General features: G+C 42.5%; 2 protein-coding genes across 2 annotated transcripts; one reads left to right on the top strand and one right to left on the bottom strand.

Annotated features, from left to right (window-relative positions):
* The first annotated feature begins 44181 nt into the window (after positions 1–44181).
* On the top strand, positions 44182–82624 carry copb2 (COPI coat complex subunit beta 2). The gene is made up of 22 exons (XM_067995439.1): positions 44182–44288; positions 46846–46983; positions 52086–52172; positions 57852–57978; positions 58213–58361; positions 58615–58761; positions 59258–59357; positions 60888–61030; positions 62236–62435; positions 63161–63271; positions 63752–63840; positions 64930–65036; positions 70222–70365; positions 70608–70738; positions 72349–72556; positions 74536–74646; positions 75884–76098; positions 77852–77944; positions 78054–78237; positions 78332–78403; positions 78892–79041; positions 80743–82624. The coding sequence occupies exons 1-22, from the start codon at positions 44286–44288 to the stop codon at positions 80836–80838; spliced, it is 2805 nt and encodes a 934-aa protein (XP_067851540.1). The 5' UTR covers positions 44182–44285; the 3' UTR covers positions 80839–82624.
* mrps22 (mitochondrial ribosomal protein S22) lies at positions 80708–115889 on the bottom strand. Its single transcript, XM_067995440.1, has 9 exons — positions 115708–115889; positions 100943–101106; positions 94696–94860; positions 93333–93476; positions 85078–85161; positions 84360–84505; positions 83524–83632; positions 82432–82588; positions 80708–81076 (listed from the first exon to the last, which is right to left on the bottom strand). Exons 1-8 carry the CDS (start codon positions 115850–115852, stop codon positions 82469–82471), a joined length of 1077 nt encoding a protein of 358 aa, XP_067851541.1. The 5' UTR covers positions 115853–115889; the 3' UTR covers positions 80708–81076; positions 82432–82468.
* Between the last annotated feature and the right edge of the window lie 28290 nt (positions 115890–144179).

Below are 144179 nucleotides of genomic sequence, written 5' to 3'. Positions count from 1 at the left end.
CATGACTCTAACAGAGACACAGCCTTTATTTACACAATAAAAACATCCGAGCCAGAGACAGTCACCCTTTTCTTCTCCATCATCTGGCCTGTCATCTACAAACTCTGGGTCTCAATCAGGATGTCCCCATTCCTCTGATGGCAATGTTTATTTCTGAAATTTGTATAACCAGTTTTGTTTAATTAAAAATCCTTGACAGCTCGCCTTGTTACAATTATCCATTATTCTGTACATTTGTTCTGTTTGTTATATACCCTGAATAATGTTTTCTAAAAAGATGTTTTATTAAAGTTGTGATTTTTTTTTCCGGTGGCGCACACAGCCGGTGCACAAACCCAAATTCCGCACATGGCTGAAAAAAATTAGAGGGAACATTGGTTGTTGGTCCATTGAATTAACTTGTACTGTGAAGAGAGCCGATGAGGCATTCTGATATGAGTGCATGAGCGATCTATCCATTTTGATACTGTAATCACATACATTATTATGAGCTTGCGCACAATCATATGGAGAGGTTGATGTAACATATCTTGAAAATGAATAGATTAACATGATACATACAACAACTTACATGTAATATAATGCCTTTAATGCAATGAAATGCCCAAAGACACTTCACTAAGGCCAGAACAGATTCCAAATAGTAAAGCTCACAGGGAGGGGAGAGCAAACATTGAGGGGGGGAAGGAAAGACAGAGGGAAGACAGAGGGGAAAAAAGAGAGAGAGATGTGGCAGACAGAGAGAGGGTAGACAAAGAGAATGAGGGGAGAAAGAGACGGTGGGGGGGGGGACAACGTTGGGGAGACAAAAAGTGAGGGAGACAAGTTTACAATACTTCAAATGGATGAGCCCATAAAAAAAGCTCTGAGTTAATTAGCCTCGGTAACAAATAACAACTGCTTTAACAAATTTAAAATGAAATGAATATAGGGAGCAGGTAATTAAGTATACCACTGCTGCTTTTGTCTCAGAGATGATTGTGGCACATCTGGAGAAAAAAAGCCATTAACAGTGCAAGACTTTACTACCATAGTATGACATTAATAATAACATGAACTCCAGTGATTGGTTATTAACTTGGCACATTCTGATGAGAGAAGGCCTGCAAAGAGAAAGAGGAATAATTCAAATTTTAAAAGGCCCATTCATATGTATTAGAAACTGCAAGTACTATATGCATATTAGATATTACTTTTTATTTCAACAATCACTAGGCTCTCTTTTAAATCATACATATGCTTTTCTTCAAACTGTGACAGTGAAATTCATTATGACAGTTAAAGAAGCAGAAAGAATGGTATCAGCTTCTGGTTGTGGGGCAAATTGGTCCTAATTTTCACATTCTGTGCTAAGACACAACTTCAGGGGTCATAGATTTCTCTTGCTTTGAACTTTCAGATTAAAAGAAACAGCATTCAAATTAAATCGTAGAGTGGATGCATTGCACGTGAAGCAGCCATTTTATTCATTCCACCAGGGAGGAATAGCTGCAGGGATTCCAGAATATGGTAAATGGCCAGAGCTTCTAAATTTTATGAACTGTTTTTATTCCAAACTTATTTTGAGCTGCCCATCAGGAACAGGAGAGTGATGTGCAAATGTCTTTATTTTGTACAGATTTGATTTGTATGCAGATAAGAACACTAACTAAAAATGTATTGATTTTTGTTTCATCTCTCTCTGGAGAATGTTGATTGGGATGTTATTATTTTACTTTTTTTTCCAATATTTTCTCTTCTTCCTTTCTCTTTCAGTTCTCCCCACGATAACTAAATATTGAAAGCATCGGGCAACTTGCTCCCATCAATTCCACTCTGGAAGAAGCTGCTCGAAGATGCACCGGAGTATCGCTGGGTGACCTGTTCCCATTAGGAAGCACCTGGCCTCGACTCAGCATCTTCCTCTAAAGGTACAGCTGAGACAGGAAATTCATTTTTTCCTTTACTTGTCCCATTACCACCCCCTTTTTCCTTGTCATTTAACCACACACCTTCCCCTTTGTTCTTTCCTCCCACCCCCTCCTTTTTCCAGGCCCTGTACTTGCTTAAACCTGTTAATCTCTAATATCTCTGATCTAAGGTCATCGACCTGAAACATTAACTCTGTTTCTCTCCCCACAGATATTGCCTGAATGTTTCCAGAATTTTCTGTTTTTATTTCAGATTTCCAGCATCTGCAGTATTTTGCTTCTGGAAGCTAATGGGTTTTGCCTCTGGCAATAATTATATTCAACTGGCCTACAGAAATGCCCTCCTAGGGTCGGGCAGTTGAGTTCCCTGCTTAGGAGAGGTGAAAGGTTCCTAGGGATCCAGTGTTAGCCTTCCCTGTCCCATTTTCCTTCTTTTTCCACTACAGTAGAGCAGGACAAAATCCAATGCAAAGTCTCCGCATCTGAGACACACAGAACAGAAAATCCCTGGTTCAATTCTCAGTCTGTAATGTGTTAGCTGACCTTAGCCAGGCCACTGCCACATGCTCCTGAGTTAGGGAAGGAAAAATCAGCCAAGATTCCTGCTCTGTCAGGTTGATGAAAAAAATCCTATTGCACTATTTGAAGAAGAGCAGGGGACTTCTCCTGGCGTCTTGGCCAATATTAACTGGTTATTCATTTCACTTGCTATTTATGGGACTTTGCTGTGCACAAATTGGCTGTCACCTTTCCTACAAAACAATAGTGAGTACACTTGAAAAGTAATTAATTCACTGCGAAGTGCTTTGGAATGTCCTGAGGATGTGAGAGTCGACATATAAATGCAAGTTCTTTCTATCATTAAACTGTACCCCAGTGGAGAAGTCAACAGCTAGAAGAAGGGACGGAAGAAAATTGGATGAAAAAACTGCATGGGAAAAAAGCTATAAAACCTAACAAGGTTATGCTGTTTATATTCAGCATTAGACCATGTATTCCTGCTACCTGCATAAGTGGGCTGATACTGATTTTTTTTTTAATTGCCTTCTTTGGCAGTCCAAGTTGTTTTCCTAGCCTTGACCATCCCCCTCCCAATTAGGGCCCATTTGCTTGCTTCCGGATGCTGGTATGCCTCATCTAACTCAGCATACCAGCCTCCTGTCTTACTCCAGTTCCCTAATGGGCCTGGCAAATGGGAACTTCCAATGTACAGTTTCCCCGCCCCCTCTAAGTTGCCAGTCTTGTAAGGGATAGGCAGAGACTCCAGACCTTACAAGGTCAAGCAGTGAATTCCAATTCAGGTTGGGACCCAGTACATCCGAATCCCAGCCTTTTTCTGCGCCGTTCTGCCTTGCTCCCGTTGGAGTTACAGCAGGGGATTGATGGAATTGTCAAGGAAATTCGGCCCCCAAATTTTTAGCGATGACAACTACCCCAGCATATCGCAAAGGCAATTGGCTTGTTTGAGCGGGCACTCAGGGAACAGATGTCTGTAATCTAATATGCTAATCTGTTAACCTCCTTGAGTGCAGAGACAAGGCAAATACCCAAAATACGCACTTGTTCCAGTATCAGACTACCTAATGCTCATTTTATCTATTAATCCTGTATCATACTCCCTGAATCAATGCAACCTATAAGACTGCATCTGTCATTGTTAATATGCAATATATCTGCACCATATTGCATTTCTGTAATGCTGCCTCTACAAAAGTGAGCTTTGAAAGGCCATGAACATTACAGTGGTTAAGCATTTGTAATAAATAAAGCTCATCCAAAAGCCTGAGCAGCATAAGCCAGCAACTCTACAATGAATTATCGCCTTCTGTGCTGCTCTGAATGAAAAATATATATTAACATGACAGTTTCAAGTTCTGGGGTGGTCTCTGCTTCAGCAGTGAGAGAATTATGGTGTCATTATGCAAATAGCAAAACAGAGCTTTCCCTTTGCTTCAGGTTACCTTTCCCGCCCCTCTCCAGCAAAGCTCGATTTAAGGGGTTAAATGGTTAGCCCGGTGCTTGCTGTGTACAAAAGACACTGCTGATAAAGCACATATAGTTGAACTATGATCACTAAAGTACTTTATCTCAAGTATGCTGACTTCAAAGATCACAGATATTAGACTGAACTATTGTGAATCATCAAAGCATTCTAGATAACATAATTGCTAAATTATTTTGTCCACAGCAGACGTGTTCTTGACTCTTTGGTATTAATTTGTTGGCAATGCATAAGCATTAGGCTTTGACTCAAATAATGCACTTTGTCATGAACATACTTATCAGTACCTCAGTATGGTCCATAAAGTATAACAGGCAACTCACTAAAAACCTGGACTTCCAACATCACCTTTGGGATCTGCGTTTACGTCTCGACCAGAAAGGATAAAGGTCTCTTTCCTAATAGCTGTGATGACTACTAAAAGATTGTGTTAATCTTGGTTAAGCTGAATTGAAACTAGCAGCTGCTAAACTCACAGGTAAGTAGATTTGAGCATATAGGTCCTCCTTACAAGCAGATTAATCACATCTTTCATGAGAAGCTGCCTGCGCTGTTCAGCTTTACTCATAAATAGTATTGGTGAGGAACTTTCAATATAGATTAGTGGTGAGCACCATATCACTGTAGTCAGTATCAATGTTTTTTTTCCTTTCCTCCAATTTTCCCTCTGATTTTGCCCCTTACCCCTGCTCCCCTGAATGTAATGACTCGTACTGGAGTACTGTTACATGGGCGATGACTGCTCTTCTTAATTCAACTGGCCATTCTACACATGACAGTGCAAGCCATCGCAGTTGAGTCTCTTATTCAGCATATACAGCCACACACATGCTTTCCACCATAAATAGAATATTTTAATGGCATACATGTAAATTGCTGTCTCACATGGGGCCTTGGCCAACTATGTGGGAAGAAACAACTGGACATGTGTTACATCCACGATGGTTGCATGGGACAAGCAGCTGGTAGCTGGGATAATTAAAGTGTGAATAAGGGTGCTAAGGAGCCAACTGTCTCTCTGGAAAGCATAATCTCTCTCCTCCCTAGATTTAAGCAAGCAGAAAGGGTCCCAAATTTAATTTCAAGAATGTTACAAATTCTTTTGAGTAGACACTGGCATCAATGGTGCACACATAAAACATTTTAGGGTATAGAGGAGTAGGGAAGAGATATAATCCATAGCTAAACTGATGGAAATGATTCTGCATAAAATTACAACATAGCTTGTTAATCTAGAAAGCCTATATGGTTTTCTTTCATTCGTTCATGGGATGTGGGTGTCATTGGCAAGGCCAGCATTTATTGCCCATCCCTAATTGCCCTTGAGAAGGTGGTGGTGAGCCGCCTTCTTGAACCACTGCAGTCCATGTGGTGAAGGTTCTCCCACAGTGCTGTTAGGTTGGGAGTCCCAGGATTTTGACCCAGCGATGGTGAAGGAATGGTGATATATTTCCAAGTCGGGATGGTGAGTGACTTGAAGGGGAACGTGCAGATGGTTTTGTTCCCATTTGCCTGCTGCCCCTGTCCTTCTAGGTGGTAGAGGTTGCGGGTTTGGAAGGTCCTGTTGAAGAAGCCTTGGTGAGTTGCTGCAGTGCATCCTGTGGATGGTACACACTGCAGCCACGGTGCGCCGGTGATGAAGGGAGTGAATGTTTAGGGTGGTGGATGGGGTGCCAATCAAGCGGGCTGCTTTGTCCTGGATGGTGTCGAGCTTCTTGAGTGTTGTTGGAGCTGCACTCATCCAGGCCATCACACTCCTGACTTGTGCTTTGTAGATGATGGAAAGGCTTTGGGGAGTCAGGAGGTGAGTCACTCACCACAGAATACCCAGCCTCTGACCTGCTCTTGTAACCACAGTATTTATGAGGCTGGTCCAGTTAAGTTTCTGGTCAATGGTGACCCCCAGGATGTTGATGGTGGGGGATCTGGCGATGGTAATGCCATTGAATGTCAAGGGAAGGTGGTTAGACTCTCTCCTGTTGGAGATGGTCATTGCCTGGCACTTGTCTGGTGCGAATATTACTTGTCACTTATCAGCCCAAGCCTGGATGTTGTCCAGGTCTTGCTGCATGCTGGCACCGACTGCTTCATTATCTGAGGGGTTGTGAATGGAACTGAACACTATGCAATCATTAGCGAACATCCCCATTTCTGACCTCATGATGGAGGGAAGGTCATTGATGAAGCAGCTGAAACGTGACTATAAATTTGACAAACCTAATCTGGTTTTCTTTGGGAATGCATAGCCAGTTTATCCCAGATTAAATGGTGAACATTTTTCATATCTTACTGTTGAAATCTCCATGGCAGTTGGCATCTCTGGAGGGATAATGACCTTTGGCATCTCCAATGGATCATGTCAGTTGGCACCTCTAGGAAGATGAAGATGGTTGGATTACTAATGAGATGTTAATAATCATTTTAACATATTTAGTCTGGCACCAAAAGTGAATGAAAGGCACATCCATTCTGTTCTTCTGTAAACTGCAGGTCAGATTTTTCAGATTGGGGGAATTAACCCTTCAATCTCTGGGGAAAAACTAAACTGAATATTTACATCCATTCCCTGTTCACTGAAAGAGAATTATGAACAAGAAATACTGCAAAAAAATTAAGAGCATATTAAAAAAATAAACCAGTAAAAATGGTCTGACGGAGTAACACTGGTTCACAGAGGGGTGTTAGAAGGATGGACTGTTACATCTTCTCCAATGTCATAAGTTTAAGTTTTTGTTCAAAGTTTCTAAGCTGTTTCTAGTTCTAATTGTAATCAAAATTTCTAAGTTTCTGATCTTTGCTGATTTCGTTGATCTCAACTGGGGCAGTGATGAGGATGCTAAAATTGGCTTCAGTGTCCCTGAGCTAGGGAGGTGAAAATCACTTTCCTGATCACTAATTAGTGAGTTTTGCTGGAAAGTGTTTTCCTGTGGACATGTGATGAAGACAAGATCAGCTAGCTGTGACATTATAACGGAATAGCCTGCTGTTTATCACTGTCTAAATCTAGAATGGCCAATTGGCTGAAGTACCGGAAGGCTGTTGACACCAGAGGAACTGCATCCTATCGAGAACACCCACATTCAGGAAGAAAGGAAAAATGTCTTGATAGTGCAGAACAGTCTACTCTTCTTATTCAAGGTTCAACAGCATTTATTTATACAGTGGCTTTAACATAGAAAAATGTCCCAAGATGTAACACAGAGGTGAGATGCCAAACCAAAGATACAATCCCTAGCTAAACTGATGGAAATGATTCTGCATAAAATTACAACATAGCTTGGCCTAAGAGCTGGGTTAATTTGACTTAAAATTGTGCCATAACCAGCCTCTGCACTGCTTTATTTAAATTGCTTAATTTGAACTACTGCATAATTCAGATTTTTTCCAACAAAAATGATTTTGAATTAACAGGAGTAGAATATTTTATCAACTATCAGCTGTGTATATTTTAAATTAAACAATCAGAAACCATAATAGAGCTATAAAAATAATACTAGATAAGAATAAAATACAAAATGCACTGAACTTTCATTTCCATTTTATAGGCTGAAGTACCTTTCTGTTTTTTTTTAATGTAATATATGTGTGTGTCTGTCTGTGTGTGTGTGTGTGCGCGCGCGCGCGTGCGTGCGTACACACACGCACATGTGCTTTAGTTGCACCACAGTAGAAGGAAGCAGTACGTAATTAGGAATAACATTTTGGTGTTCTGTTGGAAGATGGATCCCTCTACTGGTTCACAGTAGTAGTATATCACTTAATTGAGCTACTCCTACTTGTAAATCTGCAGTGCACTCTGCACCTTGTGTATTTGCACAAATGCTCATATACATCTCAATTGTGAATGAAATGTCACATTCTGTTTTACAAAGTTTTCTTATACATAAAGGTACATATAATAGCATGTGTTGGAGCAATAAAAAATATTTGTTAAAGTCAAAGAAAGTTTTAGATCCTTTTTTCAAAATGAATATGGCTCTGAACAGTTCTACGATCTTGGCATAAGTGCCAGGATATTCCTGGTGGGAACCTTCGCCACTGACATCGCCAGAGTATAGGGGATTAAGGGGAAGCTTCCCTGTTGAAATATTTCTCATGGGTGCCCTTGCCACTAAAGGCATTTCTCAGGTATATGCCTTTGCAGAAGAGGTGGCTATTATGGCACTGGAAAACCTCTCTGAAGGGGTGCCATTATCACTGGCACAGAAAAATAAAATTTGTCGGCCATCAATCCCCTTTATGAGGGGGCCAAAACATTTTATTGGCAAATCTTAAGGGGTCCATGTCAATTCCCCTAAGTGATTTTTAATTCTGCTGGCCAGCATGTTGGGACACTCCCTCTTACTCAGCAAACAGGCGTCCGATGGATAGTAAGTCAGAAACACCCCCTGCCTAGTAGTCCTCTCCCCCAGGCATGCCTCATCTGACATGGGTGGCCTTTGGGGCAGGTGTAGTTTCTGCCCCAAACAAGGCCCCAAGGATTGTCCTGGAGTCTCCAGGAATTGAAGATTAATTTCCTGGGCATTGCTGCAAGCAAACCAGGCGAAAAATCATTGGGGAATTGTGTTTTTTTCATTTTCTTTTAACAATTGTTTATTAGCTGTAAATATATTGGGCAAAAAAAGGGCTGTTGTACTGGATGGGGCAGTTGGAGGTGAGTGGTCACCTGATGAAACCTCCAGGAATATGTCCAACCAGAGTTGGCAACCCTATGTGCAATCCTGTTTGAGTTACAGTGTGAATGTGCCAGAAGCTTACAGAAATTCAGGGCAGTGTGTGTAAGCAGCATTTGCACTTGTTCTGAATTTTATTATAAAACATTTTTTGGGGGGGTTTCCATTACATTGGAGGCAACAATTGCCTCCTGCATAGTCGAATTGTCACTGGTTTCAATAGTTAAGTTCCATTCAATGAGAGCAAGCACAACAGCTGAGAGGGAACAAACCCCCTTGGCCGTTTTAAAGTAACAAAGCAAGTGGTGTTTCACAGTAACTATTCACAACCAAACCCATGAAAACTAACACCTATTTCCTCTACCTAAACTGCATGTGCTGTACCATAAATGGATTGAGGTGACCAGAAAAGTTGGAATGAACATTATAAAATATACTAAATGAGATCGAGGGACAACGAAATGTGTTCAAACTGGACAATTTCACCCTACCACATGAAAGTTTACTTCACTGCCAAGAATTTGGGTGGGTTCCATATTCAGAACTTCTGAACTCTCAGCTCAACTGGGACATTTCAGCAGCAAGCTGGAAGCTGAAGTCTGATGAAAATCTGATGATTAAACAGGGATCAGGTGTCCCAGGAGTAATTTCTTCAGAAGCTGGCATGTCTATCAATGACTACTTATAGTACAGGAAATACCAATGGAAATGAAAATCATGCTTATGATAAAATGTCATTATAAAGCATTATCAACTACTTCCTTGGATGCAAGAAGTATAAAACTATTCATTAAACCTTACTGCAAGTGATATAAACAAAACAAGTTATGGCTAGCACATTGTCACTCAGGAGTTATTTAGTCAGTGTGAAGATATTTAGCAAAGCTCACTTGTGGCCATGATAGCTCCTTTACCAAGACAGCCTCAAAAATTAATTCAGTTCCAGTGACATGCTCAAAAAAAGCATAATGTAAGGTTTTTGTTCTTTCTCTGTACAGTCTTAGTTGATTGGGAGCATGGGGTTTAAAACAAAAAGATTAGAGCTTCAGAGATAAACACGAGTAGTCGCAAAAGGTTGCTATTTAGGCGAACAATGAAAATAGAAAAATAACTCCACGGAAGCAAAAAAAATACAATCGGTAATTCGCAATATACTTCTCTTACACAATACTTTAAAATAAGATGTCTAAAATCTTAGGAGTACATTTCAAACTTTTAACTGAGACTTTGATGAACTTGAGTTGAGTGTTTCTTCACATCATAGAGTCCAATCTCACCATTGTAATGTGGAAACACATGGTTGCAGCAGGGGAACTGCAGAATAGGGAAAACCAGCAAGAACTACGCTTTCCAAGTAGGCTTTTGACACATGCGGGGTAATTTTAACCCCCAAGAATGGGTGGACTGGGGGCGGGTGGGCATTAAAAATTGTTGATTTAATCAGTGGAACTGCAACCCGGCTCCAATGCGCCCACTTCCAGGTTTAACCCAGGCGCATTTGGATGTGCGTGCTCAGCCGAAACCCGGAAATCGCATGCCCTATTAATGCTGGCAGCCAGTTTGTTAAAGGGGCAATATAGGTAATTTAAACAGGTACTTAATTTTTTGTGGATTCTGAACCTGAAATAAATTTTTTCTCACCTGCATGGATTTTCTATGGCTTCTCAAACTAGTCAGTAAAACGGAGGCAAGATTCATGCAGAAGTTGATTTGGCCCTTTAAACACGTGATTGATAGATCTCAAGAAAAGCTCAGGGTTTGCAGCTGGTCTCTCGGTTCTCTCAGGCAAGCGCATGGCTGAGGGTTGTTTGTGTTGGGTCTCTATTCACTCTTCCAGCCGTCGCTCAATTAAATAAACTAAAATTACTCAATTGTTAACATCCTGAATCAATCTTGAGTAGGTGCACAAACTTATATTTTTAAGAATGATGACAACATCCAAAATATTTGAAGATTCTGCAATCAAGTTACTTGAAATAATTGTAACATTTTATAAAAACTTGCTAATAAAAATTATAGAAATCCAAATGTGTTTCCAATTCTCATCCACTATTTGCCTTTGTGTGCTCCATTTCTCCCTTCTTTTTCTGGCTTTTTCTCTCTCCATCTTTGGCAATAGGCTTTCCATAGATACTTACTCGGACTCCCACAACTATTTGGATTGTGTTTCTTTCCACTCCACTTCATCATCCCTTTCTCTAATTTTCTCCTTCTCTGTCTTATCTCCTCTAATAAATCTCTTTTCCACATCAGAGTTCCTAAAGGTCCTTCTTTTTCCTCAGCTGAGTCTTCCCTCAACAGTGGTTGACAGGCCTTCTGATCGAATCCACCACATTTCCCATATGCAGCTGAATATAACTACCAAGGACATCCGTTATGGTTTCCATCTTTTAATGTTAATGCTGGTGCTGTTAGGAAGTTCAAAGAATGAATGTTACGTATATTGCACTGATCATGAAATCACTTCTCTCCTTCCCACCTCACCTTCTTCTCTCCCTCGTCCGTCTTCCTGCTCCCACTCTATACCACCCCTCCTCTTTCATTTTCCCTTTCTCCTCTCCCTTACCATCCTCCTCACCTCTCCCTCACCCCACCCCTCCCCTGTCCTTAACCTCTATCCACCCTCTCTTCCCTCCCCATTCCTCCCCCTCGCTGCCTCTCCCTTCCCTACCCTTCCTCTCCCCCCTCACTCAGTCTGCCTTCACTGTTCTCACCCTCTCCCTTTCTCTTACCCCTCCCCTCCCTATCTTGGTTCAAATATCTCCCTTGGTTGACGTGTAAAGTTTCATTGGTTTTGACTCCCCATGTGCAATGCCATGGGAGATCAAGTAGCAAGAACTGCAACCAATGAAAAGAAATATCTTCCCCACCAATGCATCACTTTCTACATCCCCCGGTAGAATAACAAACGTTGCCCCCACTCAACTGAGCAAAAAAAAAATTAAAAGCCACCACTGAGCAAAAATTTTGGCAAACTCTCATTCACCCCATCTCAGAAATTGCTGGTTAGGATATTAAGCCGGCATTCATGCCAAAACCACCAACCCCCCCCCCAAATGGTGGAGTGCCCCCCTCCCTCACATGGTTGAGGCACCCCCACATTGGTCGAGAACCCCCACATGGCTGCCTCTGGCTTCAGACCCCCACCCCCTCCACCCATATCCCCCACGGCCCACAATCTCTCCCTCCCTCCCTCCTCTCCGATTCCTGGTTGCTTCTCCTCCCGACAGCCAACCAGCCAGTTTGTCAATCTACCCATCCACTCAGTTCCCTAGTCTTCATTGCCCGAGACACCAACAGTACTTTCACACCAAGCACATAAGCATAGTTTTAATCAATTTTACCTTCCACACAGATAGACGGATGGATTTTGTTTTCTTTTAATACCTGATTTACGTATCAATACTTCATGACCACAAGGTGTCTGAAAGTTTTGTATGCATCTAACATTTCAAAGTCAGGAAGGAATTTTTGATATAATTAAAATGTAATGACTTCCCTCCTTGAAACTGGCTGGGCAAGATAGCCCCCAAAGAAATATTTATATCTTCAGACAGCATTTGTGCATTGCTTTAACCCATACATCAAGACATTGGTATTAATTTTCCAAAATTCCCTAGATTCTGGGAGGGTCCCATCAGATTGGAAAATAGCGAATGTAACTCCTCCATTCAAGAAAGGAGGGAGACAGAAAGCAGGAAACTACAGGCCGGTTAGCTTAACATCTGTTACAGGGAAAATGCTAGAATCTATTATTAAGGCGGTTATAGCAGAGCACTTAGAAAATCTCAGTGCAATCAGGCAGAGTCAACATGGCTTTGTGAAAGGGAAATCGCGTTTGACTAATTTCTTATAGTTCTTTGAGGAAGTAACAAGCAACGTGGATAAAGGGGACCCTGTGGATGTGGTGTACTTGGATTTCCAGAAGTCTTTTGACAAGGTGCCACATCAAAGGCTACTACACAAAATAAGAGCTCATGGTGTAGGGGGTAACATATTAGCATGGATAAAGGTTTGGTTAGCTAACAGGAAACAGAGAGTAGGCAGAAATGGGTCATTTTCAGGTTGGCAAAATAGAACGAGTGGAGTGCCACAGGGATCAGTGCTTGGGCCTCAACTATTTACAATCTATATCAATGACTTGGATGAAGGGACCAAATGTATGGTTGCTAACTTTGCTGACGACACAAAGGTAGGTAGGAAAGTAAGTTGTGAAGAGGACATAAGGAGTCTGCAAAGGGATATAGATAGGTTAAGTGAGAGGGCAAAAATTTGGCAGATGGAGTATAATGTGGGAAAATGTGAACTTGTCCACTTTGGCAGGAGGAATAGAAAAGCAGTATATTATTTAAATGGAGAGAGATTGCAGAACTCTGAGGTACAGAGGGATCTAGGTGTCCTAGTACATGAATCACAAAAAGTTAGTATGCAGGTACAGCAAGTGATTAGGAAGGCAAATGGAATGTTGTCATTTATTGCAAGGGGAATGGAATATAAAAGTAGAGATATTTTGCTACAGTTGTACACGGCATTGATGAGACCACATCTAGAATACAGTGTGCAGTTTTGGTCTCCTTATTTAAGAAAGGACATTATTGCTTTGGAGGCAGTTCAGAGAAGGTTCTCTTGACTGATTCCTGGGATGAGGGGGTTATCTTATAAGGAAAGGTTGGACAAGTTGGGCCTGTATACACTGGAGTTTAGAAGAATGAGAGGTGATCTTATTGAAACATATAAGATCCTGAGGGGACTAGAAGGGGTAGATGCTGAGGGGATATTTCCCCTTGTGGGAGAGACTAGAACTAGGGGCCACAGTTTAAAAATAAGGGGTCTCCCATTTGAGACGGAGATGAGGAGAAATTTTTTCTCTCAGAGGGTCGTGAATCTGTGGAACTCCCTTCCCCAGAGAGCAGTGGAGGCAGGGTCATGGAGTCATAGAGTCATAGAGTCATACAGCACGGATAGAGGCCCTTCGGCCCATCGTGCCCGCGCCGGCCATCAGCCCTGTCTACTCTAATCCCATATTCCAGCATTTGGTCCGTAGCCTTGTATGCTATGGCATTTCAAGTGCTCATCCAAATGCTTCTTGAATGTTGTGAGGGTTCCTGCTTCCACAACCCTTTCAGGCAGTGAGTTCCAGACTCCAACCACCCTCTGGGTGAAAAAGTTCTTTCTCAAATCCCCTCTAAACCTCCCGCCTTTTACCTTGAATCTATGTCCCCTTGTTATAGAACCCTCAACGAAGGGAAAAAGCTCCTTAGTATCCATCCTATCTGTGCCCCTCATAATTTTGTACACCTCAATCATGTCCCCCCTCAGCCTCCTCTGCTCCAAGGAAAACAAACCCAATCTTCCCAGTCTCCAAGTGGAGACTAATTTTGTCCTTCAGAATTTTTTCCAATAATTTTCCTACCACTGATGTTAGGCTCACTGGCCTGTAGTTCCCCGGTTTTTCCCTACTCCCCTTCTTGAATAATGGTACTACATTAGCGGTTCTCCAGTCCTCTGGCACATCCCCTGTGGCCAGAGAGGTTCTGAATATATGTGTCAGAGCCCCTGCAATCTCCTCCTTTGCCTCACACAGTAGCCTGGGATACATTTCGTCCGGGCCTGGGGATTTATCCATTTTTAGGCCTGCTAAAACCGCCAATACCTCCTCCCGCTCGATGTTAATATGTTCGAGTATATCACAGTCCCCCTGCCGTATTTCTATGTCTACATCGTCCTTCTCCATAGTGAAAACAGATGCAAAAAATTCATTTAGAACCCCTCCTACATCTGCCGGCTCCACACACAGATTGCCATTTTTGTCCCTAATGGGCCCTATTTTTTCCCTAGTCATCCTCTTACCCTTAATATACTTATAAAACATCTTAGGATTTTCCTTTATTTTGCTCGCCAGTGTTATTTCATGGCCCCTCCTTGATCTCCTAATTTCTTTTTTAAGTATCCCCCTGCACTTTTTGTACTCCTCTAGGGCTTCCTCCGTCTTTAGCCTTTTGTATCTGCCAAAAGCCCTCCTTTTTTTCCTAATCCATTCTCGTATATCCCCTGACATCCAAGGTTCCCTGGAGTTCTTGGAACCACCCTTGACCTTTACGGGAACATGTTGCCATTGTATGGTCTCAATCTCCCTTCTGAAAGACTCCCATTGCTCCGATGCGGATTTTCCTACAAGCAGCTGATCCCAGTCCATTTTGGCCAGATCCTGCCTTATCCTATTAAAATCGGCCTTCCCCCAATTTAGAACCTTTATTTCCGGCCCCTCCCTGTCCTTTTCCATGACCACCTTAAATCTCACCGAATTATGGTCACTGTCACTAAAGTGCTCACCTACTAGCACTTCTTCCACTTGGCCGGCCACATTCCCTAGAATTAGGTCCAGTACCGCCCCCTCTCTTGTAGGACTTTCTACATGCTGGCTCAAAAAGCTCTCCTGGATGCACGTTAAGAATTTTGTACCCTCTAAGCCTTTTACACTCTGAGTATCCCAGTTAATATTGGGGAAGTTGAAATCCCCTACTATTATTACCCTATTATTTGCACAATTTTCTGAGATTTGCCTACATATCTGTTCCTCTATCTCCCCCTGACTGTTTGGGGGCCTATAGTACACTCCCATCAAAGTGCTTGCCCCCTTTTTGTTTTTAAGCTCCACCCATATGGCCTCATTAGAGGAACCTGCTAATATTTCATCCCTCCTTATGGCAGTAATTGATTCTTTAATTAATATTGCGACCCCCCCTCCTCTTATACCTCCCCCTCTGTCTCGCCTGAAGATTCTGTACCCCGGAATATTGAGCTGCCAGTCTTGCTCCTCCCTCAACCATGTCTCTGTGACAGCAACAATATCATACTCCCATGTGTTTATCAACACCTTCAGTTCATCCACCTTATTCGCAAGACTCCTTGCATTAAAATAGATGCCATCCAGCCTTGCCCTTACATATTTGCCCTGTCTTGCAAGCTGACTTGTTTTTTTCTCTATATTTGGCTGCACATCACCCCCTATTGTAGCTCCACTCTGTATCCCATCCCCCTGCCAAGTTAGTTGAATATTTTTAAGGCTGAGTTGGACAGATTCCTGATTAACAAGGGAGTCAAAGATTATAGTAGGTAAACGGGAAAGTGGAGTTGAGGTCACAATCAGATCAGCCATGATCTTATCAAATGGCAGAGCATTTATATGTTCAAAAAAATACAGGAAACTAAATTATATTTTAAATTAACAATATGTTGACTATTGAAAATTTCATGTAAAAAGATGTATTATAAACATTTTACTGTTAGACTCTCTCTTTTCCTTACATTGCCTTTCTCTCTGACTTTTTCCTGTGTTTCTCCCGGTCTCATCTCTCCTCTGTTCTGTTCTGTTTCTCTGTGCCTTTCCCTTTTTTCTGTGTTTCTCTCTGTCCCTTCTCTCCTCCTCATTGCTGTTTCTCTGTCCTTTCTCTCTCCCTTCCCTTTATCTCTCTTTTGTCTTTGAATTTTTCCATGTTCCTTTTTCTCTTTCTTTTTTGAGTTCCTTTTTTTCCTCTGATTTTCCCTGTCCTTACTCTCTCCTCTTTTTTTCTGTTTCTCTCTGTTCCCCTCTCTCCTTCCCTGTGTTTATCCCATTCCCTTTCTCTCCCCTCTTATTCTGTGCTTGATTCTGTCCCTTTTCTCCCCTTTTTTCCGTTTCTCTGTTCCTTTCTTTCTCTCTTTTCTGTGTTTCGCCCTGTTCCTTATCACTCCATGTTTCTTCCATTTCTCTGTCCCTATCTAGCTCTCTTTTCTCTGTGTTTCTCTCTGTTTCTCCCTCCCTCTTTTCCTGTGTTTCAGATCTGTCCCCTCACTCTCTTTTTATGGTTCTCATTGTTCCGTTCTCTTTCTATCTTTTTTCTGTTTCTCTGTGTTATTTTCATGCTCTTTTTTCCATGTTTTAGAGTTATACAGCACGGATAGAGGCCCTTCGCTCATTCTCTTTTCTCTGGGTCTTCTCAGTGTTCCATCCTTTCCCTTTATTGTTTCTCTCTGTTCCTTTCCTGTCACTTTTCTCTGTTTCTCCGTGTCCCCTTCTCTCTCCTCTTTTCTCTATTTCCCTGTTCCTTTCTGTCTCCCTCTTTTCTCTGTTCCCTGTGCTCCTTTTCCTCTATGTTTCTCCCTTTTTTTTATTTGTTCATGGGGTGTGGGCGTCGCTGGCAAGGCCAGCATTTATTGCCCATCCCTAATTGCCCTTGAGAAGGTGGTGGTGAGCCGCCTTCTTGAACCGCTGCAGTCCGTGTGGTGAAGGTTCTCCCACAGTGCTGTTAGATAGGGAGTTCCAGGATTTTGACCCATCCTTCTGTATTTCACCCTGATCCCCTTTCACTCTCTTTTCTGCATTTCTCCTTGTATATTGCTCTCTTTTTTCTGTTTCTTCCTATTCCTCCCCCCTTTCCTGTTTTCCCTAGTCCTCTCTCTCCTTTCTGCTGTGGCTCTCCTAGTTCCTCCTCTCTCCTTTCTCTGTAGTTCCACCGCTTCTCACACTTTCTGCCCTATGGTTCTCTCTGTTCACCTCTCTCTCTCTGTCCCCCCTCTCTCTGTTCTATGGTTCTCTGTGTTCCCCTCTCTCTCTGTTCTAAGGTTCTCTCTGCCCCCCCTCTCTGTTCTATGGTTCTCTCTGCCCCCCCTCTCTATCTGTTCTATGGTTCTCTCTGCCCCCTCTCTCTCTGATCTATGGTTCTCACTGTCCTCCCCTCTCTCTGTTCTATGGTTCTCTCTGTCCCCTCTCTCTCTGTTCTATGGTTCTCTCTGCCCCCCTCTCTATCTGTTCTATGGTTCTCTCTGTTCCCCTCTCTCTCTGAACTATGGTTCTCTGGTTCTCTCTATCCCCCTTTCGCTCTGTCCTATGGTTCTCTCTGTCCCCCTCTCTCTCTGCTCGATGGTTCTCACTGGTCCCCTCTCTCTCTGCTCTATGGTTCTCCGTGTCCCCCTCTCTCTCTGATCTATGGTTCTCCCTGTCCCCCCTCTCTCTGCTCTATGGTTCTCTCTGTCCCCCTCTCTCTCTGATCTATGGTTCTCCCTGTCCCCCCTCTCTCTGCTCTATGGTTCTCTCTGTCCCCCTCTCTCTCTGATCTATGGTTCTCCCTGTCCCCCCTCTCTCTGCTCTATGGTTCTCTCTGTCCCCCTCTCTCTCTGATCTATGGTTCTCCCTGTCCCCCCTCTCTCTGCTCTATGGTTCTCTCTGTCCCCCTCTCTCTCTGATCCATGGTTCTCAGTGTCCCCCCTCTCTCTGCTCTATGGTTCTCACTGTTCCCCTCTCTCTGCCCAATGGTTCTCCTGTTCCCCTCTCTCTGCCCAATGGTTCCCTCTGTTCCCCTTCTCTCTCATGCTCTATAATTCTCTCATGCTCTATAATTCCCTCTGTTCCTCTCTCTCTTTCATGCTCTATAATTCTCTAATTCCCTCTGTTCCTCTCTCTCATGCTCTATAATTCCCTCTGTTCCTCTCTCTCTCTCATGCTCTATAATTCCCTCTGTTCCTCTCTCTCCTCTGGCTCTATAATTCCCTCTGTTCCTCTCTCTCATGCTCTCTAATTCCCTCTGTTCCTCTCTCTCCTCTGGCTCTCAAATTCCCTCTGTTCCTCTCTCTCTCTCATGCTCTATAATTCTCTCATGCTCTATAATTCCCTCTGTTCCCCTCTCTCTCTCTCATGCTCTATAATTCCCTCTGTTCCTCTCTCTCTCTCATGCTCTATAATTCCCTCTGTTTCTCTCTCTCATGCTCTATAATTCCCTCTGTTCCTCTCTCTCTCTCTCATGTTCTATAATTCCCTCTGTTCCTCTCTCTCTCTCATGCTCGATAATTCCCTCTGTTCCTCTCTCTCTCATGCTCTATAATTCCCTCTGTTCCTCTCTCTCTCATGCTCTATAATTCCCTCTGTTCCTCTCTCTCTCATGCTCTATAATTCCCTCTGTTCCTCTCTCTCTCATGCTCTATAATTCCCTCTGTTCCTCTCTCTCTCATGCTCTATAATTCCCTCTGTTCCTCTCTCTCTCATGCTCTATAATTCCCTCTGTTCCTCTCTCTCTCTCATGCTCTATAATTCCCTCTGTTCCTCTCTCTCTCTCATGCTCTATAATTCCCTCTGTTCCTCTCACTCTCTCATGCTCTATAATTCCCTCTGTTCCTCTCTCTCTCATGCTCTATAATTCCCTCTGTTCCTCTCTCTCTCATGCTCTATAATTCCCTCTGTTCCTCTCTCTCGCTCATGCTCTCTAATTCCCTCTGTTCCTCTCTCTCATGCTCTGTAATTCCCTCTATTCCTCTCTCTCTCTCTCATGCTCTCTACTTCCCTCTGTTCCTCTCTCTCATGCTCTGCAATTCCCTCTGTTCCTCTCTCTCTCTCTCTCTCATGCTCTATAATTCTCTCATGCTATGTAATTCCCTCTGTTCCTCTCTCTCTCATGCTCTATAATTCCCTCTGTTCCTCTCTCTCTCATGCTCTATAATTCCCTCTGTTCCTCTCTCTCGCTCATGCTCTCTAATTCCCTCTGTTCCTCTCTCTCATGCTCTGTAATTCCCTCTATTCCTCTCTCTCTCTCTCATGCTCTCTACTTCCCTCTGTTCCTCTCTCTCATGCTCTGCAATTCCCTCTGTTCCTCTCTCTCTCTCTCTCTCATCCTCTATAATTCTCTCATGCTATCTAATTCCCTCTGTTCCTCTCTCTCTCATGCTCTATAATTCCCTCTGTTCCTCTCATGCTCTCTAATTCCCTCTGTTCCTCTCTCTCTCATGCTCTATAATTCCCTCTGTTCCTCTCTCTCTCTCACATGCTCTATAATTCCCTCTGTTCCTCTCTCTCTTATGCTCTCTAATTCCCTCTGTTCCTCTCTCTCATGCTCTGTAATTCCCTCTGTTCCTCTCTCTCTCTCATGCTCTCCACTTCCCTCTGTTCCTCTCTCTCATGCTCTGTAATTCCCTCTGTTCCTCTCTCTCATGCTCTGTAATTCCCTCTGTTCCTCTCTCTCTCTCATGCTCTCTACTTCCCTCTGTTCCTCTCTCTCATGCTCTGTAATTCCCTCTGTTCCTCTCTCTCTCTCATGCTCTATAATTCTCTCATGCTATCTAATTCCCTCTGTTCCTCTCTCTCTCTCTCTCATGCTCTATAATTCTCTCATGCTATCTAATTCCCTCTGTTCCTCTCTCTCTCTCTCATGCTCTATAATTCCCTCTGTTCCTCTCTCTCTCATGCTCTCTAATTCCCTCTGTTCCTCTCTCTCTCATGCTCGATAATTCCCTCTGTTCCTCTCTCTCTCTCTCTTATGCTCTATAATTCCCTCTGTTCCTCTCTCTCTTATGCTCTCTAATTCCCTCTGTTCCTCTCTCTCATGCTCTGTAATTCCCTCTGTTCCTCTCTCTCTCTCATGCTCTCTACTTCCCTCCGTTCCTCTCTCTCATGCTCTGTAATTCCCTCTGTTCCTCTCTCTCTCTCATGCTCTATAATTCTCTCATGCTATCTAATTCCCTCTGTTCCTCTCTCTCTCTCTCTCATGCTCTATAATTCTCTCATGCTATCTAATTCCCTCTGTTCCTCTCTCTCTCATGCTCTCGAATTCCCTCTGTTCCTCTCTCTCATGCTCTGTATTTCCCTCTGTTCCTCTCTCTCATGCTCTCTACTTCCCTCTGTTCCTCTCTCTCTCTCATGCTCTGTAATTCCCTCCGTTCCTCTCTCTCATGCTCTGTAATTCCCTCTGTTCCTCTCTCTCTCTCATGATCTATAATTCTCTCATGCTATCTAATTCCCTCTGTTCCTCTCTCTCTCTCTCTCATGCTCTATAATTCTCTCATGCTATCTAATTCCCTCTGTTCCTCTCTCTCTCATGCTCTCGAATTCCCTCTGTTCCTCTCTCTCTCATGCTCTATAAATCCCTCTGTTCCTCTCTCTCTCTCTCATGCTCTATAATTCCCTCTGTTCCTCTCTCTCTCATGCTCTCTAATTCCCTCTGTTCCTCTCTCTCTCATGCTCTATAATTCCCTCTGTTCCTCTCTCTCTTATGCTCTATAATTCCCTCTGTTCCTCTCTCTATCATGCTCTCTAATTCCCTCTGTTCGTCTCTCTCATGCCCTATAATTCCCTCTGTTCCTCTCTCTCATGCTCTCTAATTCCCTCTGTTCCTCTCTCTCATGCTCTCTAATTCCCTCTGTTCCTCTCTCTCATGCTCTCTAATTCCCTCTGTTCCTCTCTCTCTCTCTCTCTCATGCTCTCTAATTCCCTCTGTTCCTCTCTCTCATGCTCTATAATTCCCTCTGTTCCTCTCTCTCTCTCATGCTCTATAATTCCCTCTGTTCCTCTCTCTCATGCTCTATAATTCCCTCTGTTCCTCTCTCTCTCTATCATGCTCTCTAATTCCCTCTGTTCCTCTCTCTCTTATGCTCTATAATTCCCTCTGTTCCTCTCTCTCTCATGCTCTATAATTCCCTCTGTTCCTCTCTCTCATGCTCTCTAATTCCCTCTGTTCCTCTCTCTCATGCTCTATAATTCCCTCTGTTCCTCTCTCTCATGCTCTCTAATTCCCTCTGTTCCTCTCTCTCATGCTCTCTAATTCCCTCTGTTCCTCTCTCTCATGCTCTATAATTCCCTCGATTCCTCTCTCTCTCTCTCTCTCATGCTCTCTAATTCCCTCTGTTCCTCTCTCTCATGCTCTATAATTCCCTCTGTTCCTCTCTCTCTTTCATGCTCTATAATTCCCTCTATTCCTCTCTCTCTCTCTCATGCTCTCTAATTCCCTCTGTTCCTCTCTCTCATGCTCTATAATTCCCTCTGTTCCTCTCTCTCTCTCATGCTCTATAATTCCCTCTGTTCCTCTCTCTCATGCTCTCTAATTCCCTCTGTTCCTCTCTCTCTCATGCTCTCTAATTCCCTCTGTTCCTCTCTCTCATGCTCTATAATTCCCTCTGTTCCTCTCTCTCTCATGCTCTATAATTCCCTCTGATCCTCTCTCTCTCATGCTCTATAATTCCCTCTGTTCCTCTCTCTCTCTCTCATGCTCTCTAATTCCCTCTTTTCCTCTCTCTCTTATGCTCTATAATTCCCTCTGTTTCTCTCTCTCATGCTCTATAATTCCCTCTGTTCCTCTCTCTCTCTCTCTCATGCTCTATAATTCCCTCTGTTCCTCTCTCTCTCTCTCTCATGCTCTATAATTCCCTCTGTTCCTCTCTCTCTCTCTCATGCTCTCTAATTCCCTCTATTCCTCTCTCTCTCATGCTCTCTAATTCCCTCTGTTCCTCTCTCTCTCTCTCTCATGCTCTCTAATTCCCTCTGTTCCTCTCTCTCATGCTCTATAATTCCCTCTGTTCCTCTCTCTCTCTCATGCTCTATAATTCCCTCTGTTCCTCTCTCTCATGCTCTCTAATTCCCTCTGTTCCTCTCTCTCTCATGCTCTCTAATTCCCTCTGTTCCTCTCTCTCATGCTCTATAATTCCCTCTGTTCCTCTCTCTCTCTCTCATGCTCTATAATTCCCTCTGTTCCTCTCTCTCTCTCATGCTCTATAATTCCCTCTGTTCCTCTCTCTCTCTCTCTCATGCTCTCTAATTCCCTCTGTTCCTCTCTCTCATGCTCTCTAATTCCCTCTGTTCCTCTCTCTCTCATGCTCTCGAATTCCCTCTGTTCCTCTCTCTCTCATGCTCTATAATTCCCTCTGTTCCTCTCTCTCTCTCTCTCATGCTCTATAATTCCCTCTGTTCCTCTCTCTCTTATGCTCTCTAATTCCCTCTGTTCCTCTCTCTCATGCTCTGTATTTCCCTCTGTTCCTCTCTCTCATGCTCTCTACTTCCCTCTGTTCCTCTCTCTCTCTCATGCTCTGTAATTCCCTCCGTTCCTCTCTCTCATGCTCTGTAATTCCCTCTGTTCCTCTCTCTCTCTCATGATCTATAATTCTCTCATGCTATCTAATTCCCTCTGTTCCTCTCTCTCTCTCTCTCTCATGCTCTATAATTCTCTCATGCTATCTAATTCCCTCTGTTCCTCTCTCTCTCATGCTCTCGAATTCCCTCTGTTCCTCTCTCTCTCATGCTCTATAAATCCCTCTGTTCCTCTCTCTCTCTCTCATGCTCTATAATTCCCTCTGTTCCTCTCTCTCTCATGCTCTCTAATTCCCTCTGTTCCTCTCTCTCTCATGCTCTATAATTCCCTCTGTTCCTCTCTCTCTTATGCTCTATAATTCCCTCTGTTCCTCTCTCTATCATGCTCTCTAATTCCCTCTGTTCCTCTCTCTCATGCTCTATAATTCCCTCTGTTCCTCTCTCTCATGCTCTCTAATTCCCTCTGTTCCTCTCTCTCATGCTCTCTAATTCCCTCTGTTCCTCTCTCTCATGCTCTCTAATTCCCTCTGTTCCTCTCTCTCTCTCTCTCTCATGCTCTCTAATTCCCACTGTTCCTCTCTCTCATGCTCTATAATTCCCTCTGTTCCTCTCTCTCTCTCATGCTCTATAATTCCCTCTGTTCCTCTCTCTCATGCTCTATAATTCCCTCTGTTCCTCTCTCTCTCTATCATGCTCTCTAATTCCCTCTGTTCCTCTCTCTCTTATGCTCTATAATTCCCTCTGTTCCTCTCTCTCTCATGCTCTATAATTCCCTCTGTTCCTCTCTCTCATGCTCTCTAATTCCCTCTGTTCCTCTCTCTCATGCTCTCTAATTCCCTCTGTTCCTCTCTCTCATGCTCTCTAATTCCCTCTGTTCCTCTCTCTCATGCTCTCTAATTCCCTCTGATCCTCTCTCTCATGCTCTATAATTCCCTCTATTCCTCTCTCTCTCTCTCTCTCATGCTCTCTAATTCCCTCTGTTCCTCTCTCTCATGCTCTATAATTCCCTCTGTTCCTCTCTCTCTTTCATGCTCTATAATTCCCTCTATTCCTCTCTCTCTCTCTCATGCTCTCTAATTCCCTCTGTTCCTCTCTCTCATGCTCTATAATTCCCTCTGTTCCTCTCTCTCTCTCATGCTCTATAATTCCCTCTGTTCCTCTCTCTCATGCTCTCTAATTCCCTCTGTTCCTCTCTCTCTCATGCTCTCTAATTCCCTCTGTTCCTCTCTCTCATGCTCTATAATTCCCTCTGTTCCTCTCTCTCTCATGCTCTATAATTCCCTCTGATCCTCTCTCTCTCATGCTCTATAATTCCCTCTGTTCCTCTCTCTCTCTCTCATGCTCTCTAATTCCCTCTGTTCCTCTCTCTCTTATGCTCTATAATTCCCTCTGTTTCTCTCTCTCATGCTCTATAATTCCCTCTGTTCCTCTCTCTCTCTCTCATGCTCTATAATTCCCTCTGTTCCTCTCTCTCTCTCTCTCTCATGCTCTATAATTCCCTCTGTTCCTCTCTCTCTCTCTCATGCTCTCTAATTCCCTCTATTCCTCTCTCTCTCATGCTCTATAATTCCCTCTGTTCCTCTCTCTCTCTCTCATGCTCTCTAATTCCCTCTGTTCCTCTCTCTCATGCTCTATAATTCCCTCTGTTCCTCTCTCTCTCTCATGCTCTATAATTCCCTCTGTTCCTCTCTCTCATGCTCTCTAATTCCCTCTGTTCCTCTCTCTCTCATGCTCTCTAATTCCCTCTGTTCCTCTCTCTCATGCTCTATAATTCCCTCTGTTCCTCTCTCTCTCTCTCATGCTCTATAATTCCCTCTGTTCCTCTCTCTCTCTCATGCTCTATAATTCCCTCTGTTCCTCTTTCTCTCTCTCTCATGCTCTCTAATTCCCTCTGTTCCTCTCTCTCATGCTCTCTAATTCCCTCTGTTCCTCTCTCTCTCTCTCATGCTCTATAATTCCCTCTGTTCCTCCCTCTCTCTCATGCTCTATAATTCCCTCTGTTCCTCTCTCTCTCTCTCATGCTCTATAATTCCCTCTGTTCCTCTCTCTCTCTCATGCTCTCTAATTCCCTCTGTTCCTCTCTCTCATGCTCTATAATTCCCTCTGTTCCTCTCTCTCTCTCTCTTATGCTTTATAATTCCCTCTGTTCCTCTCTCTCTTATGCTCTCTAATTCCCTCTGTTCCTCTCTCTCATGCTCTGTAATTCCCTCTGTTCCTCTCTCTCTCTCATGCTCTCTACTTCCCTCTGTTCCTCTCTCTCATGCTCTGTAATTCCCTCTGTTCCTCTCTCTCATGCTCTGTAATTCCCTCTGTTCCTCTCTCTCTCTCATGCTCTCTACTTCCCTCTATTCCTCTCTCTCATGCTCTATAATTCCCTCTGTTCCTCTCTCTCTCTCTCTTATGCTTTATAATTCCCTCTGTTCCTCTCTCTCTTATGCTCTCTAATTCCCTCTGTTCCTCTCTCTCATGCTCTGTAATTCCCTCTGTTCCTCTCTCTCTCTCATGCTCTCTACTTCCCTCTGTTCCTCTCTCTCATGCTCTGTAATTCCCTCTGTTCCTCTCTCTCATGCTCTGTAATTCCCTCTGTTCCTCTCTCTCTCTCATGCTCTCTACTTCCCTCTGTTCCTCTCTCTCATGCTCTCTAATTCCCTCTGTTCCTCTCTCTCATGCTCTCTAATTCCCTCTGTTCCTCTCTCTCATGCTCTCTAATTCCCTCTGTTCCTCTCTCTCTCTCTCTCTCATGCTCTCTAATTCCCTCTGTTCCTCTCTCTCATGCTCTATAATTCCCTCTGTTCCTCTCTCTCTCTCATGCTCTATAATTCCCTCTGTTCCTCTCTCTCATGCTCTATAATTCCCTCTGTTCCTCGCTCTCTCTATCATGCTCTCTAATTCCCTCTGTTCCTCTCTCTCTTATGCTCTATAATTCCCTCTGTTCCTCTCTCTCTCATGCTCTATAATTCCCTCTGTTCCTCTCTCTCATGCTCTCTAATTCCCTCTGTTCCTCTCTCTCATGCTCTCTAATTCCCTCTGTTCCTCTCTCTCATGCTCTCTAATTCCCTCTGTTCCTCTCTCTCATGCTCTCTAATTCCCTCTGTTCCTCTCTCTCATGCTCTATAATTCCCTCGATTCCTCTCTCTCTCTCTCTCTCATGCTCTCTAATTCCCTCTGTTCCTCTCTCTCATGCTCTATAATTCCCTCTGTTCCTCTCTCTCTTTCATTCTCTATAATTCCCTCTATTCCTCTCTCTCTCTCTCATGCTCTCTAATTCCCTCTGTTCCTCTCTCTCATGCTCTATAATTCCCTCTGTTCCTCTCTCTCTCTCATGCTCTATAATTCCCTCTGTTCCTCTCTCTCATGCTCTCTAATTCCCTCTGTTCGTCTCTCTCTCATGCTCTCTAATTCCCTCTGTTCCTCTCTCTCATGCTCTATAATTCCCTCTGTTCCTCTCTCTCTCATGCTCTATAATTCCCTCTGATCCTCTCTCACTCATGCTCTATAATTCCCTCTGTTCCTCTCTCTCTCTCTCATGCTCTCTAATTCCCTCTGTTCCTCTCTCTCTTATGCTCTATAATTCCCTCTGTTTCTCTCTCTCATGCTCTATAATTCCCTCTGTTCCTCTCTCTCTCTCTCTCATGCTCTATAATTCCCTCTGTTCCTCTCTCTCTCTCTCTCATGCTCTATAATTCCCTCTGTTCCTCTCTCTCTCTCTCATGCTCTCTAATTCCCTCTATTCCTCTCTCTCTCATGCTCTATAATTCCCTCTGTTCCTCTCTCTCTCTCTCTCTCATGCTCTCTAAATCCCTCTGTTCCTCTCTCTCATGCTCTATAATTCCCTCTGTTCCTCTCTCTCTCTCATGCTCCATAATTCCCTCTGTTCCTCTCTCTCATGCTCTCTAATTCCCTCTGTTCCTCTCTCTCTCATGCTCTCTAATTCCCTCTGTTCCTCTCTCTCATGCTCTATAATTCCCTCTGTTCCTCTCTCTCTCTCTCATGCTCTATAATTCCCTCTGTTCCTCTCTCTCTCTCATGCTCTATAATTCCCTCTGTTCCTCTCTCTCTCTCTCTCATGCTCTCTAATTCCCTCTGTTCCTCTCTCTCATGTTCTCTAATTCCCTCTGTTCCTCTCTCTCTCATGCTCTCGAATTCCCTCTGTTCCTCTCTCTCTCATGCTCTATAATTCCCTCTGTTCCTCTCTCTCTCTCTCATGCTCTATAATTCCCTCTGTTCCTCTCTCTCTTATGCTCTCTAATTCCCTCTGTTCCTCTCTCTCATGCTCTGTATTTCCCTCTGTTCCTCTCTCTCATGCTCTCTACTTCCCTCTGTTCCTCTCTCTCTCTCATGCTCTGTAATTCCCTCCGTTCCTCTCTCTCATGCTCTGTAATTCCCTCTGTTCCTCTCTCTCTCTCATGATCTATAATTCTCTCATGCTATCTAATTCCCTCTGTTCCTCTCTCTCTCTCTCTCATGCTCTATAATTCTCTCATGCTATCGAATTCCCTCTGTTCCTCTCTCTCTCATGCTCTCGAATTCCCTCTGTTCCTCTCTCTCTCATGCTCTATAAATCCCTCTGTTCCTCTCTCTCTCTCTCATGCTCTATAATTCCCTCTGTTCCTCTCTCTCTCATGCTCTCTAATTCCCTCTGTTCCTCTCTCTCTCATGCTCTATAATTCCCTCTGTTCCTCTCTCTCTTATGCTCTATAATTCCCTCTGTTCCTCTCTCTATCATGCTCTCTAATTCCCTCTGTTCCTCTCTCTCATGCTCTATAATTCCCTCTGTTCCTCTCTCTCATGCTCTCTAATTCCCTCTGTTCCTCTCTCTCATGCTCTCTAATTCCCTCTGTTCCTCTCTCTCATGCTCTCTAATTCCCTCTGTTCCTCTCTCTCTCTCTCATGCTCTCTAATTCCCTCTGTTCCTCTCTCTCATGCTCTATAATTCCCTCTGTTCCTCTCTCTCTCTCATGCTCTATAATTCCCTCTGTTCCTCTCTCTCATGCTCTATAATTCCCTCTGTTCCTCTCTCTCTCTATCATGCTCTCTAATTCCCTCTGTTCCTCTCTCTCTTATGCTCTATAATTCCCTCTGTTCCTCTCTCTCTCATGCTCTATAATTCCCTCTGTTCCTCTCTCTCATGCTCTCTAATTCCCTCTGTTCCTCTCTCTCATGCTCTCTAATTCCCTCTGTTCCTCTCTCTCATGCTCTCTAATTCCCTCTGTTCCTCTCTCTCATGCTCTCTAATTCCCTCTGTTCCTCTCTCTCATGCTCTATAATTCCCTCTATTCCTCTCTCTCTCTCTCTCTCATGCTCTCTAATTCCCTCTGTTCCTCTCTCTCTCTTATGCTCTATAATTCCCTCTGTTCCTCTCTCTCTCATGCTCTATAATTCCCTCTGTTCCTCTCTCTCATGCTCTCTAATTCCCTCTGTTCCTCTCTCTCATGCTCTCTAATTCCCTCTGTTCCTCTCTCTCATGCTCTCTAATTCCCTCTGTTCCTCTCTCTCATGCTCTCTAATTCCCTCTGTTCCTCTCTCTCATGCTCTATAATTCCCTCTGTTCCTCTCTCTCTCTCATGCTCTATAATTCCCTCTGTTCCTCTCTCTCTCTCTCTCATGCTCTCTAATTCCCTCTGTTCCTCTCTCTCATGTTCTCTAATTCCCTCTGTTCCTCTCTCTCTCATGCTCTCGAATTCCCTCTGTTCCTCTCTCTCTCATGCTCTATAATTCCCTCTGTTCCTCTCTCTCTCTCTCTCATGCTCTATAATTCCCTCTGTTCCTCTCTCTCTTATGCTCTCTAATTCCCTCTGTTCCTCTCTCTCATGCTCTGTATTTCCCTCTGTTCCTCTCTCTCATGCTCTCTACTTCCCTCTGTTCCTCTCTCTCTCTCATGCTCTGTAATTCCCTCCGTTCCTCTCTCTCATGCTCTGTAATTCCCTCTGTTCCTCTCTCTCTCTCATGATCTATAATTCTCTCATGCTATCTAATTCCCTCTGTTCCTCTCTCTCTCTCTCTCTCATGCTCTATAATTCTCTCATGCTATCTAATTCCCTCTGTTCCTCTCTCTCTCATGCTCTCGAATTCCCTCTGTTCCTCTCTCTCTCATGCTCTATAAATCCCTCTGTTCCTCTCTCTCTCTCTCATGCTCTATAATTCCCTCTGTTCCTCTCTCTCTCATGCTCTCTAATTCCCTCTGTTCCTCTCTCTCTCATGCTCTATAATTCCCTCTGTTCCTCTCTCTCTTATGCTCTATAATTCCCTCTGTTCCTCTCTCTATCATGCTCTCTAATTCCCTCTGTTCCTCTCTCTCATGCTCTATAATTCCCTCTGTTCCTCTCTCTCATGCTCTCTAATTCCCTCTGTTCCTCTCTCTCATGCTCTCTAATTCCCTCTGTTCCTCTCTCTCATGCTCTCTAATTCCCTCTGTTCCTCTCTCTCTCTCTCTCTCATGCTCTCTAATTCCCACTGTTCCTCTCTCTCATGCTCTATAATTCCCTCTGTTCCTCTCTCTCTCTCATGCTCTATAATTCCCTCTGTTCCTCTCTCTCATGCTCTATAATTCCCTCTGTTCCTCTCTCTCTCTATCATGCTCTCTAATTCCCTCTGTTCCTCTCTCTCTTATGCTCTATAATTCCCTCTGTTCCTCTCTCTCTCATGCTCTATAATTCCCTCTGTTCCTCTCTCTCATGCTCTCTAATTCCCTCTGTTCCTCTCTCTCATGCTCTCTAATTCCCTCTGTTCCTCTCTCTCATGCTCTCTAATTCCCTCTGTTCCTCTCTCTCATGCTCTCTAATTCCCTCTGTTCCTCTCTCTCATGCTCTATAATTCCCTCTATTCCTCTCTCTCTCTCTCTCTCATGCTCTCTAATTCCCTCTGTTCCTCTCTCTCATGCTCTATAATTCCCTCTGTTCCTCTCTCTCTTTCATGCTCTATAATTCCCTCTATTCCTCTCTCTCTCTCTCATGCTCTCTAATTCCCTCTGTTCCTCTCTCTCATGCTCTATAATTCCCTCTGTTCCTCTCTCTCTCTCATGCTCTATAATTCCCTCTGTTCCTCTCTCTCATGCTCTCTAATTCCCTCTGTTCCTCTCTCTCTCATGCTCTCTAATTCCCTCTGTTCCTCTCTCTCATGCTCTATAATTCCCTCTGTTCCTCTCTCTCTCATGCTCTATAATTCCCTCTGATCCTCTCTCTCTCATGCTCTATAATTCCCTCTGTTCCTCTCTCTCTCTCTCATGCTCTCTAATTCCCTCTGTTCCTCTCTCTCTTATGCTCTATAATTCCCTCTGTTTCTCTCTCTCATGCTCTATAATTCCCTCTGTTCCTCTCTCTCTCTCTCATGCTCTATAATTCCCTCTGTTCCTCTCTCTCTCTCTCTCTCATGCTCTATAATTCCCTCTGTTCCTCTCTCTCTCTCTCATGCTCTCTAATTCCCTCTATTCCTCTCTCTCTCATGCTCTATAATTCCCTCTGTTCCTCTCTCTCTCTCTCATGCTCTCTAATTCCCTCTGTTCCTCTCTCTCATGCTCTATAATTCCCTCTGTTCCTCTCTCTCTCTCATGCTCTATAATTCCCTCTGTTCCTCTCTCTCATGCTCTCTAATTCCCTCTGTTCCTCTCTCTCTCATGCTCTCTAATTCCCTCTGTTCCTCTCTCTCATGCTCTATAATTCCCTCTGTTCCTCTCTCTCTCTCTCATGCTCTATAATTCCCTCTGTTCCTCTCTCTCTCTCATGCTCTATAATTCCCTCTGTTCCTCTTTCTCTCTCTCTCATGCTCTCTAATTCCCTCTGTTCCTCTCTCTCATGCTCTCTAATTCCCTCTGTTCCTCTCTCTCTCTCTCATGCTCTATAATTCCCTCTGTTCCTCTCTCTCTCTCATGCTCTATAATTCCCTCTGTTCCTCTCTCTCTCTCTCATGCTCTATAATTCCCTCTGTTCCTCTCTCTCTCTCATGCTCTCTAATTCCCTCTGTTCCTCTCTCTCATGCTCTATAATTCCCTCTGTTCCTCTCTCTCTCTCTCTTATGCTTTATAATTCCCTCTGTTCCTCTCTCTCTTATGCTCTCTAATTCCCTCTGTTCCTCTCTCTCATGCTCTGTAATTCCCTCTGTTCCTCTCTCTCTCTCATGCTCTCTACTTCCCTCTGTTCCTCTCTCTCATGCTCTGTAATTCCCTCTGTTCCTCTCTCTCATGCTCTGTAATTCCCTCTGTTCCTCTCTCTCTCTCATGCTCTCTACTTCCCTCTATTCCTCTCTCTCATGCTCTATAATTCCCTCTGTTCCTCTCTCTCTCTCTCTTATGCTTTATAATTCCCTCTGTTCCTCTCTCTCTTATGCTCTCTAATTCCCTCTGTTCCTCTCTCTCATGCTCTGTAATTCCCTCTGTTCCTCTCTCTCTCTCATGCTCTCTACTTCCCTCTGTTCCTCTCTCTCATGCTCTGTAATTCCCTCTGTTCCTCTCTCTCATGCTCTGTAATTCCCTCTGTTCCTCTCTCTCTCTCATGCTCTCTACTTCCCTCTGTTCCTCTCTCTCATGCTCTCTAATTCCCTCTGTTCCTCTCTCTCATGCTCTCTAATTCCCTCTGTTCCTCTCTCTCATGCTCTCTAATTCCCTCTGTTCCTCTCTCTCTCTCTCTCTCATGCTCTCTAATTCCCTCTGTTCCTCTCTCTCATGCTCCATAATTCCCTCTGTTCCTCTCTCTCTCTCATGCTCTATAATTCCCTCTGTTCCTCTCTCTCATGCTCTATAATTCCCTCTGTTCCTCGCTCTCTCTATCATGCTCTCTAATTCCCTCTGTTCCTCTCTCTCTTATGCTCTATAATTCCCTCTGTTCCTCTCTCTCTCATGCTCTATAATTCCCTCTGTTCCTCTCTCTCATGCTCTCTAATTCCCTCTGTTCCTCTCTCTCATGCTCTCTAATTCCCTCTGTTCCTCTCTCTCATGCTCTCTAATTCCCTCTGTTCCTCTCTCTCATGCTCTCTAATTCCCTCTGTTCCTCTCTCTCATGCTCTATAATTCCCTCGATTCCTCTCTCTCTCTCTCTCTCATGCTCTCTAATTCCCTCTGTTCCTCTCTCTCATGCTCTATAATTCCCTCTGTTCCTCTCTCTCTTTCATTCTCTATAATTCCCTCTGTTCCTCTCTCTCTCTCTCATGCTCTCTAATTCCCTCTGTTCCTCTCTCTCATGCTCTATAATTCCCTCTGTTCCTCTCTCTCTCTCATGCTCTATAATTCCCTCTGTTCCTCTCTCTCATGCTCTCTAATTCCCTCTGTTCGTCTCTCTCTCATGCTCTCTAATTCCCTCTGTTCCTCTCTCTCATGCTCTATAATTCCCTCTGTTCCTCTCTCTCTCATGCTCTATAATTCCCTCTGATCCTCTCTCTCTCATGCTCTATAATTCCCTCTGTTCCTCTCTCTCTCTCTCATGCTCTCTAATTCCCTCTGTTCCTCTCTCTCTTATGCTCTATAATTCCCTCTGTTTCTCTCTCTCATGCTCTATAATTCCCTCTGTTCCTCTCTCTCTCTCTCTCATGCTCTATAATTCCCTCTGTTCCTCTCTCTCTCTCTCTCATGCTCTATAATTCCCTCTGTTCCTCTCTCTCTCTCTCATGCTCTCTAATTCCCTCTATTCCTCTCTCTCTCATGCTCTATAATTCCCTCTGTTCCTCTCTCTCTCTCTCTCTCATGCTCTCTAAATCCCTCTGTTCCTCTCTCTCATGCTCTATAATTCCCTCTGTTCCTCTCTCTCTCTCATGCTCCATAATTCCCTCTGTTCCTCTCTCTCATGCTCTCTAATTCCCTCTGTTCCTCTCTCTCTCATGCTCTCTAATTCCCTCTGTTCCTCTCTCTCATGCTCTATAATTCCCTCTGTTCCTCTCTCTCTCTCTCATGCTCTATAATTCCCTCTGTTCCTCTCTCTCTCTCATGCTCTATAATTCCCTCTGTTCCTCTCTCTCTCTCTCTCATGCTCTCTAATTCCCTCTGTTCCTCTCTCTCATGTTCTCTAATTCCCTCTGTTCCTCTCTCTCTCATGCTCTCGAATTCCCTCTGTTCCTCTCTCTCTCATGCTCTATAATTCCCTCTGTTCCTCTCTCTCTCTCTCATGCTCTATAATTCCCTCTGTTCCTCTCTCTCTTATGCTCTCTAATTCCCTCTGTTCCTCTCTCTCATGCTCTGTATTTCCCTCTGTTCCTCTCTCTCATGCTCTCTACTTCCCTCTGTTCCTCTCTCTCTCTCATGCTCTGTAATTCCCTCCGTTCCTCTCTCTCATGCTCTGTAATTCCCTCTGTTCCTCTCTCTCTCTCATGATCTATAATTCTCTCATGCTATCTAATTCCCTCTGTTCCTCTCTCTCTCTCTCTCATGCTCTATAATTCTCTCATGCTATCGAATTCCCTCTGTTCCTCTCTCTCTCATGCTCTCGAATTCCCTCTGTTCCTCTCTCTCTCATGCTCTATAAATCCCTCTGTTCCTCTCTCTCTCTCTCATGCTCTATAATTCCCTCTGTTCCTCTCTCTCTCATGCTCTCTAATTCCCTCTGTTCCTCTCTCTCTCATGCTCTATAATTCCCTCTGTTCCTCTCTCTCTTATGCTCTATAATTCCCTCTGTTCCTCTCTCTATCATGCTCTCTAATTCCCTCTGTTCCTCTCTCTCATGCTCTATAATTCCCTCTGTTCCTCTCTCTCATGCTCTCCAATTCCCTCTGTTCCTCTCTCTCATGCTCTCTAATTCCCTCTGTTCCTCTCTCTCATGCTCTCTAATTCCCTCTGTTCCTCTCTCTCTCTCTCATGCTCTCTAATTCCCTCTGTTCCTCTCTCTCATGCTCTATAATTCCCTCTGTTCCTCTCTCTCTCTCATGCTCTATAATTCCCTCTGTTCCTCTCTCTCATGCTCTATAATTCCCTCTGTTCCTCTCTCTCTCTATCATGCTCTCTAATTCCCTCTGTTCCTCTCTCTCTTATGCTCTATAATTCCCTCTGTTCCTCTCTCTCTCATGCTCTATAATTCCCTCTGTTCCTCTCTCTCATGCTCTCTAATTCCCTCTGTTCCTCTCTCTCATGCTCTCTAATTCCCTCTGTTCCTCTCTCTCATGCTCTCTAATTCCCTCTGTTCCTCTCTCTCATGCTCTCTAATTCCCTCTGTTCCTCTCTCTCATGCTCTATAATTCCCTCTATTCCTCTCTCTCTCTCTCTCTCATGCTCTCTAATTCCCTCTGTTCCTCTCTCTCATGCTCTATAATTCCCTCTGTTCCTCTCTCTCTTTCATGCTCTATAATTCCCTCTATTCCTCTCTCTCTCTCTCATGCTCTCTAATTCCCTCTGTTCCTCTCTCTCATGCTCTATAATTCCCTCTGTTCCTCTCTCTCTCTAATGCTCTATAATTCCCTCTGTTCCTCTCTCTCATGCTCTCTAATTCCCTCTGTTCCTCTCTCTCTCATGCTCTCTAATTCCCTCTGTTCCTCTCTCTCATGCTCTATAATTCCCTCTGTTCCTCTCTCTCTCATGCTCTATAATTCCCTCTGATCCTCTCTCTCTCATACTCTATAATTCCCTCTGTTCCTCTCTCTCTCATGCTCTCTAATTCCCTCTGTTCCTCTCTCTCTTATGCTCTATAATTCCCTCTGTTTCTCTCTCTCATGCTCTATAATTCCCTCTGTTCCTCTCTCTCTCTCTCATGCTCTATAATTCCCTCTGTTCCTCTCTCTCTCTCTCTCATGCTCTATAATTCCCTCTGTTCCTCTCTCTCTCTCTCATGCTCTCTAATTCCCTCTATTCCTCTCTCTCATGCTCTATAATTCCCTCTGTTCCTCTCTCTCTCTCTCATGCTCTCTAATTCCCTCTGTTCCTCTCTCTCATGCTCTATAATTCCCTCTGTTCCTCTCTCTCTCTCATGCTCTATAATTCCCTCTGTTCGTCTCTCTCTCATGCTCTCTAATTCCCTCTGTTCCTCTCTCTCATGCTCTATAATTCCCTCTGTTCCTCTCTCTCTCTCTCATGCTCTATAATTCCCTCTGTTCCTCTCTCTCTCTCATGCTCTATAATTCCCTCTGTTCCTCTCTCTCTCTCTCTCATGCTCTCTAATTCCCTCTGTTCCTCTCTCTCATGCTCTCTAATTCCCTCTGTTCCTCTCTCTCTCTCTCATGCTCTATAATTCCCTCTGTTCCTCTCTCTCTCTCATGCTCTATAATTCCCTCTGTTCCTCTCTCTCTCTCATGCTCTATAATTCCCTCTGTTCCTCTCTCTCTCTCTCATGCTCTCTAATTCCCTCTGTTCCTCTCTCTCATGCTCTATAATTCCCTCTGTTCCTCTCTCTCTCATGCTCTATAATTCCCTCTGATCCTCTCTCTCTCATGCTCTATAATTCCCTCTGTTCCTCTCTCTCTCTCTCATGCTCTCTAATTCCCTCTGTTCCTCTCTCTCTTATGCTCTATAATTCCCTCTGTTTCTCTCTCTCATGCTCTATAATTCCCTCTGTTCCTCTCTCTCTCTCTCATGCTCTATAATTCCCTCTGTTCCTCTCTCTCTCTCTCTCATGCTCTATAATTCCCTCTGTTCCTCTCTCTCTCTCTCATGCTCTCTAATTCCCTCTATTCCTCTCTCTCATGCTCTATAATTCCCTCTGTTCCTCTCTCTCTCTCTCATGCTCTCTAATTCCCTCTGTTCCTCTCTCTCATGCTCTATAATTCCCTCTGTTCCTCTCTCTCTCTCATGCTCTATAATTCCCTCTGTTCCTCTCTCTCATGCTCTCTAATTCCCTCTGTTCCTCTCTCTCTCATGCTCTCTAATTCCCTCTGTTCCTCTCTCTCATGCTCTATAATTCCCTCTGTTCCTCTCTCTCTCTCTCATGCTCTATAATTCCCTCTGTTCCTCTCTCTCTCTCATGCTCTATAATTCCCTCTGTTCCTCTCTCTCTCTCTCTCATGCTCTCTAATTCCCTCTGTTCCTCTCTCTCATGCTCTCTAATTCCCTCTGTTCCTCTCTCTCTCTCTCATGCTCTATAATTCCCTCTGTTCCTCTCTCTCTCTCATGCTCTATAATTCCCTCTGTTCCTCTCTCTCTCTCATGCTCTATAATTCCCTCTGTTCCTCTCTCTCTCTCATGCTCTATAATTCCCTCTGTTCCTCTCTCTCTCTCTCATGCTCTATAATTCCCTCTGTTCCTCTCTCTCTCTCATGCTCTATAATTCCCTCTGTTCCTCTCTCTCTCTCTCTCATGCTCTATAATTCCCTCTGTTCCTCTCTCTCTCTCATGCTCTATAATTCCCTCTGTTCCTCTCTCTCTCTCATGCTCTATAATTCCCTCTGTTCCTCTCTCTCTCTCATGCTCTATAATTCCCTCTGTTCCTCTCTCTCTCTCTCATGCTCTTTAATTCCCTCTGTTCCTCTCTCTCTCTCTCTTATGCTTTACAATTCCCTCTGTTCCTCTCTCTCTTATGCTCTCTAATTCCCTCTGTTCCTCTCTCTCATGCTCTGTAATTCCCTCTGTTCCTCTCTCTCTCTCATGCTCTCTACTTCCCTCTGTTCCTCTCTCTCATGCTCTGTAATTCCCTCTGTTCCTCTCTCTCATGCTCTGTAATTCCCTCTGTTCCTCTCTCTCTCTCATGCTCTCTACTTCCCTCTGTTCCTCTCTCTCATGCTCTGTAATTCCCTCTGTTCCTCTCTCTCTCTCATGCTCTATAATTCTCTCATGCTATCTAATTCCCTCTGTTCCTCTCTCTCTCTCATGCTCTATAATTCTCTCATGCTATCTAATTCCCTCTGTTCCTCTCTCTCTCTCTTATGCTCTATAATTCCCTCTGTTCCTCTCTCTCTCATGCTCTCTAATTCCCTCTGTTCCTCTCTCTCTCATGCTCTATAATTCCCTCTGTTCCTCTCTCTCTCTCTCTTATGCTCTATAATTCCCTCTGTTCCTCTCTCTCTTATGCTCTCTAATTCCCTCTGTTCCTCTCTCTCATGCTCTGTAATTCCCTCTGTTCCTCTCTCTCTCATGCTCTCTACTTCCCTCCGTTCCTCTCTCTCATGCTCTGTAATTCCCTCTGTTCCTCTCTCTCTCTCATGCTCTATAATTCTCTCATGCTATCTAATTCCCTCTGTTCCTCTCTCTCTCTCTCATGCTCTATAACTCTCTCATGCTATCTAATTCCCTGTGTTCCTCTCTCTCTCATGCTCTCGAATTCCCTCTGTTCCTCTCTCTCTCATGCTCTATAATTCCCTCTGTTCCTCTCTCTCTCTCTCATGCTCTATAATTCCCTCTGTTCCTCTCTCTCTTATGCTCTCTAATTCCCTCTGTTCCTCTCTCTCATGCTCTGTATTTCCCTCTGTTCCTCTCTCTCTCTCATGCTCTCCACTTCCCTCTGTTCCTCTCTCTCATGCTCTGTAATTCCCTCTGTTCCTCTCTCTCATGCTCTGTAATTCCCTCTGTTCCTCTCTCTCTCTCATGCTCTCTACTTCCCTCCGTTCCTCTCTCTCATGCTCTGTAATTGCCTCTGTTCCTCTCTCTCTCTCATGCTCTATAATTCTCTCATGCTATCTAATTCCCTCTGTTCCTCTCTCTCTCTCTCATGCTCTATAACTCTCTCATGCTATCTAATTCCCTGTGTTCCTCTCTCTCTCATGCTCTCGAATTCCCTCTGTTCCTCTCTCTCTCATGCTCTATAATTCCCTCTGTTCCTCTCTCTCTCTCTCATGCTCTATAATTCCCTCTGTTCCTCTCTCTCTTATGCTCTCTAATTCCCTCTGTTCCTCTCTCTCATGCTCTGTATTTCCCTCTGTTCCTCTCTCTCTCTCATGCTCTCCACTTCCCTCTGTTCCTCTCTCTCATGCTCTGTAATTCCCTCTGTTCCTCTCTCTCATGCTCTGTAATTCCCTCTGTTCCTCTCTCTCTCTCATGCTCTCTACTTCCCTCCGTTCCTCTCTCTCATGCTCTGTAATTGCCTCTGTTCCTCTCTCTCTCTCATGCTCTATAATTCTCTCATGCTATCTAATTCCCTCTGTTCCTCTCTCTCTCTCTCTCATGCTCTATAATTCTCTCATGCTATCTAATTCCCTCTGTTCCTCTCTCTCTCTCTCATGCTCTATAATTCCCTCTGTTCCTCTCTCTCTCATGCTCTCTAATTCCCTCTGTTCCTCTCTCTCTCATGCTCTATAATTCCCTCTGTTCCTCTCTCTCTCTCTCTTATGCTCTATAATTCCCTCTGTTCCTCTCTCTCTTATGCTCTCTAATTCCCTCTGTTCCTCTCTCTCATGCTCTGTAATTCCCTCTGTTCCTCTCTCTCTCTCATGCTCTCTACTTCCCTCCGTTCCTCTCTCTCATGCTCTGTAATTCCCTCTGTTCCTCTCTCTCTCTCATGCTCTATAATTCTCTCATGCTATCTAATTCCCTCTGTTCCTCTCTCTCTCTCTCTCTCATGCTCGATAATTCTCTCATGCTATCTAATTCCCTCTGTTCCTCTCTCTCTCATGCTCTCGAATTCCCTCTGTTCCTCTCTCTCTCATGCTCTATAAATCCCTCTGTTCCTCTCTCTCTCTCTCATGCTCTATAATTCCCTCTGTTCCTCTCTCTCTCATGCTCTCTAATTCCCTCTGTTCCTCTCTCTCTCATGCTCTATAATTCCCTCTGTTCCTCTCTCTCTTATGCTCAATAATTCCCTCTGTTCCTCTCTCTCTCATGCTCTCTAATTCCCTCTGTTCCTCTCTCTCATGCTCTATAATTCCCTCTGTTCCTCTCTCTCATGCTCTCTAATTCCCTCTGTTCCTCTCTCTCATGCTCTCTAATTCCCTCTGTTCCTCTCTCTCATGCTCTATAATTCCCTCTGTTCCTCTCTCTCTCATGCTCTATAATTCCCTCTGTTCCTCTCTCTCATGCTCTCTAATTCCCTCTGTTCCTCTCTCTCATGCTCTCTAATTCCCTCTGTTCCTCTCTCTCATGCTCTCTCATTCCCTCTGTTCCTCTCTCTCATGCTCTCTAATTCCTCTGTTCCTCTCTCTCATGCTCTATAATTCCCTCTATTCCTCTCTCTCTCTCTCTCTCATGCTCTCTAATTCCCTCTGTTCCTCTCTCTCATGCTCTATAATTCCCTCTGTTCCTCTCTCTCTCTCATGCTCTATAATTCCCTCTATTCCTCTCTCTCTCATGCTCTCTAATTCCCTCTGTTCCTCTCTCTCATGCTCTATAATTCCCTCTGTTCCTCTCTCTCTCTCATGCTCTATAATTCCCTCTGTTCCTCTCTCTCATGCTCTCTAATTCCCTCTGTTCCTCTCTCTCTCATGCTCTCTAATTCCCTCTGTTCCTCTCTCTCATGCTCTATAATTCCCTCTGTTCCTCTCTCTCTCATGCTCTATAATTCCCTCTGTTCCTCTCTCTCTCATGCTCTATAATTCCCTCTGTTCCTCTCTCTCTCTCTCATGCTCTCTAATTCCCTCTGTTCCTCTCTCTCTTATGCTCTATAATTCCCTCTGTTTCTCTCTCTCATGCTCTATAATTCCCTCTGTTCCTCTCTCTCTCTCTCATGCTCTATAATTCCCTCTGTTCCTCTCTCTCTCTCTCTCATGCTCTATAATTCCCTCTGTTCCTCTCTCTCTCTCTCATGCTCTCTAATTCCCTCTATTCCTCTCTCTCTCATGCTCTATAATTCCCTCTGTTCCTCTCTCTCTCTCTCTCATGCTCTCTAATTCCCTCTGTTCCTCTCTCTCATGCTCTATAATTCCCTCTGTTCCTCTCTCTCTCTCATGCTCTATAATTCCCTCTGTTCCTCTCTCTCTCTCATGCTCTATAATTCCCTCTGTTCCTCTCTCTCTCTCATGCTCTATAATTCCCTCTGTTCCTCTCTCTCTCTCTCTCATGCTCTCTAATTCCCTCTGTTCCTCTCTCTCATGCTCTATAATTCCCTCTGTTCCTCTCTCTCTCTCTCATGCTCTATAATTCCCTCTGTTCCTCTCTCTCTCTCATGCTCTATAATTCCCTCTGTTCCTCTCTCTCTCTCATGCTCTATAATTCCCTCTGTTCCTCTCTCTCTCTCATGCTCTATAATTCCCTCTGTTCCTCTCTCTCTCTCATGCTCTCTAATTCCCTCTGTTCCTCTCTCTCTCTCTCATGCTCTATAATTCCCTCTATTCCTCTCTCTCTCTCATGCTCTATAATTCCCTCTATTCCTCTCTCTCTGGCTCTCCCTGTACTTGGTTTTATTTGTGATGTGGAGATGCCGGTGATGGACTGGGGTTGACAATTGTAAACAATTTTACAACACCAAGTTATAGTCCAGCAATTTTATTTTAAATTCACAAGCTTTCGGAGGCTACCTCCTTCCTCAGGTGAACGATGCGGAAATGAAGTCCTCGAAATGAAGTCGCATTTATAATTCACAGAACAATGCTGGTGATAACAGACAGTTTTTTCAACTGCCCGTTGCCAAGGCAATCAGTGTGCAGACAGACAGGTGTTACCTGCCAGGTCTCAGAATATACAAATCACCAAAAAAAACAACAAACAAAAAAAAAAACAGAGATAGAGAGGTAGAAACATAGAAAAGACAGCAACTGACCCGTTATATTAAAAACAGATAACATTTGTTCGCTGGTGGGGTAACGTGTAGCGTGACATGAACCCAAGGTCCCGGTTGAGGCCGTCCTCATGGGTGCGGAACTTGGCTATCAATTTCTGCTCGACGATTTTGCGTTGTCGTGTGTCTCGAAGGCCGCCTTGGAGTACGCTTACCCGAAGGTCGGTGGCTGAATGTCCTTGACTGCTGAAGTGTTCCCCGACTGGGAGGGAACCCTCCTGTTTGGCGATTGTTGCGCGGTGTCCGTTCATCCGTTGTCGCAGTGTCTGCATGGTCTCGCCAATGTACCATGCTCCGGGGCATCCTTTCCTGCAACGTATGAGGTAGACAACGTTGGCCGAGTCACAGGAGTATGAACCATGCACCTGGTGGGTGGTGTCCTCTCGTGTGATGGTGGTATCTGTGTCGATGATCTGGCATGTCTTGCAGAGGTTACCGCGGCAGGGTTGTGTGGTGTCGTGGACGCTGTTCTCTTGAAAGCTGGGTAATTTGCTGCGAACGATGGTCTGTTTGAGGTTGGGTGGCTGTTTAAAGGCGAGTAGTGGAGGTGTGGGGATGGCCATAGCGAGGTGTTCGTCGTCATTGATGACATGTTGAAGGCTGCGGAGAACATGGCGTAGTTTCTCCGCTCCGGGGAAGTACTGGACGACAAAGGGTACTCTGTTGGTTGCGTCCCGTGTTAGTCTCCTGAGGAGGTCTATGCGATTTTTTGCTGTGGCCCGTCGGAACTGTCAATCGATGAGTCGAGCGTCATATCCCGTTCTTACTAGGGCGTCTTTCAGCGTCTGTAGGTGTCCATCGCGTTCCTCCTCGTCTGAGCAGACCCTGTGTATTCGCAGGGCCTGTCCATAGGGGATGGCCTCTTTGACGTGGTTAGGGTGGAAGCTGGAAAAGTGGAGCATCGTGAGGTTGTCCGTGGGCTTGCGGTAGAGTGAGGTGCTGAGGTGCCCGTCTTTGATGGAGATTCATGTGTCCAAGAAAGAAACTGATTCTGAGGAGTAGTCCATGGTGAGCTTGATGGTGGGATGGAACTTGTTGATGTTATCGTGTAGTCTCTTCAGTGATTCCTCGCCGTGGGTCCATAGAAAGAAAATGTCGTCGATGTATCTGGTGTATAGTGTTGGTTGGAGGTCTTGTGCAGTGAAGAAGTCCTGCTCGAACTTGTGCATGAAAATGTTGGCGTATTGGGGTGCGAATTTGGTCCCCATGGCTGTTCCGTGTGTTTGGGTAAAGAACTGGTTATCGAAGGTGAAGACATTGTGATCCAGGATGAAGCGGATGAGTTGTAGGATGGCGTCAGGAGATTGGCTGTTGTTGGTGTTGAGTATTGATGCTGTCGCAGCGATGCCGTCATCGTGGGGGATACTGGTGTAGAGTGCCGAGACGTCCATCGTGGTGAGAAGTGTTCCTGGTTCAACTGGTCCGTGGGTACTGAGTTTTTGTAGGAAGTCTGTAGTGTCGCGACAGAAGCTGGGGGTTCCCTGTACGATGGGTTTCAGGATGCCCTCGATGTATCCAGAGAGGTTCTCACACAGGGTTCCGTTGCCTGATACGATAGGACGTCCAGGTGTGTTGGCTTTGTGTATCTTTGGGAGGCAGTAGAAGTCTCCCACGCGGGGATTACGTGGGATGAGAGTGCGTAGGATGCTTTGAAGGTCTGGATCGAAGGTCTTGATCAGTTTGTTGAGCTGGTGGGTGTGTTCTTTGGTCAGGTCTGCGGGTAACCGTCTGTAGTGTTCCTGGTTGTCCAGTTGTCGGTATGCTTCTTTGCAATAGTCCGTTCTGTTCTGTATGACTATGGCTCCTCCTTTGTCCGCTGGTTTGATGACGATGTTGCGGTTGTTCTTGAGAACGTTGATGGCGTTGCGTTGTGCTCGGGTGACATTCTGGACTGTCTTCTGAGTGCGGCTGATGAATCTGGCATTGACGCATTTCCTGACAGCTTGAGCATACATGTCCAGCTGAGGGCAGTGACCCTCTGGAGGAGTCCAGTTTGACTCTTTCCTCTTCGGTTGCTGTACCGCGGATCCCTCTGTCTGCTGTTCCGGATCGTCAATTGTCTCATTGGGTTCGCTGCTGAAATTTTGTGGTTTGTGGTAGAATTCCCGGAGCCTCATTCTCCTGATGAATTCCTCTGTGTCCGCCGCGAGACTCGTGGGGTCCATTTTGGTAGTGGGGCAGAAATTGAGCCCTCGGCTGAGAACTTCGAGGGCATCCTGAAACCCATCGTACAGGGAACCCCCAGCTTCTGTCGCGACACTACAGACTTCCTACAAAAACTCAGTAGCCACGGACCAGTTGAACCAGGAACACTTCTCACCACGATGGACGTCTCGGCACTCTACACCAGTATCCCCCACGATGACGGCATCGCTGCGACAGCATCAATACTCAACACCAACAACAGCCAATCTCCGGACGCCATCCTACAACTCATCCGCTTCATCCTGGATCACAATGTCTTCACCTTCGATAACCAGTTCTTTACCCAAACACACGGAACAGCCATGGGGACCAAATTCGCACCCCAATACGCCAACATTTTCATGCACAAGTTCGAGCAGGACTTCTTCACTGCACAAGACCTCCAACCAACACTATACACCAGATACATCGACGACATTTTCTTTCTATGGACCCACGGCGAGGAATCACTGAAGAGACTACACGATAACATCAACAAGTTCCATCCCACCATCAAGCTCACCATGGACTACTCCTCAGAATCAGTTTCTTTCTTGGACACACGAATCTCCATCAAAGACGGGCACCTCAGCACCTCACTCTACCGCAAGCCCACGGACAACCTCACGATGCTCCACTTTTCCAGCTTCCACCCTAACCACGTCAAAGAGGCCATCCCCTATGGACAGGCCCTGCGAATACACAGGGTCTGCTCAGACGAGGAGGAACGCGATGGACACCTACAGACGCTGAAAGACGCCCTAGTAAGAACGGGATATGACGCTCGACTCATCGATTGACAGTTCCGACGGGCCACAGCAAAAAATCGCATAGACCTCCTCAGGAGACTAACACGGGACGCAACCAACAGAGTACCCTTTGTCGTCCAGTACTTCCCCGGAGCGGAGAAACTACGCCATGTTCTCCGCAGCCTTCAACATGTCATCAATGACGACGAACACCTCGCTATGGCCATCCCCACACCTCCACTACTCGCCTTTAAACAGCCACCCAACCTCAAACAGACCATCGTTCGCAGCAAATTACCCAGCTTTCAAGAGAACAGCGTCCACGACACCACACAACCCTGCCGCGGTAACCTCTGCAAGACATGCCAGATCATCGACACAGATACCACCATCACACGAGAGGACACCACCCACCAGGTGCATGGTTCATACTCCTGTGACTCGGCCAACGTTGTCTACCTCATACGTTGCAGGAAAGGATGCCCCGGAGCATGGTACATTGGCGAGACCATGCAGACACTGCGACAACGGATGAACGGACACCGCGCAACAATCGCCAAACAGGAGGGTTCCCTCCCAGTCGGGGAACACTTCAGCAGTCAAGGACATTCAGCCACCGACCTTCGGGTAAGCGTACTCCAAGGCGGCCTTCGAGACACACGACAACGCAAAATCGTCGAGCAGAAATTGATAGCCAAGTTCCGCACCCATGAGGACGGCCTCAACCGGGATCTTGGGTTCATGTCACGCTACACGTTACCCCACCAGCGAACAAATGTTATCTGTTTTTAATATAACGGGTCAGTTGCTGTCTTTTCTATGTTTCTACCTCTCTATCTCTGTTTTTTTTTGTAAACAATTTTACAACACCAAGTTATAGTCCAGCAATTTTATTTTAAATTCACAAGCTTTCGGAGGCTACCTCCTTCCTCAGGTGAACGATGTGGAAATTTTTTTTGTTTGTTGTTTTTTTTGGTGATTTGTATATTCTGAGACCTGGCAGGTCACACCTGTCTGTCTGCACACTGATTGCCTTGGCAACGGGCAGTTGAAAAAACTGTCTGTTATCACCAGCATTGTTCTGTGAATTATAAATGCGACTTCATTTCGAGGACTTCATTTCCGCATCGTTCACCTGAGGAAGGAGGTAGCCTCCGAAAGCTTGTGAATTTAAAATAAAATTGCTGGACTGTAACTTGGATTTGTAAAATTGTTTACAATTGGTTTTATTTAGTCGCTTCTCTCGCTGGCCGTGAGGGGGCGCTGTGACTGGCGGACGCGGCTACTCTCGCGATGTTCCCGAATTCTCGTGTTTCGTGGCCGAGGAAGAATCTCCACGTCAGAGGATCGAGCGGTGCGGCCCGGCCTTGGAGTAGGGAGCGGTTGAGGTGTCGAGGAGATGGTGGGTACCGACCTGGGGCAGGGACCTTACCGGGAGAGTGGGTGTCCAGTGGCCGGGAGCTGGAGTCCAGCTCCCCGTAGCTGCGCGGAGGGGCTGGGGGCCCGGTGTTGTCATCATAAAATGCCTGGGACAAGAGGCACTGCGAGCGGCGCAGCGGCTGCGAAAGCTTCCCCGATGTAAGAAGGCCGGGTTTCTGGACAGGGCCGCCCGAGCCTGAGCCTGAGCCTGAGCCCGAGCCCGGCTTCATGTGTGAAGAAGGGAGAGGCAGAATGCAGCCTGTCAGCAGCTCACTGAAGGTGCAGCAGGGCCTCTTGTTCTTAACCATCACTTTAATGTCTGATTTAAACAAGGAACAGTGTTTTTTTTGGTGAGATTTGTATGTAATGTTTGCTTTATTTTAGATGCAACAAAGATATTCGGATCTTATTGGATGTTTAAGTCTCTTGGACATTAACCATAGAGTCCATGGCTACCAGTTCCTGGGTTCAAATCTAATTTAAAGGTTTCAGATATTTTCTAACTCAAGAATGAGGCTGAAGAGTTATATAAATTAACCCTGAGAATAAGTGCTTCATTTCTCATATTTTGTATTTGAGGATCTTCTGTAGAATTGCCAGGTGGTAGCATCCTGCTCATGAGTAGTCAGAGGTCTGGAATATGGCAGTGTTGTTTACATGTCCCTTTAAGGCCCCTGTTAAACTACTTTCTGTGTGAACTCTTAAGTAGATAACCAAGGTACTTGTAACTGCCTGTAAATTTTGGCTCCACATGAGAAGAAGTCACTATGAAGTGATTTGTCTATTTAAAGATAATTTTGCATTTTATTAAGTGTAATGGGTGTGCACTAGATGCAAGACTTCTATGTAAATCAAGTGATGCACGCTGTTAGTGCCATTTGACCAGTCTGGTGTGCTACTTCATGAAGATGTGAACGTACTGGCTGATAGACATGTCTGGAATGTAAACTTGCAAGCAGTTAGCATCCTGTTTTTGTTGGAAACTCCGCCTCCAGCACTTCTCCTCCGCTGTCCAGCTCAGAGGGACTGTCCTCACTTGGTTCCACTCTTACTTATCAAATCGTAGCCAGTGCATCTCCAGCAATGGTTTCTCTTCCTACCCCCGAATCATTACGACTGGACACCGCCAACGATCTGTCCTTGGCCCCGTTCTCTTCCTCACCTACATGCTGGCCCTTGGCGATGTTATCCAAAAACATGGAGTCAGCTTCTACATGTACACTGAGAACATCCAGCTCTCTCTCTCCACCCTTCATTGTCTGTGCTGTCAGACTGCTTGTCTGATATTCAGGCTTAGATGAGCTGCAATTTCCTCCAGTTAAACATAGGGAACATCAAAACCCTCACCTTTGGTCCCTGCCAAAAACTCATCCCTTGATACTGATTCCGTCCCCCTCACTGGCCACTGTCTCGGGCTGAATTAGGCAGTTATGATAAAGTTATGATGCAAGTTGTAAGGAGTTGAATGTTAAAATTGCAAGATAGTATCATTTTCAGTGACCATGGAATTAAATGATCACAAATATATTACACATTTGTCATTATGGATATGTATTGGGAATTTATAATAGTTACAGAAACATTCATATGCAGAATGATTAAATGATTAATGGCAGGTTTTAACAAGTGTATCAATAGAAATACTGTTCCTGCTGATAGCTTTACTTTGTTTCCTCCTCTCTTGAACATAGTGACACTGCTTATGGTTCAGTGGAAGCCAGTGCCCTCTGGTACCTTGCCTAAGTGGCTCTTCACAATGAGCCTGGTCAACGAGTGTTGGTGGCTGTTGCGATGTCAAGCTTCAGGCTGATCAAACTTTCTGAACTTATCTGATAACACTCTGCTACCACAATTCTATATAAAGAGAGAGAAAGAACATTTTTTTATTTATATAGCACCTTTCATGACCTCAAACATCCCATTGTGGTTAGTCTACTAAATCTTTCTTTACGGAGCCCACAGAGGCTAAATTCAGAGCACTTAACCCAATGACCGAATCGAAGACCCATATTTTCATGGGACTGTGATGCTGGTGATATAAGGCTGCTGGGCTTGTTTATACTCCATCTGGTGCATTCATACAGTGTAAAAGCTGCTGTCAGAATGGAGGCTATGAGTTCAGTCACGCTCGTGAAGATAACACACAGCTGTTAAAGTAAAACAAATGCAACAGACTTCAGCTTTCATTAATTGCCACAATTAAAGGGCATACTTTTACCTCCAAATTGGCTTCATTTTGGGACGTACTTCTATTAAAAACAAAGTGATGCTGCGCCTTTAACTTTGCAATTAAGGCACAAATAATCTTTCACAAAGTAAGAAGTGTTAAAATTGTGATGAATAAGAAAGACTGGGGTATAAATTTGTCTTCGGTGGTAGGACAAAACAGGCAATAGCGATTCGGCAGCCACTTTTACACTCCGCCTGATTTTCTATTCCATTGCGCTACTGCTCGATGCATTCGTATCCCTTGTGTTTTTTCCAAAAAATTTCCTGGTCTTTGGCATAATATTAATGCTTTTTTAAATTTTGTTTTCTAGCCTTTGAGACTAGACATCAAACGGAAGCTGACCGCTCGGTCTGACCGAGTGAAAAGTGTAGACTTGCACCCGACTGAGCCATGGATGTTGGCCAGTCTTTACAATGGCAGCGTCTGCGTGTGGAACCATGAATCCCAAGTACGGGCGTTTATTTCCTCTTCTATTTCTGGTGATTGTTACAATTGTTAAAGTGTTTAATAAAATGTATAATATTTCAGTCATTACATCCCTGTTCTCTAGGATTCTCATCTAAAATTGCTTCACCTTACTCCTTCTTTCTGCCTCAAACTTTCCTAAAAAGACTCATAAGAACCATTTGTTTTTTCTCTTCTTTTCTCCCCTGCAAAAATATCCTCCTTTTCCTGCACAGTGCCCAGCTTTCCCCTGTGAAGCAATGTGAGACTTTCTTTTATGTGAGAAGCACTGTATATTAGTGACATTTTCCAATATTTTTAATTTAGTGATGGAACTTTCAATATACCCAACTCCTCTTCCTGGCCCCCATGTTAGCTGATATTGTTAACTGTTCCCTCTCCTCGGGTACTGACTCTTTATCCTACTGCCGTCATTACCCCCCTCTTCAAAAAACCCATTCTTGACCCATCTGTCCTGGCAGATTACTGCCCCATCTCCAACTTCCCTTTCCTCTCAAGTCCTTGAACACATTGTGGCCTTCCAAACCCGTGCCCATCTTTCCCACAGCTCCATGTTTGAATCCCTCCAATCAGGTTTTTGCCCCTGGCATAGCACTGAAACGGCCCTAATCAAAATCGCAAAGAGGAAGAAATGTGTAAGAAAATATGTGAAATGGGTAAAGGACATAGTTAAAATCTCCCATGATTATTATTCTATCCCCAAATAAACTGGCAAGAAGAGGTAGGTAAAAGGGATACAGGGAATGGAGTTTTTACAATGTGGGCAGGACTCCTTTCTTACCCAGTGTGTAAAAAGCCCAATAAGAGAGGAAGCACTGTTGGATCTAATAATGGGAAATGAACCAGAACAGATAAGAGAAGGAAGCATCGGGGAAAATCTAGGCAACAGCGATCATAACATAATAAGGTTTAAGATAAAGATTGAGAAGGACATAAGTAAGACAAAGACCAAAGTAATAAATTGGAAAAAAGCTGATTTTTCATGGGATGAGAATAGAACTAGGGAAAATAAACCGGAAAAATTTATTGATAAAGAAATAGAACAGCAGTGGGAAACATTTAAAACTGTGATCAATAGAGTCCAGGAGAAATATATCCCACTAAAAAGTAAGAACAAACTAGTCAGTAATGATGCACCTTGGATGAATGAAGAAATAAGGACAAAATTGAAACTAAATAAAAAGGTATATAGTAAGTACAGACAACAAAGGAAAGGATGACAAAATAAGAAAAGGTTAGGAAAGAAGTTTTAAAAAAAAATAATTAGGAAGGCAGAGAACCTACAAAATTAAATTATCAAGGAATATAAAAAGAATATAAACACATAAATAACAAAAGAAAAGTCAGGATTTGGATAGGGCTACTAAGGGATACACAAGATAAGCTGACAGGTAATGACAGCAATATGGCAGAAATATTAAATAATTACTTTGCCTCAGTATTTACCAGGGAGACTAACATGGTGGGCATGACATTAGAAGAAGAAATCAAAAAAGATATAAAGGCATTTACGATAGAAAAGGGGGAGATAATTGATAAACTAATCAAACTTAGAGAGGATAAAACCTCTGGTCCAGATGGATTACATCCACGCATATTAAAAGAAGTTAGGGAAGAGATAGCAGAGGCAATATTACACATATATATATATAAAAATTCATTAAAAAAGGGAATAGTGCCAAGGGACTGACAGAAAGCTAATGTGATTCCTATATTTAAAAAGGGAGGTCGAACCAGTCCGGGGAACTACAGACCAATTAGCTTTTCGTTGGTTGTAGGAAAGATAATGGAATCCTTTCTCAAAGATATAATAGAAAAACATCTAGAGACCAAAAACAGAATAAAGAACAATCAGCACGGATTTCAAAAGGGAAGGTTATGCTTGACCAGCCTTACTGAATTCTTTGAAGAAGTAACAGAAAGGATGGACAAGGGTGATGCAGTAAATCTAATATATTTGGATTTTCAAAAGGCCTTTGATAAAGTACCGCATAATACACTCATGACTACGGTCAGCATGTGGAGTCTGGGGACCAGTAGCAGAATGGATAGCAAGCTGGCTACAAAACAGAAAAAAAAGAGTAGAGGTTAAGCATAGTTACTTAGACTGGCAAAAGGTGAGAAGTGGTGTTCCACAGAAATCGGTGCTGGGGCCACTGTTCAACATTTACGTAAATGATTTGGACTCGGGAAATGGAAGTACAATTTCAAAATTTGCGCACAACACCAAATTGGGGAGTATAGTTAATACCGAGGAGGACTATGACAAAATACAGGAAGACATTAATAAACTTGCAGAATGGGCATGTAATTGACAAATGAATTTTAATATAGTTAAGTGAGATTGTACATTTTGGTAGGAAGAATAAGGGAGCCAAATACTGCTTGGAAAATAAGAGTCTAAATGGGGTAGAGGAGCAGGGGGATCTGGGGATACAGATACACAAATCATTGAAAGTAGCGACGCAAGTTAATAAGACCATTTTTTAAAAAAGCAAACACAGCACTGGGGTTCATTTCTAGAGGGATAGAATTGTAAAGCAGAGAAGTTTTGTTAAACTTGTACAGAACTTCAGTTAGAAGTTAGAACTTGGAGTACTGTGAACGGTTCTGGTTTCCATATTATAACAAGGATATAGCAGCACTGGAGAAGGCGCAAAAACGATTTATTAGGATGATACCAGAACTGAGAGGTTATACCTATCAGGAAAGATTGAGCAGGCTGGGGCTGTTTTCTCTAGAAAAGAGAAGACTGAAGGGTGACCTGATAGAGATCTTTAGTATTCTGAAAGGGTTTGATAGGGTAGATGTGGAGAAGATGTTTCCACTTGCGGGACCATAAATATAAGATAGTTACTAATAAATCCAATAGAGAATTCAGGAGAAACTTCTTTCCCCAGAGAGTGGTTAGAATGTGGAACTCGCTATCACAAGGAGTAGTTGAGGCGACCAGCATAAATGCATTTAAGGGGAAGCTAGCTAAACACATGATGGAGAAAAGAATAGAAGGATGTGATGATAGGGTTAGATGAAGAAGGGAGGGAGGAGACTCGTGTGGAGCTTAAACACTGGCATGGACCTGTTGGGCCAAATGGCCTGTTTCTGTGCTGTACATTCTGTGTAATTTTATGTAAATGACATCCTATGTGACTGTGGTAAATTATCCCACCTCATCCTTCTCAAACTGACTGCAGCATTTGGCACCATTGACCACACCATCCTCCTCCAACGCCTCTCCTCCGTCGTCTAGCTGGGTGGGACTACCCTTGCTTGGTTCCATTCTTATCTATCCGGTCGTAGCCAGAGAATCATCTGCAATGGCTTCTTTTCCCGCTCCCATCCTCAAGGATCTATCCTTGGCCCCCTCTTATTTCTCATCTATATGCTGCCCCTCGCGACATCATCGGAAAACAAAATGTCAGGTTCCATATATATACTCACCACCACCTCTCTCGACCCCTCCACTGTCTCTGATTTGTCACACTGCTTGCCCGACATCTGGACGATTAGAAATTTTTTCCAACTAAATAATGGGAAGACCAAAGCCATTGTCTTCAGTCCCACCACAAAATCCATTCCTTAGCCACCGACTCCATCCCTCTCCCTGGCCACTGTCTGAAGCTGAACTGCAATCTTGGCATCCTATTTGACCCGGAGGTGAGCTTCCGATCACGTTTCTGCTCCATCACCAAGACTGCCTACTTCCACTTCCGTAACATCGCCCGTCTCATCGCCTGCCTCAGCTTATCTGCTGCTGAAACCCTCATCCATGCCTTTGTTACCTCCAGACTTGATTCTTCCAAAGCTCTCCTGGCTGGCCTCCCATCTTCCACCCTCCATATACTTGAGCTCCAAAACTCTGCTACCTGTATCCGAACTCATATCAAGTCCCGTTGACCCATCACTTCTGCACTTGCTGAACTACATTGGCTCCTGGTCCGGCAATGCCTCGATTTTAAAATTCTCATCCATGTTTTCAAATCCCTCTATGGCCTCACCCTTCCACATCTCTGTAACCTCCTACAACACTCCAAGATCTCTGCGTTCCTCCAATTCTTGCCTCTTGCGCATCCCCAATTTTAATTGCTCTACCATTGGCGGCTGTGCCTTCAGCTGCCTAGGACCTAAGCTCTAAAATTCCCTCCCTAAACTTCTCCGCCTCTCTACCTCGCTCTCTCCTCCTTTAAGACGCTCCTTAAAACCTACTTCGTCTGTCCTAATATTTCATTATGTGGCTTGGTGTCAAATTTTATTTGATAACGCTCCTGTGAAGTGCTTTGGGATGTTTTACTACGTTAAAGGCACCATATAAATACAAGTTGATTCTGGTCAAATATATTAGAAGTAAAAATCACCTTGTGTAGAATCATAATTCGTAAATTACTTTCTTGCATATAATACCCCTGAATAATTAACACCTACAACTGCATTTTGTGCCAGATGTCTGTGTAAAATTAATATACAGGGTGGTGGTGGTACAGTGAAATAGATTACAAATCTTCTACTTCTGAGATTGAAGTCAGCTCATAGTGAAATTCTCCTCTCCTTAATGGACACTAAGTGAAACTTTCAATCAGTTCCTGCTGAGCAAATGCCAACACCACAAAACTGTTCACATGTCAAAAAATTTAGTATCCCTTAGAGAGGCAACAGTGGGAAATAGAAATATCTCAGTAGTGCAGTACCAGGTGCTGTTTTGAGTTTGTGTTAAAATACCTGTATGTGACAGTTAATATATGCAATTCCTGATCTGGGAATGTCTGATGAAACTGGGCACAAAATCTGGACAAATATTTCATTCCCCAGCCCTGACATCAATCAATAAACCCAAGAACTGATCAAATTAAACTAATTTGAATATTAATAACTTGAATATTCAAAGATAAGTAGTTCTATCCATGGGTCCACTTATTTAGTTCTCATCTTGTGTATTCTCACTTCTCAGGCTGATGTGTGGGTTTTCTACAGTGTAGGTAAATGAGCATGTATATAGAGTATTAAAGTGAATGAATTATCACAGTTGACAATGAAAGCGGATTTTGAATAAATAGTTTACATTTTTGTACTGTTTGTGTACTCTTTCAGACATTAGTGAAGACATTCGAGGTGTGCGATCTGCCTGTAAGGGCTTCCAAGTTTGTGGCCCGAAAGAACTGGGTTATCACAGGAGCAGTAAGTATCTTTGATTGTGAATTTTATGAGTGCGCAGAAGTAGAGCTCCCTTGATAGCTCAGTCACTAAATATGCAGCTTGATGTGATACAGTGCCATACAGACTGGAAGGTTACGGGAGCGATCGCTGGTCTCTGTTGAGCTAGCTGATCTCAGCTAGGCAGCAATGGGGGCAATACATTTGACCTCACAATCCCCAGACAAGAGAAGGGGAAAAAACAGGGCTGGCTGCCCCTCCTAATATATCTAGTGACCCCAGTTGAAAATGAATGTGTTTGAACGTCTGTTGAGGTTAGGACCAGGCTGAACGGCGATGGCCATCCATATTGAATAGCCAGCTGACACTCATTCCCAGGATTCACATTTGAATGGTAACTTGGCTGAGGTACCAGAGGGTTGCTGAAAATTGTGGAACCAATAAGGAGTCAGCATTTTCAGGTGAGAAGGAGAAACATTTAAAAAAAAATCAAAAATGGATTGATGAGGCAGAAACTAACTTTTAAAAGGAGCTATGTACCTTACCTAAAAATTGTCCAAACTTTAATTATTTGACCAGACTTTGCCCAAACAAGCATCTGTTTTCATTCGTTTGTGTGAAACTGCTTAGAAACCTAGAGATGGTTGTCCATCTCAGGAAGACAATCGTGGGCGAGTTGATTCTTCTCATAGTACATTGGTAATACCTTTATTACACGATACGTTGTGCACAGCAACAACTCATCCTTCAGATGAGATAACTAGCGAACTGAGGTTTTGTCTGCTATTCATGTAGACATTAAAAAGATGGTGGTAGAGCTGGTAAGATCATATGGACCAAAGGGCTGCCTTCATCTGAACCAGTCTCTTGATCTTGTGATATTGACTTGATTAAGGATGCATGTGTTAAAGCTATAAACTGTGACAGTAAATATGTTAATTGTGAAAGGACTTCACTGTAGTACATTCAGCATTTTTATTTGTAGATGCTTTTACACTGATTGGAAACCAGAATATATACATGTAAATTATAAATTGGTAAACACCTGTAACTACAACCTTTAAATAATCTTGTAATTGTTTATACATATATGAAGGAAAAGATAAGTGTCACAAAACAGAATGATGTCAGAGGGTTCCAAGGATGCACTAATCCTCAGCACTTTACGAGGTCAACATAACCTTGTGTCCATTGCAGTCTATATCCACTTCCACTTTTTTATATGAAAAAAAAATATTAGTAGTTTTCCCATGGTATTGCACATGTAGAGTCGAGACCAAATGTAGTTTTCATGTGAAGCGGGGTTAGCGGGTGGGGGATATTTGGACCAGGGCATGCAGACATAATTTGATAACCACTGATATATTCTGTCCTTATTTTCAAATGGTAGTTGATCTCCCGTTGTGTTCTACACTGTAAGTCAGAGAATATGGTCTCTTTTACCTGACTCCTCTGTCTTCGTATTACTGTTTTTCTGTCTTATGCCTCTATCCTTCTTTCTCTCCTCTATTGTTCCACCTTCCTTAACTCTTTTTGCTTCTTTCTTTGACCTCTTCTGCTTCTGCTTCTTCTTTCCTTTCGGGTGGTATGGCATGATGTGGCAGGAAATGAAGGCTGCATTTTGGAGCGCGTGTTCTGGGAAAAATGTGGCCCTCAGTGCTCCTTTCCCAAGAGCAGGTGATGAGAAGTCAGCAGTCCTCTCACCCTAAACTTGTTTCCCTCCTTATCCCCCTTTTATACATGCTTTCTACCTGTTTTCCTTCAGAGGCTTTGTATGCATTCAAAATTCAACTTTTAAAAAAAAATGAGGAAAGAAATTGTCTGTTTGGCTTCTTTCTCCCTCCCTCATAAGTGTTATCAAGTGAGATAATTAGTTGGCTTTAAAATTCAACCAATTTTTGAAAATTGATCTATTAACATGAAGAAAATCTCTCATGCTCACTCCTGTCTGTTTCGTAGGTGACAGCACGTGAGATAAATAAGCGGCTTCAAAATGTAACTTTTTTCACCTCATTCTTAACCTGTTTCCCTCCTCCCTCCCACACTCCCTTCTTATCTGTTTTCTCAGAGCTTTAGTTTACTTTCAAAATTTAACTTTTTTTTGAAAAAAGAAATAAAATAAGAATGAGGTATGAAATATTTGTCTGCTCCTCTCCCTCTCTATCCTCTTCTCTCTCTTCCCCCATAGCATGATCCAATTCAACTCAGCATCATTGCTTTGGCCAAAAAATATCAATGCCATGTTCAGGCTTTTGGGAAAGGCTGAAGCCTTTACGTAAAAACTTTAAAATGTATAAAATTCCTAGAGGGCTTGACAGGTTAGATGCTGAGAGACTGTTTCCCCTGGCTGGAAAGTCTAGAACTAGGAGTCATAGGGCTCGATTTTAGCACCCGCTATTGGGTGCGTTCTCGGCGGGGGGGGGGGGCCCCGAAAATCGCGAAATCCAGGAGTGGGACCGGATCGCGCCTCGATCCCGCCCACTTACGGTTTCGCCGCTGACGCGCCAGAGTGTGCGCACAACCCCCGCTGGTGGGAATCCCGCAGGCAATTAAAGCCAGCGGGATGCCACTTGACAATAGTTAGTTTGGTATTTCAGGTAATTAACTGACCTGATTAAGGGACTGTGTGTGATTTTTGATCAACATGGGGCTGTTTCCCACACTGGGGGAAACACTCCCAGCTCGAATGGACGTGTTGCAGCTGTCACAGCCTGTGGCAGCTGCAAAGGTCCATTTGACAGGTGGCGGGGTGGGGGGTGACCCTCACTCATTGCAGGAGGCCACTCTGTCACTTGGGACAAAGTTTGGCCTCCACCACCCTCCTCTTGACGGTCAAAGTCACCAAACTGCACACTTACCCCTGGGTCCTGAGACATGTACCTACCTTGCGGACCCCCTCAGATGTACATCTTGCGGATGGGGGCCGCCGTAGCTGCGGTCATGACCTCCTCGGAGGGCGAACAGCATCACCAGCCTCGCCATCCACGCCGTCCACCTCTGACACGTGGAGCTCCACAACAGAGTGCTGTGACACATCCACCTGTACAGCAGGAGGGAGGGCTACCGCAGAGAGAGATGGGTCGCAGAGGGCACTACCCTCGCCACAGATTCCACAGACCGAGGCTCAGCCTCCTGGACCTCTCTGAGCAGCAGTGCACACGGAGGCTCAGAGTCACTCGACATGTAGCCGTGGACATCTGCAGCCTCTTTCATGCCGAGCTGCTCCTGGCTGGCCCGTGCACCATCTTCCTACCTGTTGCTGTCAAAGTCGTCGCGGTCAAAGTCACCACTGCCCTCCTGAATTCTCCTCCACAGCCTTCCAGGGTGCAACCGGGGACATCGCCGATGTCTCTCAGTCGTCTGCGCAGAAGAGCCCTGCAAATACACCTACACCCACTCTGCAGTGACACAATGGGTGGCATCAGTGGTGGGTCCTCATAGTGATACCCAGGAGCGGGCATTATTGCACAAACCGGACAGGATTCGCGAAGACATGGCAGTAGTGGTGCCAATATAATGTGTGATGTGAGTTGTTCTGAAATTCAATATAAGTAACAACCATGACAAACCCTCAAACACCCCTGTGCATCCCCTTCATGCTCACGACACGTTTGCCTTACGCTGCCTACTGCACATATGTGATGCATGCCCTGTGGCTGCAGCACAGGTGGTGGCAGGTTGAGTGAGGCTGGCCGTGAGAGAGATGCATGAGAGGGTGAGTATGGGATAGAGCCATGAGATTGTATGAGGATTGGGTTGCGTGGTAGTGGCGGGTGAGTACTGGCGAGGTGAGTAGGTGCAGTTAAGATGAGGATGGGGTTTGAGTGGGTATGAGGGGTGATGTGACAGAGTAGTGTTGGCAGTGCCGAAGGAGATGTGGGGTGGGGGCAGTGATGTGGCAGACGGAGTGTAGGGGAAAGACTACGTGTACTCACTGTGGCTGACCTACTGAGGTCATTGGACCGCCTCCTGCACTGTGCAGGTGGGCGATATGTTGGTGGCGCAGGTGACCCCCTCTGCCACCTCGAGCCAGGCCTTCCTGGTGGTGGAGGCGGGCCGCTTCCTCCCGCCCGCCGGGTGGAAGATCTCTGTCCTCCCCCTCCTCCTCACCCCATGTATTGATACCTGGGGTGAGGCATCATTAAACTGGGAGCAGCCTTCCCCCTGGGCTGCTCCATGCAGTCATCTTTGCTATTTGTTGCAGCATCTGTCAGTGGAGGACTGCCCCTTTAAATAGAGCGCCTCCAGCTGACAGATCTTACTGCGCATGCGCAGCCCGCCCGATGCGCAGATCAGCAGCGGGGAACCCGGAGGAGCAGGTAAGTGAATCCAGTTAGTGGTTTGCCTGCTACGATCGCGCGGGAAACCCACTAATTTCACCGCGCCCGCTTGCCCATCCGCCGAGAACCCGCATCCCTGCTAAAATCGGGCCCATAGTCTCAAGATAAGGGATCGGCCATTTAGGACCGAGATGAGGAAAAATTTCTTCACTCGGGATTGTGTATCTTTGGAATTCTCAGAGGGCTGTGAATGCTGAGTTGTTGAGTATATTTAAGACTGAGATCGATAGATTTTTAGACATTAAGGGAATTGAGATATGGGGATAGGGTGGAAAAGTGGACTTGAGGTAGAAGATCAGCCATGATCTTATTGAATGGTGGAGCAGGCTCGAGGGGCCGTATGGTCTACTCCTATTTGTTATGTTCTTAATAAAGGGATTAAAAGAAACTAAAGATAATTCAGTGGATAAATCTAATCATGTTATTGTGAAATGTGTACATTTTTGAATTTTTTTATTTTGCTTAAACCCTTATTTTGGACATTAGAAATTTTTTAGTGAGGGGAAACATAGCTAGTTTTCAGAAAACATTTTTGAGATAATTGTGGGAACCTGGTGGCCAGATTGTGCAGTCAAAGTGACGAGCTTACATAGGTAAAATCTATAATAAATGTGGACATAGGAATTTATAATGGACAAAGTTGATCGAAGTGTGACAGAAACATGACAGGAAGTGTGCATCTACGTAAGATTACTATAGCTAGATTGTGATTTTATATTTATAGTTCAATCGCAAATTTATGGCAATTTGGGAAGAAAAGTCAAGTTGGTTGGAGCATAGGAGTTTCTCTGCAGTATGGGCTGAGAAGCTGGAAGACGTGAAACCATTGATGGGCGGATGTAATTAGTGATCAGTAACTATTGTAAATGCAGACATAGAATTATTAATGGAAAAAGCTGATACAAAAATGTGACAGCAAGAAGTAAGTTTTCAAGATAGGAAGTTCCTACCAAAGTCACATGATATTTAATATATTGCAGATCATCTCAATAATCATTTGATAGTAAAAGTCGAGTTTCGGTCTCCCACTGCCATCTGTTTACTGAGTTATGTCAGTGCGCAGTATTTAAATCTGCTTGATTTATTGGTCACTGTGGAGTCGCTGCCCGCTGCATTTCAGTGTGTTAGTGAAAGTAGCCTTCTCTTTGTATTGACACGAGGGGAAGATTATCTTAAAAATAATGAATCACGTTTTACTGCGATTTTCTTGATTGTCTGCTCTGTCATTTTGAAGCAGTGGTCCGTACAAACTGCCGTTTATTTTAAATTTACTGAAATGTATAAGAACAAAATAAAACCTAGATTTAAGAAGCCAATGGCTCTTTTGGATTTGCATCACACAATTTGTTCCCTTGTAATTTAGGATGATATGCAAATCCGAGTTTTCAATTACAACACACTGGAGCGAGTTCACATGTTTGAAGCTCATTCAGATTACATCCGTTGCATTGCTGTTCATCCGACTCAGTCGTACATCTTGACCAGCAGTGGTGAGTGTATATTACTTCAGGCTTATTTCTTTAACTTTTGCTTGGGCAATTATTCCACATAATGTAGTCTGTGCATTTATAATTAATATATATAGTTTTTATTTCTGATCAAAAATCTTTTGATTTTAACACCAGTGAGCGGAATTTTTTCTGAAGATTTTGTCTTGCGGTAGTTATAAAATCTTGTTGATTTGTGGGATGGTTTCAAAGACTGGGAAATTGTTTCTTTGATAGATGACATGCTTATCAAACTGTGGGACTGGGAGAAGAAGTGGATCTGCACCCAGGTTTTTGAAGGGCACACCCATTATGTTATGCAGATTGTCATCAACCCAAAGGACAACAACCAATTTGCAAGTGCTTCTTTGGATAGGACCATTAAGGTATGTGGGCAAGAGTGAAGGGTGGTGCAAAGCCATTTGGAAGGAAGAGCTGAGAAACCTTTCATATGGTAGCTATGACCTTTCCGAGTAAAAGAGCGTAAAACTTAGTCTTGAAAACAATTTGACTTAAATACCCTTCAGCCTAAAATATGGAGATTTGATTTATAAATATTTGAAAGGGATTTGTATTATATATTGATTTAGAAAAAAAATCTTAATTTGAGTAAATAGTGCATCAATATTCTTATTCCAGGTATGGCAGCTTGGCTCATCCTCGCCTAACTTCACCTTGGAGGGCCATGAGAAAGGAGTGAACTGCATTGACTACTACAGCGGCGGGGACAAGCCATACCTGATTTCTGGAGCTGATGACCGCCTAGTTAAAATCTGGGACTACCAGGTAAATTGTAATAATTAGATTGATAAGTAATTGTTCATACAAGTTGAGTAATTACGTAGGATTATTTTATCGTGAAAAGCACAGAATTTTATTTAACACTGCAGTTTGACTGTGTTAAATCATGAACACTTGAGAAATAAACTTTGCTCCAGTAATGTAATTATACAAAAGTTTAGCTGCATTCTTCATTTTGATTAGGATCAAAACTTCTAGGCAGTAGGGCCAATAGCTGATCACAGCACTGATCCTGCAACAAAACTATCAGTATTCCATTAATATAAGAGAAACTAAATATATTTTGTATAAAATTGTTGTCAGTGATTGCAAAACGCTTGAGCATTACAGCACAATTCAGTGAACATGGTCACCATTGCTGTGTGCACTGACTGCTCCATTGCCAAATGCACTGATCCAATGAACTAAGATTAATTTTTAGTCCTGAAGTAGTAAATACGGTTTGTACTTTTTAACTGAAATAATGCCGTCTTGTTTGTAGAATAAGACCTGTGTTCAGACGCTGGAGGGTCATGCTCAGAATGTCTCTTGTGTCAGCTTCCATCCTGAACTTCCAATTATCATCACTGGATCAGAGGATGGTATCGTACAAGTTTTAATAACTGTGATTGGCGCTTACTATATTGAAAGTTCCATTTTAGTTTTGCACTACTTTTTGTATTAAAAAATCCAAACAGTTTTTTTTGTAGGATAAAATTAATCGTGGTTGATAGATGTCTTATCTTCAGATAGTAACGGCACCTCCCGAAAGGGCAGGATGGCAATTGTACTCATGACTGTAAATTCTGCCTTGCAATTATATAATTATTTTATAAATCAAATGTCCTAAATAGTATTATCTCAGCAACAACCTTTTCCAAAGCACATATACACTGAAATAGAAAATTCAAAATTTGTATATTGGGATGGAGTGCAGAAATGATAAACAGAAACTTGAACATTTTTGATTGTTTTGGCAGTCTTTATCAGTAGCTTAGTGAAGGCAAAAACTTGCTGTACACAGCACATTCTGTTACTAGATTAGTATTAACCAAGAAGTTGTTTCAAGGACAATGGTATATTACTGACGCAAGTAATTATGGATGATCCGTGCAATGTCTCAAAAACCTCTCTGACATTTTATTAGGTCAGCTGTTTGCTCCATGTTGAGAGACAAATAAGCTGAAATTCTAGTTTTTTTTTATAAAACAAGCATTGTAAAGTGCAGGGAAATATATTCTTACTGAGTTGTAAAAGCAACTTGCATCAGAATTTTCCCCATTTAAAAACCGTGGATGTAAAACATATTACTAATTGAGGAGGTGCTCTGATACTCGAGTGTATGTTCACAAAGTTCAGAGTTTCTTTGTAGTATTACTTTTATTTGAAAGGTAAGTTGTTAAAAAGTTTTCATTGTTTTTGCCCATTTCCCCATATTGCTATAGCAGGAAAGGGACCTGGGGTTTTTGATGCCTGTATTTGCAGGCAGCCAAGAAAGAAAATCGAATGTTGTGATGTAAAGCTAGGGGTATGACTGAGATTGAAGGAGGTGATGTTTGTTACATCTGGCCTTGGTGAGGCAGCATCTGGAGTAGTGTGTTCAGGTTTAGTCTCTGTATTACAGGAAAGATGTAGAATTGTTGGAGGGAGTCCAGAGGAAAGCTATGAGGCTGATTCCTCAATTAAGACGGCTGAGTTATGAGGAAATATGGTTTTCCTCAAGACTTCATTTTCTGGAGTTGAGGATGAGGAGATTTTCATCGGTATGGGAAATTTGGACCTAGGAAAGTTTTTCTGTTGGATGCAGGATTCAAGGACTAGGATACACAGTTTAAAATTGAGGTCATCAAAGAAAAACAAGAAATTTAGGCAACTTTATTTTTTAATAAGAGGCCGATAGAATTGTGAAACAGATTACCAGCTAGGGTGATGGTGAAGAAAACAAGTTTTAAAGAAGGACTGAATGAATTCCTGTTAGTCAAGAGATGCAGGGCTGATAGTTATAGAATCATGGTAAAACAAAACTGATGAGACATTTGGAAGAATAGGCTAGATGAACTAATAGTCTCTTGCCCAAAATATTACGATGTTACTATGTATATAACTGATCAATTGCATTTAATTCTTTAAAGGTACTGTCCGTATCTGGCATTCGAGCACTTATCGTCTAGAGAGTACGCTGAATTATGGGATGGAACGAGTCTGGTGTGTGGCAAGTCTGAGGGGCTCCAATAATGTGGCTCTTGGCTATGATGAAGGCAGCATCATCATTAAGGTATGTTAAATAAAATACTTCTGTTTGAACATCCATAATCTGCAGTATGGAGGTGTAATTTTTTTAGATGCACCAATCATTTAATGGGAATTGAATAAAGTGATGTTAGTTTCTTGATGCATCAATAGAGCTACATGGTGATCGTTCTGTTGGATATACTATTCTCTAACTATACCTGGCAAACACGTGCAGATTTGTAAGTGTATTATATCAAGTATGTTTGATAATAAAATATCGCCATATCTTGATCTGTTGTGTTTATCGTTGCTGACAGATTTTTAAAAAGTACATACTGTAAAATGCGGAGAGCTTCTACTTCTGATTTTTATTTCAGCAGAATGACAAGAAATGTCTGAACTAATGACCTTGGCCCATATTGATCTTTTGAGATGGAGTATCTCATACTGTCCAGGGACTCATGCCCACAATCACCTGGTTGGAATGTAGTTGCATTGAGCATTGGTTATAGGGACCTTCTCAGAGGGTCAATTTTTAATTGATTTCACTCACTAATGCACACATACGGGCATGAGTTTAAAAACAAGCTTATAACTTTTTAATTCTTCATACAGTCATTTTGGTTGTGTGCTTGTTTTTTATAATTATAGATTTTTGGTGAATTTTTGCTCCTCAAGATGAGGAATGTTTCTGGGAATGTAGCATGCTTTCACTTTTGGCACCCAGTATCTGAATTGAGTACTCATAGAGCAGATATAAGTGCATAATAGAAGTAATGTAAAGTTTATATTACTCTACCAAGCAATGTATCTAAATTCCTTCACCAACTTTAGAAGATCATACCTTGCTGCATCAGTGAGAAATTTTCCATTACCCATGCCAGCTAACCTGTGTTCTCCGAGTTTGCTAAGCTACAAGCAGTTTTGTGCACAGGATGTATGTTCACATGGAGCTGGGTTGAACTGCTGAAACTCATTTCAAGTAAGACCCTTGCAACTAGTAGAGAGAGAAGCTTTCATCCCCTCAGTCTGGATTTAAACCCAGGTATTAGTAGAGACAGCCCCATGCTAACTCATTATGCCACTCAGTCCTTCCCTCCTCACCCACATCCAAATTACTTCTTTTGGAATATTTGGGTTTTAACTAGAGAACTTAATACCATTTAATCGACATGTTGGTCTTTCTTTGCTTTTAAATGTGATGGGACAGTCTGGTATTTAACAACATTTATACTTAAATATTTTTAGCTTGGTCGTGAAGAACCAGCAATGTCTATGGATGCTAGTGGTAAAATTATTTGGGCCAGGCATTCTGAAGTCCAGCAGGCTAACCTCAAAGCAATGGGAGATACTGAGATAAAAGATGGTGAAAGACTTCCTTTGGCTGTGAAAGACATGGGAAGCTGTGAGATCTACCCACAGACAATTCAACACAACCCTAATGGAAGGTAAGGCTTTAACTTTTCCCAGTTTACAATGGCATAGACTAAGATCAGTATTTAGTTTGTATTGAGCCACACGTGGGAAATAGTAACCGCAAACAGATTTTAATTGTTAGGGGGCTGTTACTTGGTTAACTTAAAGTGAGCTTTTTAAAATGTAGAAATGTTCAGTTTGTAATTTTACTAAATTGTGCTTTTGTTCCTATTGAAAATAACATATTTGTCCATAAGACACCTGGAGCATTAAAAATGTGATTTTTTTTTTTTAGTACAGTGTTAGAAATGACAGTGGAAAGGAAATACAACCTCAGTCTTTAGGTTCTACATATATCATCAGGAAATGTAACCATCAATAACTTGTACCTTCCTCCCACCAACAAAGATAAATAACAAAATAAACTGCAAAAGAAAATAAGATATTGTTTCTCTTTCAAAAGGAGGGAACCTTCTCCCAATTCCTTTTGGAAAAATCAGACTTTTGCTCTTTTTCTCTCCACTGTGTTGGTATTCTTAATGTTGCTGTTAGCTGCCTTTACATTCAGTGCTAACTGGTTTGTACAAATTTCATAACTGAGGTTTAGAGTTCTTATATATCATTACAAGCTGAGTTTATTTTTTTGCTTTGAAAGTGAGGATATTTTATCTGTAGAGGAATTGAACCATCAATTTAGACTGGTTATTTAAGAATGTGAAATTCTCATTCATACAATCATTTCAATTTTGGCATTTAGGTTTGTTGTGGTCTGTGGTGATGGTGAATATATTATCTACACTGCAATGGCTTTGAGAAACAAGAGCTTCGGGTCTGCACAGGAGTTTGTATGGGCACACGATTCTTCTGAGTAAGTAAAATTCAAGGTACATGACTGTAATTCGTATGTAGAAACAGGAGTAGGCCATTCACCCCATTGAGCCTGTTCCGCCAATCAATTAGATCATGGTTGATCTGTATCTTAACTCTATCTACCCACCTTGGTTTTGTAACCCTTAATATCCTTGCCTAACAAAAAAAATCCATCAATCTCTGTTTTGAAATTTTCAATTGACCTAGCCTCAACAGCTTTTTGGGGGCGAGAGTTCCAGATTTCCACTACCCTTTGTGTAAAGAAGTGCTTTCTGACATCACCCCTGAATGGCCCAGCTCTAATTTTAAGGTTATGCCCCCTTATTCTGGACTCCCCACCAGAGGAAATAGTTTCTCTCTATCTACCCTATCAACTTCTTTGATCACCTTAAATATCTCAATTAGATCACCCCTTAATCTTCTATATTCAAGGAATCAGGAAATACTGAGTAACTAATGGGTTTGCTTTCCTTTTCAGATATGCAATAAGGGAAAGCAACAGTGTGGTTAAAATATTCAAGAATTTCAAAGAAAAGAAATCCTTTAAGCCTGATTTTGGAGCGGAAGGTAATGTGTTGCAGTTTACACAACACCAACTGTATTGAAGGGATATGATATCCAGAGTTACCAAATAACCCTATCCTGCAGTGTTTTGAATACTGTCCATTCTCCATTTTGTTATGGCCAGGAAATGGAACTTTCTTTTTCACGGTTCCCTCAAAAAAATGCAACATACTTAACATTTTGGAAAGTGTACTATTGAGAGCCTTTTGCGTCAATCCATCATTGGATGAGGAGATTATGTCGACCATTTCTTTATTGAACCAGAAAGTCACCATTCACTGGGAATAAAGATAGAGGAAAAGAATTTGACTCTTTGTGTGTAGTATTAAAATTGGAAGGTTCACTTAGAATGGTTAAATGCTTTTATAGTTAATCTGTAATTTACATGAAAGTGAAGAAGTTATGTTTTTTTAGTATTTACGTGAAACATGACCATATCTCTGTGTGTAGTGATGACCCATACAGAGTGCTTTTTAATAAGCAATACATTATCAATTATGTAACATTTTGGACTGCACTTTAAGTAAAGATCCTGAAACATTTATGAATCTCACACTGCAAGATGGTGAGGGACATCTGTTTTATAATTCAGAACTAAAATGATACCTGTACCAGATATCCTCTCCCTGATAATTCAGAAAGTGGCTCTGTGCTTTGAACTATATGAAAGGGGAAGGTAAGTACAGGCCATGTTGAGAGAAGGAATTAGAGAAGAGACAGCTAGAGCATAAACAGAGCAAGATAGATGAAGGAAAATGGATGGGGTAAAGAAAAAGAATGATGGGATAAAAGAGGAAGCGAGCAAGAAAGAGAGAGAATAAAGCATTATCAAATACCATGTAGGCGTTATCTGTTGGTCGCCTTAATTTTTCTTGCCACTGATTTCTGGGTGATTCACAAGGATATGATGTACTTAGGCACTGAAGACTGATTAGTAACTTTCAATTTTATGGAGCACATGCCAGGTTAAATTGTTAAAATGTAACGGCATAAATACAGGGATTTTGTCTTATATTTTTATCTTATTTTTAAAAAAAATACTTGTCTGACATTATTTGAACGTGATAACTGGAAAAATTTTCTTATTCGCAGGTATCTATGGTGGGTTCCTCCTGGGTGTCAGGTCAATGAATGGCTTAGCGTTTTATGACTGGGATACCACTGAACTCGTCCGCAGAATCGAAATACAGCCCAAACATGTAAGTCATATAACCTGACAATTAATGTTACACAGAGGGAGAATGTTCCAAATTAAAAACAGATTTTGTTTTTTTAGTACCTATCTTGATTTAAATACATCAGCTCTCTTGGAATTTTAAATGAATATATTTCCTTTGGGGCTGGAACGATTTGCTTCTGAGGTGTTTTTAAAATGCAAATTGATGCTACATATCTGAGCTAATGATTTTTGTCTTGCATTCTTACTAGTTGGTATATATGCTGCCATGGCAATTAGCTCCAGTATAAGAGGATTTATAGTGTTGATTTATTGCTGAAGTTCTCCTTGAGATCTTTGCTGTGTACATGCTATGCACGTAGTTGGAGCTTGCAGTATACAGCGGCTTACGTTTTCCGATCATAACGCTGATGGCAACCCATTTAAAATGAATGGACTGCTGTTTGTGTTGTGGTCAGAAAACCTAGGGCATCTTGTGAACATGGCTTGAACTTGCAGTATACAGCCTGTGTACAAGGCGTGGTGGAGGAGGAAGTGCTGAGTTAGGAGAAGTGATTTAAACCCGAGGAAACAAGTTGAATTTTACTTAAGGAATAACTTTTAAGTAGTTTGTGGAAAAGACTGCCACTTAGCATAATAAATACGTATGCTTTTTTGTAAATTATTCCAGATTGTGATGATATAAGGACAGGGTGACATAAGGATGACATAAGGACAGTAGTGAGGAAGGATCTTGGCTTGGAAGATCAGGAAGTAGAATCAGTATGGGTGGAGATAAGAAATAACAAGGGGCAGAAAACACTGGTGGGAGTAGTTTATAGGCCCCCTAACAGTAGCTATAGTGTTGGACAGAGTTTTAATCAAGAAATAATAGGAGCTTGTAACAAAGGCAATGCAATAATCATGGGGGACTTTAATCTTCTTATAGACTGGGCAAATCAAATTGGCAAAAGTAGTTTGGAGAATGAGTTCATGGAATGCATTCAAGACAGTTTCCTAGAACAATACGTCGTGGAACCAACCAGAGAACAGGCTATTTTAGGACTTGTATTGTGTAATGAGACAGGGTTAATTAGTAATCTCATAGTAAGGGATCCTCTGGGGAAGAGTGATCATAATATGATAGAATTTCACATTGAGTTTGAGAGTGACGTACTTAAGTCCGAAACTAGAGTTTTAAACTTAAATATAGCCAATTACATAAGTATGAGAGACAAGTTGGCTAAGGTAGATTGGGAAATTAGATTAAAAGGTATGATGGTAGATAAGCAATGGCAAACATTTAAAGAAATATTTCATAATTCTCAATGAATATACATTCTATTGAGAAATAAAAACTCCAGGGGAAAAGTGATACATCCATGGCTAACTAAAGAAGTTAAGAATAATATTAGGTTAAAAGAAGAAGCTTATAATGTTGCCAAGAGGAGTAGTAAGCCTAAGGATTGGGAGAATTTTAGAAACCAGCAAAGGATGACCCAAAAAATGATAAAGGGAGAAAATAGAATATGAGAGTAAACTAGCAAAAAAATATAAAAACAGATTGTAAGAGCTTCTACAAGAATGTAAAAGGGAAGACAGTAGCGAAAGTAAACCTGGGTCCCTTAGAGGCTGAGACAGGAGAAATTATAATGGGGAATAAGGAAATGGCAGAGATGTTAAACAAATATTTTGTATCTGTCTTCACAGTAGAAGACACAAAAAACATACCAGAAATAGGGGGAAACCAAGGGTCTAATGAGAGTGAGGAACTTAAAGTAATTAATATTAGTAAAAGAAAAGTACTGCAGAAATTAATGGGACTAAAAGCCGTCAAATCGACTGGACCTGATGGCCTACATCCTAAGGTTGTAAAAGAGGTGGCTGCAGAGATAATGGATAATGGATGATCTTCCAGAATTCCCTAGATTCTAGAATGGTCCCAGTGGATTGGAAGGTTGCAAATCTAACACCGCTATTCAAGAAAGGAGGGAGAGAGAAAACAGGGAACTACAGGCCAGTTAGCCTGATATCAGTCGTCAGGAAAACGCTGGAATCCATTATTAGGAAGTGGTAACAGGGCACTTTGCCTAATCATATTATGATTTTCTGAGTCAACATGGTTTTATGAAAGGGAAATTGTATTTGACAAATCTGTTAGAGTTTTTTGAGGATTTAACTGGCAGGGTAGATAAAGGGGAACAAGTGGATGTAGTATATTTGGATTTTCAAAAGGCATTCGATAATGTGTCACACAAAAGGTTGTTACACCAAATAAGGGCTCATGGGGCTGGGGGTAATATATTAGCATGGATAGAGCATTGGCTAACGGACAGAAAACAGAGTAGGAATAAATAGGTAATTTTCAGGTTGATAGGCTGTAACTAGTGGGTGCCGCAAGGATCAGTGCGTGGGCCTCGGCTATTTACAATCTATGTTAATGATTTAGATGAAGGGACCGAGTGTAATGTATCCAAGTTTGCTGACAATACAAAGCTAGGTAGGAAAATAAGCTGTGAGGAGGATACAATGAGTCTGAAAAGGGATATAGACAGGTTAGATGAATGGGCAAGAAAGTGGCAGATGGAGTATAATGTGGGGAAATGTGAGGTTATTCACTTTGGTAGGAAGAATAGAAAAACAGAATATTTTTTAAATGGTGAGAAACTATTAAATGTAGGCGTTCAGAGAGATTTTGGTGTCCTTGTTACACGAAACACAAAATTAACATGCAGGTACAGCAAAAAAAAAATTAGGAAGGCAAATGGTATGTTGGCCTTTATTGTAAGGGGGTTGGAGTGCAAGAGTAAGGAAGTCTTGCTACAATTGTACAGGGCTTTGGTGAGACCACACCTGGAGTACTGTGTAGAGTTTTGATCTCCTTACCCGAGGAATGATATACATGCTTTAGAGGCGGTGCAATGAAGGTTCACTAAATTGATTTCTGGGATGAGAGGGTTGTCCTATGAGGAAAAGTTGAGTAAAATGGGCCTATATACTCTGGAGTTTAGAAGAATGAGAAGTGATCTCATTGAAAGGTATAAAATTCTTAGAGGACTTGACAGGGTAAATGCTGAGAAGCTGTCTCCCCTGGCTGGAGAGTAGAATTAGGGGGCATAGTCTTAGGATAAGGGGTCGGCCATTTAGGACTGAGATTAGGAATTTCTTCACTGAGGGTTGTGAATCTTTGGAATTCTCTACCCCAGAGGGCTGTGGATGTTCAGTCGTTGAATATATTCAAGGCTGAGATCGATAGACTTTTGGACTCTAAGGGAATGAAGGGATGTGGGGATCAAGCGGGAAAGTGGAGTTGAGGTCGAAGATCAGCCATGATTTTACTGAATGATGGAGCAGGCTCGAGGGGCCGTATGGCCTACTCCTGCTTCTATTTCTTATGTTCTTATGTTCAACGGGGGTAGAGGGATGAATGATTGGTGGTAAGGGAGCAGAATTGGAAATGGTCTGAGTTCTGTGCATGGACTTAAATAATGTGTAAAAGGGCCTTTTCTTGAGCCTACACTCAAGTGACCGTAAGCATTTGATACAGGTACGGTAATGTGTTGGTTATGTTACTGGATTGGTAATCCAGAGAACATGAGTTCAAATTCCACCATGGCAGTATCTGGAAATAAAAAGCTGGTATCAGTAAAAGTGACCAGAAAGGTGTCAGATTGTCATTAAAAACCTAACTGGTTCACTAATGTCTTTATGGAAGGAAACCTGCGGTCCTTACCTGGTCTGGCCTGTGTGACTCCAGAACACCGTGATTGACTCTTAACTGCCCTCTGAAGTCACCTAGCAACCTGCTCAATTGTATCAAACTGCTACTGCAGTGGTTTAAGAAGGCAGCCCACCACCACCTTCTCAAGGCAACTATGGATGGGCAATAAATGCTAGAAATATTCCGAGAATGAATGAAAACATGCTTTACTTCAACTATAAGAGAGAAGCCAGCTTGATGAATGTTAACTGATATGTGTGAATTAGAACTGAGTTTGTCTTTTTTTCCAGGCACTAGAATTGGGGTAACCATTCAGTTGAAAGTAGTTTAATAGTTTATGACTTCCAGGAAAATGATGTGCAACTATTGAACATTGCTTGCTTTACATTTATAATTTAACTTTGCGAAATGAGCCTGTATTTCTGTTGGCAAAGTGCATTGGTGACTTCAGAGCATTACTTTTGTAAATAGTGGCCAAAATAGTGTTGATGCAGCACTCATGCCCGATTTAATATTTAGAAAGGGTGACTGGTTCAATTAATTTCACATTCAAGTCTGTTACTTGTGTTCCTGTAGCTTTGAGCCTCTCAGTAGGAGAAAGGAAAACCACACCTTCTGTGATTGTTCATATTTCCTGTAGGCTCCACTTAGTTGCAGTAGGATTGACAAAAAAAATGCATGTAGCAGCACTGTCGAGACAAGCGCTGCATAGGGGAATAAGCTGACAGTGGAGGCTGATGAATGTGTTTTAGGTACCTGGGAACAGAGCTGTCATGCTTGGTCAGTGACCTGGATCCAGTTAGTTGGGAATCAGTGGAGGTGCTAAATTTGGTATGTTTTAATGTTCTAAAGGATTTGCAGATTCAGCAAAATTAAACTCCATTTTGCAATATAGTGCATTTCCATATTAGTGGCATATAACAGTGACACTGTTTAATGGTCAACGTTATAGAATAGATACATTTGTAGCCAAGTTTGCACGTGACCAGACATGTTTTTTTTATACACCCTGGATGATTTGTATCAGATTGTAGTAGTAATTTAGTTCTTCCGTCCTCTTTTTCGCCCCCCCCCCCCCCCCCAACCACAATTTTCCCTCCTTTCCTGAAGGCACTGACCCATGTTGGGATACAGGGTCAGCTGCCCTCTGTTCCCTTCTCCAAGTGACCATTTTTCTTGTTTGAGTCCAGACCATGAGTGTTTGTAGACTATTCAGCTGTCTTGAACATCACAGCCAAGCCCAATCTTGTTTTCACTGTATCAACATATGCGCTCTTTCCTGTTGGGTTCACTGGATAGCGATCACGAGTCGGAACCCCAACCATTGGCATTAAGGCCAATTGTAATATCTCCACCGCTATGTTAGCCGAGATCAGCTGATTCAAGAGATCAAACTTGGGACTTTGCTGGTCAATATAATTTGGTACTACATTTTGCATTGCATTTGCTACAGTGATATTGATCACCTTACCACCAGATAGCAACATGGTATTCTTTTTCCTTGCAGATATTCTGGTCAGACTCTGGTGAACTGGTGTGCATTGCCACAGAGGATTCCTTCTTCATTTTGAAATACCTTGCTGAGAAGGTGGCTACAGCACAGGAAACACATGAGGGAGTTACAGAGGATGGCATTGAAGATGCCTTTGAGGTAAGATGGAAGCGCTTCATGTAGAAATTGAGAAGTTCCTTAGAAATAACAAAATGAAGATATGGAAATCATAGGCTGTAAAAGCTGCTTGAATAGAACCTGTAATCTCAATTACAGTAGCCTATAATTATGCTGCACAAACCACAACATGCTTCTGACTTTTTTTTTTAACTGTCTGATACTGAGTAAGACTTTCACTGTTCAGTTACTAGATTTGTTTCTTTTGGACATACTTTTTCCAGGTTCTTGGTGAAATTCAGGAAATTGTGAAGACTGGATTGTGGGTAGGAGACTGCTTCATCTATACCAGCTCTGTGAACAGGCTTAATTACTACGTTGGTGGAGAGATTGTCACCATTGCCCATCTTGACAGGTGAATGGGAGAGTGATGGGAAAATCGCATTGTATACATATAAAATTCAACACAAAATATTTTTGGCAGATACCTGTGTGGTTCCTCCTTATATTACATACAATACAGCTACGTGTCAAAAATTTGTAATATGTCTAGACTGTTAATGTCATGTCATTTACCAGATCAGCTGCAGCCAGGAATAATAAATGCACTGCACTTGAGAGCTTGTGAGCAAAAGACAGCTATTTTCCCCAAAGCATACCTCACAGGAACAGTAGTGACTGATTAAAGTTGTCAACCAGTGACCACACAATTGCAGCATAACATAACAATTTACCAACTGAATGCTTGGAACTGTTCTCACCTTCTACAAAAATAAATTCTAGCTTCCTTTCCTTTCCCTTTAAAATAAGCCTTTAAATCTTGGCTGAAAGGAACTCTTATTTCTTTGATGCATATTAGAGTACAGTTCCATGGGCACCGGTTGTCCTCCTAACCCCAACTGGCCATCCTTCATGTGCGAAGCCTTAGACATTGTGTGTTGGCAGGCTATTTACTGTGGGGACATCCAATCCTATTTTCACCCAGCATTCGCTCGTGCGTACTTTCCAGCAGGAATTGTTGGTAGTTATATGGAGCAGGCACCCTTTATTTTATTCTTTCCTTGGTCCCTAGTCCAGGGATGCTGCATCCAATTGTGACTTCATTAAGATCAGCTAACTTGGCACAGACCAAGGGTTGATCTGCGCCCTTCTGTCCTGTCTGGCTTGGTCCTACACCAGGTGGTTAACACAGAAAGTTAATGTGCAATTAGCATGCAAGCAATTAGAAAGGCAAATTGTAAGTTGGCCTTTATTGCAAGGGGTTGGAGTGCAAGAGTAAGGAAGTCTTGCTACAATTGTACAGGGTTTGGTGAGACCACACCTGGAGTACTGTGTACAGTTTTGGTCTTGTTACCTAAGGAGACCAAATACTTGCCTTAGAGGCGGTGCAACGAAGGTTCACTAGATTGAAACCTGGGATGAGAGGGTTGTATGAGGAGAGATTGAAAAGAATGGGCCTATATTCTCTGGAGTTTAGAAGAATGAGAAGTGATCTCATTGAAACTTATAAAAATTCTTAGAGGGCTTGACAGGGTAGATGCTGAGAGGCTGTTTCCCCTGGCTGGAGAGTCTAGAACTAGGGGGCATAGTCTCAGGATAAGGGGTCAGCCGGTTGGGACTGAGATGAGGAGAAATTTCTTCACTCAGATGGTGGTGAACCTTTGGAATTCTCTACCCCAGAGGGCAGTGGATGTTCAGTTGTTGAATATATACAAGACTGCGATCGATAGATTTTTGGACTCTAAGGGAATCAAGGGATTTGGGGATCGGGCGGGAAAGTGGAGTTTAGGTCGAAGATCATCCATGATCTTATTAAATGGCGGAGCAGGCTCGAGGGGCCATATGGCCTACTGCTGCTCCTATTTCTTATGTTCCTGTACTCACTAGGCTATAAGTGGAGCTGAGAGTCTGCTAACCAGACTAACGTATATACGCAAATTATCTGCATAATTCAAAAAAACTGCTATTTTTAATTAAGGACTAATGTTAAACACCAAAATTCAAGTGCCAACATTTCTTTTTCAGGACCATGTATCTCCTGGGTTATATCCCAAAGGATAATCGACTGTATTTGGGAGACAAAGAGTTGAACATCGTCAGCTATTCCCTACTTGTCTCTGTGCTCGAGTATCAGACTGCGGTCATGAGGAGGGATTTTGCCATGGCCGACAAGGTTCTTCCCACAATTCCAAAGGAACAGAGGACGAGAGTAGCACACTTCCTAGAGAAACAGGTTAGATGGAATATAACCACATTAAAAGTCATTCAATAAAGACGTTTCTCAAGCAGAATGATCCACAGCTTTAAGTCTCCTAGTAATAACATTGTACAATTTTACGAAAAGAATAAGCAAGCAGTTAAATTACAGTGCTTATTGAGCGCTTCTGTAGCTGCTGCTAGTCCTATATAAATAAGACATATAACATCAAGCTTTAACTATGACTATGGAAGACTTTGTTTTTGGATGCACTATTATTTAGCTGTTCTGAATTGGATGATACCAAAGTACTTCTTTTCCTTAAGGAATGTGCAAGTCTACATAATTCCCAAGTGTAACAAGCACAAACAAGTTTCACAGGTCTTTCTAATGGTTGAGGCAAACTCTCAGTACATCCTGTATTAAATGCATGGGAGATCTGGCAGTCAAAAATGTTTCTGTTCATCTATTTTGCCTAAAATGGATTGGGATATGGAAAACTAGGCATGTGCAGGAGGTAAACAGTTCCACTGATCCAAGACCCAGGCCAGCAGGAAATATGCTTTAGATGTTGAAGAATGGATTCACAGCTTCAAGTTTGGTGGTGGGGATAGGGTGAGGAAAAAAAATCTTCAGGCAAAATTTACCAAGAATTGAGCTAGAAATGGAAAATAGAAAAGGAGGGAAGAAATCCAAGAGTGAAAAGAATGAAAATTTATGGTAATAAAATCAATACTTTTGGCTACAGTATCCTTAGCAGTGTCTTTGAAATGGTGACCAGTAATTTTCTGTTTGTACTTCAGTGTTTGTCTAGAAAACCAGTATGTGTATTTTAACCTGTAGAGTTCTGTGTTCAGTTATGTCAGTCTTAACACTGAAAGTCACTGGAAAACTGTGCTCATATAACAAGGCATATTCTTGTTTGCATGCTGTTTTAATTCTCAATAACAAGCCATGTCCATGACAATTTGATTCTTTCTGCTGCTGGAGTTATTTTATTATCACTGCACCAATTTATCATCATCTGAGCAGTAAAATCACTGTAATGGGATTGTGCTTACCACCTGACTTACAGAACCAGATCAGTATTTGATGCAGCATTTTCAGCTTTAACTAGTTTGTTTCAAGGTGTTGCTCACAAGTAAGGGTTTAGTACTTGAAGCAGAAGCATCTTCTCCTGTATTTCTCTTTTGAATATTCATCCTTCACCTTGGGGCCAGATTTGAAGGTAACAGTTCCATATCTTTCTGCACTGTTGGCAGAGATTGGAAGAAATTTAGTGTATGGACCTGCAGTTGATTGGAAGAAACATAAAAATTGAATTCCACTGGTTGGGCCTAGAGTGTTCATGTGGTTTACAGGGATGTGTATGAGCAGCACAGAAATTAAAAGTGATTGGTTAAAATTTAAAGTCAATAAGCTTTCCATTCTAAAACACAAACTAAATGGATAGTGCTGCAATTTATTTTGATCAGTACTATTGATTATGGAGGCCATGTAGCTTTCAAATTAATTAAGTCACCTTGCAACATTTCCCTAAGTTAAAGGTGCTATGTAAATGCAAGTTGTTGTAGTCCTTTTGGGGTGAGGCGACTGTTCAGATTTCACCTACTCCTGTGTAAATAAATGTAAGGAATCTTACAACACCAGGTTATAGTCATCTTATAGTAATATATATCTTCCAACACCTGGTGCTGTAAGATTCCTTACATTTGTTCACCCCAGTCCATCACCGGCATCTCTACATCCTGTGTAAATAAGAATGCTATTTAAGTATTGCAGGACTAATTTCAGTCCCAAAAGAATAAAAACTGGTGCATCATGGATCCTACTGAGGGACAAATCAAATCTACTTTTAGTCTGAACAGAACCAGGACTGGTAGAGAATACATCGGTGGAGCACATTGGAACAAAGCCAGCCTGTAAGATTTTCTCCATAGCATCTTGGGAAAGCTGGAAGTGAGAGTGCATTTTTTTACAAGAATCTTCAAGCTGTTTTCTTTTTCTGCACACAGGGTTTCAAATCACAGGCTCTTGCAGTATCCACTGATCCAGAACACCGCTTTGAACTTGCACTGCAGCTTGGAGAGCTCAAGATTGCCTATCAGTTGGCTGTAGATGCAGAGGTATAACACTTGTATAACTTTTAATGTCTTTGGTTCAAAAATTAACACTGTAGAGTGTGGCTATACTGGATGATAAAATTCAATGGGAGGATGTAGATATTTTTTAATATACTTGTGTTTAATTGAACTATACTGAGTCAAATTGTCAAGCCCATGTACTACAATATGAATAAGTTTGTTTTGTTTCGTAGTTTATTACAAACCTGAACAGACCATATTTGGCCTGTCAAAGTATGTGTAGTCTCCCTCTGGCTCCTCTCATTTTCCAAATACCAGGTATTTCAACAATCTTTTAAGCAATTTTTTTTATGCTGTCGTTTTGTAAAATTTAAAAATTGCCTCTCTTTTTGGTTCCTTGGTCACATCTTACTTTTTTTCCTGATACCCCCGAATCATTTTTATCGTTTAGTCTTGTCTATGCTGCTCCCTACGAATTCGCCTCTACTCAGCAGCTTTGATTAGGAACCCGTGTATGAGATCCGTGAACTAACATTCTGTGGCGCAGTGTACCAATCTACTGTTAACCCCCACTTTTTCTTAGTTTTGGGGAGGGGTAACTTTATCAAGTGCCACGTAAATTTGTAGAACAAAACCAGAAATTGCTGGAAACACTTGGCAGGTCAGTCACCATCTGTGGAGAGGACATACAACTTAACATTTCAGGTGTGGACCCTGCATTGAACTGGAAGATATTACAGAGGAACAGAATTTATAAAGGAACAGAACAAAGGGGAAGGGAACACACTGACACATAAACGTGAGAAGAAATAGGGTGATTAAGTATGAAACAGGAGATGGTTAAATGGCTCAAGTGATATTAACATGAGACAATAGGAGGCGTAGAGTAGTTAAAAACATTTATGAGAAACATGGAATGTGTGAATAACTAAGGTGATGTTGGGGGAGGGGGGGCGTGGGGTGGTAGTAAGACAGGTAGAAATGGAAGCATGAAAAAACTGGCAAAGCAGAGCAAGGTCCAGCAGCCTGGAAGTAGAAAAAAGATTTATAACAAGGCTGCAGACTGTCCTGCCAACACAGTGTTCCGATGGAGGGTCCCCTCCCCATGTAAAAATGTAGCTTCCAAAAATGCATTTTCTTTGGCCATTTCATGTAATCCTGCAGTTGTTTTCAGGGCCATGACCCTGCACAACAATTCCTGAAAAGATGCACAAAATTGCATCGGGGTTCAATAAACAAACTGGTTCATTTTCATACATGTCCCTTTTTATCTCCACAGTCAGAACAGAAATGGAAGCAGTTGGCAGAGCTTGCGATTAGTAAGTGCCAATTTGCCCTTGCCCAGGAGTGTTTACACCATGCGCAGGATTATGGTGGACTATTGCTGCTGGCCACTGCCTCTGGTAATGCTCCAATGGTTAACAAATTAGCAGAAGTAGTTGAAAAAGATGGCAAGAACAATGTGGCCTTTATGACTTACTTCATGCAAGGAAAGTAAGTACTTCAGCTATAGACCTTACCTTAGCTTCTTTGAACAGACTGCTTTAAACTGCAGATCACTTGACATTAACAAAAATGAAATACATACAGTAGTCAAATAGATTAGTAAAGCATGTGTTTTCAGGATGTTGTTTTCAAAACTATCAACCCATGATTTCCATGGCAGTGGCTTGCACAAAGAACCACCAGATCATGATCACACAGTGGAATCTCTATTATCTACACTCCTATTCTGTCGTCCTGATTATTCACCAGAATTTTCACAGGACAAAGCCTTGTGTAGGACATTGACATCATTGTACAGCATTTAACATTTATTTTTCATCTTTTTTCAGTGAATAAAACAAGTTTTTTAAATTTGTTTTGTGCTTGAATTTATTCCCGTGCCTGGAATATTGCTGTACTTTAGGTGTAAGACCTAAAATCAGGGAATGCTTGCTTACCTGCCAAATTCCATTTATCAAGGAGTCACCTCCATTACAGCAGAAAATGGAAGTTCCACTTTATATATTATATGTATATTGTATTCAATGCTTTTTTTTTACTTTTAAATATCTTGCGATAATTAATCAGGAAGCACCATTTAAAAGTTGTACTACTTTGGCAGAGAAGAATTTTACTGACCCTTTTATTTTGGAACATAGGAACAGGAGTAGGCTATTCAGCCCCTCGAGCCTAAATTAGATCATGCCTGATCTGTACCTCAACTTCATTTACTTGCTGTTGATCCATATCCCTATCCCTTGATACCCTTACCTAACAAAAATCTATCAATCTCAGTCTTGAAAATTTTGATTGACCCAATATCCACAGCCTTTTGGGGGAGCGAGTTCCGGATTTTCACTACCCTTGGTATGAAGAATGCTTCCTGATTTCACTCAATGGCTTGACGCTAATTTTAAGATAATGTCCACCAGAGGAAATAGTTTATCTGTATCTACCTTGTTGAATTCATTAATCATTTTAAATACCTCAATTCGATCACTCCTAAACCTCATAAACTCGAGTGTACAAGCCAACTTTATGAAATCTGCCCTCATAATTTAACCCTTTAAGCCCTGGTATCATTCTAATGAATCTACGCTGTTCCTCATCCAAGGTCATTATACTCTTCCTGAGGTTTGGTGCCCAAAACTGAATGCAGTACTCCAGATGGGGTCTGTACAACTGAAACATCGCTTCCTCACTTTTGAATTCCAACCCCCTTGAGATAAAGGCCAACATTCCATTAGCCATTTTGATTTATAATGTTCTCATCTCATCTGAAGATGCTTACTTTTGCTGGGACATGATTTCATCAGTGTAGGCAGTTCTTGAGTGTACCTCTCCTGAGTACCCATTCTTTATGTATGAATCTAGACTGTCAGCAAGGCATCACAGCTAAGCCTGTCCTCACCTGGTATCTAAATGTGCACTAGATGAGTAGGCCACTGGATAATAAACAGAAATGCGAAACTTTTTTCCCTCTCTCTTCCCCCAAGCTCCCTCCCCAGTCTGCTAAGATCAGTGTTGCACCTCAACTGTTGTTTCAGTTGAGAACAGCTAAAGATTGTGAATGAAGATGTGATCGGGAGACTGTGGATTTATTAACTTTTTAAATGAGTTTTTAAAAAAAATCAGATCACAGAAGCTGAATGTTGAAATGATGATTAGCTGATTGGGATTGCAGTGAATTTAATAAGGATATTTAGTTATTCTGTTTAAACTCTTAACTATTTTATCTTTTCTTTAAAATTTTTCTACATAGGCTTGATAATTGTCTGGAATTGCTGATAAAAACAGGACGCCTCCCGGAAGCTGCCTTTTTTTCCAGAACCTACCTGCCAAGTCAGGTCTCTAGGTATGAGTCGACAGATACAATTCTGCCGTAGCAGTGTAATCTTGTGTGTTTTCATACAAAAATATATACCATAGTAAGTTTCTGCTCTGATGCTGATATTTCCTTTCAGGGTTGTGAAACTGTGGAGAGAGAATCTCTCTAAAATAAACCAAAAAGCTGCAGAGTCACTCGCTGACCCCACAGAGTATGAAAATTTATTCCCAGGCCTAAAGGAGGCATTTGCAGCTGAGCAGTATCTGAAAGAAACCAGCAGCACTAGAGATAGACCTGCCAGGGATTACCCCCTCATCACTGTAAGTAATAGCATATTTCTGTGTTATGTAAATGTTGTGAATTTGAATTTAAATGAAATTTGCCAGTGCTAATTTTTTTACCTTTTTTTATTAGCCAAATGAAGAAAGGAATGTTATTGAAGAATCAAAAGATGTTGTACCATCTCTGCATGGAACATCAACAGAGGTAACTAGTTATTAAACACATCCATAACTTGAGTTGGAAAACTACTGTTGTAATTTCAGTACAAAGTAATCAAAACCCCAACACTATGAACATTGATTTTGAAGATGCATATTATTTTGCAGTTTGAAATGGTTTAAATCGGAGTTGGAAATTACAGTTCAAAAATCCAGAATCTACAGGTGTAAATTGAACGGTGTAAATTGAACTGCTTAGTACTTGCTTTCTACCATTAGAGGACTCTCAGCGAGGGACTCTTGGCACAAATTCAGCGAGAGACTCTGGTGGCAGAAACGTACCCCTGCAGCATTACAAATGTAGACAAAGACTTTTGAAAATATGAATGTTTTGATATAGTTTGATCCCAGAAAGTATGATCATATAAAATAATGTTTCTGCCTACTTGCAGATGTATACAAAAATACTTGCTAGTTATAAAATTGCTACAAGATTTCAGCATCTCTAAATGATTTAAATCGTTGACATTATAGAAACCTTCTGAAGATGATGAGGAAGCAGTACCAGTTGTGTCTACACTAGTTACATCAGTGATAGCAGAAGCAAAAGCTGTATTAAAATCAGAAACCATTTCTGTGCCAACTCCAGCTGACTCAGTAATGGACCTTTCAAATAAAGAAAAGGTAATTAGCTTAAGTAGTGCATGCACACAACGAATTTAAGCAAATCCATGTGTGTAAGATTTTAAGAGGGCTAGATTTGCAAAGATGAACTAGATTGATTGGGCAGTCCTACTAGGCTGGGACATTATCAACATGGGGAAAAAAAATGGATGTCTACAAAACCATCCTTTTGGAAAAGGAAGCCACATATGTCCTTAGAGTTAAAAGAAGGGTACGTTGTGAAACAAAACCAAATTGGCTAATGTTGGATGTAGGTAGTTTGGTCAACATTGTGTATCTTGATTTTTTAAAAGCATTTGACAAGCTGCTGCACAATAGACTACGAAGTAAGGCTCAGTCCTGTGGGATGAGGAGGCAGATTTTGGGTTGGATAAGAAATTAGTTGCATTCTTATAGACACAAGGTAGTAATTAATAGTGGTGGTTCCACATGGGGAGTGGTTACTGGTGGAGTCTCACAAGGATTGATGTTCGGACTGTTGTCCTTCACTATTTTTATTAGTGATTGCATGAAGGTATCAGGGGAACTGTGTGCTACTTCTCAGATGATACTAAGAGTTTTGTCAGTGTAAGGAACTTAGATGAGCAAAATAGATCAAAAAATAGATTATAAGGAGATCTAGATGCAGTGGGGGAATGGGCCCACATCTGGCAGATGTAATTTAATATAGATGAATGTACATGGATATGGGCAACACCAATCACGTGTACACTACGCATGTTTGTGTGCTGAGTGGGGGAAAAGAATCTGGGTTTTATAGTGCATGAATCTGAAGATTAATGACCAGTGCCGTGAGGCTACTGCCAGGATGATTAAATAGAAAACAAGAAATACTATATTGTCTTTGTACAAGACCTTAATTAGGCCTAATTTAGAATACTCTGTCCAGTGTTGGTGCCTTCACATGGTGGGTGATGTAAAAACCTGGAAAACGGTCAGAGGAGGGCCACTAGATTAGTACCTAGTTTAAAGGCCCTAAGTTACCACAAATGGCTTGGAGAGCTGGAGTTTTTTTTAACTCTAGAAAAGTATAAACTTTGAGGAGATTGATTGAGGTCTGTAAAATAATGGAAGGGTTAGATTCTGTCCACATGGGTAGGCTGTTTGAGTTGGATAAGTTAGGACAGATCAGGGAACACGAGTATAAGTTACATTAGCATTGAACTAGGTTAGGTATCAGATATTTTTCAGTGTTTGGGGTTGTGTCTCCCAGTCACCATGGTCTCCTAGAACTTGATCGCCTTTAGGGGCAGGAGAGGAATTTCCCAGGGTTTTTTTTCTCTGGAGTTTTTGCCTCTCCCAGGAGATTGCATGGCTGGTGGGTGGGGACCATGGTGTGCAGGAGTTACACCATGACGGTATAGAACATACTCATGAACCAGCTTGTCTTGCTCTCCTTTTTTGTATATTTGTGAAACTTAAGTTTTGTTCCTGAAAATTAATTTTAAGGAGCAAATGTGTAAGATTTAATTTAGTAATTGCCCTGCAGGAAAATTGAGTGCAAATAATCATAGATATGAAATGTATTAGTTGGTTTCTGCAGACTTGATCAAATCAGTGAGCTACAGGTCTTTCCCCATCATAACAGATTTTTATATATAAAGCATCTTTGACTCCATATGTAAAAGTGAAAGTGCAGAATTTAAGAAGCATTTGCCAAACAACCTTGGTCTTTTAGTAATTTTATTCTCTTGTTTTCAGTCTCTGAATGATCTTGATGATGACTTGGATAACTTGGAGCTGGATGACATAGATACTTCTGATGTTAATTTGGATGAAGAATTCCTGGATGATTAAGTTGAAAACCAAGTATATTTAAACGTGACCAAATTTCTATTAAATGAGTGAATATTCAGCCTTTGCTTGTAGAAAGATGTTGCAAATTATTCAACGTTGGACAGTTCTAAAATGGTAACAGCTGATTGGGCAGTAAATAGGTGACATTTGTAAGTGCATTTTGTACCACACTACAACAGACACTTTTACCAAGCCAGCAGATAAGATCAATAGGATTGCATGGCTGTCATTAACATACCTGTAAAGAAAAAGGTAGTGGAGTTAGCATTTAATAACTGAATAGAAGTGCTCATACTGTTGTGCTGTATTAACTCCATATAAAACAGAATACATTTTTTGTTATGTCTATGGCACTTGTGTCCTGTTAAACTGGGTGAGCCACACAGTAATTGTTCTTTTTTCTCCAAAAGATGATTAACTCGTTCTTAGTCTACAAAGAGCCCTGATTAACCCATGATTCCAATGAATTGTGCAGTCCCAAACTGCAGTGCAATCTTTCATAACAGTGATCCATGGATACACTATTTTTTACACAGTGCTTTGTTGCAAATAAAAGTATTCCAAAAAACTTATTCAAATATTCCATAAGTATTTCACAAAAAGCTACTGCAAATTTGGTGAAAAATAAATTTGAAAAGTAAATTGGACAGTTAAATTACTGCTCTACATAGTTCCTTAAACTACCACTTTGCCCTTTTTTGAGAACAACATTTTCCCTTCTACAGTGATTTTATTGCAATGTCAATAATAGGACATGTCTACTGCTGATCCAAATCACTGAAAATGGTTGCTATGAAGGTCAAGTTTTCTTGGGTGACTTCAGTCTCAAAAATTTCTTCCATGGGTAGTCTATATACACACACATGGAGATGGCATACTATTGTAATTAATTAAATTAAGGACCGTTCAAAGCAAAAATTCTGAACTCACATATTTCAATAACCTCAATATTTGTTTCCACAGTGGATGGAGGCAATCCAATCGAAGAATAGAGTGCGCTAGTAAACAGTTTCAATCTTCAACTTTACATAAATAAAAATGCAGATAGGACAGTCACTTCACAGCCTATAGGCCATATTCCCCAGGTCTTCATAATCTATGCCATTAAATTACAAGATAATCAGTTCGAACACCAAACCACAACATGGGGCTGGAGTGCTCTCAATGCCATTTGGCTAGAAGGTTGAACTTTTCTTACCATTAGGTTTAAAAACATATCCTACATTTGTGGACATCATGTCAGGACAGGATTGGGCTATGATGTCCCCCATTGACACTCAGTGTCAAGGCTTACATCAATAAAGATCATTTGGACAATCACCCATGGAACCATACTCCAGCTTTACACCTAAACGTCATGGCAGAAGTCTAAAGATGAAATGTCACCTTCTTCCCAACCCCCAACTTTTCCACTTTCCAGGTTGTATATTTTTTATTAATCACCTCTTGCAATAGAAGACCTGGAATTTTATTTCAACACTCCATTAAGAAAATGTTGTTTGTACAAGTTTGGTCATATTCATGTTTTTTTTCAAAAACAAGTGGATTAGAAATTGGTAAAGTTTTGATTCTACCATCCTGTCAAGTTCTTACCAAGCCAAATTTAGAACTGTTGGATGAGACTAACTGATTAATTTTGTTCTTCATTCCTATGTAGATCCTGATTGGTAGAGCTGTTGAGTGCTTCCTGATAAACTTGCAAAGCTAATTCAATGTAGCCTCCCTTCTTGGAATCAGTACGAGAAAATATCTAGAAAAATAAACATTGTTTAATGTTATGGCTTAATTTAATGAAGTTCCATCTTTGATTATTGATAGACGTGTGTATATATAAAGGTCAAGTTTGAGATTTTGCATTAATAGTTCTGTTTTGCAAATACTTAATTGAGAATAAGATTAAATAACTGTCCTTTTGGAAAAACGGTCTGTGCTTTAATTACAAAGGAAAAAATTCCAGAAATGCAGCATAGAAATCTCGGGTCAAAACACTTGTTTCCAAGCTTCAATAACAAGGTTTTTGTCCACTGAGCAAGTTGTGAGAAGTACCATTAACCTGTTCTTCAATAAATTGTTGCTGTAATTATCTTACAATTTAAAAGCTATGAATTCAAAATCAGTGTTACATTTGGAATTTTCAAAAGGTGAGCACATGTACCGATAAAGCATTTTAACAATTTCTTTAATATTTTCCTTGGCTACTTTGATCTCCGCGAATAACTTGTGTAACCTGCAATAGAGCAGCTCACTTGGCCATCCAAGAATTGGGACGTCAGCCTTGTTCTGAATCAACTCCAAGAAATGGCTGTGAATTTTTAGGTTTTACTCCCTGCTTCTAGGTCCAATATAGCAACAGTTACATGCAGAATAATATGCCATAAAACCAACCCCAAGTGCACTGCTTCCTGCACCAGTATGACATTCCATTTCCCATATGCTTACCCTTGTGGATGTTCTGAATAAAATTACCAAAAAATAATTGTACATGGGTCTCATAGTTAGCAAGGAGAAAAGACTTTCATTCTATCAGTCAGGTCCAGGAGCGCTGACTTGCCTGTCCTAGATTTCTACATGCAAAAACTCGATTGCCACGCAAAAGCCAGAATTATATGATTATGCAGGAAGAACTTGAAAACCATGTATGCATTATCTGTTTGCTGAAGTGAAAGAAAAATCTGTAAATTTTACCTTAATCAGGTCAATACTCTGGGCTTGCTGTTCATTTGCCTCTTTTGATGATTGGCAATCTGGGTGCACCATGTGATACAGCTGAAGCACACTTACAGCATCATCCATTCTACAAAAATATACAAATTCAATGCTTTAAAATGCTAACTAAAGAACAAACTTCCCAATATTCTCAATGACAAACCAGTATATCAAGTTTGGGAGAACTGTAGCAATTGCATTTCATGGATCCAAACTCAGATGAATTGCTGGAAATTATTTTTTTCCTAACCCTCTATCTTCTCTCTCTCTCTCTCTCTCTCTCTCTCCCCCATGCCCCCCCACACAAAAAAAGTGATGGCACAAATTAAGTGTATCGGTATCATTCCATTTATCATGGCAAATAGTTATAGCCAAAACTTGTATTTTAAAAAGTATGTTCCTCCCAGTAGATGGTGCTGTTGCATTTAAAATCATTTTGTGTCTAAGATATGCCACATGTTAAGTTTAAACAATGTTTTATTAATATGTATGTATCTCAAGCTGTTTACACTGAATATCTGTGCAGAATTCATCCATTAATGAGACAACAGTACCCAAAACAGCCCTTTCCAAATCTCCAAGCCTATAAAATTCAAACAGGACAATCCTGCAAGAAACAAAAATGCAAACAGAACGGAGTTGCCAAAGCTTTGTTGAGGCTCATGAGATGCATATGGTTTAAGCGTTGTGCTAAATCATGGAGAGGAAGCTAAAAGTTTTTTAAAAAAAAAACACACAAAAGTTCATTCCAAGCACGCTATGTAAATCTTAAGTCTGGTGATAGAAAATGTCATTGTATTTAAATTTGTACTTACAGGTCTCTTTGAATCATGTCTATTAGTAAACCATCAATTTTCCTCCTGTTGACCAGGTACCATACCAACCCGCCAAAGTGTCTTGTTGAACGCAAAAGATCATACTTGCCATGTTTATCAATATCCTCATATGTCTGGTGGTGGACCTGATAGAGGTATTGAATGTTAATTTGTTTTTCAAAACAATCAAGTTTTTAAATCTGTAGCGATGCCTTTAGAAGCAAATTGATTAAAATGGCTGTAGTGGTAGGGGAGTTTATAATAAAACAATGTCAAGGTCATACCTTGCACGTTTATCTCCTGTGGAATGAATTTCCTTTCTCTCCAGGCTACACAGTAGCTGCAGCTGAGTAGGTGGTCTGCTCAGAAATGTCTAGTAATATAGTTACTTTGTAGGCGAGTGAGAGCAGCCTGAGGGGAACACACTCCCTCAAGGTGGGGAGGTGCATCGCCTCATTTGTTCCCTCCTCACAACAGGGAGGTCAGCAATCAAGTCTGTGACTTACCACTCAGCCTCATTGAGTTTAAATGTTCAAGCATCAAGCTGTGATATAAACAGAATATAGAGCTATGACGAGTAGCGCACTAATTTTCAGAACCATGCGTTGTTTCTGATTAAGCTATGTTGTGTTTGCCAATTTGAAGTGCTTCTGACTTGCATGGTCATAATATATTTTCATTGACTATTCTCATTTAGTCTGATTTGAGGAGCACTCACCCTGATGTAATCAGCAGAATTTGGCTCAAATTGCAGAAGACAGAGATCAAGAATATCTTCATAACGATCCTGAGTAAATACAACCTGAAATGGGCAACATTGATCACGTTAAAACTAAAATACAACAATACAGTCTATGAAACATTAACATTGGTAATTCAGAAAGATGATCAGCTTGGAGTGCACACAGAGCAGAATCCCATTGTTCAAATTGCAGGATGAATGTAATGGTGAGCCAGCAAGAATGCATCTTTCCAGATGCTATTAAGACTTGTGTATTTTTATTTTAGCAGTGGTCCTTATGAAAACGATGTGGGATCCATGTGGAGATAAAAATGTTTAACAATATAGCACCCGGCCCCTCCCCGAATCATTTTCAAAAGCAGTGGGATTGATTTTCTGGACTAAGTTTGGACCAGGTAAAAGGAGAGTACAGCATATTTTGCATCAGCCTGTTTCAGAACTTCCAGTGTCAGCCTCATTTTAAAAATTTCAGCAAGCTCCTGCCCCACATTAACTTATCACTGGAAGCTTTCCAGAGGGATGTTGACAAAATTTAAAGGGATGTGGCTGTATACCAGGGCAAAACATATCTTGCATATAAAAATTGGTTATTTCAACCTTTTTAAAGGCTGCAGTAGATGCCCACCTTCATGACCAGGGAGGTGGGGGAGTGGGAGGTGGTTAGTCTCATAGTGGATTATAGCCAATTCAATGCCAGTGCCAGCTGATCTCCCCCTTATGCCTACTTTCATTAAAAAACTATGACTGTAAAGTAGACCCAGCAGTCAGGTAACTAATTTAATGTAGTTTCCAGTTATATGCTGCGGTACACTCTGAGGTGCTTTCAGCATTGGTATTGAGAGATACTTGTCAGCTCCTATTGTCTTTAAGGATCTTTTTATTCTGCCAAACTCTTGGAAAGAGCTTCAGGACAGCTTCTCTGTGATATTGGGAACAATGAGTCACATTGAGTCTACAGCACAGAAACAGGCCATTCGGCCCAACTGGTCTGCGCTGCCGTTTATGCCTCACACAAGCCTCTTCCCTCCCTATCTCATCCACTCCTATCAGCATACCCTTCTATTCCTTTCTTCTTCGAGTGCTTATTTAGCTTTCCCTTAAATGCATCTATGCTATTTGCTTCAACAACTCCTCATGGTAGTGTCTTCCATATTCTTACCACTCTTTGGGTAAAGAAGTTTCTCCAGAATTCCCTATTGCATTTATTAGTGACTGTCTTATATTGATGCCCTCTAGTTTTGGACTCCCCAGACATGGAAACATTTTCTCTACATCTGCCCTATCAAACCCTTTCATTAACTTAAAGCCCTCTGTCAGGTCAACCTTCAGCTTTCTCTTTGAGGGAAATGAGCCCCAGCCTGCTTAATCTTTCCTGATAAGTATATCCTCTCAGTTCTGGTATCCTTGTGAATCTTTGTTGCACCTTCTCCAATGCCTCTATATTCCTTTTATAATACGGAGACCAGAACTGCATAGTACTCCAAGTGTGGTCTAACCAAGATTCTATTATAAGTTTTAACAAACCACCTCTGTTTTTCAATTCTATCCCTCTAGAAATGAACCCGTGCTTTGCCATTTTTTATGGCCTAACTAATCTGCGTCATTACTTTTAATGATTTGTATATCTGTACCCCGAGATCCCTTTGCTCCTCTACCCCATTTAGACTCTTATTGTCCAAGCAGTATGCGGCCTCTTTATTCTTCCTACCAAAATGCACCAGCTCACACTTATCTATATTGAAATTAATTTGCCAATTACATGCCCATTTTACAAGTTTATTAATGTCTTGCATTTTAACGCATTCTTTCTTTTGTATTAACTACACCCTCCAATTTCGTGTTGTCCGCAAATTTTGAAATTGTACTTCCGATTCCCGAGGCAAAGTAGTTGATGTAAATTGTGAACAACAATGGTCCCAGCACCGATCCCTGTGGAACACCACTTTCCACATTTTGCCAGTCTGAGTAGCTATCCTTAACTCCGACCCTGTTTTGTAGTCAGCTTGTTATCCATTCTGCTACCTGTCCCCTGACTCGATAAAATTAATATAAGTAAAGCAACAGTAATGAAGAAAATAATAGCACTAAAGAGTGACAAATCCCCAGGACCAGATGGTTTCCATCCCAGGGTTTTAAAGGAAGTAGGTGAGCACATTGCAGATGCCCTAACTATAATCTTTCAAAGTTCTCTAGATTCAGGAACTGTCCCTCTAGATTGGAAAATTGCATATGTCACACCGCTATTTAAGAAAGGAGAGAGAGGGAAACCAGGGAATTATATAGACCAAGTTAGCCTAACAGCTGTTATGGGGAAAATGCTGGAGTCTATAATTAAGGATAGGGTGACTGAACACCTCGAGAATTTTCAATTAATCAGAGAGAGCCAGCACGGATTTGTGAAAGGTAGGTCGTGCCTAACAAACCTGATTGAATTTTTTGAAGAGGTGACTGAAGTAGTGGACAGGGGAATGTCAATGGATGTTATTTATATGGACTTCCAGAAGGCATTTGATAAGGTCCCACATAAGAGACTGTTAGCTAAGATAGAAGCTCATGGAATCGAGGGAAAAGTACAGACTTGGTTAGGAAGTTGGCTGAGCGAAAGGCGACAGAGTGTAGGGATAATTGGCAGAATGTGACTAGTGGAGTCCCGCAGGGATCTGTCTTGGGGCCTCAATTATTCACAATATTTGTTAACGACTTAGATGAAGGCATACAAAGTCTCATATCTAAGTTTGCCGATGACACAAAGATTGGTGGCATTGTAAGCAGTGTAGATGAAAACATAAAATTACAAAGCGATATTGATAGATTAGGTGAATGGGCAAAACTGTGGCAAATTGAATTCAATGTAGACAAATGTGAGGTCATCCACTTTGGATCAAAAAAGGTTAGAACAGGGTACTTTCTAAATGGTAGAAAGTTAAAAACAGTGGATGTCCAAAGGGACCTATGGGTTCAGGTACATAGATCCATTGAAGTGTCATGAACAGGTGCAGAAAATAATCAATCAGGCTAATGGAATGCTGGCCTTTATATCTGGAGGACTAGAGTACAAGGGGGCAGAAGTTATGCTGCAGCTGTACAAAACCCTGGTTAGACCGCACCTGGAGTACTGTGAGCAGTTCTGAGCACCGCACCTTCGGAAGGACATTTTGGCTTTGGAGGGAGTGCAGTGTAGGTTTACTGGAATGATACCCGGACTTCAAGGGTTAAGTTACGAGGAGAGATTACACAAATTGGGGTTGTATTCTCTGGAGTTTCGAAGGTTAAGGGGTGATCTGATCGAAGTTTATAAGATATTAAGGGGAACAGATAGGGTGGATAGAGAGAAACTATTTCTGCTGTTTGGGGATTCTAGGAGTAGGGGGCACAGTCTAAAAATTAGAGCCAGACCTTTCAGGAGCGAGATTAGAAAACATTTCTACACACAAAGGTAGAAGTTTGGAACTCTCTTCCACAAACGGCAATTGATACTAGCTCAATTGCTAAATTTAAATCTGAGCTAGATAGCTTTTTGGCAACCAAGGTATTAAGGGATATGGGCCAATGGCGGGTATATGGAGTTAGATCACAGATCAGCCATGATCTTATCAAATGGCGGAGCAGGCACGAGGGGCTGAATGGCCTACTCCTGTTCCTATGACTTCACATGCACTCACCTTAGACATGAGTGTTCAGTGCGGTACCTTACCGAAGGTCTTTTGAAAATCCAAATATATTACATTTACTGCATTACCCTTATCTACCCTGTTACTTCTGCAAAGAATTCAATAAGTTTGGTCAAGCATGACTTTCCTTTCTGAAATCCGTGCTGACTATTCTTTTATATTTTTGTTTTCTAGATGTTTTTCTATTACATCTTTGAGTAAAGATTACATTGTCTTTCCTACCACCGATATTAAGCTAACTGGTCTAAAGTTCCCTGGACTTGTTCTATCTCCCTTTTTAAATATGGGAATAACATTAGCCATCTGTCAGTCCTCTGGTACTATTCCCTTTTCTAATGAATTTTTATATACATGTAATAGTGCCTCTGCTATCTCTTCCATAACTTCTTTTAATATGTGCGGATGCAATCCATCCGGACCAGGGATTTTATCCTCTCCAGTTTGATTTCTATCTTAAATGTCTTTATACCTTTTTTGATCTCCTCTTCTAATGTCATACCCACCTTGTTAGTCTCCCTGGTAAATAGTGAGGCAAAGTAACTATTCAATATTTCTGCCATTTCGCTGTCATTAACTATGAGTTTATCTTGTGCATCCCTTAGTGGCTCTATCCCTATCCTGATTTTTCTTTTGTTATTGTAGGGGCAGTGGGAGCATGGATACGAAATTGGCTAGGTGACAGGAAAGAGAGTAGTGGTGAACGGTTGTTTTCCAGACTGGAGGAAGGTATACAGTGGTCAGTACTAGGACCGTTGCTTTTTTTGATATATGTTAATGACTTGGATTGGGTTTACTGGGCAGTTTCAAAATTTGCAGATGATAGAAAACTTGGAAGTTTAGTAAACAGTGAGGAGGATAGTAATGGACTTCAAGAGGACAGACAGGCTGGTAGAATGGGCGAACACATGGCAGATGAAATTTAATGCAGAGAAGTGCGAAGTAATACATTTTGGCAGGAAGAACGAGGCGAGGCAACATAAATTAAATGGTACAATTCTAAAGGGGGTATAGGAATAGAGACCCGGGGGTATATGTGCACAAATCTTTGTAGGTAGCAGGACAGGTTAAGAAGTGGTGAAAAAAGCATATGGAGTCCTGGGCTTTATAAATAGAGGCACAGAGTGTAAAGGCAAGGAAGTTATGTTGAATTTTACTAAAACACTGGTTTGGCCACAACTGGAGTATTGTGTCCAATTCTGCGCACCGCACTTTATGAAGGATGTGAAGGCGTTAGAGAGGGTGCAGAAAAGATTTACTAGAATGGTTCTAGGGATGAGGGACTTCAGTTATGTGGATAGACTGGAGAAGCTGAGGTCGTTCTCCTAAGAGCAGAGAAGATTGAGGGGAGATTTGAAAGAAGTGTTCAAAATCATGAAGGATTTAGATAAAGTAAATGAAGAGAAACAGTTCCCATTGGCGGAAGGATCGCGAACCAGGACACAGATTTAAGATGATTAGCAAAAGAACCAAAGGCAACGCGAGGAAAAACTTTTTTACGTAGCAAGTAGTTATGATCTGAAATGCACTGCCTGAAAGGGTGGTGGAAGCAGATTCAATTGTGGCTTTCAAAAAGGAATTGGATAAATACCTGAAGGGAAAAAATTTGCATGGTTACAGGGAAAGAGTGGGGAATGGGACTAACTGGATTGCTCTTACGAAGAACCGGCATAGGCTCGATGGTCCGAATGGCCTCCTTCAGTGCTATAACCAACCAACCAACCATTCTATGATTCTATTTGTGTCTGTAGATTCTTTAAATTATCAAGGACTATAAAAAGAAATAGTAATGAGGGACTTCAGTTGTAGTAGTACAGCTGCCCAAGTCCCTGGTATCTGCACCCCTCATTCTGCCAGTAATAGAAAATCAACCCTAATATCTCTTTTTTGAGGGAAAGACTTTCTGTTTTAAAGGTTTCTTTTCCTTTTCCTATTTCTTTGAGGGCAGGTATGGGATCTGTCGAGGCTGCTTTGAAACCTGTTCCAGGAAGTATTGAGCTAAGATAAAATGCCCTCCCAGTGTGGAAGTTGCAAGACTCTGTTTAATGCTTTGTAATGCCAGCATAGCTGAGGTTTATAATATGCCATATGGAGCACACTTGTGAATCTAACTGATTTTTAGGGCCTGGAGACACTGCCTACAAAACAGTTCTTTAAAATAAGCTCTGTGTTTAAAGCAGAACATTGCTTCACACTTAATCCTAAAATGTGCAAGTCAGCATTGAGTGGGAAGTATAAAAGGTATAAGGCAGGGTCTTCAATTATATTCAACCACCGTCCACTAACCTCATTCATCGATCTTACCAAGGTGTGAATGGGACTCTACCTTAATCCTGCTTTTTAAACAGAGTCCCTACACACACAACCATAGATTAGTGCTTGTGCTTCTCAGTCCAAGCACAATGCCTTCACAGTCCATTTCTGGATCATGGTCCACCATTTGAAGTGGAATTCTGCTGTAAGCTGTATTTCAGGTTTTTTTCCAATGGATTTTTTTAAAATTGAGATTTATACAAGCAATATGTACTGTTTTGAGGATAGAGCTTTTAGGGCTACAAATAAAGTTGTGCTAAGGATTTAATCTAAATATATTTTATAATTTAAAGTCTGGATGTAAATTGGAGTCAGTTTAATTGACTGTGAAATACTGTTCTACTGATTGTAGTTTCTTATAAGGTGACAAGTACATTGCATTAGGATGATATATTTTGTTACTACTTGATTTGGCAAACAAAAGGAACAGTACACTTTAATTTAGGTAGATAAAACAATGAAAAAAATGAACATTACATTTTTAGAATGAATAGAGCAGTGAGTTTTAATTTTTATTGTGAGCCACTACTTTCTTCAGCATTCTTGATGGCCCTCTGGTATCTTTGTTGTAAAAGGGGTGTAGAAGGATACCAGTCCTGCTCACAGCTGTTGATGGACCTCACAGATACACTCAAAGTACCAGCATCTAGCCACACACACATACATACATACAGAAGAGAGCTTTGAACAGTCTTGAAAAATTCAGGCCATTTTCAAATGAGTTCAATTGTTAAGTGATTGAAAGGATAACTGGTGTATTGTTTAGGAGATGTTATTCTATCTTCAGAAGTAGCGGTCAGACATTTGGCTATATATCAGATAATCCTTATATGGAAGGGTTGAGATGCAGGTACTGTACATAAGACTGTTTCCATGTAATCTACCAGTCTCTGCATAATCAGGGAGAACAAAGAGTATAGGTCAGTCACATCTAGATAGGCAGCAGCCTGACGCCAGAGGCTTTTTGTGTGCTCTCTGCTACAGGACTGGCAGGAGGCCAAAAATGACACCACATCCAAAACTTGGGCACACCTGCTATATTTAATCACCATTACCATCCTCATGTGTAGTGTCTTTAAATACCAAAGGGAACTGCCAAAGAAATTTGTAATTTGAGAAATAAATATGGCTTGATATAACAGAATGAACAACTGCTTTCATTTAGTTTGCCATCTTATATTTTCAGAGCTAATAATTGATCCGTATAGACAGAGTGCAGAGTGAATACAACAAGTTATCGAAAAAAGTTCCAATTCTGAAAGTGTTGCCCACACCACAGGAACCCACTTAAGCCCTGAATACTGAAGTAAAGAATTTTCTTTCTAAGACAAGTGTGACAATGAAAGATGTCTACAGCCATAGCCATATTGGTCACAAAGAGTCATTTAGGTGAGCTTTAGAAACAGGAAACCCCTGATGGTTTATGGTGACTGAACACACACACAGAACAATTTGTTTACTAGTGTTTTTTCTTTTATTCATTCGCAAGATGTGGGTGTCACTGGCAAAGTCAGCATTGCCCATACCTAGTTGCCCTGAGAAGATGGCGGAATCGCTGCTGTGTAGCAGTTTGCTAGGCCACTTCAGAGAGCAGTTACGTGTCAACCACATTGATGTGGGATTGGAGTCACATATAGGCCAGAACGGTAGGTTTCCTTCCCTAAAGAACATGAGTGAACCCGTTGGACAATCCGACAGCTTTGTGGTCGCTTTTACTGATACCAGCTTTTTATTTCCAGATTTTTAAAACTGAATTCATTTCTCAAACTGCCATGGTGGGATTTGAAGTCATGTTCTCTGGATTACTAGTCCAGTAACATAACCACTACATTACCGTATCCGTGTTCATTTGTTACATAGAGCAGTGAATAGGCTAAATTATTTATTCCAATTATCTATCAGTTTTAGATAAGTAATACCATTAGATTCAAATTTATTAAAGTCATTCAAACAAAAATGGGTGGAGAAAAAAAAAACAAGGACTTGATTCCTAAAGTTCACAGGCAAATTCTCTGGCTCATATAACTCAAACAGCTGCAGCGTACACAAAGCATGCAAATGTGCTTTGCCTAAGATTTCTGGTGATTGTGGCCCAAACATGCATGACCAGAAGCACACCCTGTTTTTATTTCGTCTATGTGGTCAACACATTTAAACCAGAGAAAGAGAAAAACTTATAGCCAGGCTCCAATTGCTAAAGATATAGAACATTACAGCTTTTTTTTTGTGTTGAGATAAAGAAAACTTTACCAAAAGATTTTCGTTCTTAAAAACTGGCGGTGGAGTAATCCTTCGACCATCGCGAGGGAAGTAGACCTGGATCATCCTATCCCGTTCTTCCCAGGTTGCTTTGCGCAACACCCCATTAGGTTCTCTTACCACAACAAATCGTTCCTTGGAAAAAGAACAAGTAGAAAGTTTCTTTATTTCAAAAAGAAAAGCAGACAAGAATGAAAAGACATTGAAACAATAACGCATGCTACACTCTAATGGTATTTTTTCTTTTGTGCTCATCAAGCAAGGGATCTTAGTGCAGGGATTTCCATTCTAAGTATCCACTGTGCACAATCAAGAACTTTAACTACTAGTTGATCTCCTGTCAATAACAAGATTGGGGACCACAACTGACATATGTGTAGTGTCTGTGTACCAATTACCCTCAGTTTGTACCTTAAGCTTTTTTCCCATTCTCGAAGACAAAAATACTTTTTAGTCATATATTGTTTTTATATAATGTATACTTTGACACACAGATGTTAAGATTGTGGAATTCACTTCCAGGCTCAGTGGCTGAGATAGACATGGTCAACATTCAAGATTAGATTTGATAGGTGGATGAAGGAAAAGGGTTTGAAGGGAATATGGGAACAGGGCAGGTAAAATGTGATTAGAACTATCTGCTCGGAGGGTAAATGCTAACATGGAGTAGTTGGACCGAATGACCTCTTTCCGTGTTTTAACTTCTATGTATTTCTATGTACCACACCTCACACAAGCTCCACAATTTTTATTCCTCCATAGCAGATGACTACTGGAGGTATTGTGGAAAGAAGAGCACCCTCCTCCACATACTCTGGTCATGCCCCTGCATCCAGCCATTCTGGACAGTAGTCTGAGAAACCACAAGGAACATGGTCAGTCTTGCAGTCCCAGAGGACCCAGCTGAGTGATTGCCCATCTTACAGCAGGCTAGCATTACCCTTGCTAGTAGTTACCAGTCTGGGGCCCGTTCCTGGAGGCTCAGAAAGCACAAACTATCCCTTCGATTCCCCCACCAGCACAACCCCGACCGATACACCTATGAGCAGGAAGTGCCTTGCCCACTGACTTGAGTTCTGGATTAATCTCCGGAAACCAATAGGATTATAATTCTTCAAGAATGGGAACAAAGCTTAAGTTAAAACTTAGGATAATTGGTACACAGACACTACACATGTGTCAGTTGTGGTCCCAACCTTGTTACTGTATTGCATTCATGTTTACAAAATCCTGTTGTAATATCACTAACTTGCTAAATTTAAAAAAAAAAGATAATTGAAAGGTGGCAGGGTAACATATCCTAACAAACAATGATAAAGTGTTGAATCTATTCAGACCCTAGAATAGTACTTACTCTGTGTGGAATGTCATACGTTATATCTGTGAAGACATATTTGGCCGTTTCCAAACCTTCAAGAATCTTATCTTCTGCTAGTACGTCATAAATTGGTTCCCTTTCATTTAGTACTGGTGGCATTCGGAGATAATCTTTAGCTGCTTCCACTGCTTTACATCGAGCCTGGAAAAACAGATCACAAGTCATTATCTACTCATACCAAATCTGTACCATAATGTGAAACCGGTGAACGTGCCGTATAAACTATTTTGTCTTAAGATGTCTTAACATGTGTGGAAACCCACCACCAGACTTAAGAGTCTTCAAATGAAGCTACTGAGAAATTCAATCAGACAAAATTTCTGCTTGCCTGATATGGAGTGCACACACTCTCCCCAGGGACACAATCCACTTACTTCGTCCTGAGAGCTTAAGTACAGATTGGGAACAGCCATGGCTTAGTACTGCAGGACTTTAACAAGATGAAAACACCCAGCTTACCAGCACAAAGCATTGGTAAGCCTCCTACTGCTCGTCCAGCCAGGTTCATCATACCTATTTGGACATTGCATTAGCTTACGGGATTGTTTAAGTTGAGTGGGAAGAATCTCAGCGTGCAGTGATAGGTCTATCCCTGCGTAGTCGCTGGTCAATCTCGACTGTGCTTTGCAGTAACGCTGCCCCACAAGGTTCTCATATTGGATTACTGAATCTGACAAGTCAGGACAACTATTAAATAAAACAAAAAGCAAAAGACCGGACAGATGGTCTGAGAAAGCAGGGCAAAGACCAAGGGAAGTCTAGATTAAACTGCATTTATTTCAATGCAAGAAGTCTGATGGGGAAGGTAGATGAACTCAGGGCATGGACGGGTACATGGGACTGGGATGTTATAGCTATTACTGAAACATGGCTAAGGGAGGGGCAGGACTGGCAGCTCAATGTTCTAGGGTACAGATGCTATAGGAAAGATAGAGCAGGAGGTAAGAGAGGAGGGGGAGTTGCGTTCTTGATTAGGGAGAACATCACGGCAATAGTGAGAGAGGATATATCCGAGGGTTCGCCCACTGAGTCTATATGGGTAGAACTGAAAAATAAGAAGGGAGAGATCACTTTGATAGGATTGTACTACAGACCCCCAAATAGTCAATGGGAAATTGAGGAGCAAATATGTAAGGAGATTACAGACAGCTGCAAGAAAAATAGGGTGGTAATAGTAGGGGACTTTAACTTTCCCAACATTGACTGGGACAGCCATAGCATCAGGGGCTTGGATGGAGAGAAATTTGTTGAGTGTATTCAGGAGGAATTTCTCATTCAGTATGTGGATGGCCCGACTGGAGAGGGGGCAAAACTTGACCTCCTCTTGGGAAATAAGGAAGGGCAGGTGACAGAAGTGTTAGTGAGGGATCACTTTGGGACCAGTGATCATAATTCCATTAGTTTTAAGATAGCTATGGAGAAGGATAGGTCTGGCCCAAAAGTTAAAATTCTAAATTGGGAAAGGCCAATTTTGATGGTATTAGACAGGAACTTTCAGAAGTTGATTGGGAGAGTCTGTTGGCAGGCAAAGGGACGTCTGGCAAGTGGGAGGCTTTCAAAAGTGTGTTAACCAGGGTTCAGGGTAAGCACATTCCTTATAAAGTGAAGGGCAAGGCTGGTAGAAGTAGGGAACCTTGGATGACTCGGGAGATTGAGGCCCTAGTCAGAAAGAAGAAGGAGGCATATGACATGCATGGGCAGCTGGGATCAAGTGGATCCCTTGAAGAGTATAGAGATTGCCGGAGTAGAGTTAAGAGAGAAATCAGGAGGGCAAAAAGGGGACATGAGATTGCTTTGGCAGATAAGGCAAAGGTGAATCCAAAGAGCTTCTACAAATACATAAAGGGCAAAAGAGTAACTAGGGAGAGAGTAGGGCCTCTTAAGGATCAACAAGGTCATCTATGTGCGGAACCACAAGAGATGGGTGAGATCCTAAATGAATATTTCGCATCGGTATTTACGGTTGAGAAAGGCATGGATGTTAGGGAACTTGGGGAAATAAATAGTGATATCTTGGAGAGTGTACATATTACAGAGAGGGAAGTGCTGGACGTCTTAACGCGCATCAAGGTAGATAAATCTCCGGGACCTGATGAAATGTATCCCAGGACGTTATGGGAGGTTAGGGAGGAAATTGCGGGTCCCCTAGCAGAGATATTTGAATCATCGACAGCTACAGGTGAGGTGCCTGAAGATTGGAGGGTAGCAAATGTTGTGTCTTTGTTGAAGAAGGGAGGCAGGGAAAAGCCTGGGAACTACAGACCGGTGAGCCTGACATCTGTAGTGGGTAAGTTGTTAGAGGGTATGCTGAGAGACAGGATCTACGGGCATTTGGAGAGGCAGGGACTGATTAGGAACAGTCAGCACGGTTTTGTGAGAGGAAAATCATGTCTCACGAATTTGATTGAGTTTTTTTGAAGGGGTAACCAAGAAGATAGATGAGGGCTGTGCAGTAGACGTGGTCTACATGGACTTTAGCAAAGCCTTTGACAAGGTACCGCATGGTAGGTTGTTACATAAGGTTAGATCTCACGGGATCCAAGGTGAGGTAGCCAATTGGATACAAAATTGGATTGACGACAGAAGACAGAGGGTGGTTGTAGAGGGTTGTTTTTCAAATTGGAGGCCTGTGACCAGCGGTGTGCCTCAGGGATCGGTGCTGGGTCCGCTGTTATTTGTTATTTATATTAATGATTTGGATGAGAATTTAGGAGGCATGGTTGGTAAGTTTGTAGATGACACAAAGAGTGGTGGCATTGTGGACAGTGAAGAAGGTTATCTAGGATTGCAACGGGATCTTGATAAATTGGGCCAGTGGGCCAATGAATGGCAGATGGAGTTTAATTTAGATAAATGTGAGGTGATGCATTTTGGTAGATCGAATCGGGCCAAGACCGACTCCGTTAATGGTAGAGCGTTGGGGAGAGTTATAGAACAAAGAGATCTAGGAGTACAGGTTCATAGCTCCTTGAAAGTGGAGTCACAGGTGGATAGGGTGGTGAAGAAGGCATTCAGCATGCTTGGTTTCATTGGTCAGAACATTGAATACAGGAGTTGGGATGTCTTGTTGAAGTTGTACAAGACATTAGTAAGGCCACACATGGAATACTGTGTACAGTTCTGGTCACCCTATTATAGAAAGGATATTATTAAACTAGAAAGAGTGCAGAAAAGATTTACTAGGATGCTACCGGGACTTGATGGTTTGACTTATAGGGAGAGGTTGGATAGACTGAGACTTTTTTCCCTGGAGAGTAGGAGGTTTAGGGGTGATCTTATAGAAGTCTATAAAATAATGAGGGGCATAGATAAGGTAGAGAGTCAAAATCTTTTCCCAAAGGTAAGGGAGTCTATGACGAGGGGGCATAGATTTAAGGTGAGAGGGGAGAGATACAAAGGGGTCCAGAGGGGCAATTTTTTTCACTCAAATGGTGGTGAGTGTCTGGAACGAGCTGCCAGAGGCAGTAGTAGAGGCGGGTACAATTTTGTCTTTTAAAAAGCATTTGGACAGTTACATGGGTAAGATGGGTATAGAGGGATATGGGCCAAGTGCAGGCAACTGGGACTAGCTTAGTGGTATAAACTGGGCGACATGGACATGTTGGGCCGAAGGGCCTGTTTCCATGTTGTAAACTTCTATGATTCTATGATTCTAATAAACCAGCGAGAATAAATTATGCAACAAATATCTACATCTGAGTAGTGTTTTTTCAATAAACTAAAACACAAATTATTTCTATCATTTGGGCGGGGTCCTTTAGGGAAGAATGATCATAACATGATAGAATTCTTCATTAAGATGGAAAGTGAAGTAGTCCAATCCGAAACTAGGGTCCTAAATCTAAACAAGGGAAGCTATGAAGGTATGAGGAGTGAGTTGGCATGATAGATTGGGAAGCTTCATTAAAAGGCATGACGGTGGATAGTCAATGGCTAACATTTAAGAAACAAATGCGTGAATTGCAACAATTATACATTCCTTTCTGGCGCAAAAAGACAAAAGGAAAAGCGGCCCAACCATGGCTAACAAAAGAAATTAAGGATAGTATCGGATCCAAAGAGGAGTCATTTTCAAGTTGCCAGAAAAAGCAGCAAGCCTGAGGATTGGGAGCAGTTTAGAATTCAGCAAAAAAGGACCAAGAGATTGATTATGAGGGGAAAAATGGAGTATGAGAGCAAACTTGCAAGGAACATAAAAGTGGACTGTAAAAGCTTCAACAAGCATGTAAAAAGAAAAAGATGAGTGAAGACAAATGTAGGTCCCTTATCGTCAGAAAAGGGAGAATTTATAATGGGGAACAAGGAAATGGCAGAGCAATTAAACAAATACTTTGGTTCTGTCTTCACGGAAGAGGACACAAATAACTTCCTAGAAATGCTAGGGAACCAAGGAACTAGTGAGAAGGAGGAATTAAAGGAAATTAGTATTAATAAAAAAAGTGCTGGAGAAATTAATGGGACTGAAAGCTGATGAATCCCCAGGGCCTGATAATGTGCATCCCAGAGTACTAAAAGAGGTAGCCATGAAAATAGTGGATGCATTAGTTGTCATCTTCCAAAATTCTATAGGTTATGGAGCAGTTCCTGCAGATTGGAGGGTGGCAAATATAACCCCATTATTTAAAAAAGGAGGGAGAGAGAAAACAGGGAACTACAGACCAGTTAGCCTAACATCAGTAGTAGGGAAAATGCTAGAGTCTATTATAAAGGATGTGATAACAGGACACTTAGAAAATATCAATGGGATTAGACAAAGTCAACATGGATTTATGAAAGGGAAATCATGTTTGACAAACCTACTGGAATTTTTTGAGGATGTAACTGCTAGAATAGATAAGGGAGAACCAGTGGATGTGGTTTATTTGGATTTTCAGAAGGCCTTTGATAAAGTCCCACATAAGAGATTAGTGTGCAAAATTAAAGCACATGGGATTGGGGGTAATATGCTGGCATGGATTGAAAATTGGTTAACAGACAGGAAGTAGAGAGTAGGAATAAATGGGTGTTTTTTGGGGTGGCAGGCAGTGACTAGTGGGGTACCGCAGGGATCAGTGCTTGGGCCCCAGTTATTCTCAATATATATCAATGATTTGGATGAGGGAACCGAATGTAATATTTCCAAGTTTGCTGATGACACAAAACTAGGTGGGATTGTGAGTTGTGAGGAGGATGCAAAGAGGCTTCAAGGCGATTTGGACAAGTTGAGTGAATGGGCAAATACATGGCAGATGCAGTATAATGTGGATAAATGTGAAGTTATCCACTTTGGAAGGAAAAACAGAAAGGCAGAGTATTATTTAAATGGTGATAGATTGGGAAATGTTGATGCACAAAGGGACCTGGGTGTCCTTGTACACGAGTCACTGAAAGCAAACATGCAGGTGCAGCAAGCAGTTAGGAAGGCAAATGGTATGTTGGCCTTCATTGCAAGAGGATTTGAGTACAGGAGCAAGGATGTCTTACTGCAGTTATACAGGGCCTTGGTGAGACCACACCTGGAGTACTGTGTGCAGTTTTGGTCTCCTTACCTAAGAAAGGATGTACTTGCCTTGGAGGGAGTGCAGCAAAGGTTCACCTGACTGATTCCTGGGATGGCAGGACTGTTGTATGAGGAGAGATTGGGTCGACTCAGCCTGTATTCACTCGAGTTTAGAAGAATGAGAGGAGATCTCATTGAAACATATAAAATTCTGAGAAAGACTGGATGCAGGGAGGATATTTCCCCTGGCTGGGGGCTCAAGAATGAGGGGGTCACAGTATCAGGATACAGGGTAGGACATTTAGGACAGAGATGAGGAGAAATGTCTTAATTTCTTCACTCAGAGGGTGGTGAACCTGTGGAATTCCCTACCACAGAAGGTTGTGGAGGCCAAGTCACGGAATATATTTAAGGAGCTAGATAGAGTTCTAGACACAAAAGGCATCAAAGGGTATGGGGAGAGCGTGGGAATATGGTATTGAGATAGAGGATCAGCCATGATCATATTGAATGGCGGAGATGGCTCGATATGGCCTACTCCTGCTCTTATTTTCTATTTGACTCGCAGAAGGATTTTCCATTATGTGCAAAATAACTGGCCAGTGACTATCCAAATGGGAGAGGGAGAGGATTAACTCAGTTTCTCCTCACATACTTTAGTTGTCAAAACAACATATATGTTTACTTGGTCATTTATTGAAAAGCAAATGAAAGAATGCAATTGGCCACCAGCAGTAAATGTACCTCCTCAAGTTGCTCGTTTGTCATTAGTTTGTATGTAGGTGGCTTCAGTTGCTCTTTAACAGGTTTGAAGACCTTCTCCAGATCCAGGCCTGTTATTCTGGTAAGGATACTCTGGATATCTCCATCCATAAACTGGGGTTTTCTGATACCAGTTGCTTTTGTGTCTGTCAAACAAAGGTGGGTGGGGTGAAGAGAAAGGAAATGTTTTGTATATTTCTATATAAAAAGTTAAAATCAGAATAAGATTTGCTTATATACAATACTGTATCATACTCTGCGATAGAGTGTTGCAAACATAACTCTGTAAATTCCTAATATAAGACACCATGACTTCTAGATAAACAAATACCTAATTAATACATGCTATTAGTGTGAGATCCGCCCCCATTAATGTATAGTACATGATCAAAGCATAGAAGTTATTGGCAAATTTGGGTACATTTGGGCTGGATTCAGCTACTACACACAATTTTATACCGATTGTTGAATGAAAATATGATCACAAACACTGCCAGAATATCATAAAAACCCAACTGGCTCACTAACGTCCTTCATGAAAGGGAACCTGCCACCCATCTCAGTCAGGCCTATATGTGACTCCAGCCCCTCTCTACATGGTTAATGCATCATCCGAAGTGAGGTAGCTAGCCTTTCCGTTGCTAAAGAAAAAAGCTACTCACAGTTCAAGAAGGCAGTCCACCAACACCTTCGTAGGGCCAGGAGGGCGGGGAAATAAACGGGGCAATTTTTTATGCCCACATGATGGAGACTTGAGATTAAAGCATTAAAAAAAGAGTAGCAGAGAACGCAGTTAACAAAACATTCTGAAAATGTTGCTGTGCGTTGCGCTGCGCTGGAATTTTACCACAGCCTGTGTAAACTCACACTGGTGTCAGGCAGCCTCTTAGAGGTGTCTCACACTACTTGGATTTATGATGTGGAGATGCCGGTGATGGACTGGGGTTGACAATTGTAAACAATTTTACAACACCAAGTTAAAATAAAATTGCTGGACTATAACTTGGTGTTGTAAAATTGTTTATACTTGGATTTAGTGTGCTCAAGTGTCAGATTCTGACAACCAGGTCCCAGTACCACTTTTCATGTCAATATGCATTTGAAACATTTTGCATTGGCAGGGAAGTAAGAGTGTAACTGTAACTTAATTTACTGCAACTTTTGAGTATTCCCTCCCTTTTTAAAACTTTCCTCCCAGAAAATCAAAAACTCATCACTGAAAACGATAAGACGAAAAAGGTTTTTAAAATTAGGAAAGGTTTTGATCGGCTGAGTAGGGACGGTATAAATCATCATTTAGAAAGGCACAGATTAATCAAGGATGGTCAGCATGGATTTGTTAAGGGAAGGTCGTGTCTGACTAACTTGATTGAATTTTTTGAGCAGGTAACAAGGAGGATCGATGAGGGTAGCATGTTTGATGTCGTCTACATGGATTTTAGCAAGGCTTTTGACAAGGTCCCACATGGGAGACTGGTCAACAAAGTAAAAGTCCATGGGATCCAAGGGAAAGTGGCAAGTTGGATCCATCCAAAATTTGCTCAGTGGCAGGAAGCAAAGGGTAATGGTCGACAGGTGTTTTTGTGACTGGAAGGCTGTTTCCAGTGGGGTTCCACAGGGTTCAGTATTAGGTCCCTTGCTTTTTGTGGTATATTTTGATGACTTAGACCTAAATGTAAGGGGCATGATTAAGAAGTTTGCAGATGATACAAAAATTAGCCATGTGGTTGATAGGAGGAAAGTTGTAGTCTGCAGGAAGATATCAGGTGGGCAAATGGAATTCAATCTGGAGAAGTGTGAGGTAATGCATTTGGGGAGGGCAAACAAGGTAAGGGAATACACAATAAATGGAGGATACTGAGAGGTGTAGAGGAAGTGAGGGACCTTGGAGTGCATGTCCACAGATCCCTGAAGGTAGCAGGACAGGTAGATAAGATAGTTGAAAAGGCATACAGGATGCTTTCCTTTATTAGCTGAGACACAGAATATACTCTACACCAGTATCGCCCACGATGACGGCATCGCTGCGACAGCATCAATACTCAACACCAACAGCCAATCTCCAGACGCGATCCTACAACTCATCCGCTTCATCCTGGATCACAATGTCTTCACCTTCGATAACCAGTTCTTTACCCAAACACACGGAACAGCCATGGGGACCAAATTCGTACCCCAATACGCCAACATTTTCATGCACAAGTTCGAGCAGGACTTCTTCACTGCACAGGACCTCCAACACTATACACCAGACGACATTTTCTTTCTATGGACCCACGGCGAGGAATCACTAAAGAGGCTACACGATAACATCAACAAGTTCCATTCCACCATCAAGCTCACCATGGACTACTCCTCAGAATCAGTTTCTTTCTTGGACACACGAATCTCCATCAAAGACGTGCACCTCAGCACCTCACTCTACCGCAAGCCCACGGACAACCTCACGATGCTCCACTTTTCCAGCTTCCACCCTAACCACGTCAAAGAGGCCATCCCCTATGGACAGGCCCTGCGAATACACAGGGTCTGTTCAGACGAGGAGGAATGCAATGGACACCTACAGACGCTGAAAGATGCCCTCGTAAGAACGGGATATGACGCTCGACTCATCGATCGACAGTTCTGACGGGCCACAGCGAAAAATCGCATAGACCTCCTCAGAAGACTAACACGGGACGCAACCAACAGAGTATCCTTCGTCGTCCAGTACTTCCCCGGAGCGGAGAAACTATGCCATGTTCTCCGCAGCCTTCAACATGTCATCAATGACGACGAACACCTCGCTATGGCCATCCCCACACCTCCACTACTCGCCTTTAAACAGCCACCCAACCTCAAACAGACCATCGTTCGCAGCAAATTACCCAGCCTTCAGGAGAACAGCGTCCACGACACCACACAACCCTGCCACTGTAACCTCTGCAAGACATGCCAGATCATCGACACAGATACCACCATCACACGAGAAGACACCACCCACCAGGTGCATGGTTCATACTCCTGTGACTCGGCCAACGTTGTCTACCTCATACGTTGCAGGAAAGGATGCCCCAGAGCATGGTACATTGGTGAGACCATGCAGACGCTGCGACAACGGATGAACCGACGCCGCGCAACAATCGCCAGACAGGAGGGTTCCCTCCCAGTCGGGGAACACTTCAGCAGTCAAGGACATTCAGCCACCGACCTTCGGGTAAGCATACTCCAAGGCGGCCTTCGAGACACACAACAATGCAAAATCGTCGAGCAGAAATTGATAGCCAAGTTCCGCACCCATGAGGACGGCCTCAACCGGGATCTTGGGTTCATGTCACGCTACACATAACCCCACCAGCGAACATATGTTATCTGTTTTTAATATAACGGGTCATTTGCTGTCTTTTCCATGTTTCTGCCTCTTTTTTTTTGGTGGTTTGTATATTCGGTGGCCTTTTAGGTAACACCTCTCTGTCTGCACACTGTGATTGCCGTGGCAACGGGCAGTTGGAAAGACTATCTGTAATCACCAGGTATTGTTCTGTGATTTATAAATGCGAAGGGTTCGAGGATTTCATTTCCACAACATTCACCTGAGGAAGGAGGAAGCCTCCGAAAGCTTGTGAATTTCAATTAAAATTGTTGGACTATTACTTGGTGTTGTAAAATTGTTTACAATTGTCAACCCCAGTCCATCACCGGCATCTCCACATCACAGAATATAACAGAGAGGTTATGCTAGAACTGTATAAAACACGACTTAGGCCACAGCTTGAGTACTGCATACAGTTCTGGTCACCACATTACAGGAAAGATGTGATTGCACTTGAGAGGGTACAGTGGAGATTTCCGAGGATGTTGCCAGGACTGGAGAATTTTAGTTACGGGGAAAGATTGGATAGGATGGGATTGTTTTCATTGGAACAGAGGAGGCGGAGGGGTGATTCTTTAAACACTTTCATTAATTAGTTACAAAAATATTGGAGATGGGGGAAAAAGGCTGTTTTGACTAGCTGGGGCAGTTGGAGGCAGGAGGTCATGTGATGAAACCTTCAAGAATGTGTCCAACCAGATTTGGCAACACTATTGTTACTCATGTTACTCATTCCCCAACCAGAGGAAATAGTCATAGAAAGTTACGGCACAGAAGGAGGCCATTCAGCCCATCATGTCCCTGCAGGCTGAAAAAGAGCTATCCAGCTGAATCCCACTTTCCAGCACTTGGTCAGTAGCCCTGTAGGTCACGGCACTTCAAGTGCACAACAAGTACTTTTTAAAATGAGTTGAGGGTTTCTGCCTCTACCACCCTTCCAGGCAGTGAATTCCAAATCCCCACCACCCTCTGGGTGGGAAAATTTCTCCTCAGCTCCCCTCTAATCCTTCTACCAATTACTTTAAATCTATGCCCCCTGGTCACTGATCCCTCTGCTAAGGGAAATAGGTCCTTCCTATCCACTCTATCTAGGCCCCTCATAATTTTATATACCTCAATTAAATCACCCCTCAGCCTCTTTTGTGCCAAAGAAAACAATCCCAGCCTATCCTTAACTAAGAAAGGATATGCTTGCCATAGAGGGAGTACAACAAAGGTTCACCAGACTGATTCCTGGGATGGCGGGATTGTTGTATGAGGAGAGATTAAGTGGACTCGGCCTGTATTCTCTAGAGTTTAGAAGAAGGAGAGGTGACCTTATTGAAACATACAAAATTCTTACAGGGCTCGACAGGGTAGATGCAAGAAGGATGTTTCCCCTGGCTTGGGAATCTAAAACCAGGGGTCACAGTCTCAGAATAAAAGGTAGGCCATTTAGGACTGAGATGAGGAGAAATGTCTTCACTCAGAGGGTGGTGAATCTTTGGAATTTTCTACCCCAGAGGGTGCGGAGGCTCAGTCATTGAGTACATTCAAAACAGAGATCGATAGATTTCTAGATATTAAAGGCATCAAGGGATATGAGGATGGTGCAGGAAAATGGCATTGAGGTAGACAATCAGCAATGATCTTGTTGAATGGCGGAGCAGGCTCGAGGGGCTGGATGGCCTACTCCTGCTCCTATTTCTTATGTTCTTATGTTCTATCCAAACTTTTCTCACAGCTAAAATTCTCCTGCTCTGGCAACATCTTCATAAATCTTCTCTGTACCGTTTCTAGTGCAATCACATCTGTCCTGTAATGTGGTGACCAGAACTGTACGCAGTATTAAAGGTGTGGCCTAACCAATGCTTTATACAGTTCCAGCATAACTTCCCTGCTCTTATATTCTATGCTTCGGCTAATAAATGAAAGTATCCTGTATGCCTTTTTAACCACCTTATCTACCTGTCTTGCTACCTTCAGGGATCCATGGACATGCACTCCAAGGTCCCTTTGTTCCTCTACACCTCTCTATATCCTCCCATTTATTGTGTATTCCCTTGCCTTGTTTGCCCTCCCCAAATGCATTACCTCACACTTCTCTGGATTGAATTCCATTTGCCACTTTTCTGCCCACCTGACCAGTCCATTGATATCTTCCTGCAGTTTACAACTTTCTTCCTCACTATCAACCACACAGCCAATTTTTGTATCGTCTGCAAATTTCTTAATCATGCCCCCTACGTTTAAGTCCAAATCATTAATATATAACACAAAAAGCAAGGGACCTAGTACTGAGCCTTGCCGGACCCCACTGAAAACAGCATTCCAATTTCAAAAACACCCGTCAACCATTACCCTTTGCTTCCTGCCACTAAGCCAATTTTGGATCCAACTAGCCACTTCCCTTGGATCCCATGGGCTTTTACTTTTTTGACCAGTCTGCCATGTGGGACCTTGTCAAAAGCCTTGCTAAAATCCATGTATACTACATCAACCCGTTACCCTCATCGACCCTCCTATTTACCTGCTCAAAAAATTCAATCAAGTTAGTCAGACTCGACCTTCCCTTAACAAATCCATGCTGACTGTCCTTGATTAACCTGTTCCTTTCTAAATGATGATTTATGCCGTCCCTCAGAATCGATTGCAATAATTTGCCCACCACCGAGGCGAGATTGACTGGCCTATAATTACTCGGTCTATCTCTTTCTCCCTTTTTAAACAATGTTACAATGTTAGCAGTCCTCCAATCCTCCAGCACCACGCCTGTAGCCAGAGAGGATTGGAAAATGATGGTCAGAGCCTCCAGTATTTCCTCCCACGCTTCTCTTAACAGCCTGGGATTCATTTCATCCGGGCCTGGCGATTTATCTACTTCCAAAGATGCTAAACCCCTTAATACTTCTTATATCACCATGTTTTGTCCCATCCAAAATTTCACACTTCTCCTCCTCCTCCTCCTTAACTACAATCTCTGCATCGTCCCCCTCTTTTGTGAAGACAGACTCTAAGTGTTCATTAAGAACCGTACCCACATCTTCCGCCTCCACACATAGGTTACCTTTTTGGTCTCAAATAGGCTCTACTCATTCCTTAGTTATCCTCTTGCTCTTTATGTGTTTATAAAACATTTTTGGATTTTCTTTAATTTTACTCACCAGTATTTTTTCATACCCTCTCTTTGCTTTCCTAATTTCCTTTTTAATTTCACCCCTGCACTTTCTATACTCCTCTAGGTTTTCTGCAGTATTGAGTTCTTGGGGCCCGATTTTAGCAGGGCTGCGGGTTCTTGGCGGATGGGCTAGCGGGCGCGTGGGTAACGCGCCCGGTGAAATTAGTGGGTTTCCCGCGCGATCGTAGCAGGCAAACCACTAATTGGATCCACTTACCTGCTCCTCCGGGTTCCCCACTGCTGATCTGCGTGTCGGGCGGGCTGCGCATGCGCAGTAAGATCTGTCAGCTGGAGGAGCTCTATTTAAAGGGGCAGTCCTCCACTGACAGATGCTGCAACCAATAGCAAAGATGGCTGCATGGAGCAGCCCAGGGGGAAGGCTGCTCCCAGTTTAATGATGCCTCACCCCAGGTATCAATACATGGGGTGAGGAGGAGGGGGAGGACAGAGATCTTCCACCCGGCGGGCGGGAGGAAGCGGCCTGCCTCCGCCACCAGGAAGGCCTGGCTCGAGGTGGCAGAGGGGGTCACCTGCACCACCAACATATCGCCCACCTGCACACAGTGCAGGAGGCGGTTCAATGACCTCAGTAGGTCAGCCAAAGTGAGTACACGTAGTCTTTCCCCTACACTCCGTCTGCCACATCACTGCCCCCACCCCACATCTCCTTCGGCACTGCCAACACTACTCTGTCACATCACCCCTCGTACCCACTGAAACCCCATCCTCATCTTACCTGCACCTACTCACCTCGCCAGTACTCACCCCGCCACTACCACGCAACTGAATCCTCATACAATCTCATGGCTCTATCCCATACTCACCCTCTCATGCATCTCTCTCACGGCCAGCCTCACTCAACCTGCCACCACCTGTGATGCAGCCACAGGGCATGCATCACATATGTGCAGTAGGCAGCGTAAGGCAAACGTGTCGTGAGCATGAAGGGGATGCACAAGGGTGTTTGAGGGTTCGTCATGGTTGTTACTTATATTGAATTTCAGAACAACTCACATCACACATTATATTGGCACCACTACTGCCATGTCTTCGCGAATCTTGTCCGGTTTGTGCAATAATGCCCACTCCTGGGTATCACTATGAGGACCCACCACTGATGCCACCCATTGTGTCACTGCAGAGTGGGTGTAGGTGTATTTGCAGGGCTCTTCTGCGCTGACGACTGAGAGACATCGGCGATGTCCCCGATTGCACCCTGGAAGGCTGCGGAGCAGAAGTTCGGGAGGGCAATGGTGACTTTGACAGCGACAGGTAAGAAGATGGTGCACGGGCCAGCCAGGAGCAGCTCGGCATGAAAGAGGCTGCAGATGTCCACGGCTACATGTCGAGTGACTCTGAGCCTCCCCGTGTGCATTGCTGCTCAGAAAGGTCCAGGAGGCTGAGCCTCGGTCTGTGGAACCTGTGGCGAGGGTAGTGCCCTCCGCGACGCATCTCTCTCTGCGGTAGCCCTCCCTCCTGCTGTACAGGTGGATGTGGCACAGCACTCTGTTGTGGAGCTCCACATGTCAGAGGTGGACGGCGTGGCTGGTGATGCTGTTCGCCCTCCGAGGGGGTCATGACTGCAGCTACGGCGGCCCCCATCCGCAAGATGTACATCTGAGGGGGTCCGCAAGGTAGGTACATGTCTCCGGACCCAGGGGTAAGTGTGCAGGTTGGTGACTTTGACCGTCAGGAGGAGGGTGGTGGAGGCCAAACTTTGTCCCAAGTGACAGAGTGGCCTCCTGCAATGGGTGAGGGTCTCCCCCCCCACACCTGTCAAATGGACCTTTGCAGCTGCCACAGGCTGACAGCTGCAACACGTCCATTCGAGCTGGGAGTGTTTCCCCCAGTGTGGGAAACAGTCCCATGTTGTTCAAAAATCCCACACAGTCCCTTAATCAGGTCAGTTAATGACCTGAAATACCTAACTAAATATTGTCAAGTGGCATCCCGCTGGCTTTAATTGCCTGCGGGATTCCCACCAGCGGGGGCTGCGCGCGCACACCGGCGTGTCAGCGGGGAACCCGGAAGTGGGCGGGATCAAGGTGGGATCCGGTCCCACTCCTGGATTTCGCGATTTTCGGGCCCCCCCACCGAGAACGCACCCGATAGCAGGTGGTGAAATCGAGCCCATGGTGTCTGATGTAAGCTTCCCTTTTTTGCCTTATCTTACCCTGTATGCTCCTTATCATCCAGGGGGCTCTAGATTTGGCAGTCTTTTTCTTTGTGGGAACATGTTTACTTTGAACCCCTTGAATCTTCCCCTTGAATGCCTCCCACTGCTCTGACATTGATTTACCTTCAAGTAGCTATTTCCAGTACATTTTTTCTAAATCACTTCTCAGCTTAGTAAAAAGAATTGTTAGAGCACAGATTGCTTTGCCACAGGGAGTAGCTCAGGCAGAGACCACTTGGCTCCATACCTCATCACAGCCTTGATCCAAGGTGTGGACACAATAGTTGACTGCCCTCAACATCAAGGCGGCATTTGACCAAGTATAGCACCAAGAAGTCCTAACAAAACTGAGGTCATTGCGAGGGTCAAAGGGAAAACCTTCTAGTGGCTGGACTCATATCTGACACAAAGGCGATGGTTGTGGTTGTCAGAAGCCAATCTATCACATCAGTGTCAGGACATCACTGCAGGTGCCCGTCAGGGCAGTGTTCCTCAGCCCAACATCTTCAAATACTTCATCAATGACCTTCTCTCCATTATAAGGTCAAGAGTAGGGCTGTTCACTGATGATTTTACTGTTCGTCCCTATTCACAACTCCAATAACGAAGCAGCCCATGCCAGCCTACAGCAGGACCTGGGCAACATCAAGGTTTGCACTGACAAGTGGCAGGCTGCCACTTAAGTGCCAGGCAATTACTATTTCCAACAAGGCAGCCCATTAACCTCCCCCTGACCTTCAACAGCATGACCATTGCTGAGACTACACCATCAACATCCTAAGGGGCACCACTGACCAGAAGCTTAACTGGACTAACATATCAACAATGAGAGTACAAAAGTAGTTTATAAGCTGGGTACTCTGTGAAGAGGAGCTAACCCCTCAAAGCCTCTCCATAATCTACAAGGCTCATGTCTAGTGTGATGGAATATTCACCACTGGCCTGGATGATTGCAGCCACAACACCACTCAAGAAGCTGGACACCGTCCAGGACAAAAGGAGTCCATTTGATTTGCACCCCTCAAAGTGTACTCAATATCTACCCCCTACACCAGTGGTGCTTTGAAAATTGAATCTACAGCCGCCCTGCAGCAACTCCCAGCCCTGCGGGCCATATCACCAAGAAGGGCAAAAGAAGCAGGATCATGGGAACACCAACACCTCCGCGTTTCTCTCTAAGGCACACAACATTCTGACTTGGACATATATCACCGTCCTTCATCATCACTGGGTTAAAATCCAGGAATTCCTTACCAAATACCATCATGGGACCATAATTATGTGAACACTATCGGAAGGACCATCAGCAGTTCAAGAAGGAACAAAACACCACTTTCTCACAGCAACTAGGCATGCGCAATATATGCTGCCTTGCCAACGTCACTCAAATCTTGAGACCAAATGAAGAAACATTTGAAACAGAGGAAGATACAGAGCAATGGGGAGACAACGGGGCAATGGGATTAGTTCTCGATTGCTCTAGCAAAGAGTCAGCACCGACATGATGAGCTGAATGGTTTCCTTTTGCGTTGTAAATTGGTTGCTATGGATTTGAATCCACATCGCAGCACTTTGGAACACAACTTCTATTGGATACCACGATTTATATATCTTGGTGGGACAAACCGTAGCCACAAGAAATGTTTGGAACCATATCTATTTATTTGTTTGATAACAAATAGTATTCTCCACTACCTCATTCACCAGATCAAGTGTTTTAAAGCTTTTCTGAAATTTAGCCAGTTTTAATTAAAACCTTATCAATTGTAACAATGGCATTCAGACACATTCTGGAATCAGAGTCCATTGCAGTTCCTTGATTTATATTCTCTAATATGGGATTATTAATGTCCCACAACTTTCTAAAGCATAAAGGGTGGGGCTAAATACCAAGAAATCATGAGTGATAGTTCTAGATACACCAGTCTGTGCCCAGGTCAGATAACCAATATTACAAAGTTAAAAGACGTGCCATTACAACATATTTCTTCATTAAAAAAAATCTTTGTTTGAAAGCCCTAATTGGCACAGCGTTCTGCTACAACTCCAACATAGTAAAAACAAATGAACATTCCAAAAGAGTCTTATGGTGCAGTTAAACTGTCACTTTTACATCAGAGTGAAGTAGTCTCAACATGAAAAGTGATGATATAATTTGGGAATCAGGCCCTGATCTGACACTCAAGTGCACTAAAGCAAAGAGGTGTAAGACCCCACCCCCTATTGTCCAAGAGTATATCTCATGGGGCGTCAAGTTCATTCTAGCTGCATTATAATTCCAGTAAGAAGTGGAGGCAAATTTTAAAAGTGCATAGAGAGTTCACGGGAACTCTTGCAAATGTTTAAAACTTCACGTAATTTTTATAATGTTAGAAAAAAGTGGATACTCCAATTCACTCTCCTAATGTTAAAAATTAGCACGAGGAGAGCAGGTCACTGTAACTCCGTGCCAGTCAGAATGTGGCCAGTCTGCAGTATAACAAGAGTCCACTGATTTTATCACAGCCTGCAACTCAGTAACCGTAGCTCTTGATAATGAACAATCACTTGCATTTATTTGTGCCTTTAATGTAAAGAAAATGCCCCAAGGTGTCTCATAAATAGCCATAAGGAAATAGACACTAAGCCAGGAAGGGAAAAATTAGAAGAGGTAACCAAAAGCTTGGTCAAAGAAATGGGTTTTGAGGTGATTTTTAAAAGGTGGAGAGTGATGGAGATGTGGAGAGATTCAGGGAAGAAGTTACAGCGTAGGACTGAGTTGGTCTAAAGGTCTGCCACTAATGATGAGTGAAGTGAGGGTGGAATGCACAGAAGGCAGGAGTCAGAGGAACTGAGTGTTTGGGAGAGGATGCAGGGCTGAAGGAGAAGGAATTAAAAGGGAAAGAATGTCATAGAGCAATTACTCTAATGGGATAAGTACTGCAAATGCTTATATAGAATTACAAAGAATGTTCAGTGCAGAAACAGGCCATTCGGCCCAATAGGTCCGTGCCGGTGTTTATGCTCCACACAAGCCTCCTCTCTCCCTACTTCATCTAACCCGATCAGCATATCCCCTTCTGTTCCTTTCTCCCTCATGTATTTATCTGGCTTCCCCTTAAATGCATATTTGTTAAATGTGTGTTGGATATTTACCCTGAAACACAACAGTTTCCTTTTATTACACATTCTATTTACAGGGGTCTGAAAACTTTTACTGAAATTCTAGTGGCAACAACAAAAGCATGCAAGGATTCATGGAATAGTGTGGAAAGAATGAAATAGCTGAAGTAGTTTTCTTGGTGTTGTCAGCTGTATGCTCAAGAAAAAAAATTAAAATTAATATTCATAATTTTATTTCTCTCATACTAGCTGCCACTTCACTCTGACTTTTAAATTAGCCTATCAAATGTTTAATAGAGGTATTTTGTGAAGATACATTTTGATAGCATGGTGCATGTTAGAGAGTACATTAGTACAATGGGTCTGTTGGCATTCCAGTGTATAAACTGGGAGCAGTCTGTGTTCAAGAGTGGAGGTACTTCACCTTTCCTTTGGTTTTTCAGTAGCCGCATCTCTTGCTTTTCTCCTTGTTTTCCTCCCATCACTGGCTCACTCCTTTTAAATTTGTCTCCTTTCTACACTGCTCAGCTTCCCTCTTCCAACTCCCAGGCTCTGTGTAGCACCAACTAGCCAGGTCCGTACAGTACAGGCTTCATCAACCTGCCCACTTACAAATAATACTAATAAAACACATAATTTTACATTTTGGTTTGCTCCACTTTTTAAACTTTGGCAACAGCCAGTATTTGAAATGAAGTAGTTTCTAAACTCCATAGAAACATCAAATTTTGGGACTCTTTCTCCATACATGGTGTTAAGATCTTGTTGAATAAAGGAATCCACATAGAGATGGAGACATAGCATTTAAAAAGTTAAATTTAAATTTTGAAAGTTCATTCTGCATCTGTATCAGGTTCACTATTTGAAAGAAACAGTAATGGGGGATACTGGACCTGTGCATTCCCATTTACCTACAGCATGACCTCCCCACCCCTAATTCATCATAGAAAACATCCTATAGGGATTATTTTGGAGTCAGCTGGGTGTCTGACATACAGAAACCCGCCACCTTATTTAGAAGTCTCTAAAGCAAGCTTGTTCATATATACATTTTGGCAGGAAGAACGAGGAGAGGCAATATAAATTAAATGGTACAATTCTAAAGGGGGTGCAGGAACAGAGAGACCTGGGGGTATATGTGCACAAATCTTTGAAAGTGGCAGGACAGGTTGAGAAAGCGGTTAAAAAAGCATTCAGGCTCCTGGGCTTTACAAATAGAGGCAAAGACTACAAAAGCGAGGAGGTTATGTTGAACCTTTATAAAACACTGGTTCGGCCACAACTGGAGTATTGTGTCCAATTCTGGGCACCGCATTTTAGGAAGGATGTGAAGGCCTTGGAGAGGGTGCAGAAAAGGTGCACTAGAATGGTTTCAGGGATGAGGGACTTCAGTTACACAGATAGACTGGAGAATCTGGGTTGTTTTGCTTAGAGCAGAGAAGGTTGAGAGGAGATTTGAAAGAAGTGTTCAAAATCATGAAGGGTTTAGATAAAGTAAATAAAGGTAACTGTTCCCATTGGCGGAAGGGTCAAGAACCAGAGGACACAGATTTAAGGTGACTGGCAAAGGAACCAAAGGCTACATGAGGAAAAACTTTTTTTACGCAGCAAGTAGTTGTGATCTGGAATGCTTTGCGTGAAAGGGTGGTGGAAGCAGATTCAATTGTGGCTTTCAAAAAGAAATTGGATAAATACTCAAAGGGAAAAAATTGCAGGGCTACAGGGAAATGGGACTAACTGAATTGCTCTTACAAAAGAGCCGGCATGGGCCGAATGGCCTCCATCTGTACTGTAACCATTCTACGATTTCCTGTAGATTTTCTGTTTGCCTGATATGGAATGCATAGTCCCTCCCCATAGGGACACCAGCCATTTACCCAAGTCCGGGGAGCTTAGGTACAGGTGGACAGAACCAAGGTTTAGGGAAGCCCAATTTATGTAGGAGTGCTGCTGGAGTTCACTAACTAAAACCGCACAGCTTTTCAGCACAGGACACTTGCAAGATTCCCTCTGCTTGTTCAACCAGGACCACCCTATCTGTCAGGGCATTGGCATACAGAGTTAGCTAGAGCCAAGTATGAAGAATCCCAGGACCAGTCACTGGTCAACTCCTCCAGGTTCCATTAGTGAGCTTGGTTGGTCAAGCATTTACAGTGAAAAACTGTGAACCTGCCCACCTCAAGTACTGGATTACTGGGGTGAATTTTTATTTTCACCACCGGGCAGTTGTGGATCAGCTATCCGTTTTACACCCTGTTTGATTTTAATTTCCACTGATTACAATGAAAGTCATAACGACCCCCAGAGAGACCGATTTGAGCTATTTTTGGTTGGGCAACAAGCACCAGAAGTTCCTCATGCATGGTACAGTGGGCAGCACAGCTTGCGTGACTGCATTGCCACCATCCTCTTGACCACTGCATAGTATAACCACTACAACCCATTGAAGAGGGATTCAACCAGTTAAAGCTGTTTGTCTCTCTGCAACCCAACAACGCACCTGGTCAATGGATGGGTGAGCATGTTTTTTTTTTCATACCCAGCTACCAGGCAACATCCAACAGCAGTCACGCTGAGTCGGTTTCCACAGCAGCTATATGATGGGCAAGACATCACAGGCTCACTACCATGTTGGTTAACTGTGCCTGATTGGAAGACAACACGATGGAGAACAGTATGGTTCAGAACGCCTCACTTAAATAACTGATCCGACATCTCAAATCTTAGTCGTTTCGGTTTAAGTATCACATCTATTTTGATGCACCTCACTCTTAATAAAGAACGAGTTCCGCATTTTAAATGGACTTGTGATCCGTCTCATTCTTGCTGATCATAAGATCTTACGAGCATTTCCTTGGTGTTGACGACAGCTTTGTCAAGGACAAGCAGTAAATTTGGCGCTCGATCATTAGTGCCATTGCTCCTGTGAGGGCGGGCTCACGGGGCCAGTATCTACTCACCGGGGGCGTGGGTGCAGAGGGCGCGCTGCCTGGCCCGGACCCGGACCCGGGCCCGGACCGCACTCACACCGGGGTGATCAGCGTTTGCAACAAGCCGTGCGCTTTGAACGACACTCCTCACTGTCCTGAACGCAGCCATTTTCATCTTCACCTCTGCAGAGGGGGAGGGAGATGAGAGGAGATGAGACCTTCCGCTACCAGGAGCGAGCGCTGCAACATAGCACTCTGGGAGATGGAGTTTGCACAGGCAAATAGTGTGAGTTGACTGTAATTAATAATCAAAAGAAAGTTTACATAGGCCGGGTTTAAACTGGTAGTGGGTGTGACTGCTAGTACAGCGACAACACTGGCATCCACCCGACAATGTGCAAAATTGCCCAGGTGTGTCCTGTCCACAAAAAGCAGGACAAATCCAATCCGGCCAATTACCGCCCCATCAGTCTACTCTCAATCATCAGCAAAGTGATGGAAGGTGTCATCAACACTGCTATCCTACTGGATTAGTTAGAATTTGTGTCTGTTTTATATATAATATTTCAGCCAAACAGGTTTAAATTATAAATACTTTATTTCAGTTTCAGTCCCTTCCATTTAATCAGATATTTATTCCTTTGGGCCCCTTCAGATTTCTTCACTAATTGGAAAAAAACCTGCCAATTGATACCTAGTTATTTAATGCAAAAAGCAGAATGGCATAGTTCTGCCTAGTATTGTTCAAGAGATAGGTACTATTGTAATTCTTGGTTGTTAAGTGACCTATTTATACTATATTTCACTGAAATAATATTAATTGGATAAGTTTGATTGTTAAGTATGTAGGTTAGCAGTATCACTAATTATTCTAAGTAATTGGAATGAATTGTGTGGTTATCTTTGGAGTTATCTACTTGACAAATGAAATTGGCAATTTGAATTGCATGGTTTGGTTTTCATCACTAAGTAGCCCACCTGAAACATAGGCCACATTAATCTTGTTTTGTGGAATAAATGCTTAATTTTGTGTTCAGCAAGTTAAATGGTTGGATGTGTGTATTTTTCTTTTGCACTGTGAATTGAATTATGGAAGGCTTTATTAATACTACATCAATATAGCTTTTTGTTGGTGAGTAGCTCTGTCCTTATTATTTGAACTTTTCTTTCTTAGCTCACTAGTTAATGTCTAATTACAATACAACACATATTCTTGTCAGACAACGTTTCGCAACAATTTTAGTTAAAGCATGTTATCGTTCAGCCCCATTATCCTCTATGGATCTCAATGTTGGAATGTGGAACTTGCTATCACTTGGAGTAGTTGAGGCGAATAGCATAGAAGCACATGAGGGAGAAAGGAAGAGAAGGTTATAATGATAGGGTTAGATGAAGTAGGGAGGGAGGAAGGAGACTCATGTGGAGCATAAACACCAGCATAGACTACTTGGGCTGTTTCTGTGTTGTAAAATTCTAATTCTATGTAAATATATTTATCCAGCTAGTGTTCTCTTTCTGTATTTTTGAGAATTAATTACATAAAAGGGTGTTTTTTAAGACAGTAACACATACTGAGGTACAAATAGAATTGATGACTTGAACTTTGCTGTTGTGGTTTAAGATATTGTCTAAATCTTTTGATGTCTGGTAACATATTACTAGATTGCTGTTCGCCTAAATGTAGCCTGTTGTTGCAAGAAAGAGGCTAGAGTCAAGATAATCCTGCTGCGAGGTCTGCGCCAGTAAATGTTATTTTGCCCTTTGAAAAACTGGTATGATTATTAGGAGATTTGAATATGCTGTAAGTTTCTCTGGCTAAGTGGCTATCCATGACTTGAATCGTGTCAACAAATGTCATGTTTACATTTTATTTATTTGTTGGCTGGTGGCCTAGTATTGGTTGTCTAATTCTTCATGACCCTGTGATGGGTGTTGGGTAGTCTGATTGCACTAGTTCAATGTGAAATTGCTTCATGGTGGTGATGCATTAATCTGATCTATGCTGCACTTGTCAAAATAGTGTTGCTGGTGGATTTTAACATTAGGAGAAACTGGATTACAGCTTAACAGAGCAACTTTGTATGTGCTAAGAATGATGGATGATAACTGCCATTGTTGTGACTTGTGTGCAGCCAGGGCCTGACTTTGTAATCCTCTGAAGCAGTATCTTGCCCTGAGGCACTTCTTCAGGAGATGTAGCTGATCTGTATAAAACTTAGTAGGACCAATTAGAGACTTGTGTTGGTTGCCAGAGACTGCCAGGCACCATCAGTATATGAGCTGCAGCAGCTCAAGGAGAAGGCCCACCATCTTCTCAAGACAACTAGGAACCGGCAATGTGGTCTTGCCAGCGTTGTCCATATCCTGCAAACAATTTTTTTTTAAATGGAAGTTCTAAAAGTACTTTATTATCAACCAATGATTTCTGGATTCTAGAGTGCAATTTCTTAAAGCACTATAGAATGAAGGAATTCAGAAACTGAATAAGGACTTAATTTTGAAAAATTCATCAGGCCAACTATACTCCATGATTATGTATTTCCAAAAAAAGTGCATTTTTGTATTTTGCATCCAATCCCAATTTGTTTCTTACTTTTGATAACACCATGTGCCATTCCCTGACCATGAGAGGTAATCACCTACTCCTAGGCTTCTGCTTGTCCCAATCTTGAGCATGCCATATAAAGGCAGCATCAGCCAACATTTCCCTCAAACGTTTCTTCCTTATGAGCATCGCCTCACATTTGCTTGGCGCCTTTTGACTGCTTGGATGAGCTTGGGAGCTCTTGCTGTGAGAGCACAAGGTCTCACACATGCATCCTAATGCTCTGCAATATGGTGTATTAGTGCAGCAAATTGCCATGCTTCTCCATGATATTTTACTTCCAAAGTATTCAATTTTGAAATATTGTGGGGAAAACCTTACTCGCTCCAAACCTCTGAAGATTTTAGGGATGTGTAAGGGATTTGTTTTTTGCCTGTAACATTTTGTTCATAACCTTATGCCCTTCCCTGCTGCCCTTGATATATTTTACATACATCTGTTTTTCAGTTAAGAATCGGGACAGAATGATGCAACTAAGGGCTCATAGTTCTGTTCATGCCTATCCCAATGATGTCAAAGGCAACAGGAATTACACAAATCCCATGAGTCAGTGGTTTATTTATAATTCTTGGCAAGAATAACCTAGAAATGGAAGTACTCTTAAAGTCAATAAGCACAAATATGCACAACAGTTGAGGGAAAGGGTATCACCAGAATAAATGGAGCAATGTGTACTGAGCCTTAAAATGTCATGTTAAATTTTAATCAATAAAAATGCCCTTCAATGATTTCAGCTGGATAGGTGGTGTGATAGGTATCCTAAATAAAGCTACTTTAGGGATCACATTTCCATTAACCCAGTTTTCTGTCATGTTTATTAAGGTGCCCGATTTGCATCATTTGTTTCTATTTTCCAATGCCTTTCCTTGCTCCGACAATTAAGTACAAACTTCATAAAGTCGACGTTCTATTGAGTATATATATATATATATGTTACATGCTGAGGAAAGTTTTGACAGGTGCGATGAGCTGTATGCCTCCTATCGTACTGTAAAATTCTGTTAATTTATAATGTTAATGCTATTTAGAAATGCTTTAAAATATATCTTGATCTATTGCTTAATAAAAATGTTCACCTAAGTGTTTTTGTCTATAAAATGGAGGGGGTGGGTAATAGCATCTGTTGTCCTTCCTCCTATCTGTGCAGTGCCTTGGGATGATCTCAACGGAAAAGAAGTCATGTAAATGCAAGTTGTTGTTAGTTTATAAAACAGGCATTTGCTTAAAGGGTAACTTGAATAACTCCAGTATCTGCAGTTTTTATGATCCTTTTCAGTATTTTGCTATTTGTAATAATTTTTCTTTTCGTCATTTTGCTGGTGGTGTTGGCAGAATGAGAACAGTTCTGAATAATATAGGTACAAGAAGTTATGCTTCTGTAGAAATTGACAGTACCTTATACAATGTATACTATAAGGCACTGGTGGTAAAGATCTGCTTTAAAAACAGTTCTAAGAAACAGACGCTTTTTTATTTTTGATAAATAAGGCCTCGGGTTCTTTCTAGTGTCTTTCTGCTTTCCTCCTTCAGCTTTTCTTCTGTGGAAAATTAGTAGATTTAAAGACCTGACTATTGGAACTAAAAAACAAGTAAAAGTCTTAAAATTTTGTCTTATTTGTCTAGCAGTGAGATGGTTAATATACATATTTACTTTTGATGCACTGGTGGCAAAAGTACTGTTCTAGTTTAACAGTGAGCGATAGAGATCATTTACATCCAAAGTGCAATTAAGTTCAATTATAACTCTTAAGATCTCTGTTCACAGATATAAGTCTTCTCACTATACAGTATTATATGACCAGGTGATATGTTAAAAATTCAAACATGACAACCAATATGAACAAAAAGCAAAATACTGCAGATACTGGAAATCCAAAAGAAAACAGAAAGTGCTAGAAACACTCAACAGGTCAGATAGCAAGTAGAGAGAATGAACAAATCAACATTTCAAGTGTGAGAACTCTTTGTCAGAACTGGATGATATTACAAATGAGCCACATTTTAAAAGGAACAGGACAAGGAGAAGGGGGACAGGAAAAGAACACACATACAGGAAAAGAAATAGCATGACCTATAAACTGGTTGCGTGGAAAGCAAGAGATGGTTAACCAGCAGAAGTGGTATTGTAAGTATGAGCTAATAGGAGGCATAATGAGAGAAAGCAAAACAATAAAAGACGTTTGAGACATAGCAAATGTGTTAATAGCTAAAAGGATAGGGGATGGGCAGGTGAAAGAGAAGCATGAAAAACTGTCAAAGTAGGAGGAAAAAATGTAAGTCGTCAAGAAGGGTGCAGACCATTCCAGCAGTGCTGAGGGTGGGGATTTCCAAGGATAAATGACTCCAATACACCTGCAGTTTAAAAACTGCAAGTTTTTTTTCAGTTCAGTTCATTTCATTCTTGAGATTTGATCAGAGAGTGGGCTGGGTACGGGCGGGGTGTGGGGGGGGGTGTCTCCATAATGTGAAGCTTGCACTGTCCATTGGTACATCGTGATTGAAGTCCATTTGACACCAAGACAAAGGGCACGAGAGGTTGAGGATGGGCAGAATTGTCCAATCCAGAAAATTCTTTACTTTCAAAAAACCTTTTATTAAAAGGGTTAATTGCCCTTTCTTGGAAAGTAACCACAATTACGCATTACAGACTTTTCTTATATTTCTTTGAATTTAATACAGTAATATAGGAAATCAACACTATTTGCATTCTTTCACGCTTTGTCTTTCCATTTTCACGTAATTGTAAATACATTAAGGGGTAGTTTATCATTGGGCAGACCACCGACCTTCTGGGAGGCCCAGACCATTTTGAGGGGCGGGCTTAATTTTAAATAGAATCTGTGAGCTGTTGCCCCAAACCGGACTCTGGTTGGTGCATTGTCGAGCGGCCTGGAGGCCACTAGATTGGCATCAAGATATATCATAGAAAGGATGGGGGGGGGGTGGTGGTGTATCCGAGGCAACGGCCCAGATTATTTTTGTGGCGCCCCTGGGAGGCAGCGGCCCAGATTATTTTTGTGGCGCCCCTGGGAGGCAGCGTCCTAGATTATTTTTGTGGGGCCCTGAGGAGCATCCCTGCTCGTCCTGGTCCCACAAGAAGAATTTTTTTCACCTACCTTTGAGGGCCTCAACATTTTGGCCAACAGGTTCTACTGAGCGTAGCGTCAATAGTGGACACACAGTATGCCACAGAAATGCCTTTGGGGTCCTATTGATATTATGGGACCCTGATTTAAATGTATTCATGAGGCTGCCACCTGAGTTGGAGGGCCCTAACCGCCTACTAAACCAGTGGCAGGAATATGGAGGTGGGTTGGAAAACCAGTGGTAAGTCGACCACTTTGATTTTAACTCCTGTACTACCGGGTTTCCACCAGCTGGAGGGAGTCAAACTACCCCGTATAATTTTAATTGCTTTAGCCTGAGAAAATTCTTGTCCGTGCTTAATATTGATCCATTCTGAAAGGAATGGCTTTGTAGTTTGAGATTACAGTAGTTCGGTATATAGTTTACTGCAAATAGGTTAAATTCTCTAGTCTGATAGCTCTGCAAGAGCAGATTATGGATAAGGTTCAGCTTCAGATCATAGGGGACAAGGTCTGCTTACAAGCAGTGGTATGAAACTGTTTGGAGAGAATTTGTTCTGTAAAAACCAAACAATGTTGTAGAGACAATTTGGAGCCTTTCATATGTCTCTGGAAGTATTTGTAAATCTCCTGGGAAGGGTAAGTGGAAGAGGTAAGCTATGAATTAGGCATAACTAGATGTTCACATTTACAATCCTATGACTATTTGAACATGATGTATGTGAATTTTTATATTTAAATTTTTAAAAAAAGTCTTGCCAACAAAGATCTTTCCTCCTTATTTGTTTGCTCCAGTAGTATTAATTATAGGGAACTGCCCACAAGCCCTGGAGCAGCTCCTTTGCAAACAGAAGGATTGCGACTTCAGAACTACCTGTGGACCGCTCCAGTGCAGCTTGACCACAGGAAACCTGCTACAGACCCTCTGTTTGCAACAGAGCACCCCTAAGACCAATCCCATATCTGATGTCAACAGAGTAGCTTATTAGGTAGGATCTACCTAGGGGTCACCAGATTGACCTTAAAATTCATATTAAAAAAAAATATATGGGAGAGTGTCAATTTCTTGCACAAAACGTACTTTTCTCAATTTATACTAAACTTCTTCAAAGTAGAAATCTAGTGCTGCAGCAGATAAAGCTCCCATCATCCAAATATGCCAATTTGCCAACACAGTAACAGTTTCTAAAATGAGGTTTTCCCCAAACAAAACCTAAACTGTAATACTGTGAAAGTGCTTTGCTTGTTTTACATAGTATTTGGCATTAGGTGGTGCTGTTGTGTTTTACAATGATAGTAATACTAGCAACTTCATTGTTGGCATCGAGTCCTAAAGTTTTCAATCAACAAAAACAACTTACATTTATGTAGCGCCTTTTAACATAGGAAAACGTCCCAAGGAGCATAATCAGATAAAAATTGACACCACGCCAAAGAAGGATATATTAGAACAGGTGGCTAAAAGCTTGGTCAAAGAGAGGTTTTATTGAGGATCTTAAAGAAGGAGAGAGAAGTGGAGAGGCAGAGAGATTTAGGGAGGGAATTCCAGAGCTTAGGGCCTGTATAGTTGAAGGCATGACCGCCAATGGTGGGGCGAAGGGAGTGGGGGATGTACGAGGCCAGAGTTGGAGGAACGCCGAGTTCTTGGAGGGTTGTAGGACTGGTTGGGGGAGGCCCTGGAGAGATTTGAACACGAATATGAGTAATTTAAAATTGAGGCGTTGATGGTCTGGGAGCCAATGTAGGTCAGCAAGAACAGGAGTGATGGGTGACCGAAACTTGGTGCGGTTTAGGATACAGGCAGCAGAGTTTTGGATGAGCACAAGTTTATGGAGAGCGGAAGATGGGAAACCGGTCAGGAGAGCACTGCAATTGTCGGGTCTGGAGGTAACAAAAGCATGCCAATAACATCACGTTTAAATTACTTCCTGCTGAAGTTAACAGGTGTTATTCATAAGTGTTGCTGTAGTCAAATGTTCTGAGATTATGAGAGGGGTGCTACAAGTGAAAGTGAGTTCTTTTTCTGTTCAAAATACTGTATTTGCCTCAGGCAAGTAAACTACAAACAGCTAAAAGTAAAATTTATTTGTAAATATCACCCTTGGGTTCACTGAAATCATTTCAATATTTTGGGTTTGGAGGCTTTCTTGCCTCAATTTTTCCCACCATTTTATTACCAAGGTGCCTGAAGTTTTGATCTGAAAAATGCTTTTTTAAAAATTCCTAGTTGCCATTGAACCTTTGACACTGCATATGGCTTCTTTCCAAAAAAACTTGTTTTAACTTTGCTCCAAAAAGTTTTTAGTTCAGGAGCCAAATACTCCGATAAAATTATACAAAAGCATTCAGAGTTACCAAGGGTGTAAATTACTAGAGACTCGGGGTTCAAATCTACATTAATATTTTCAGAAATTAAGGGGTCAATTTTAACTTGGGGTTGGGAATTGGGGGCACAGGGTCCAAAGCGGACGGCGATCCATATACCCAGGGAGTGCGATGCCTGGAAGATTTTAACTCTCTGGCTTCATTTGAATACCCCGAAGCTGACACCCGCCTGAAGACGTCAAAAATGACGTCAACGCCAGCAGGCAAGAGTGGAAAGTCGTGGAAGGTCTGGCCGCCATCGGGGACCCACAGAAACGGTTCCTGGCAAGATAAGTGAAGAAAGGGAAGAATTGGGAATGACAGCAGTTTTGAGGGGGTGGTGTGGGTGGGGGTGGGGAGAGGAGAATCTTGTGCCAAGGGAGGCCCAAGGTATCCTTGCAGGGCCCGGGGGAACACTCCTGCACTTCCCAGTCCATAAGAATTTGATATAAAAATTATTTTTCCAAACTTACCTTGTCCACTTCTGGGCGCTCCGTGGACTCCCGCCATGGTTGAAATATCAGGGTTGGCCTCATGCAGGTCTTCTGAAAGCAGAAGTTAAAATGCTGTCGCACCGCTGATGACATCAACGGGCCGTGACTTCAAGATTTAAATTAGGCCACCGCCTGCCTGCATTGGGAACTTTGGTCAACTTCAAAGTCAGTGAAGATAAATGTAGCCGGGTGGGAAGTGGACTCGACCTGATTGTAACTCCTCTCACACACAATTCTCACTGGGCGAGTGGGGGTTAAAATTGACCCCATAGTTCTGTATGGGTCCCAATATTTTGAATAGTAAATACTGTATTTTAATGTACATTTGTCACATTTTTGGAACTGTTTAACTTTTTTTGCTCTAAGTAAGGATGCAGTTATACTACAGATACCGATGCAATACTGGTATCATCGGATATAGCTGGCCAGCTTGGGTTATACTGCTGATAGCACAAATGCTCTGAGCTCTGCAACAGGCTTGGAGAGTGCAGACAGTTGTGTGCTTTCTTATGACATTAAAAAAATTGGGAAAATAAGTTTCTAAATTTCCTAGTAGGTCCAATGGATTATTTGAGGATTTAAAGTGCACCTTTACAGTGCACAGGAGTTAGTGTACCCAGTGTGGACTCCAAACAGTGAGATGTAGCCTCCCATCTCTGCCTCTGGTGCCCTCAGGAACCTAACTGATGATTTGACTCTTGAGTTTTACTTCATCTTTTGCATTGATTTGCTTCTGATGCTGCTTCTCATCAACATGAAAGTAGCAGTATAACTGCAGTCTTAGATTCCAGGGGCATGATTTTGACCTGGAGCCGGGAAGAGAGCGGGTGGGTAGATTTTAGCTTGGGAAACCCGGAAGTGAAGTGAGTGCGTCGGAATCTGTGATCGCAACTCAAATGAAGGCAATTATTTTTGCTTCCGTGTTTCCTGCGAGACAGTCAGCCAGACTGACAGGCTGGCTGGCTGGCTAGCTGGCTGGTGGGAAGGTCAGGGATCAGAGGGAGGGAGGGAGGGAGGGAGGGAGAAAGAGATCATGGGCCGTGGAGGAGATCGTGGTGGGGGGGCCGGTCTGATGCCGGAAGGATAATGGTGGAGTGGGTTGGGGGGTTGTGGAGAAGATCGTGGGCCGGGAGGTGATCAAGTCATCAGCAGAGTCGGGTCATCGGGGGTCAGCAGAAGAGTCGGAGGTCGGGAGTCAGAAGAGTCGGAGATCGGAGGTGAGGAGAAGAGTCGTAGGTCTAGGGGGTTTGACATTGGTGGGGGCTGTGGGGGCATTGGCCGATCACTGCAGGTAAGCTTGTTGGGCCTGGAGGAAACACTCCTGCTCCTCCTGGTCCACAAGCAGTGCAATGAAGGCACTTACCTGATGAACCGGCCCTTCTTGCCTCCTTTCTCCTGGCGAGATTCAAAAGCCCCGGGAAAGCCATCCTGGAGGCGTTAAATTTTAAGGTGAGTAACATGAAATAGTTACAGTAGGTTTTTTTTATTATTTAAACAACATTAATTGCCCCGCTAGCAACACGCCTGCCAGCACTAATTGGGAACTCGACATCTGCTATTCAGTGGCACACGCACATCCAAACGCACCCACGTTAAATCCGGAAGTGGGCGCTTTGGAGCTGGGTTGCAGTCCCGATTACAAAAACGAGTATTTTTACCTTCCACCTAACTCCAACTCACCTGTTCTTGGGGGTTAAAATCCGCCCCCCCCCCACCAAGGCTTAGAGTATGAAAGATGTGGGTATTTTATTTCCTTTGATTCATTTTATTAAATATGCTGTACATTGCTGAAATGTTCAGTGTGATCTCTTCGCTTTCAGTTAAGTGAAAGAAAGAGACACTTTTCAGTGCTCAAAGCCTACGTTACAAACATAGTTAATATTTGGAGCTGATGTAAATTACCCATTTCCTGGACATTTCTGACCTGTTCAATGTTTGATATTATTTGATTTGATATGGCTACATTATCATGTTGCAATTCATATTCATTGTACCATCTATTAATAAAACTCTTTCTATCTCAGGGTCTTAAAACTGCTAAATTTCTTAACTTTAAGTCGACCCTTCTTCCTTTTAATCTACCAGCTTTCACAACTAAAGCTTGGTATGACCTACTTAGCCTTCTCTCCCACTTTTTTCAATCTAGATGGTATCCTGCACTGTGGTCCTTAACCCTTCATCTAGGCTTCCCAATTTTGAAACAAAAGAGATTTATGAAAGATGTTTAATATATTTTATTTATATGTTTTGTGTGTGCATTATATCATCTCCTTTGGCATTGCACATAGTAAGTCGGAGAATGTGGTCTCTCTCTTGCCTGCCTTTGCTGTCTTTATGTTGCAGTTTCTCTCTCTGTCTTTCTTCTTCTGCTTCTGTGTCTCTTTTTCTCTTCATCTCTGCTTCTCTCTCCCTGACTCTCTCTGCTTCTTTCTGTGACCTTTTCTGCTTTTTTTGCTCTCTCCTTTTGGTTGGGAGGTGATGGGTAGTATGATGTTCTGTGGTGGGGAAAGGAGTCACTTAAGGCTGCAGGCTACATTTGGGGTGTGGTTGAAAGGAAAATGCAGACCTCAGTGGCTCCCTTCCCATCTCCACACCCAATCATTCATGCTTCTTCCTGCTCCCTTGATCCCATCATGACCCATACCCCTTCATCTTTCCATGAACCCCTCATCCCCTTACTCCCATTACCGACCCAGCCCCCATAACTCTCCTTTGCTCTGCTTCCACTCATCTCATACTTAACCCTCCATCTACTCCCCTGCTCCCATTTGTGCTCCGCCCTCCTCCCTTTCTTCCCCCTCTCTCTCACTCTGATGTTAGCAAACAGTAATGTGCAAGCGATAATTACCTTTTCTCTCTGTCAACAAAATACAGGTGAGATAATTGGTAGGAGTGTAATTACAGTGTGACAAGTTTACAAAGGCAGTTCCTATTATAAATGTGGATAAAGGAATTAATTATGGAGACAGTTGCCCACAATTTGAAGTGAGATTTGACTTGTCTTCTTACAAGAAAACTTGGAATGAGAAAAGGAGAAAAAATGTACAAAGTAAAGTGAAATGCATAAATTGTATTTGTGAGATGTAGAATTTGCTTGTAATTAGCCCACAGATTATCGTTTTATAAAACCTGCAGGAATGACATCAGATGGTTAATCTGCTTGTGTAAATGTCATTGTAGATCAAGGCTTGAAAAGCACTGACAGCTGGGACAACACCTGATTGAAACAAGAAAAAAAACACATCAAACTGAACCAGTGTACATCATAAACAAGAATTATTTCAAGGTTAAAAGATAACTGGTTTCAGATGACGTGCTTGCTCCTTACTCATAGCTTATAACATCATCTGAACCTCTCAATTAGATTACCACTATGCAATTGCCTTCTGCAATGTAGACAATGAAGCCATTGCACATCTCTTGGACTTATTATTGGATGGAGTATAACTCCAATTCAGTGTTGAGACAGATTTCAGTAGTGCACAGGTGGTCTTTTGGGCACCTTATAAATTTACTAAATTTGTATTGAGCCTTTTTAACGTTATGAGAAAGTTGACACTGCTGCTTGCACTCTCCTAACTTGATCATGAAGCAGAGCTTTGTAAACACGTGCAAGTAGACATGTAGAGCTCTTTCCCAGCACACGGCTGCATTTTACATTCTATGGCTACATTCCTTAGGCAGGTAGTGTAATATAATTGTAACCTAAAGTAATCCTTTCTTGGCACATGTTGTATACACATGACGGTGGCGGCATGGCTTCCTGCAGGAGGTCTCGCACTGCTTGACTTTAATGCGCTTGGGAGTCACATCAGGACCAGAATCTGGCATTGTACTTACATATTCCTTAAATTTTATATTCAAGAATTGCATTTGCACAATAAATTTGCACAGTAAAATAATTATCAGCTTACTTTCTTCTGAGCTACAGGTAATAATGATGTGATGTCTGAAAAATTACTCCATATTCACCGAACCTAACATAGGAACTTAGGAACAGGAGTAGGCCATTCAGCCCCTCGTGCCTGCTCCGCCATTTGATAAGATCATGGCTGATCTGTGATCTAACTCCAAATACCTGCCTTTGGCCCATATCCCTTAATACCTTTGATTGCCAAAAAGCCATCTATCTCAGATTTAAATTTAGCAATTGAGCTAGTATCAATTGCCGTTTGCGGAAGAGAGTTCCAAACTTCTACAACCCTTTGTGTGTAGAAATATTTTCTAATCTCGCTCCTGAAAGGTCTGGCTCTAATTTTTAGACTGTGCTCCCTATTCCTAAAATCCCCAACCAGCGGAAATAGTTTCTCTCTATCCACCCTATCTGTTCCCCTTAATATCTTATAAACTTCGATCAGATCACCCCTTAACCTTCGAAACTCCAGAGAATACAACCCCAATTTGTGTAATCTCTCCTCGTAACTTAACCCTTGAAGCCCGGGTATCATTCTAGTAAACCTACGCTGCACTCCCTCCAAGGCCAATATGTCCTTCCGAAGGTGCGGTGCCCAGAACTGCTCACAGTACTCCAGGTGCGGTCTAACCAGGGTTTTGTATAGCTGTAGCATAACTTCTGCCCCCTTGTACTCTAGTCCTCTAGATATAAAGGCCAACATTCCATTTGCCCTCTTGATTATTTTCTGCACCTGTTCATGACACGTCAATGATCTGTGTACCTGAACCCCTAAGTCCCTTTGGACATCCACAGTTTTTAACTTTTTACCATTTAGAAAGTACCCTGTTCTATCCTTTTTTGATCCAAAGTGGACAACCTCACATTTGTCTACATTGAATTCCATTTGCCACAGTTTTGCCCATTCACCTAATCTATCAATATCGCTTTGTAATTTTATGTTTTGATCTACACTGCTTACAATGCCACCAATGGAAACAAAGGCCAAAAGACTCCTAAATGTGGCATATTAAAAATAAAATCACAAACAATGAGAAAAGGTGCATATTAACAGAACAGTGGTATGGAATGGACTGTAATACACTGGAGGCAGGAGATTAATGTACTTATGAACTGCTGGAGCCTCTCTCTCGGTTTCAGTTTTTTTTATCAGAACCCCTTGAATTAGCCTTGTGATGCATTCTTGCATGGTATTTTTCCTACACATTTATTTTTAATACATTAAGTAGCATACAGATCCTCATAGTATCATAGCAGGTACTGCTGTAGGAGGAGGCCATTCAGCCCATCGTGCCTGTGCAGGCCCTTTGAAAAAGCTATTCAATTAGTCCCATTCCCCTGCTCTTTCCCCAATGAAATAGCTGGTGCAGCAATTCATCGTTAAAACATCATTTATTTCAATTAGTTATTGCCTCATAATTTGATATTAAAAAAGATATATATAATGTGTGTGTGTGTTCTACATCTAGTAGAGATGTGTTATTAATCTAAGTCCATCTAAATTAAACTTAATCAGTAAATGAATTTTTGAAGACACAAAATTTAAAGATGTTACAGATGATCAATTGTTTCTTAATATGATTCCAAAGTTTTCACCTTCACTACCCTAAGTGTGACCCAGCCAGTCAATAAATGGGAATCAGTAGTGTCATCAACCAAGGAATAATGGGTTTCCATTTATAGCAAATGTAACATTTTCTTTTCCTAAAACCTGTGTTTGTGTGATGGATTTTGGGAGATAAGCAATGAATCTGTTTTAAAATAAGTTTGATAACCGATTCTCGCTGGGAATTTTCTCTGGGGTTCTTTCAAGTGGCTGCCATAACGTTGGTGGAAGATCAGCGCAAACCCCATTTTTGTGTCTATTTGGGCTTTCCACAAGTTATGCCGGCTCGGGAGCATCCTCAAGAAAATTAACAGTGTGTATTTAATGGGACAGTTACCAATACAAAATGTGCAGTTTGTGATGAAGTGAGCACTGATGCAAGATGAGCAACATAACTGTACCAAGGCCACTTCAGTAGACCATTTTTGTCCAGCAGTTTGAGACTACCTCAAGGAGATGGTTTTGCATAGCTTCCACTGGTGCAAAGCTGAATTTTGAAACTTACAGGTGGGCTGCTGAGCCACATTTTTAACATAAAACTTTTACGTCTGCTATATTTATGGTAGAACAGAACTGAACATCCAATTAGTTTTTTCTAACATTTTAAAAAAAACATTCATGGATGTTGGACACCAGTGAATAGAGCTATTTTAAGTACATGTGCATAGCTGTGCTTCTCTCCATAAGAGAAGTGTCATGTTGGTACCAACAATATAACTGCACTATTAGCAGACTACATGAATTCAACATGTGGCATTAATTTGAGCAATTGGTGTTCACCAGGAACATTTTTACATTCCAAGCTCAATTGCAAAGTTTATGTACTCCTTGCTTGTGGGAGTTTGAGGTTTGGAGCTCAATTGTAGGTTGGGATTTTCTAAATCTATGCTTGCCAGCTATTATTTTCCTGTATATTAAAATGAATGGTGGGGGGTGGGGGAATCACTGGCTGTGAGCACATGAGTATAGAAAACCCCAGCTGTAATGTTTAGCTGCTTAACATGATGTGTCCCTTTAGGATCACTGTTCAGTATAGTCTATGGGTAAGTAGCCTAAATAGATCCTGAAATGGCTTAGATGCCAGTGAGTCTCATTGGAAGTTTCTTTACATTAGGAGTTGCTTAGTTCTTCGCCATGTTGTATCAACAGCCTCTCCATGTTTGGTTATCTCAAGATCAGAAAGAAATAACTTTTGAATATACTTTTTTTAAGTTTGGTCGTTGTGACTTCTTGTGGTTGATATTTTATATAACTTTTAAAAAAAAAAGTATACCAAAAGAACAACGAGCCCAATTATTTCTTGCTGTATTTTTCTGACTTTGAGATAGCCTGGAGAGGTTGTTGAGATAGCCGAGAAAGGAGCCAAACAGCTGCTAATAAAGAGAAATGTCCAACGACAATAGTGATCCTCAAAAAGACCTCCGCTTGTGCTTACTTACAATAAGAATGACAACAATTTGCATTTACATAGCATCTTTAACGTAGTAAAATGTACTAAGGCACTTCACAGGAGCGTTATCAAACAAAATTTGACACCGAGCCACATATAGAGAAATTAGGACAGGTGACCAAAAGCTTGGTCAAAGAGGCAGGTTTTAAGGAGCGTCTTAAAGGAAGAGAGAGAGAGAGAGAGGTGGCGAGGTTTAGGGAGGGAATTCCAGAGCTTAGGGCCTAGGCAACTGAAGGCTCGGCCGCCAATGGTGGAGCAAAGAAAATCAGGGATGCGCAAGAGCCCAGAATTGGAGGAGCACAGAGATCTCGGAGGGTTGTAGGACTACTTCCTCACTTGGAGTACCTGAGTAGTGCCCTTACCAGGTTAACAGCTAAACATTACAAAACAAACCACAGCTGATTTTCTGTTTGAATAAAAGCTGTGTTTTTTAAGATTCATGAAAAATCCAGTTTGTGCTTCAAGATAATTGTGTAGTGTGCAGTTTTTTAATGGGAACATATGAGGTCATTATGGGTAGTGGGTTGTTCACCTGGTTTTATTCTGCACTTTTAAAGTTGGATCAGCACCCGAGAATAAATGGCACTGATATCACAGTTGTAGTATGAAAGCCAAATGGGCTGCATGTTTGTTTTTCAGCATTTTTAAGCATATGTTAAAATATGGTTGGAATTTTATTTGTGCATTTATTGAATGTGAGGCAAGTAAACTTATTGGGCCGGAAATTGCTCCGTCATTACTGCGGGAACTTCCTCTAATGTGAACCTGAAAAGAGTCCAGCGTTAACTCCAGTGAAGCTAGGACCCATATGAGCGACGAAAGGATCTCTCTCTCCCCTCGACTAATCAGATTGCAGTATTATTGACAAGCCGCGAAGAGTCAATGCAAGCTGCAACAAGTCAAAACCAGGAAGTGAAAGCTACAACAGTAAAATCATTGTAAAAACAGTTAGAGACAGCAAAATAAAGAAGGGATATGAAGTATTGAAATAAAAGAGACAAAGAAAAAGTTTTAAAAAAACATTTTTAAATGTCCAACAATTATTAAAATCACAATGAATGAGACTCCATATTTTTAAAATTTAATTTAATTAAAAGGTTGTTTGGTAGTTATTAAGCCTTACAACACCGTTAAAACTTAGTTTAGAACTGATGGGCACTAAATTGGGCCATGTAGCACCCGTTGTTTTGGCGCTGTACGGCCCCTCAGACATCCAAGATGGCGTCTTGGATGCGCACGCACGTTTCCTGCATGACGTGCGCCAGACGCCATCTAGGTATAGGAGTTAGCCCATGCGCTAATCCCAAATGCTGGAAGTATGTAAAGTAGGGAAAAAATGGCTGTAATCAGTGTGCAATGCTGATTTAAAGTGATACACACAATTTTGGACCTACAATGCTCAACTCAACACGCAGTCTTATCCCCGACCATCTAAATGTTTCTTAGAGTGCCTGAAGGACTCCCCACCAGCACTATTTAAAGGGCCATGCAGGTGTTGCAGGTTAGTTGCTGGATTATTGCTTCTGGCTGCTGGAGGAGTGGGAAGTGTTTTTTGAAGCTCCCTATTCTTATTGAGAGTTCCTACACTACTTTTGAGAGTGCTTTGGCAGGTATTGCCTTACGGGTCGGAAAGTTACTATCCTGGTGGAACAACATTCCTGCCAACCATGGGCGGTCTGCTAGGGCTCCCGTTGGGCATTGAGCATGACTGGGAGCATGCAGAGAGGTCACGCCCAGCCCAAGCTGCGAGGAGACGGAGAACGAGGAGACGCAGGGCACTGAGCAGGAGGGCCTTCCGGGATCAATTCTCTTACCTCAACATGACTGAAGAGATTTGCATCCGACGCCTGAGGTTCACCAAGGAAGCCGTGACCGAGATCTGTCAACTGGTGCGGCCACAACTGCAGCCTCAGAGCAGGGCGAGGACACCATTGCCTGTGGCTGTGAAGGTCACGGTGGCACTGAATTTCTATGGCTCAAGAGCATTTCAGGCCTCTGCTGGCGACATGTGCAACATCTCGCAGTATGCAGTGCGCTGCTGCATAAGGGAGGTCACAGACGCACTGTACCACATGAGGAACAGGTTGATTGTCGAGAGGGAAGGTAATCAGAACGAGCGAACACGGGGGTTCGCCCGCCTTGCTGGCTTCCCTATGGCGCAGAGTGCCATGGACTGCACACATATTGCCCTGCGCGCCCCACACTTCAACTCTGCTGTCTTCGTCAACCGAAAGGGCTTCCACTCCCTCAACATGCAGCTGGTGTGTGATCACACGCATCACATCTTGGAGATCGATGCCCGCTACCCTGGGAGTAGTCACGACGCCTTCGTCATGCGGCAGTCCAAGATGCCAGCTATCTTTCATCCGACTCGGCAAGTCAAAGGCTGGCTACTGGGCGACAAGGGCTATCCCCTCACGACGTGGCTCATGACACCAGTCAGGAATCCATGCACATGTGCACAGCAGGCCCATAATGAGAGCCATGCTGCCACACGCAACATCGTGGAGCACACCATAGGCCTCAAACAACGCTTCCGCTGCCTAGACCGGTCTGGAGGAGCCCTGCAATACTCCCCTGAGCGGGTGGCCAGATTTGTGGTGGTCTGCTGCATGCGGCACAACCTCACCATCATGAGGGACCAGCCTTTGCCACCAATGTCTGTAGAAGATCCTGAGCCAGAAATGGAGGAGGAGCAGGAGGAGGAAGAGGAGGGGGTAGAGCCGGAAGAGGAGGTGGCGGAAGATGTAAGGTTGCAGCAGGAACCAAACACCTTGTCTGCAAGGGCTGTGCGTGCTCGCCTGATCCGTGCCCGCTATCAATAATTGGAACTACATCCCCCAACTCACCAACAGTCCTACATTCCCCATCTTTCCCCTCCCACAAGACAATCAAATCACCCTCCATCAGATTATACATTGGTGTCCCTCTCGGCTCATTGCATGAATAAAAACCACCACCAAATGCCAAATCAAACTCATTTATGGATTAATAAATGAAAATATGCAAACATAACAGAACTATTCACCCTTGTGCATTCCCTTAGTGCCTGTTGTCCGTGTGCCTTTACCTATCTTAGTGCTCCTACGAGGTGCTTCCCCAGTGGCTGGAGCATGGGTGGTGGAAAGCTGCTGGCTTTAAATGGAGGAACGTCCAGATGGCTTTGGAGGACGACCTTGAGCAGCTCTGGGCCTGGAGGCCTGGCTCCAGACTACACCATCTGAGCATAGGCTGCAGCAGTCTGGCTGATAGTCAACAACAGGGGCACTGGCAGAGTGGCAGGGGTGGGAGCAGGAATGCTGTCGTCCTGAGAGGACAGCAGGTCCGACTGCCATGACGCCCCTGCCACTCTCTCTCAGGGCGGCACCTCAGCACTCCTGGAGAACGGATTGCTGGAGTGCTGTGATGCCCTGGAGGCCCAGTTCCACAGTGGTCCCCAGAGCCACGATAGCAACAGTCTGAGCTTCCACTGCAGCAGTCTGAGCTGCAAATGCAGCAGTCAGACCTTGGATGGCAGATGTTTGTGCTGCAATGAATGCTGTGACATCAGTCATCAGACGCTGCATCTTTGTGAGTTCCACAGGTACGCTGATGGAGGTGACCACTCGTTCCATGTTGGAAAGGATGGGCTCAAAGCCCTGGGCTAAGTTGGAGCTGGACTCCTCCATGCCCTTTCTCATTATGCGCAGGCTTTCCAGTGCCCCAAGCATTTGGTGGTGTACGCCCATCAGCCGTCTTCTGTAGCCTGGCCCATCAAAGTCCTCATCTGACTCCTCTGCAGCAGAACTAGTGAGCGACCTCGCCCTCCGGCGAGTTGGCTCCTGTGGTATCCGTCCCCTCCACCCCGGCTCCTGCGGACTTGTGCTCGGTGTCTCACCACATGCAGAGCCCTCCTCTAACCTAACCTCCAAAGGACGCGCAGTGTCAGTCTCTGAGCTGGTGGGTGCGAGTGTCAGATCGAGTGACTGTGTGGCTTCAGTGTCCTCCTCCTCCTCCTCCTTCTCCGGTGCCACCACGTAATCATGGGTATCTGCAATGACAAAGGGAAACAGGTTGAGTTGTGGAGTGGGGAGAGGAGCAAGTAAGAGGAAAAGATTATGGGAGGAGGGAGATGTGGAAAAGGAGATGGATCATTAGATATGCAGAGACCCCCTTGACCGGGACCTCCAGCGTGGCACGTTGTAACGGCTGCAGTGATGGCCCGCCCAATAACCTGCAGCACCGTCTCCTCTAGGCGGGTGAGGACATGTAGACATGCCCATACACCACCTTCTCCTGCAAGACAGAGGACACCGTGTCAGTGAGTGTCCTGCAAGGTGTGTGGGTGATGTGCCTGTCATAGTTGAATAGCTGCCAGTTTGTGAGACTTGAGTGGTGGTTGTGTGGCCTGCAAGTGTGATATTATGTGCGGGTGAGATGCAGCATTCCATATGGATGGACAGTGTTTGTTGGTGGGGGTGTGGGTGACGGGAGGTGTCGTGTATGGAGTATTGGTGCAGTTGGTTGGATGTGCCACTTGACACTTGCATTCACTCACCTTGACCACTCATGTCAAATCATTAAATTTCTTGCGGCACTGCACCCACATGCGTGGTGCAATGTTCCTGGCATTCACCTCCTGTGCCGCGGCCTGCCAATACCTACGCAGCTGTAGTCTAGACAGTCTCCGGCCACCTGCAAGTGCATGGCTGCCCTCCTCTGGTCCACACCTTCCACCAGGGCCTCCAGAGCATCGTCGGAGAATCTTGGTGCCCGATCTCTTGCTGGTGCAGCTACTCGTGATGCTATTCTTCCTTCTCCTCCTTGGCGGTGTATCTGCCATTGGAAATTTGCCTGCACCTTTAAGAGGTGCAGGCAGCCGATGATGTGCACTGTCCACGCCCCATTTCCAACTTCCTCATTCTCCATGCAGCCTCTCAGCAGCGAGGGCTGTGCTTGCTGCACGGAGATTTCAGGGTAAGTAGCAGGCAGCACCAAGTTCACGTGCTGCCTGACATCGCCCAGAACGGATCCTTATCCAATTTTCCCCCCCAATATATTTAAGTGTATCTTTTTTGTTGCGATATTAGTTAGTTTCCAGCTAGGCAGGAGAGCAAGTTGGCACTGGTCCATTGATTCTACTGATTGCAGCCAGCGATGTCGCTTTAAGGCAAAGCTGACAGATCGCCAGCGAACCAGGAAAAGCAAGTTCTGGATTTCTGCATTTGACTACGCATGTGTGGTCGCCGGAACTTGCTCTTCGATTTTGCCACTAATAACGGTGAATGCTGTTGGGCTCACCGTTATTTTGAAAGCAATTTCTGGCCCATTGTACTATTGAAATAGAATAATTACCATGGATAAACATTTAGGTTTCTTTGAAATGTTACAGAAACGTTACAGCACAGAAGGAGGCCATTTGGCCCATCGAGTCCGCGACAGCTCCACGCAAGAGCAATCCAGCCAGTCCCAAATATTAGGACAGATGCTTGGTCAAAGAGGTAGGTTTTAAGGAGCGTCTTAAAGGAGGAGAAAGAGATAGAGAGGTTTAGGGTGGCAATTCCAGAGCTTAGGGCCTAGGCAGCTGAAGGCACGGCTGCCAACGGTGGAGCGATGAAAATCGGGGATGTGCAAGAGGCCAGAATTGGAGGCGCGCAGAGATCAGAGGGTTGTAGGGCTGGAGGAGGTTACAGAGATAGGGAGGGGCGAGACCATGGAGGGATTTGAAAACCAGGATGAGAATTTTAAAATCAAGGCGTTGCCGAACGGGGAGCCAATGTAGATCAGCAAGCACAGGGTGATGGGTGAACAGGACTTGGTGCGAGTTAGGATATGGGTAATAGAGGTACATTTGCAGAACAAGTGCATTTGTCATTACTGATGGCAGCGTAATTTAATCCTTTTCACAAAACGACTTGGTAACCACCCTTTTCTCTTGAACACAATCCCCTAATGAGGTTTTGTGTTCAAAGCAAATCTCTAATCATTCATTCAACAAAGCAGTTTTAAAAAAAACGAGAAAACACAAAGGCCTATTAGATTTTCCAACCATTAACTATTAATGGTCAGAAGTCGTTAATTCATCTTCCAGTCACTTTCCGATTTGGTTCTTGAAAGCCACCAATTTGCTATTTGGAAGCCCAAAGCCATATTGCGATTGGAGCACCACAAATTTGACACATGCCACCAGAGGTCTAATGCATAAGCACCATTAGATCCCTTCTGCTTCTACCCACAGGTATGTAAACAAGGGTTGCAACGTATATTTGTGCTTCACCAAGCCTAAAATGAAAATAATAAACATTTCTGAACTATCTTTAATTTCATCATCATCTGTCCATCATGACAGTAGGAAATGTAAAATGGTGACGGAAAGACAGTCTGCATCTACCACTTTTCTAATGGTGGTAGTGGGGGGAGGGGGTGCATGGGAACCAGATCTCAGTGCTCTGTTGCCCTTGATTATATTTCTGATCCAGATTATGGAAGTAGATATTTGAGCTAATTACCAGTGGGGATAAAATAATTTCCATGTCTACCAAAGAAGGTTTCACTATTTTATTTATATATATATTTTGATGAATATTACATGCAACAAAGTATTGGAATATTATTTTACAAAATGAAAAGACAAAACTTAAAAATGTGCATTTTAAATATAGTTTTTTAAAAAAAGAATAGTGCTGGAAGAGTTAATTAGCAAGCCTGTTCCATCATTGATTGATATACTGAGCTAGGTGTACTTCCCGTTTATGGCAGTGGGCAGAAAATCTAGCTTGTATTTTTGTGCGCGATTTAAAAATCAAGAAAAATAATGAGCCAAAAATGTTATACTGATTATAGGATTCTATTATGTTAGCTAAATACATTTAATATTTATTATGGTAATAATCAAATATTAGAAATTGCACTTTAAATGACATCCTTAATTCTTGTATAAGAAAATAAAATTTTGGAGTTTTTGGACAAGAAGTTGTTGAATTAATGCAGTGAGTTTGTGCAGCACTGTTTTTGTGCTAGATGAAGTGATTAGTTCCATCTTTTATATTTGCATAGATAAATATTTTTCCCAGATAGGTTGGGGGAACAATTTAACTGGATAGGCTAAAACAATTTATGTTGACTGTGCTTGCTACATCACTGAATTTGCATACATTAAATTAAGAAAAATTATCCCACAATTGATTTAAATATAGAGTTTTAACTCCAGTTGTACTACTTGTAACTGATTTAAAACAAAAATCACTGGAAAACTAGTACAAGAAAATGTTTAAGGTACATGTCTACAGGGGAAAATAATATGTAAAATCAACTGATCCAAAAGATGTGTTTGGCATAGTTGCAATAACATGATATGTAATTTAAAAGGATGTAGTGAGGTATGAGAGGTAGAAGAAAGGAGTAAGCAAGGAAAATTTCATGTGTTTTAAAAGAAGCAAACCTGCTCTTTTTTTAAACGAGTAAATTTTAGCATTTTCATCAACTGTTGAAAAAAAATTGACATTTCAACTACATTTAATTATACTTCCATTTTTAAAGTATTGAAACACCTTTTCTCACTTAAGAGTCAAGTGAAATGCAAATAGTTTTGCTCCATGTTGTATATGTGCAAAGTATTTATTAAAAAAAATAGCTTAAGTGGAGCATTGTTGAATTACGATGGTGCCTTCCCCTTTACCCAAAGTGCTTAAACCCTAATGGCCTGTTTTACAAAACAAAAAAATCTTTTGGCTCCATTTCTGTTTGTTATTCTTGCATTAAACAGTGACTAGTATTTATCTCTGTGAAGCAACTAGCTTGGAGGAATTATTGGGTCCACTGGTGTGAGGGAATTCAATTAGGCACAAGCCAAACATTTCACCTGTTTGTTAATTCAGCTCCCTCACGATATCTGCTCTCTCAGCAAGTTCTCTCAAGAAATGTCATGGACAGTCACCATTTAAACCAATAATATATTTAAACAGGAAAAAAAGGCTTTTTGAATCTATCACTGTTCCTTAGCAACAGTTGTTAAAAGGAGTACTCTGGATGAAGCTCCCTCTATTCAAGATTAAAGTGTTTTACTTAATAATATATAAAATGAATAAACGTTTTGAATAGTTTCAAATTTGCAGGTCTTTCATTTGCTGCCTGAGTTGGCTCTTGAAGTTTTGTATGATATTTGATAGTTTTGAAAATATCAGACAACACCACAGATTGTTTTTGGAAATGGCAGATGTGGTATTTAAGTCTTTAATGTTGTCATTGATTTGCTAATTTATGGATATAGAAAATTAAAAATCAGATATAGGAGGAATCATGCAGTTACTACCTTTTTTTATGGTAGCCATGATGTGGAGATGCCGGTGATGGACTGGGGTTGACAATTGTAAACAATTTTACAACACCAAGTTATAGTCCAGCAATTTTATTTTAAATTCACAAGCTTTCGGAGGCTTCCTCCTTCCTCAGGTGAACGATGTGGAAATGAATCATTTTCGAGGATTTCACACCCTGATAAAGGAAGAAAAAACAAATGACTGCAGCTGAAAATGCAACATAAAATTCATCCTCCTGTCATTTGTTTTTTAAAAAAGTGGGAGGGGAGGGGAGAAAATCCTAATGTGACTAATTTGAAGATACCAACTTTTTAATAGCAAAGGCTGAGAACTAGACACATGACAGGGATTAATTATGGGGTATTGCAGTATAAAGATAAATGTTTTCCAGTGAACCAATTGAAACAGTATCCAGCTTTTCTGATCGACCCATTCAGCCATGTTAATCATAATGAACAAGGAATATGGTTTGTTGCATTAAACACGACTCAACTCTCATCAGATTGTTGAAAAGAAAATCCAAAAATTATATGAGTACATCCCCCCCACCCCCGGCTTCTGCCCCTGAGGAAGCACCATTCCAGTTTGTGAAGTTATGGGCTTGTATATGTGACTTGCCATCCACATCAACTTAGTGTGACACTGGGCCCCTCTTACAGTGCTGTCTGTCTTTGACAATGAATCTTAATTCTATCAATTTTTATGCTTAATTTTCCTGCCACTGTAAAGCTAGTTCCTATTTTGAAGTTAGCTTAGGCAGGGTATTGGAACTTTTTTATTGCTCTCTCCACCATGCAAAAATTGTTAAAGTAGAAGTTCTCTTCAAAATCAATTGAAATTTTAAAGACTGAGATCGATAGCTTTTTGTTAGGTAAGGGTATGAAGGGATATGGGGTTGAGGTACAGTTCAGCCATGATCTAATAGAATTGTGGAACAGGCTCGAGGGGCTGAATGGCCTATTCCTGTTCCTATATCCCAATCAGCAGTTCCAATTCCTGGTCTGCTACTACTCTAGTATAATGGACATGGTGAAGAATGTTTGTTTCTTCTTTCTCCCCCCGCCCCCCCCCCCTCCAATGTTTCCCCCTTTTCCATGAAGCCACTGATTCATGCTGATGTCTGTTTCCAGGGGAGTCAGCAGCCCTATTCTGCTACACCCAAACAGTCATCGGGGTATCACCTCATCTGATATATACATTCATAGACTTTTCATCAGGGGGTCACTAAATAATGATCAGGAGTGGGAATCCTGGCTGGCTGGCATTTTGTTTTCTCTATTCCATGGGAAATTAGATTAAAAGATATGATGATAGATAAGCAATGGTGAACATTTAAAGAAACAATTCATATTTCTCAACAAATATACAGTCCCTTGTCCCTTGAGGAATAAAAACTTCACAGGAAAAGTGGTTCAACCATGGCTAACTAGAGAAGTTAAGGATAGTATTAGATTAAAAGATTAAAATGTTGCCAAAAAGAGTCTGGCTGGAGTCATACCTAGCACAAAGGAAGATGGTAGTGGTTGTTGGAGGCCAGTCATCTTGACGATCCGGATTCTTTCCCCTCAGTCTGGTTCAGTAAAAACTGAAGTCGAGTACATTTTAAAGTTCATCACAACTTTAATAGCAGGTCTTAGTCTGTAGCTTCAATTCAGATTCCTGAGAGAATCCGAACGATTCTAACAGAATAAGGAGACAAAGACAAAGACAAAAACTCATACCTTTATACAAATCAATAGGGGTTGGAACATCATTAACACAAGAGTCAACACCAATCATAAGCCGGGCACAGGTTGCCATGCGAGGTTACATTATTTCCGGCCAATCATAGATAATCATGTGCTGACCATGTTGCTGTTAGACATCAAAGAGGATACTTCCTCACCTTCCAACTTGGAATGTTCTTCCCTGTTCCTTATCTCCCAACCTGGAATGTCTTTCAACTTTGGCTAAGCTCGTTACCTATATTGATCTGCCATAAACATGGAGACATTCAGACCAGTCCTTGAATCACATCAAAGACTCTACATTGATAAGACCATGCAAACCTGCTGACTACGCAAACATATGGCCCAGCAGGAGGCCAGGCCACCTGTACCAATCTCAGTTACTAACTAATTAACCCTTTCTAACCATTTTGCATTCTGCTTCTTTGCCACGTAGGCATTTTAATATTTTACCGAAAACTGACCACGTAGGGATTCTCAATCTCAGCCCCAGGACATTGCTGCAGGAGTTCCTCAGGGCAGTGTCCTAGGCTCAACCATCTTCAGTAGCTTCATCAATGACCTTCCCTCCATCGAAAGGTCAGAAATGGGGATATTCGCTGATGATTGCACAGTGCTCAGTTCCATTTGCAACCCCTCAGATAATGAAGCAGTCTGTGCCCACATGCAGCAAGACCTGGACGACATCCAGGCTTGGGCTGATGTCTGGCACAAATGTTACTTGCCAGTTAAGAGCCAGGCAATGACCATCTCCAACAAGAGAGAGTCTAACCACCTCCCCTTGACATTCAACGGCATTACCATCGCCAAATCCCCCAACATCAACATCCTGGGGGGTCACCATTGACCAGAAACTTAACTGGACCAGCCACATAAATACTGTGGCTACGAGAGCAGGTCAGAGGCTGGGTATTTTGCGGCAAGTGACTCACCTCCTGACTCCCCAAAGCCTTTCCACCATCAACAAGGCACAAGTCAGGAGTGTGATGGAATACTGTCCCCTTGCCTGGATGAGTGTAGCTCCAACAACACTCAAGAAGCTCGACACCATCCAGGACAAAGCAGCCTGCTTGATTGGCACCCCATCCACTACCCTATACATTCACTCCCTTCACCACCGGCGCACCGTGGTTGCAGTGTGTACCATCTACAGGGTGTACTGCAGCACCTCCCAAACCCGCGACCTCTACCACCTAGAAGGATGAGGGCAGCAGGCACATGGGAACAAAACCACCTGCACCTTCTCCTCCAAGTCACACACCATCCTGACTTGGAAATATATCGCCGTTCCTTCATTGTCGCTGGGTCAAAATCCTGGAACTCCCTACTTAACAGCACTGTGGGAGAACCTTCATCACACGGACTGCAGCAGTCCAAGAAGGCGGCTCACCATCACCTTCTCAAGGGCAATTAGGGATGGGTAATAAGTGCTGACCTTGCTAGTGACGCCCACATCCCCAGAACGAATAAAAAAAAGTAATAAGCCTGAGGATTGAGTGGGTTTTAGAAATCAGCAAAGGATGGCCAAGAAATTGATAAAGAGGAAGAAAATTGAATGTGAGAGTAAACTAGCAAGAAATATAAAACCAGATTGTAAGAGCTTCTACAAGTATGCAAAAAGGAAGAGATTAGTGAAAGTAAATGTGCGTCCCTTTATAAACAGAGACAGGAGAAATTATAATGGGGAATAAGGAAATGGCAGAGAAGTTAAACAAATATTTTGTATCTGTCTTCACAGTAGAAGACACAAACATACCAGAAATAGTGGGCAACCAAGGGTCTAATGAGAGTGAGGAACTTAAAGTAATTAAGATTAGTAAAGAATAATTACTGGAGAAATTAATGGGACTAAAAGCCAACAAATCCCCTGGACCTGATGGCCTACATCCTAGGGTTTTAAAAGAGGTTGATGCATTGGTTTTGATCTTCCAGAATTTCCCAGATTCTGGAACGGCCCCTGTGGTTTGGAAGGTAGCAAATGTAACCTCCCTATTCAAGAAAGGAGGGGAGAGAAAGCAGGGAACTACAGGCCAGTTAGCCTGACATTAGTAGCAGGGAAAATGCTGGAATCTATTATTAAGGACATAGTAACAGGGCACTTAGAAAATCATCAGAGCCAACAGAGTACAGTCCCTGCACCTGAATGGTGAGGCCCGAGTCTCCCCCAATATTGGGCCTCGGGCCTCATTTCCATGAAGTGGGTTTGTTCCAGGGAGTAAGAGACAGCTCGCCTGGCGCAGAGTTGGTTGAAGATCGGGCTGTTACGACACTAGTGGCGGCCCTCAAGTATGCGAGGAAGGTGGGGGGGGTTGAGTGGGTCAGGAGATAGCGGTGGCCGGAGTTGGCGGGGGAGGCAAATTTGCCGGCCTGAGGTGGGGTGGGAAGGAACAGCTCTCTAGGGGTGGGGGTAATAGTAGCCAGGTCGAAAGGGATTGGTAGCCATAGCGGAAGCAGCCGCATTCTTTTACTGTGCACTCCTGCTCCTCCAAGCACCATGTTCAGGTAAGTACATTTTAAAAACTTATGTTGTTGGTTGCGGCCTAACAGGCGGTCCCTTTAAGGGACTGTATTAGATGGCAGCTGATACATGTGGAACCCTAATTGCAAGCAGGAGGCAGCAACTTTGGGAGAGGATTTTTTTTTTTAAATAGCTTGAAAGATAAGATTTCTTATGCACATCCTCCCAGGATGATTTAGAAAGGAGTGAGGTTGTCCATCATTCCACTGGAAATCATGAAGGACACATTAGCCAAGGAGTCAAAAGTTGCCCTGCACATTGAGCCAACAGAAAGGCAGGGAACACTCCGAGGCACAAGACGCACAAAAAGTTCCTGATGCTCTAACTGGTTGCTCTTACAAGGAGCAGGCACAGGCTCGATGGGCCGAATGGCCTCCTTCTGTGCTGTAACCATTCTATGATTCTAACATGGTTTTATGAAAGGGAACTCGTGTTTGACAAA

This window comes from Heptranchias perlo, chromosome 13 (genome assembly GCF_035084215.1).
Source record: "Heptranchias perlo isolate sHepPer1 chromosome 13, sHepPer1.hap1, whole genome shotgun sequence".
Lineage (NCBI taxonomy): Eukaryota > Metazoa > Chordata > Chondrichthyes > Hexanchiformes > Hexanchidae > Heptranchias > Heptranchias perlo.
This window is presented reverse-complemented; position numbering and strand designations above follow the sequence as displayed.

What these genes read in the sequence shown, in the direction of transcription:
- mrps22 (XM_067995440.1), bottom strand. Translation starts at nt 115,852, where the DNA reads ATGAAAATGGCTGCGTTCAGGACAGTGAGGAGTGTCGTTCAAAGCGCA. An exon ending in CCTCTGCACCCACGCCCCCG is followed by an intron (nt 101,107 to 115,707) that starts GTGAGTAGATAC and finishes TTTGTTTGACAG; the next exon opens with ACACAAAAGCAACTGGTATC. An exon ending in ATTCTGCTGATTACATCAGG is followed by an intron (nt 84,506 to 85,077) that starts GTGAGTGCTCCT and finishes TACCTCTATCAG; the next exon opens with GTCCACCACCAGACATATGA.
- copb2 (XM_067995439.1), top strand. An exon ending in CTTTGGATAGGACCATTAAG is followed by an intron (nt 58,362 to 58,614) that starts GTATGTGGGCAA and finishes TTCTTATTCCAG; the next exon opens with GTATGGCAGCTTGGCTCATC. An exon ending in TTAAAATCTGGGACTACCAG is followed by an intron (nt 58,762 to 59,257) that starts GTAAATTGTAAT and finishes TCTTGTTTGTAG; the next exon opens with AATAAGACCTGTGTTCAGAC.